The 119,351-nt window shown below is 37.5% G+C and overlaps 1 protein-coding gene across 1 annotated transcript; it reads right to left on the reverse strand.

Moving 5' to 3' along the window:
• Nucleotides 1–1,273: 1,273 nt before the first annotated feature.
• On the reverse strand, nucleotides 1,274–100,539 carry LOC136781712 (acetylcholinesterase-like). Its single transcript, XM_066740689.1, has 6 exons — nucleotides 98,941–100,539; nucleotides 35,522–35,664; nucleotides 26,827–26,979; nucleotides 9,527–9,690; nucleotides 6,571–6,725; nucleotides 1,274–6,271 (listed from the first exon to the last, which is right to left on the reverse strand). The coding sequence occupies exons 1-6, from the start codon at nucleotides 100,157–100,159 to the stop codon at nucleotides 6,141–6,143; spliced, it is 1,965 nt and encodes a 654-aa protein (XP_066596786.1). The 5' UTR covers nucleotides 100,160–100,539; the 3' UTR covers nucleotides 1,274–6,140.
• Nucleotides 100,540–119,351: the final 18,812 nt, after the last annotated feature.

A 119,351-nucleotide genomic window follows, 5' to 3' on the forward strand; every position in this document is an offset into this window, starting at 1 on the left:
CGCAGTAAAAATGGAACGATTAAAATTCCACAAATAACGAGCCCTTCAGAATTTGTAATCTCGATTTTTTCCAGTTTCCGAAGGCCGATTGCAGCTTTCTACCTTTGTCCTTTTGTACATGGAATGTGATTTAGACTACGTCGCCTATAATTCTATTTTTAAACGATCAAGCTGGTTGGAACTTAATGAAACCTTTATGTCCCAGTATATTCTCATTTTACGACAAACATCCGCTTTAAAAGATCATTTGCACAGACACACAAGCTTTATTTACAATATCGACCAAACTATATAAACTCCATCATTGGAAATATTTTAAATGTCCCAGATTCTCACAGCTCCAAATGAGATTATTTTTCATGCCACAGTTTGATTTTAGGAAAGGAACGAGAAAAGTCTCTACTATGGAAAGGGATTTGATTTTGAGTATGATATTGAAGATTCAGCGTGGAAAGAAATAAAACACTTTTATGATGGAGATAGGCGTTGCGCGATTGGTTTCCAGGAAGGTTTTTCGATTGGAATCGGCCATTTTCGTCGGACGTCTTTTACGGATAAAACTGCGAGGCGAGTGTTTACGTTGTGGAATAGGGGGTGGGAGTGGGAGGGTGCAGGGTGCTGAAAACCGAGAGCAAACAGGGACATAAAGTCAGCTTGGTTCCAGCGGTGCTTCAACCGGAGAGGTTTACGGGGGTGGTTTTGCGGGGAACATCGTTTCGTAAGAGGGGAAGGTGAAAGGGGTCTAGGGATGCGTTAGTGCGTGAGGTTGTACAAGCAGAGAAACAATGTGGGCGAAATGCGTCGTTGAAAATCAAACCGGAATTCAATGCTGCAACGAATTCGGCGAACCGTGACACTATATTCACGCTTCAATAGTTTAATTAACTAAATAAACGTCGATTCTTTTCATTTCCACCAAATAATTCCGTACACTCGGTCTAATTATTTCCATACTTCGACCCCCCCCCCCCTCCCCGGCTTCATAAATCAACGTATATTTCATGCAAATTTTAATTTGCCAACTTTCTTAATGAGCATTCCTACAGCTGTTTTCTTCAACATTATTTACTTTGCGAGTATGTACGATTTTTCGTAATCATTTCCTTTCTTATCCCCCCCTAGTCTAACTCCAATTATTTTATACCACTCGCTAACTTTTCATTCTACCTATTTTTAAAAAAAATTCCGATCAACGGCGATTCCTGTCACGCGATCCAATCATTTTCCAAGCTCGTTTTAATTATATATACATACGAAATTGTTATCTTCCGCCTATATTTCCAGTCAGTTTGAATGGCTCCACAATTTTTTTCCCACTGAATTTCTTAATTAACAAAACAAGAATTATCGAGACTTTTAATCTGATCGCACGATACTCTCTATATTAATTACCAATACTGAATTTACAAACTTTTTTCTTGTGTGTTCCGAGAATGGAGTAATACGTTTAGATCGCACGATGTACATTATCATAATAAATATCTTCTTAATCTACCAGAAATTAAGGATCTATATTGTTTATCGATAATTTCTTCTCCTAAAGTAAAAATATCGTATTATTTATTCGTTCGTTATACGAAGAATTTACGAATTTGGCCAAACATTTCAACACTTTCTTAAACACCATCAACAAGCCTTGAATAATCATGACATTTTTTCACGTTTGATATGTTTACAATTGAAAGCTGCATAAAATTTACAATCGAGCAAACCATTTTTGGCCTCGATAACGAAAAAAATGTGAATCTAATGATAAATTCTTCATGCGCGGACACTTTTGATATGTATGATATACCCACGAACCCATGAACATTACACGCTCATCTCTATCTTCCATTAATTCCCACGGATGCTTAAATGATACAGTTGTAAAAATATATCCAACAAAATATCCATTGACCGGATTCTAATTTTAATCAATAAAGTTTGTATTTTTATTTCTTATTTTTTCATTGTTTCAAGCTCTTACAGGTTACTAACGAGGGGCTGTTTTTTTGTTTATTAAGGATAGATTTTTTTGACTGTACCATTCTAGAGATATGATGTTATTTTTCCGGTTACCTATCGTGGGATGAGGTGAAAAGGGAGATTTCGAGGTGTTTTTGGCTCATACGTAGAGGCACTAATACTAGAGGTCTGAGATTTACATGAGACTTTCGAAGGGACGCACGAGTAACTAACTAATGATATGTGAGGGCTTATCGCTAATGAGAGGAATGCGTTCAACGCTAAGAAGCCTGATGGCCACGTGCTCTCTCACGTGCATGTTTATTATATTCTTAGGTACGTCGGTGCGACTATACACTGGCTATACCAGCAAGTTCTCGGGATATCGTATAATGCCACCTTCCAACTCACCTACCAATTCCCCCCCCCCTCCCCCTCCTTCAAAACGAACTCCCAATCAATCTTTATCCATCCCACAAAATGACCTCAATTCCTTTATAACCAACCCTGAAAAATCACCAATCCACTTAACGAAAATTTAGCATACCGATCCATCCCCATTATTCACGATTTTCCATGAAATACTATTTCGTTAAGACGATCTCGCAGCAACTCGATCGGCAAGCTTTAATAATTCATCATTTTTTATCGTCAAGTTTATTCGTAGAGCAAGAATTCCGAAGAATAATTTAAATCAGAATTGGTGTTATAAATGGGCAATGTTCTAACCTTATGTTTCAATATCGTTATGAGATTTATTGATCATTTAAATTGTTTTTATGGGACGACGTACTACTTTACCGACCGACGGTAACTTTTAACGTAGTCCGTTTAAGCAGCTTTTTCATTGCGTTAGTTTTTACAAGGTGAGTTGGTAACTGCGATAATCACGATTGTTTATCGTACGGGGGTCGTTTAATTTTGTTAGGCGAGTTAGGAAACGTAGCATTTTTACAACGTAATCACAAGCGGAAGTTGCTTTTTCGAATGTCGCGTTTCCTGCGACAGGGTCGAAAAAGTTCCGCGGTTTTAATCCCTTGCTAATAACTCTGTAGAAAATAATTTCGTTCTCAAGCATCTTATAATGAAAATACCGAATTCTCTCATCCCTTGCAATTGATCCGCAAGCTAATCACGACGATCGTTACGCTAAAACTCTAAGATTATCTCAATACACTTAATTCTTTCCTATGTATATGTATAGGTGATATGTACCAAATGGAAGATTTGTGTTCCGACGTGCTTTGCATGCCGCGAGACAAATGAAAATTAATCGAAAACAGTCAAAATCCTTCCATCCTAGAAAACTATCAGAAAAATTGATATTGATATTAATCCCATCAAATTAACCTTTTCAAGGACGTGTAATGAGAAAATGTCAGCAAGGTTATTTCAAATTTTCTGTGTTAGCTCTACTAGCTTCGTGTTTTTATAGTTAAGAATTTCTGTACTGTATAATTTTCATTAAGACGATCCTTGAAGAAGTTAAAAATAACTAACTGTCCACTCGTAAGCTCACTAATGCATAAAGTTTATCTCGCTGTATTGATCGGTACGAGTTCATCCCGTTCGCGAAAATAAATCTCCATCGAATCAATTCTAATTTTGCGTTACCTAATTATTTACTTCTTGTTAAAATAATCACGCGGGAATTTTGTAATTTTAATCATTGAAAATAAGGTTGTCGAAAGTTTTTCAATCGATAGAAAATTAATGTTTTAATATTTCATTGAATACTGTCGTGCACCTTGCCAAAAAACCGAGTGTTAACGCAACGTGAAATTAAACCTCCCTTAAACGTTTGAAACTAAAAGTTGTCACGTCGACCTAACAACACGGAGCGAACTACTCGTACCTCGCCCGTTCAATCACACTAAATGTGTGACGTCACGTGTAATTGGGTAGAGATTATATTTTCTGCCTCTTCTTCATCCCCTTAAATTTCTGTGATTACTCAGCTTCTCCCTCGCTTTGATCAACCCTTAACTTAAAAATTTACAAGATTTTCTTTTCTTGCAATATATTCTAATATTACATTTCCCATCATTTATCCTTCGAATTGCTCAATATATTTTTTTCTCTTACTTTCTATATACTATATATATATATATATATATATGTATATATATTTTTACTCTTTATATTTAAAAATCAAAATTTAGACTCTTCTCGAGAATTTAAATTTATCCAATCATCTACATTCAGTTTGAGTTGGAAACCATCTCTACGCGTTTTTTTACTATTTAGAAATTTTAATTTGCCCGGCAGGACGGATATTGCAGAGATTGTTCCGTCGTCGAAGAACACCATGAAGCAATTATGTCGTTTCAGAATGTGTATCGCATGGCCATTGCTCTTTATTGACTCCGTGCTTGCGTTGAAAAAATAACCCGAAGGAGTCTTTATTCCTACGTATTCGAATATCGTTCGGAAAGAGATCGATTTTAGTGGAGAAGCTGAGAAATTCGAGTGGGAGGGGGAAGAAAAATGGACACTGTATCTCCTGATTGGTCAAGTTCGATGAAGATTCGTCAAGTATTCTACGTTTCGCAGCTCCATACTCCGTTTTTGAGACGACGGTGTCTCAGATTTTCGCGAATCTCGGTATAACGTCAGCTTCGAGCTAGATTTCGTTAGCAACCACTGTTATTGAACAGCCATTAACCACTTTGTCGATTGAGAACCGGAATGCTTTGACATTCGTAGACCACAGATAGTTCGAGCTTAAAGCAAAAGCTGCTTTCCTTCAAATTTACATCAAGCTCCAATTCTGTAATATCCATTTCTGAATTATTTATCCGAACCTCCCACAACTACGAGAGCCATTGTTCGATCGATTATTACTACTCTATTTTAATATTGTGATAATTTATGAATAGATGCAAAATTAAAATATAATTGATAACGAAGCGTTACGATAGAAATTTGTCAAAATGCAATTTGATATTGATAAAAAAATAATTAATGACCATGGTCGGGTAGGAATCGTAAACGAATTTTGGAAAGGAATTCAGAAATAGAAATCACTATGAATCACTTGCAGAAAAATACCAGGTAATGCAACTATTTCGATGGGATTTGTTCGACAAACCAGTCTTGTCCTGTCTGCAGAAATTTTACGCTGGCAGATAGTGGTGTTTACTGGCAGAACCCTTTTAATTATAATTAAAAGGACTTAACCGTAGATCGATGGGACTAATAAGGTTTGCATGTATCTTCTAGAACTACGAAGAGGGTTTCTTCACGTGTTTTCAGAGCTGGATGTTGATTGAACAGGCTAAATCAGGCTTTTACTAAAATTAGCTTCATCTTCACTCACTGTACAAGGACTTTGTTCAAGGATCGAAAAAATTGCATTTTTCTCTTAAACTCCCGGGCCTGGACTCCAATTAGTCTATATATATATATTTATATATACGCACCGTGCTACACGAGTCTGGTTGCGGAATATTATTTGTTTCGTTTGTACAAGCTTTACAGAGGGGATCTCAACAAATCCGATCATACGTTTCTACCTACGGAGATCTGACGACGGTACAAATATAATTGCGTCTGTGCAAAATTCCAGTATTAATTATTTACAATTCCAAGGAATCTAATTGTACAATGATAAATTCTGGCTTCCACAATTGTACAAACACAATTACATTCGCTGGTTTCCTTATAGTCAACTGTACAATTATGACTGAACGGATTCTATATTGTACAAATGCGATTGGGTTGATATCGTCGTCTAAAATACAACTGTACAAGCTGTACAATACAAGTATAGGTGTACTGGCACACATGCGAAAATCAGTTTGTACAAACTAGGCTGTACGAGTCTTACTTGTTGAACGGATCTTATTGTACAATACTGACTTTGCTAAACTTACTGTAAAACTCTTACTGTACAAGATTTTTTGTACAACACTTATCATACAATTTTGATTGTACTGATCTCGTTGTACAAGTATGATTGTACGAATTTAATCTGCAGAAACTAGCCTGACTGTACAAATCTGATTGTACGCGATTGGCTTTACGCGTCTTGCTGTGACAAGATTGCAGGCCACAGAGATCTGGCTTGCTACAAGATTGACTACACAAGTCTGATGGCTACAGAAATCTGTACAAATTTTAGTAGCACGTATGCCACACACTGCAGCGGCCACGCAGTTTTCTCGTCCCCCATCGTTAACGACAGGGTCACTTTACATTATCCTGCCGATCGCTAGTACCGAAAGTAACAGAAGAGCGACCAGAATGGACCAGCAATGCAGCTGAGCTGCTCCGGCAGAAACGCTGGATGCTATAGCACTGTTGCAAGCTTCCGGCTGGGGATCTGTAACAAAAATATTAAATCTTTAAACACTTGTACGAGAAGTTTCGTTGTAACGTTCCAAACATTGTTTTTCCTTTTGTTAAATATTAATCCATCCAACTTGCAACTTCTTTGAATATTGTTATTTAAAAAATTTGCAAAAAAGATTGTTTTATTTTGACAACCGGTATTTTTCTACTTGCCGTTTGCCAGCGTGTCTCCTCGCACGGAAATTATGTTATTCGAAGGCTGACGAGAAATCAGATTGCAAAGGAGAATCGCGAATGTCGATAAATAGGATGAGCCTGATTTCCGCATACCTGGTACTGCTTTCAGGCGTGGCAGGAACTCGTTCCAGAAAGTGCAGGCTGTCGTTCGGGGTCCCTGGGCAAGGCCGCTCCGTTCCGCGTCCAGAATGAAATACTGCGGCTGATCTCTCGAATACGGTGGCCATTCCGATTTCAATGCCGGCCTCCTGCAAATCAGCAAAAAAAACCTTCCTAAATTAATTCCATTCTCTGCAAGATACACGTGAAATTTATTAGAATATTCATCAACCCCGCGCAGGATTTATCAAAAGCAATTTGTTTGAATAAAAAATTCAAAAATTAACAACAAATAAAACATATACGATTCGATTTTTTCCCGCGCTGCTTCCTATGAATAATCACTCGTTACTGTTTATTCGCCGATATTGATTCGCGCTTTTGGAAACATGGTTATTTATTTAGGTATCGACCATCCCAAATTTGTAAACAACGAAAATTTCACAAACGAGTGTTATTAAAAGCACGATTTACAATCGATTTTCTTCTTTTCAGCTTTTCTAGCTCCCTTTACAAGATCAAGCATTGCAAAGTTTTTAAAACTTGCATAGCTGCACGCAACACTGGCTCTTGAATTTAATCGGATAATTAAGAGCTGACTAATTAACGGTCCGCGGTGCAATTAACGCGAGGTGGGCTTTGTGGAATTGGAAGATCCCGTAGGCGGTGTCCCCAAGCAGATCTCACGGAATGAAAAAGTGGAAAAAGAAAGACAGGCAACGACGTCTACGCGCTGCTGTATTCCTCCAGGGATAAGTAGAAATGGTCGGTCAGGGAGCAGCCAGCGTAATATTCCGTGGGCGGGAAATGAAAGTGTTGAGTTTCCACGGTCAAAATATAAGAAAACCCCGCTCCGTTGCTCTCTTAAGCATATTTTACGCTTGAAATGCAGACAGCAATTCCGCAAGTCAATAAAATGTTGCGGGTCTGTGTATTGATTAAAAAAAAAAAGAGAGAGAAAAAAATAGGAGGCGGGTGAAATTTTTTCTAAGGTAAAGGAAGGAATGTTGACGCCGTTGTGCTTTTGACGAAGGTAATATTTGATGAATGGAAAACAAATAGGGTAAAAAAAGTAGGAAGTAAGGTGAAAAATTAAAAAGCATGATCTTCTTTTCTCGGGGGGCAGTGAATGCTGGCAACGAGACTTTTAATCCCTCAAGTAGCAAGTCCCTGATAAAACTTTGTGCAGCTGGAGGATCTTTGTACGAGGCTCTGTGCAGCTCCATTTAATTTCAAAAGTAAACACAGCCGCCCAGCAAACGTAACTGTATATGCGAAGGTTCTGCTTCCTTTCACAAAGGACAATTCCCAGGCTTTTGCCACGCTATCATTAACCTCTTTTAAAAACCGAATGCACCGATGTATGTCTTTTCACTACCTTCTCGAGTAACCTTAATCACAAAAAATCTCTGTGTGACCTTTCACACCGAGAAATTAACTATCTCTCTTAAAAAGATCTTATTATATTTATATGCTTCTGAAAGGAGCTGAATTCTCACCTACTGACTTACGGAATCTAATTTTTCGGATCATAAATGCTTTAGAAATATCCTCAGGGAGCGGTGCACCAATTTCCAAAGAATTTAAGGATCTCTGGGTGACTCGAGGGACGAATTACTGAATTAAAGAGCGTAAACTATTTTCAAGACTTACATTGAAACTTATATGGTCTGTGACTAAGTCGTCACTCTATAATATCAATCAATTACCTTTCTAAACGTAATTAATTGTGGTCCCTATTTTAGGCCATTTGTATAACCCTATAAAATTTCCATTTCAGACCACTAACACAGACAAAGGTAACCAGAATAAATTTTCTTATCCCGTTAGAATTGAAAAGTGGGCCATAATTTGACCTTTTTCCTCTCATACCCTTAATAATTCATCCTTCCTTATTAATCCTGAAAAATCTTCTATGAAATAACTGTAGAAGAACTTTTGGTTATTTTATATTTTATTAATACAAAACTGTCTTAAAGATTTAAAACAAGCAGTAGTTGTCGTTCAGTCTTGACATTTGAATAGGTAGAGAAAAGATTTGAGCTTGTAAAAAAAATACAGTTGAAATATAGTTGATAGGGTGAGCTTGAAAATTTAATCATGAGTGAACTTAGAATCGTGTTATTAAGGTCCTTCGAGTGCTCACTGAATGACCCTAAAGTTTGAAATTTAGAATACGTGAGATACTGCGTACGAAATACTATCTAAAACAATAAGTAGTAACATTAAGCCCAAATCTCTCACAATTCTAACTTAATTTACAATTAAACTAATAATTCACCACAACTCTCTTGAGACACATGGTATATTATTTAATAATATATTAAAAAAGCGAATCAAATTAAAGATTTTATTTAACTGTGTCTATATTTTCTGAATTTAGACAGTTTCTTTTAATAATTCTTTTCTTCAATATAATTCACTTACTCATAAATTCAACGAAATAATTGACAAGTATTCATAATAGAATAATTCGTGAGAAACTTATCTATGAGGGTATCGATTTGCCACGTGTTCCATGTCGTGGAAGTGAGCCACCATTTTACGATCGAGTAACTTCGAAGGGCTGATCCGGGTTAGTGCGCCCTTTGGCATTGCAATATCGCAACGAGCGTGTAAAAAGCGGAACTACGCGCGTCACCCCGTGAATTGTACCCTGCAACCAGATGTTCGGGTGGGGGTGGTATCAAGAGTGGAATGAGGAAAGTGTAGCGTGACGGTATAACATTATTGTCATCATTAATTACGCGAAAACGTTTGCTCCACTACCCTTTTTCCGCTGTCAAATACTCTGTGCTAGCTTATTTATCTCAACCCCTTTCCACCCCTTTCAAAACTTCACCCTAAATTTACCAAAATTTATCGTCAAACACGCTTTATTTATTCAACGTGTTACGCATTACAGAATTAATTGTTTCCAATTTAAAACAAAACCTCTCTTATCACTTACCCCGTTCGTGCAAACTCTGCAAAGTACATGATTATTCTGAAGGACAGATCTCGTTCCTTATCAGTGTAAGTCAAGGACATGTTCAGTGGGTGCCCGAAAACATATTCCACTTCGTCTCCATGCATCACTCCCATCCACTCTCCCCACAGATTGGTACTCGTTCTCTGTAAAGAAAATACATCACGTTGTAATTAAAATGAATTCAAGTAGTTTTAATTCTATGCTACAAGATTATTTATAATTATAGTATCTAAAAATGGATATTTTCTAAATTTATTCCGTCGAATTAAAAAGGAGAAAAATTCTGAGGGTTGAGTATTCGTGACGAAGGGAACAATAAGTAGTTTGAGAAGAAAATTGAATGGAATTGGAGGATATACGAGTTTACTTTGATAGGCGAAGGCCTGTGCGACCTTTGATTTCCTTTCTTTGAATGGAACTTGGGTCAGAGCTATAACCATAACCATAACCAGCGACGCCCGCTAGCAAGAAAACTCATAGAACCAAACGAGAGGACCGTCTGACGTCTACTTGGTCTACTGGCAGCGTTCACCAGAGTCCTTCGCTATTTGAATAATTCTCTCAAAACCCAACAGCACCTCCGTCCAAACCCCTAGGCAACCATACCTACCAATGATTACTGCATATTCAATTTGCCTTCATCATTTAGTGTAATAACACTTGTAATAATTAAAATTATTCCAAATACTCTAATATTTATTATCATAAAAATTACACAAGTAATGACGGTTAACTTTACTACAAATTTTATCTATTTTTTTTAATAACAATGGACCTGGCAAGCAAAATTATAGTCCCTATAGAATTTCTGCACATTAGACAAACTCTTAACGATGTAACTGCATAACTTTACTGGACTCTCAATAAACTAACTATATACGTAACTCTACCGTTCCCTTATACTTTGTTGCAAAACAGCGCGTTAAAAATTAAATTATCGTATTTTTTGATATTAACATTTTAATTTTTTTTACAACTGATATTTCCTAGGCTTTTATTCCATAATCCAAGCTTACATGCACGTTTTATATTTACGTCATAAACTTTATTTGTTTACGGTATTCTCGGCACAAAATAAAAATACGAGAGTTTAAAGAATCGTAATACTTTAACGGGGGCTTACGGCTTCAAGAAAAATCTGTCGACGGGAGCTGTAAATTGCATATTGTAGAATTGTAATCGAGTATGTATAGAAGTGTAAATTATTTAAATGAGGTCAATCAAGACTCGTGGATGGTTTTGCGTTAAGGTGCATTCGATTCTTGATTGGTCGCTTGTCAGTTTTGTATATGAGCAAACTGTGTGCAAATTTACATCCCTTAGCCTCATATAATTTCAAGCTGCATCAAAGTTCAGGTTGAATCCTACCAAAACGTAGGAAATCAAGCAAAGGAAATTATTAAAGGATTTAACAAAATATTTCCTGCGATTCATAAAAATCACGTGTCATTTTTTACACTAGAAAATATATTTCTCGTATTCGACCTATGACGTAGTTGGATAATTGGTTGGAATTGTTAAAACGTATTTGAGTAGAGTTTAAAGTGATCTGTGTAACGAGTTTAACGAGGGTGCGTTAATAATTTCATGGTGGAGTCTGCGAGTAAACTTTTGATGGATGAAATGCAAAGCTTGTGTAAAATTAAGAAGTGGGGAGCTTCGTTAACGAGGATAGGCTAAGGATTTCACAATGTATTATCTCGGGCGATGAGCGTATATCCAGGGAGAATTTGGAATAGTCGATGAATTCTGTAAGAGCATTAACGACGTGGTTTTGCGTTTGGTCGAATTCGCAAACTACCACCGAAAGGGATCGCGGAATATATGCTATATACTATATATATATATATATATATAAATGTGTGTATAGTAAACCATTGCTTTTCACGTACGGTGATGCTCGACGAATTAATTTTCCGGCCTAAACGCTTGATTAAGGTACGCAGCAATCACTGTCTTGCACCCGGCATTAATTTCCTTTATCCGCCTCTTCACCTCCAGGGAAATGAAACTAATTATACCGCCTGAAGTGTTATTTCAAAATTGAAGATTAACCCTGTAGAACCAGCTGGATAAATCAACTCGTCTTTCATCATTCGACCTGCTATTATTTCATCATTGAAAACTTTGTTTAACCTAGCATAGTTTAAATCGAAACCATATATTAATAATAATAATAATAACGACACCAAAGATTTTGCGTGATACCACTTTTATTTTCCTAGCACCCCCATTGATCTGTATTCTGTGTGACACTTGAAACAAAATAATATGTATAATAATTTACGGAGGAACCATGGCAAAAATTGAGAGCTTTATTTTCTTTGATAAATGATATGTAACATAAGTGAATTTATTGTAACGTATCAAGGTAACCCCTGAAAGTATAACAAAGTGTAAGGGGAAGAGTAGAATGTGGTACATTTTTCCTGTCGATATTCGACAGGAAGCTGTACTCGATTCTCTCAATGCATACACTCTCCTTTTACAAATGGTGTGTTATAATCTACTCCATAAATCCAAGGTACAATGGGAGTGTATTGTGAGCTCTACCAGCTTTATACTATTCCTCTTCATACTTACCAATACAGTAACACTGAGGTGAGAATGTATTATAGCGTATACATGTACAATTTGAGCTATGTGTTGATAAATTTGGTCATTTTTGACGGAAGTTTTTGTATACATATATAGATGTACATTCTTACTTTGCTATTATTTTGTTGGTATGCATGAATTCCACATACAGAATGATTTAATGATACTAGGTGAAAGTTTATGAGATCACAAAGGTAGTCAAAGGAAAGAATTGATATCAATAAACCTTTAGTGCAAAACAAATGCTGTTCTTTATGCAGCATTAATATGAATCCTTAAAATGTAGTTTAGTTTCACTGAAACAGCATGTATGCTCAAGATAAAAACTTTGTTCGATTATCAATAATCAAATCTGATTTTTCTTCAATAGTCAAAAAGATGTTTAAGCTACTACTTCCTAATTGCTTAAAACAATTTATTATTTAAAAATTTTTAATAATTCCTCTCGACATTCTCGAAGTTATCTAAAAGTTCTTTCATAAATTTCTTTAATTTACATTAATGAGTATGATTTTAAAAATGTATTATATTCTTTGAATTCTTCTCTGTTGATTATCCATTAAAAATTTGTAATTCAATTATCGCAGTATTTATAAAGACTGCTCGAATCAACGTTTGTGCAAGCTAAACTTCCGCATTATGCTTGATATGTTATCGTTTCCTCGTGTAGAATATATATTTTACGCCCCTTGAAACAGGAACCCTAGGCGGCTTAAGCAGATCCCAAAGGTTTTGATGTCACCTCTGAGGTAAACCTCAAACACGTCACACAAGTTTCCACACAAACTAGGCAAAAACTTTCCTTTTAGTGAACAACAATTAATGAAAATTCAGATGTAAGGCATGAAACTCGTACATTAATTAACTGATATACTGTCAAAAAAAAAACATGAGTTATTTTACAAACTTTGCTCCAGTTTTATCGTTTCGTAACGCAATGGAAGAAGAAGAAGCATCAGGATTCATCGCTGACATAAATTTTACCTCTCGTTTTAATGACGTCTTTTGCTCCCTGTTAGCTTTGCATTTTTAACGTGCGCACCAATTAAGCAGAAAAGTTTTTTTTTAGTTTCGCTTTTATCCATTTACATTGAAATGTTTATTCATACGTTATCAAGAAACCTACGAGCCACCCTTTAAAAACGAAGGTTTATTTTAGCAACTTTGGCCATATGCATATGTATGCCTCTTTTAGAGTTCAAAGGGAGCAGCACAAGGACCCTTTTGTCAAATGTTTATTCATAACGTTATCAAGAAACATGTGATTTATACTTGCAAGGAATCCTTTCTTAATTTTCGGGACCCATCTTTTCTTACTTTTCCCTATAGAGCTTCGAGCACTTGGCAATTATGGTGAAGATCCTTCAGCGCCACGTGGCAAAGTTAGGAGTATTTCTTCAAGATGTTTTAGCTCCTTGTGCGCGGTAAATCGTCTACTGTTCACGTGTCCCAGGCCACCCCTTGAAACCACCGGTCACGGCTGGTTTTATGTACGTTTTACGAGCATGGAAACCGAAAATATTGACCATCCGTGGCCGATTTCCAATAAGAAAATGATACACTCGAGGTTCCTCCTACCCAATTTCGTAGGACCAATTGTCATACGCAATATAATTTATACAAAGGAAAACTTTGTTAAATTTTTGTTACAATACGACAGCAATATACATTTGTTAAAAATATTATAAAATTTCTTCCATTTGTATTTTTTTTTCATTCGAATTCTATAGAAATCTAATGTATGTGCATTGGTAATAATAAGTATAATAATGATAATGATTTAAATTCCTATGATAATAGGATATATCCTTGTTATTTTACCATCTGGGAACAATTTTGACGTTGACGTAATAATTCCAACGTTCAATTGGGCACAATAAATGTGCCAATTTATTCAATCGTATAAGCGCAGTGGGCTTACTCCAGATACTCATACGAGGGGGAGTAGACAAATAACCATAATTACATTTATATTATTCTAAATAATCGTTTCTCACTGACAAATCATCCTTAATGTATGTTGGTTGGTAATAAAATTAACTTGTAGAACTAGTTGTGGGATACACGGGGGACTGTAGGAGAGAAAAACTAGATTTGGAATGGGAAAACTTGTGTATATATATATGGGTAAAATTAGTTCTGATAATTTTATAAGAGCTGATAATTTATTCTTTTGTAATTTTGCACTTTAAAATTAGTAGTGCAGTTGTGACTTAACGGACACGACCATTATCAATTTATTAAGGATAAGTTTATCCCAAGCCAGAAGCACTTCAACTAAGATTTCGATCTCTATCTTGTGCTTTTATAGAAAATTTTCTCATTGCTAGTGATTTGCCACATTATACTTGCTTCCGGCACGTAAACGTTAAGCTGTTGCCTTCAAAGTATGCAATAATTAGTTCCAGACTTCTTTGAGCTTGCAAGACTTTGCCAAGTTTTGCGCTACCGAATGATACCTGCTGGTACCAGCACTCTCGTATTCTCCCAAACTTTGCACAGATATTAAACCAAAACTTCGTCATAGAAATTCAAAATTATTTTTCAAATTTATGGAATTACTAAATAACAAAATAACTATATTTATAAGAATAAAAATCAAGAGTCTTGAACTGATTCTAAAATCAGTGGAAACAAATGTTTTGAATAAATTCTTCAATATCAGAAGAATGGAAATTAAACTAAATCTAAAATTCACCAAAATCAAGTAAACTTTATAATGACATATTCCTTAACTTTGACTAATTTTTTCTGTAATTTTAAAGAAGATTAGCAAATGTCAGTTTTTTCATCAAAAGTCGATATTGCTTTGGAAACTAGACGTGTCTAACCAAATGAGAAAAAAAATGAGAAAAATTTATAACATTTTTTGTTATTTTGCTAAGCTCAAAAACGGTGAGATATGTGTGAGTAGGAGTGAGCTAGTGGAGAGGGAGTAGGAGTTGAATGGGGGATACTTTATTTTGTGCTGGAAAACTGGTCAAGAAAAGGTGAAAGGGGGGAGTTGGGTAGGAGGTGGGGTAGGTCGCAAATTGAAAAGCGGCTCGGAAAATCGCTTTGCACGCTTCCTAAGTGAGATAAGTTCGAGGAGGGAGCTCATTCTGACGGGGTGCATCGATCCACGTCGTCCTGCGCGAGTTTATAAGCCGTGCACCGACTGTCTGATACCCCGATAGTGCACGACACGTACCTAGCTAAACTTCTCGCTCTTCCCGCCAGATAGTCTCGCTAAAAGACCCGTTTTTTTACCTCGCTCTACCCCCAATCCTCAAAATACGAGCTACCAAATTCTCTGCAAAAAATATTATCATTTCATCCTCAGCGAAATTTTCCACCAGCTTCATACTCTCATCTGGAATTACCACTGCAACTCGGATCTACATTTTTCACTAAAAATACTATGGAATTGTTAACAACCGTCTGTAAAACAATCAGCAATATTTTTTAATAGGTATCTGGAATAATCGAAAGTTCGTCATTTTCAAAAGGTTATTGTTTGCATACGAGGTTGCTTGCTCTGTTGACAGACTTCATGAACAGGAATTTATTGCTATGCTGATGTTGTTAACGACAATGGACAAGCTGTCACTCACCGATAAATTGATAAATCGTTGCGGAACACCATGGGAGAATAGTACGAAACAAATGACAATTTTTACCATAACGAATGTGTTACGATTATTTAAAATTTCCGAGTTATCATAAATAAATGTGTTTGGGAAAATATTTGACAGAAATCAGAACATACGGAGACTATTTTTAACATGGGAAAATCTTCTCTAACTGTACTGTGACATACAACACTATAACTTTGTATACGAAGCTGTAAATCGTATATTCAAGGATTATTGGTTTGTGAAATAATGGAAGTTTGGTAATCATAACAGAGAGATGGTATATGTACATATTTTGGGGTGTTAAATTGAGATTGAAGGGTAGATTTAACGAATTAACGATTTACTGGACAATCGTGCGACGCGAGTTAAAAATTGCGAAAGAAGCGCTTTTGAATGAATCGCGAACGTCGAGAAAAAAGAGGAACTTTAACTCTTTTAGGAATTGACTAAAAGTAACATTATCCTTTCAGCCAAGCTCCTTTTAGCTGTTGCGTCGTAGTATACGGTACCTGTGCTTGGCGGAAGAGGCCGAACTATTACTTCTTACTGCGTTAACGTAAATGTCAACTTTGCTTCACGATAAATAACGCTACCTCGAATAATCTGCACTCTTAAATCACTTCTAATCAAATTACAAAACTTCATCTTGTTCAATCTATCCTCATCAATTCAAATTATTTCAAATTTTGTATATTAAACTAAAAAATATCCTATATTATTCTAAAGAACCTATACTTAACACGAACCTCTCGAAGATTTATCGAAACGCCACCGTTGAAAATTCTAAAAGGTGTTGAGATTTTAATATTGCTATTGGCTTGGATATTTTATCACTCATCCGATAATATTAGAAAATCGATGCTCGGGGTATCAAACAAGATTACAAAGGCAAAGGAAAAAAGAACAAGCTTTCCCACGGGAATAAAGGATATACGAAGCTATTATATTGCCAATATACGAGCGTCTGCGAACGACTGGGGAATACGTAAGCCGCGTGAAGATTTAACGTTTTTAGATAATACGTGTTGTCCTAACCTATTTTTACTCCCATTTTACTTACAAACCATCCTCTCTGAAGATAATTTACCCAAACCTAATTCCTTCCCATCCCATCTTCTTAAGTTTCTGGAAAACCTTCTCTTCAGGTATATTTTAGGAAAAATATATTAATTGCTCAGCAGCTGCATCCGATGCCTTTCAATTTTTCTAATTATATATAATTGTAATCAATTTAGTTACACATTTACTATAAATTAAACATTTTAATCTGTTTGATTTTAAGTAAACTGTTGTAACCGAAAGAAAGATTGAAAGTGATTCAACGATTTATGCTGATCGATCGATCTTCTCCTCGCTTTTCTTCCTTTCTTCTCACAAACTATTTTCAAATTTCAAGACAAAATCAGAGAGTCCAAGTATAACACTGAAGCTTAGTTCATCGCAAGAACTTGGCCATAAAGGAGTCAAAAGTGTCAGGAACGAACGGTATTCATCGAGAATCTCAACAATTCCTTTCTTCATGGCCGCTTGGAAAATTTAAAAAGCTATCTGAAGGTTTCGAATAAATGATGGAAAGGCTGGGCAAGCAGAATTCCTTCGACAAGTTTTCCAGAAGCGATAAATCGAAACGGCGAATCGGGAATGATCGTCGTCTTTCTCCAGTATGCAACTTGGCCAGTTCGCGAATGTCGTGTTTCAAAAAGTTGGATTATCCTTTTCACGACTGAAAAAAGGTAGGAGAGGAGAGGTGAAACGACTGACAGAGAATCCCAATAGTGATATACTACGTACTTTCACGTACACCCCAGACAGACTCTGCCAGAAAGTTTTCGAGCTATTTTCAAAAAACTTGGCTAGGAATGGAGCTACGTTGAAAAATTGATGAAATACTTTCCAACTGATGGTGCTAATGTAAAAATAAATCACTACTTCCCATTTTACAACTTCTCTGTCACCGTCGTAGCACAAAAAAGCTTCATTTCCACGTTCTATTTTCTATTATTAATAATAACTATATCTTTTATATAGAGACGATCGCTATTTTTTCATCGAACCTACTTCTAGACTCGAAATAAATATCTGCATTCTTCGTTGAAAGTTTTTTCACCTTATATCATAGATCTGCACTCCCTCGTGTTATTTGTATCAGCTTCACACTATTATATTTGCAAAACGACACAGAGGCAAAGGTTTAGCGAAGGATTAACGCGAACCGTTTAAAAGGTACATCCTTTAATGACACTGATCAAAGGAAGAAAATTTTTATTCGATTTCAATAAAGAGAGTGACAAGTTTCGTGAAACAGTGTCGCTATAAAATTGTATATTATAGCCATTACGATGATCGTTTGTGGCCTGCAAACATCGTTAACTTTAACGATCCTTAAAATTGCAAAGACAGAAAGGCGAAGAGGAACGAATGCAAAGTGGAGTTTAACTGTCCGCGAATCAATAACGTTTCATGGATTTCTATGTCGTTTTGATGAATGTAAATATTCCTGCAAAAAACACGGCTGTAAAAATGTTCAAATCTATAGTTGTATCGATTCTGAAAATTTGGAGTGTATCTCTGCATTGAAAAGTAGTGTTTAATGAAATATGAAAGAATAAATAGCAAAAGGGGATAAGGAAGGGTGTAAAAGATGATAAATGCAGCGGAATAAAAATAGAGAGGAAGAAATGGTAGAAAAGGGAATAGGAGAGAAAGTACAAAGTAGAATGAACATTGGTAGCTACATACGTGCATTTGATACGAAAATAGAAGGATCGGGACATACCGTAAATCCAGAGGCCTATCTCCCTATATTTTCCACGATACGTCGCAGGTTTACCAGCGCCAGTTTCCAGTTATAAAATTAATGCAGTACGAGCCATCGTGCTGGAGAACTCCCGTCTCACTTTTTCCCCGCCTGATAATCGGCCAGTCTCGCTGGCTCTCTCACCCTTCAAGCTCACTCCGCAATTAAAATATATCCTTAAACTCTACTCTCCTCCTCACCTATTTTACATACATATTATTCCGTTACACAACCCTATATTTCACAAGCACTCCAACCCCTGTCCAATTTTTAACACGATTATCTATTCATCTAGCGTGCATGCGTCTACCTTATCCCAAATGTCTGACCAATAACGTATACTTTCTACTTTCGATCGATTTTCAATTCCACCCACGCTATTAATATATCCAATTAATTGATTTTATTAATTAACGAATATACGAATAACTAAATTAAAGCAGCTTCGTTATTTAATTCGAATGAACCCGTTAACGTTAAATAATTCATGATTATGAGATTTGTAAATTAAGGGAGGTATTTTGATTTGAGCATTTCCAGGAAGCGCGGTATAATTTTCTTACGTTGTTTGCATTCTAATGGAAGGGATGCGCCTACGCGAGGAAAGTCTCTGCACGTGGTGAAGTTGACGTACACGTGATTTGGATACAAAGTTAAATAACAGCCTTGGCATTCGCCGCATAGTTTCCTCTACGAGTAATCAGAGTAATCAGAGGGCTGCCATAGACTGTAACTTGTACAAGATTTAGCAGCTTCCCCCAAAATCCTGTTAGCTATCCTATCGAGCAACTATAACCTCTTGCTGACTTCTGCTTGGATATCGACGAACCTCCTAATTTTTCACGATAAATAATTTCATCCCTTAGAATAATTCAGAAGCTAATAACATCACGAAACAGATTACAATACTCAAGGGTTTTTCAAGTAGCGCTTTACACTTTAAAGAGCTAACGCATAGAACTTAAAGCAGCTTTATAAGCTTTAACAGCGGCAAATAAAATTTGACGCGATAACGCAATAAAGATTTGATTTATCGCCGCGAGCAGAAAGGGTGGAATTAATAGGATAACAAAAGCTTCCGGTAATAATGATAATGACTTCGTGTATTTCCACGCGAACTGTGAGTTTCCGGTTGAAAAGATGCGCGCGCAAAAGTTGCCGTTATTTACGAAGATTTGCCTCGGAGTGATTCATTAAAAAGTGGATTGGCTTTGCCCAGGGTTTCTTCCCAGCCCTTTGAGAGCGGACAACGTTCGAGTAATAGTGGTAAAAAGTTAATGGGCTTCTCGTACTCTCCCCCCCCCCCTCCCCTCTCTCTTCAACGGTCACTTTCTTCTCGAAGAGTGAAAATTCCGAACTGTCTTACTAGCTAGAATAAAAGCAATCATGATCGTTCGGGAAACGCCATTGGTGCATGGATGAATACCCCCATTCAAGCCCGATTAAAGCTTGCCTTCGACCTACAAAGATGAACTCTTCTCGGTTTATTAACATTTCAGTCAATTATAAACTCTTTGCTCCTTTTACCAGATTTTTCCATGCCTCGTTAAAATGCAAATTATCGTTCTTTAATTAATTGCATTTCGCAGCTTAATTCTTACTTTTGCTATTTATCCTTCCCCCCTTTATAACTATAAAGATTCCAAGCTAATGAAAACGATTTTCGTGCAATTCATAAAATATGAACAGAAGCTTAATAATTATTCATTGTTCACTGAAAAAATTATTGCGTTACGCAATCTATTTGATAAATTTATAAAAAATTCCTCTCGTTCGTATATATCAATGTACAACTGCACGTTAAAGCATTTATTTTTCAAGACAAACTGCATATGTATATGTATATATCATCAATGATTTCCTCGCTATGAGCAAATTTAATTGATAAAATTGTTCTTCGCGAATAAATTTCATTCAAATATAGATACGTCAATGATAAAAGCGTATAGTCATGCAGAGATCGGTTTGGAAAGTCAATTGCATAAAATTACCAGGTTGATTAATTTTGTTCGTTATTGGAAAGAATATCGCGATCCCTGTTGAATTTTGTAGGGAAGAAATGTTGGTATTTAATAAAGGGGTTGATTAATCTGTTAATTATGGAGCAAAATTAGCATTGCGAATAGGCCAGAGAAATTATTTCGATGGGATGATTTGGTATTTAATTCGTAGATCGTTTAGAGAGTAGTGGGACCGTGGAAGGTGAAATAGGGGGGGGGGGGGGGGAGAGTAAATGAGAAGACCGTAGCTCTTCGTTACACTAGTAATCCGACAGCAATAGAGACTGGCAAGTAGAGAGAGGTTGCTGGTTATTTCTATATAGTTCAGTAGCGAGATCCTCAGGGATTATACCAGAGTCCACGTGGCACAGAGCCTCGCAAGATTGGATTTGGCTTATTAAAGCATCAGGCACGAGATTAGGCTGAACAAAAGCATACCTATTTCTACTATTGCAATTGACTCGAGCCTTGCAAGATTTTGTCCAGCACGACCTCCTGCAATTATCTTGAAGAAATGCTACAAACAAACTCCTTAAGATCATTGTTAATCTATTTATATTATTTTCAATATTTAAAGATCGATTAATTGAATAAAAATTCGTATTTTCCATCCATTTGAACTCTGACATTATTGATTTATGTTATTGAAATTATATTTACTTTCTTCGAATACACTAGTTCTCCTAGATAGCAACGATAGCTCCGTGTGATATTTTAGTAGAAAAATAAAAAACGTGATATTGGAAGTTAATTACTAGTAGCAAGCGACTATTATTTTATACGAGATAATTGCGGGAGAAGGTGGTGAACTTTTCAATCGTCGAATAAAATCTAGTCCATTCGAATACTAGTAAAGAGTACAAATAAATAAAGAGAGAAAATTCTGGAATAAAAAACCATGAATTCTGTTCAAGCTGGGAATTGATCGAACGCTTTAGATACCAATTAATTTCTACGTGTTGCCAAGAGGTATCCGTGCAATCTTCCCGAGGGGTTTGATCAGTAGGAAGGAGCGGAAGGGGGGGGGGGGTTAAACTTGGAAGAAATTGCGGTTTAAAGAAGCATTTACCGTTCCAACGAAAACGAGGAAAGGAGAGTTGCAAAAAGGGTGAGATTCCCATTAACTACCCCCTACGTAACAGCTAAGGAAAAAACATGGGCAAACACATTCTGAAGACAATTGTAAGAAAATGAAAAGTAAACCTACGTGGGATAGAAAGAAGTTTAAGAAAATAGCCTATTTCTATCTTTGTTTACTGAGACATCTGGTGCTATTATAATGTATCATAGTATAGATTTATATAAATGAAGAGAGCAGGGATTGATTCTACCTGTTGCTGTAATCTTCAAGACTTACGAAAAGTGAATTGAATTGAAATGGCTAGGCAGCTTTGTGTTGGCAAAGTGCTGGCAAAGTAACATTGCAATAATAAAGGTTGGCAGAGAAAATGGTGAGATGGAAAAGGGAAGAAAGGCCTCTGCTAAGAGTTTCGTTTCTATATAACCACGATGCGAGACCGTTATTAAGATTAGGGACCGAGCGCGCATGAGTAATGACATCCTCTTTACTTGCCAACCTAATCCCCACCCCCTAACCCATCCCCACCGTCTACACCACCAACGTCTGCTTCCTGATAAATTACCTCCTTCGCTAATTACTCGAGACCCTGTACCACGGTGTTTCGTTTACGCGCATTTCACGTCCCAGTTAACCGATCCCTGCCAACGATTTTTATTCTTAACTCCAACATCTTCTAATTATCAAGTCGAGTATGGCACTCTAATTTTAACCGGTCCAAATTAAAGCCTGCAAAAATTACCCCTCTGCCATCCTTATAATTTTGTTTTAAAAAAATAATAAATATTGGAAGATCTTTTGTGTGTGCTAAAGATTAATAGATTTTATAAAAGAATAATCAATTTAAGAGAGGGTGATCATGTTTGGAGTTTGGCAGTGAGGTTAATTTGGTCGAATTTGCGGGGTGCGACTCGAACAATCTGGGGAGGGATTAATCATTTGAGAAACGATTCGTCAGGGTTGTCGTCGCTGGTCAACCAGAATGATAAATCCTTTTGTCTCTGTGGGCTTTCGTGACTATGCAGAGAAAGGGAGAGGGGGGGGGGAGGGAGGGTGAGAACAAAAGGAAAGGCTAAGGCAGCCAACTGACAAGGCCACAAAGTTGGCAAGTGCTGATTGCACCAGCCACGTTTGTGCAGATGGTACTAATAAGAAACTGTCTCGTACAAAGTATAAACCAGTTGCATATACCATTACTTTATTCTTTCAATCCAATTAAAAGCAGCTTCTTTCTCTCTATTTCAATTTTGATAACAATTAATTATGAAGTTATTCATGATGCATCCTCTCCTTTTGCTTCTTAATAATTCAACACTCATTTCTAATTATTAATTTATTCCAATCCTTGATTACTAGCAAATTCAAACTTTGTAGAACATGTGAGGTTTACCAGAAAAAAATCCAATCTTCGGGCAAACATCGTGCACCAAAACGCGTTTAGATAAGTTTTGGGATGGGAGTTAGCGATTCCAAAATTACAGAGGGGCAAGTTTGATATATCGCGCTTATATTTAATTGCGGAGGCTCACGCGATGCGAAATGTTAGCTGAGCTTCTCCTTTTTGAAGCATTCGTTTCAGCATAGTCGAGTAAAATTCACCGATTTGTTTCTGCGGTTGACGTTACAGCACTGCACTGCGATGCCAGACAACGCTGTAGGTCCGAAAGTGGATGCGAGAAATATAAACCCTGAATAGAAAGATTGAAAATAATGAGAAAAGCTTCAACCCTTAATGCTCGTTATCCAACGAATGGCTCAAGGCTTGTCTTCCTTTCACGCTTCTAAGAAAATGTTCTCTCCGCCACAGTCTTCAATTATATCGTTACTGTTTCTCTGAAATTAAAGGAAATTGTCATTTTTTGGTATAAAGATAGTACTGTGTAATAGAATACCGCTACTTAATAAAAAAGAAACTATTCGCTCTTCGATGTTATTTTATCTTCTGATGAAATTTTTTTCTTTAAAAAGAAGCAAGGTAATATCCCAAAAAGTTTTTTTGCGGTTCTCGTTCTTGCTACAAGTGGCAGAAAACAAAAGTTGATGCGAAGAAAAGCACCGTGAATAGAAAGGTTGAAAATAATGAGGATGGAAATAACGAGTCTCTTCTTTCTATTCAAATTAGCCTGGCACAGCTCGGTTTAGTTTTCGTTAATACTGTGTATTTTCGTGTGAAAAGAAAATAGGAGCTACTATTAAATATATATATGTATATGTATCAATGATTCCTATCAAATGACAAAGCTTACCAAAATCTATTTTTCCATCTAGTTTTCATTGTGAAATCTAAAACGGAATAAGGCTTAAAATTAAGTCAACTTTAATAATCGTCTTTAAAGTGGTAAATAGTTTCTATTTGGTCTTGTCTTCTGGTATTAAGTAAAATATTGATTGGTGTGGGGAGTGGGGCTTATAATTGATAAACTCATCAGGTGGGAAAACGTCACGAGCAATTCACCTCCATAATCCTCCGAAATTAAATTAACTCCTTTTCCTCCTCTTCAAATAAGAATCTCGTTTCCGAGGACTTCTGAATTTTCTCGATTGAATCTAATTATATTTCTATGAAAAAATATTAAAAAAGAAATAATAAAGTTCCTCGTATATTTCTCCACTTTTTATTTATAATCATAAACCTTAACTTGCAAAGTTTTGCTATAAAGAGCACCTTATTATAGTTCCTTGAGAGAATGATTCAAATTGTCTTGAGAAAGCCGAATTTTCGAGGTGATTGAAATAGTTGTTTGTAAGGTGATAAAGAAATTGGTAGAATTGCTTTGAAATAATTAGAGAAGTTAATAGGATGATTCCCAAGTTGGAAGATTAAGCGTGTGCTTTTCATAACGTTTCATTGATTAAGTCATCGTCGGTGACTTAAATGCATCGTTAAAAGCTGCATAGAATGCAGGAGTAATTTTACAGTTGAGGGGATGATCCAATAACGAGACTCGTACGTTACCAGTCGTTTATAATGGAAGCCTGGGTTTTAATTACACACAATATCCATTATTCAAAATTTATGTAGCTCTAATCTAACTGCAATTAGTTCTTATACAGATTGAAAAAATGCTGCATTCCTGAAGCAAACGAATCAGAAATTGATTTCTTACGCAAAGAATACATTCTTTAGTGATTAGTATATATGTTACAACAGTATACAGGGGGTAGTATGATAATTTGGTGCAATTCAATTCTTGAAATTGTTAGCCTGATATGAAATTTCGATAATTAATTTGCGATTTCGCAATCCCTGCCTGCCGATTTATTCCAGAACGCTTTGATATTCCGACAAGATTAATTCAACAGTGACACAAATGATTTTCCGTTTGCATCTCAGTCAACAATTCTCTCATTTGTAATCGACATTAATTCTGCCTGTTTTATAAACTAGCATATAACAAGATTGATTGCCGTATTTATTTTTTATTAGTTAACTATATCGTGCAACTAGTTTATTTATTTATGATTCTTGATATATTTAGCGTTTATATTGTCTATTACTATCACTCACAGATATCAGGTAGACACAAAATTTATAATTAACTGTAATTTATAATCAAATAATACCGAAAAAGTAAGAGAAGTTTTCTGAAGTACACGATAAGTATTAATAATGAGTAAAATAAATCAAATAATTAATGCCGTCGAGTTTCTTCATCTTTAAGATAGCCGTGGCCATTAATTTATATTGAATTAAAGGTGATAGCCTGCTATAAATAAAAATTATTTATTAATTTTTATTTTAAGCGAAAACTGTCTAAAAATTAAACTAAATTCAACCAAAATGGTTTGAAACAGTAATTTCGCGTTTATTGTTCATAAAAATATGCTGCAAAATTAATCACATAAATATGTCCAGCGCCAAGCTTGCAGTTTAGAATAGCAGCAATATTTTATATGTCCCTCGAGTGAACAGCCTCCAAACTCTTTATTTATTCTTTCTCACGCTCATCGCTGCTTCAACTGAACCCATCAAAAAATAATTTTTCTTACCCAGAACCAAATAAAAAAAATGCAATGAAAATTTGATTCGCCAAAACTTTGCTAATGGAGCTATAATTTTTGTTTGATGCTGCAGAGTTTAAATAATTATTTAGTAATTTCTCCTTCACTGGCTATGCTTTGGAGTAGCTTAGGCAATTAAGTAGTCTAGGCAAAAGTGGATTAAAGATGCGGACGTGTTCAGGATGAGAATTTTTACGCGGATGAGTCTGAAAACGTCTTGATAATTAACGAAGGGGTGGAGTCAAATTATGTACAATTACTTTTGAAATGAACGAGATACTTTTCTATCCTTGGTGTATATACTGTTCCATAATTTTTTAAACTCTCTACACATTCCCTCGACTTTCTGTGTTTGCACAGCAAACTTCCTAGGTGGTTTCCACCACAAGGAAGTAATAATGTATGCAACAATAGCATCTGGGCTTGACTGATTCGGCGTAGCTAGTAGGAAGGTGGCATCTGATTCTTGGAAGGTCTTCTCACTCGGAAGGAACAAAGTGCTCAGGGCCATGCGGCACTTGAATTAGCGCGGGAGGCTAGAGCTGGAGGCTTGGCAGCTTTAATTAATGGCTTTGCTACTAGCTACGACGAATGAGAATGAGAAACGCCATGTGTATTTTAGTCGCGAAGCGTCATGCCTTATCAGCCCTTTCAGCCCTTCACGACTTACCTAATCCCACCCACTCTCGTTACTCTTTGATAACGAGGACCTTTCAGCGACCCAAACTACTTCTACTTTCTCACTTTTCAACCCCTTCTAAAAGTCCATCAATTCCCACCTTCATCATCCAAATATTCTATTCTATGATCCTTTCTCGTAAATGCATAAATTAAATTTAAATATTTAACCAGTGGTTTTAGCTGACATTACGTATGTACACTCTGTTTTACAATACTCTCGTAAAAAACCGACACAGCTGACTCCCTTGCTGGACTGATATAATTAATTCAATCCATCAGTTACGCTTATTTGATAAACGTGCTTGATAGACATATCATTCACTATGGTTCATGCAATCTTTTTTTGTAATTACGTGCAACGAGAAATCCAGTCAATTTGGGCGGTTAAAAAATGTAATTTGAGCAAATTTACAGAGTTTTAATCAACTCTCTCAACGAATCGAGCAAATTAATTGTACGAAGTTACATTTTTATTAATAATGAGAGGTGTATTGGAGGTATTTTACCTGGGTGAAGAAGTAGTAATAGACATTCATTCCGCGATCAGCGAACAGCTGGGCAAAGTGTGTGGATGGACAAATGAAAAAATAATCCCCTACGACGTCGGCTATCATTTTTTGATAGAGGAAACCGTCGTTCGTCCTTTCCCAGTCGGTGTACTGAAAAAAAGAATATATCATTGTTAAACTAATGGTAATTCTTCTCTACACTATATTAAAAAATGCAGGACATATTGTGGTCTGAAGATTTCTTAGAGAATATAATATTTAATGTAATAATACAAGTGGAAATAATCAGTAATGGGCCAGACCGAACTGATAAGATTTCTTTTAGACACTGAATTAATTTTTATATAAAATTCTTGTTATTAAATAGACCAATTTCGTTTTATAAATGTAACGTATCGTATCAATCAGTGAAAATCTCTTTCATTGAGGGAAAGATGGAATCTCGTTGATGCTAGAAGGGATAATATTGCTTTCCTTTCATAGAGAGTGTAATCTCGACTCGTGTATAAAGGACACGTGAGGTTACGGCATATTTTGTCCAAGCGACCGCAGATGTCATAAACACACGGTCACAGGGGCCAGTTCTACGAGGCATCAAACGGTGCAAATGATGTGTTGCTATAAAGCAGCCTCGTGCCATTCGCAGTTAATTATTCGCGAGGGAAGCTATTCGGTACACGATGAGTTATGACCCATTGAACTATATATTAGTTATTAAACATTCAGCAAGTCTTACATCGTCGAGAAACAACACATTTAGTCCTCATCTATAGGTGAAATATTCTTATTTATCAACAATGGAGTAAAACAAACAAAAAGTGAATGTTTAATAATTAAATGGCATATATAATATAATTATATATATTTTTTGTTTATTTACTATGCAATTATTATTGTTCATTAGTAACCATTTAGCACTTTATTACATTATACAAATGTTTCTGTAAATCACACTTGCCTGTTTTGGTTACAGTACTACATCTCAACTCTAGTATTACCATTCGCTTAGAATAATTCACAGAACTCTGTGATTAACCTGCAAACTCATGCGAGTAATTAGCGACTGATTTGACTGGCTTGCAAGTATCAATAATTTAGACACTGATAGCATCAGATATTTATAGAAATGGGATTATCTACGATCTGTATTATAGGACAAATTTGTTTCCAGCAAATCCACACGGGATTTCAGCTTTAATATAGTAAACGTTGATGAAACTCCATAAAAACGAACTATAATGCACATAATGCAGATGCAATTACAACAAACATTTTCCTTTCAGCTAATTTTTGACGTTTCATCTCGAATGCTAATTTGCAGCTAATAGCCTGTCAGTGATAGGTATATTCTACTGTTGGAATATTAAAATTTAGGTCTAATTGAGTCTGGCTCGCGTTATAGCAGGATATTAACGCTCTGTTTGTATCGATTCCCACATCCATTTATAGTAATATCACATTTCAAGAGATTTTAATATGGGGCAAACGCGTGCTCCATTTTCATATTTTTACATTATTACACAAAATTACTAAGTAAGAATTGATATAAATGGACCATGTAATTTCGCTTAATTGTCCGGAATCTAGATTTCGTTTTAGCACAGGACGAAATGAACTTTTGGGGTACAATTGATTAAGATTGGGAAAGATAATTCTCGTAATTCAAGGTCGTTGACCCGAAAAGGAAGACATAAAGCCAGGCAATAATGTGCTTGAAACTTTGCCCAGTGATCCAGTAGGTACCACGAGAGCACAATATTATTTTGCAAAGACTCACCAGATCCAAAACTAGAACGTATATATGTACAACGCTCGGGAAAACTTTGCTGGACCGTGCGAAACTAAAGTTTAACTTGGAATCCCCTCAGTTTTTCCACCAATTAATCACGGCTGGTAATAATGAAACTTTGCCCAGACGCCAAAGTTTATTTCACTCCTCCACGTGATAGATTACATATTTTTACTTCCACGAATTCGTTTCACCGAGACTGACTGACAACTATGTACTTCTAAATAAGTAGCTGCACTTTGTGATATAATAAATATCTGTCAATACAATCGATAGGCATGTCATAAAATGTTTGACATTAAAAATGAAGATTGATGTCATCGATAGTATTTAATTCTGAAGAACAATAAAAAGCTCGCATAACGTTAACTGAGATGTTATTACGTTTTTCTCCAGCTCCATCACACTAGAAATTAAGCGGTTTACCCTGAATACCATGTATTTAAAATTTTAAACTCGCCTGGACACGCAAACATATGGTTGGATTACTTCACAAAACTGTACGTACATGCTTTAAGCGTTAGCCATTCCTTTAACGCGAAACGCATCATGGATAAAAGCTTGGTTGGACGTGCAGTAAAATAAATTAGCCAATCCCTTGGACATTTTAATGAGAAAACTGCGTAATGATCTCGAAATGGAGCATGAGCCCATTTCCAGCTATTTCATAAATATAATATTAATGTTTATCTGCCAAATTGCAGCCAAATTTTACCCAGTGTTTCGTTTATTTAATTTTCTACTACTTTCATTATACCTCAATGAGAATATTTCTATACATCTGGTGTTGTTGAAAAAATATTAGTTTCTCTTATACTAAATCTTTAGAAAGTTTACTAGATGTCTCGCTTATTTCATACAGTAATACTTTCATTATTCAAATTGCACTTGTTCCAAGAATCTGCCGAGGACTCCGTGAAATTTTAATTGAATTTATAACAGAGGGATTTCAGAGATGCGCGTTCAAATATGCACTCTCTGTTTTGGTAAATGTTGCAACGATACCAACTATGTAGTTTCTAAATTATGCGTTGAATAAATTAATTAATTAGTCATTGTTATCAATACCTGTATCAACTAATTAAACATAGTATCCAGCTGTGAAAACAGGAAACTTTTCCCAAGATATTCCAGTTTGTTTACGTTACTGGCTATTTAACTCTTATCGTGATTATATTTTATTTGGAAAGCTATATAATTAAAGACATCAGTGCAAGAAGGTTTTAACTTACACTTTTAATATTTTCGGTAAAATGAGGTTAAAAATTTTACATAGCATATAGAGTATACGGAATTTTGCATGCTTGGCATTGAAATGATCTTCCACTGTGCCTTCAATTATTTTTAGCTTTAATACACGATGAGGTAGCTGTAAGCTAAACTTATAAAATTCATTATCTCGTTTCTAAGGCTCAAATTATTTAGATCCGTTTGATATTCCTCCAAGCCAGACTACATCTTCTGGATATAGTTGACCGCAATTTTCAATTTCAAAATCGTTCTGGATTATTCTCAGAATTTATCATAGCTTCCAGCACAAAGCAAATAAATGAAAGGGCTCTTAATAGGTTAAAGAAATTATCCTCCCAACCTGCAAGTATACTTTAAAGGAATATTCAGTTTCAATTGGAAGATAAGATCCTTTTTAGTCATAACAGGTACAGTAGAAGCGAATATCTATTAAATCTTGGAATTTTTCTTCCAGCATCTTCATCAAGTAGAAAATTGTATGTGCAGTGTTATTTATCTTCCAATTATATAAGAAGCTTTTACCAGCAAGTTTATTTTTATTTTAAGATAAATAAAGTACAAACAAGAGATTAGATTAGATTAATTTAATTATTTCATCATAAAAAGGATTCCACACTTAATACAATTACTTCTGATTTATTTAATCCAATTATAAAAATGGAGTCTTTCACGCGAGTCACTATTTCTTTTGACATCAATCTGATATTCAATGGAGCTTTCAGTTTAATAAGAAACTTTATGCTTAACGTGGAAAAAGGAGAGAATGTCAATGTTTGATCAGACAGCATTAATTATCATCACATATCAACCAAGATCGTCAATATTTTCCTCGTCACTAATCGCGTCATACTTTTTACTAAACTCACGAATTCTCAATTTCCGGTATTTCTTGCTTCCCTCATCGGTGTTTCCCGAGTTTACCCGCTTAATAGTGCCAGAGATGGTACAAGGCGATTTCTCATTCAACGTTCGGTATAATTTTCAGTATTTTCCATGTCCTGTGATGGTAAACTTACTTGTTACGCGCGTTCAATCTTATTTGCACAAGCCGGAGAGCAAACACGAATAAATTGCGAGCGTCCCCAAGTTTTTCGTATAAGCGCAATTATTCGGTACACATCGCTTTTGTTTACGATTGGTTTGTTTATTTGTGTACGTGTCAGGTAAACGCTAAATCTAAAACTAAGCAAGAGGAATAAAACGATATTCCTATCACAAAACAATAAAAGAATGAGCATGTAGCTTTTGGAAACATAAATATTCTATGCATGTTATTATATTTGAATGCAAACTTTAAAATTTTGCAGTGATGTAATACAAGAGAAGCGATTAATCGATATTCGTTCCGCCATCGAGAAAGCTCATCTAGTTAATGAAAAGCTCCAAGATCGATTTCGTACTAATTTTCCAACGCCCGAATGGGCGTTATTAAACGGACCAATGCAAGCTCCACACCCTGGGAAGCCACGAAAAATTGCATTGATCGCCTCCGATGAAGCGATTCTGAAAAACTCGGTCCCTTTTTTCAACTTTTTTCAAGTGATCTGCGCATGGTTGGGAATATCTTTTTCAGGAGAAACTAATTTACCACTCTCATAAGATTAACGCAGAGACGACTTTTATCAGTCTGGTGGCGTTCGTAGTTAAACTACTGATTCTATTGTTTAAAGGAGAGCAAAAAGTAGTGGTAGTATCGATGATAAATCGTACAACTTTGATTTTACCTTAAGGAACATGATGGTTTTGATCGAGGGTCATTTCCACGATGGTGATACTTGCAGGTTCCCATGGGACGCAAACTTCAAGTGGTTGATCTTGTTAACCAATGAAATACTGGCATGACCGCTTCAAGCAGATGTTTAAGGGGAGCGGCATTAAAAGGGGAAAAAATTGCGCTCATTCAGCCGGAAAATTTCGATTAATTCTACTTAAAGAAATTTCCGATCGAACTTCTCCTGATTCATAAATCTTGTTGAAAGGACCGATTGTAAGTGTCAATTGCAGCTCTCCTTCCCAAAGAAATTACTCACTTTTCACAGCTGCGCAAAGTATGTCTTCGTATATCGTTTAAAAGCGATTCAAGGTCCTATTGAGTGATCATCCGCAGGAAAGCTCGTATTCTTAATATTTCTTAATCACGCAGAATAATTTTATTGACGACTGATAGTGATTATAAAATGCACGATTTAACACAAATGTGCAGTTAATAGTGAAAAATTCGGACAAATAGTTTTTCATGAAGAATCGTTCTGGTTTTTTGATTGCATTTCACGTAGAAGAGGGGAGCTTTTCGAGGGAAACAAAAGAAATTAGGTCGTGTTACTCTATAAAAAAGCTCGCTGATAGAAGAAAGACGTTGCCGGGGGCGGATTTTAAATTTTTTGCTGGAACAAAGAGCAGTTGCTCGAACATCTTGACGCGGTAAAAGGCCAGATACATCCGACAGTATTTTCTTCGTATCCCTTATTGAATGGAAAAACAATACCTACACATCCATTGTTTTGAAACCCACGGAACATTCTTTATTAATAATTTTGTAAGAAAGTATCTGAAAAAACTTGAAAATATCACAAATAAAAATACGTGGAACGATTCATTCTTCTGGGTGTTGACAATGGTGAATGAAACACAAAAATTATAACACTTTGTGTGTTGGTTCAGGATGGAGAGCGAGGAACATAATTTGGATATTGTTTTTTGGATGTATTTTAATCCTTTTTTTATTTGGAGCGTTGTAGAAAGTGTATCGATAATGAAAAATTCGATTATCCAGCATTTTACAGACAGGTGGTTATTAATGGTTCGTAGTTATCGAACCACTAAGTCAAGGCTACGTAGTTATAAGGGAATCTCGATAAGTGGAAGTCCTTGAATCTACTCGCGGAAGAACTGAAAAAGCTACTTTCCCACACCATTTACCCACACGAATCGTTCGAGTTTGCCCTAGTAATTCACCCAGGGTAGTCTTTCACGAAATATATTTTCAAAAGGCGACGAAAGTACTTGCGCCAGACATTTGCATTTTTGACCAACTTGAACAATTTTCAATCGTCTTTTTACCACTTTGCTTATTCATTTCATCACTATTTTCAGAGAAGCGGATTATTTTTAAGTATAAACTAATTTAAATTATTAATTATTTATTTTAAACTGAATAAAGCAATAATTGAATATTAAAAGTAAATTATTATGCAATATTGTAAAGTGACTTTATTATCTCTGTGGTCTCACGCTAATATTCTGCGAATAGAAAAGCTAAAGAGGACATTATGATGGATGAAAAGTTTGCTTCCAGGCAATCATTCAAGAAAAATGCGAGTTTCTTCAGGACACCTTGCAACAAAGAGCTTTGTCTCACGTACTATATGTGCGACACAAAAATAAATCCTTTCGGTGTTAGCTGCTGGCGCTCTATTATCACGGACTAGTTCCCCTTTTTAATTATGCAGATAACCCTGAGGTGGTGGCTGTAACCCGTTATTCCCTGTTTTTCATCATAAAGCTACGATATAAGTGCTAATGCCTCTCGGTACTTTATCGTCGCGACAAAATTTAATAAAAGCTGCCTAATATGCAGAAAAACCACATATAATATCTTGCTGAACAAACGAATACATAAAACAAACAAAATTAATATACAAAAACAAACAGTTTTAAAATAAGTGAAAAAATCAATAATAATTCCTCCAATAGCAGTTTGCAGCTCGACACTTCAGGAAGCTCATTTTCATTGGAGACTTTAGAGATTAAAAAAGAGATTTGAAATGGAAATAGAGGACCTTAAACAGTTTGGAAGTTTGCAATGAGAACGGAGAACAATGAGATTATTAAGGATAGTAATTTCGTGAGAAGTACTTCTATTATACGGGTAGCTGATGCAGACTACGTTCTATGTCCTTCATTATTATGCAGATGCAGCGAAACTGATGTTTTGGATTTTCGCATTTGGCCATGATTGCAACTCCAACGGCTGGGATATAACGAAGCGTTGCTCTGTGTAAAATTGCAGTCTGTTATCCAACTCATTGATAACTGCGACAGCAAGATCAACAATTTTCAACGACACACGTGATCCTCCTTAAACCTTCCTACCTCCATATTTCTTCCCATTTCCACCCACTTTTATTCCCACACAACCCAGACTTCCCCAATTCTTGCAATTTCAATATCCACTTTTCCTCATCCAATTCGCCAATATTCTTTCTCCTTTATTTCCACTTTACCTTATTTACCAGACGCTATTTCACGAGAGACATTGCTGATCGGTCGTAGCGTAAAGACTTGGAAATAAAACTTGGAAATATTGTTCAGTAGATACAGTTAGTTACTAGTCAGACGTGATTGAAATAATTGTTTAATTATATCAAATGAAGTACGAGTTTGCAATAGGAAAGTAGCTCTGCAGAATCCGACTTTTGTCACTTTGAACAGTACTTCGAAGGTTCGTGGGAGGCGATAGTGGCTGGAGAACAAGTTTTTTTATCTCTCTGATAGTAGGGTTCTTAGTTCCTTTTTTCCTCCGATATTCAGATTCGAGCGGTTCGAAGTTGCTTTTCGAGGATACTCAGGAAGGAAAAGTAAGGGGTGTAAGGAGAGAGATGGGGAGGGGAGACGTTGCCACAGGTGGCCTGGCGCAAATACGAGGAGGCAGCGTTTACGATAGACGGAGAAAAAGAAAATTGATTTCCGGACAGGTAGCCACATTTACATAGGTGTCCATGGGGCATGAAACTCCTAACCTCTCCTCTATCAGTCTCTCTCGCTTTCCCCATTTGTCGTTCTTTCACTCATTATCTCCCTCCTCTCAGCACCTCCCCCATTATTCCTCACTGAAAGAAGAAAACCACCCCAATGATAAGATTTACAACCTTTCCTCCCTCCTAATTCATTTCTACATAATACTCATTCAATTTTTTTCTGTTCTTTTTATAAATCCACACCATTTTCCTATGCTGAGCGCATATTATTGTCTCGGTTTCAACGGACACACTAAACCAAGCTGTGGCTAAAAAGAAGTTGAAGCGGCACAATTAAGCTCTAATTTAACTTTCGCTATATATATACGTGACCCATGGAGCTGCAGCTGCGTCGTGCGAGTTTCGAGAAAAAGCGGGCGAGATCATCGAGTTTACTCGCGTCACGAAGCATTCCAGGAAAGCGGGATAAAATCGAGTGGACTGGGAAATGCGATGCTGATATTTCAAGTATGTCCTAATTTAAGTGAAATTAGCATTGTCCAGCTTGATGCATTTCGCTCTGCAGTTTTAACGCGCATGTGTTATACGAGAAAAATTCAGATCTGAAATATAACCAGTCCAAGCTTCAACCGATAAAAAAGTAGAGCGAAAAATACCTCTTTGACTGAAAGAATGTAAATTTATACATGAGTCGAGGCAGGAAAGTATATAAAAAAAAGAAATTAAAATAACTAACAATTTTTAATGCCTGAATCGAAAGATTTATCTTTATATTATTTACAGTACATTCAACATGGTTTTAATCTACATTTGTAACATGATCGTGGTAGAACAATTTTATGGAATGGATTTATAGTTAGTCACAGGATTTTTTTTAGTTATAGCGTTAAACGATTGGTCAAGGCAAATGCGAATCAATTTTTTTAATGGCATTGATGCAAAAAGGTGCACTCACTTGAAATAAAATAGCTTCTCGTTCAACCGATGACATATTCTTGAAAATAGTATTGATGATATTTTCAAACTTCTCCCGATCCAGAACAATCGCGTTGTCCTTTTCGAAAAAGTCCATAAAGTCGTACAGAATGAAGTAAGTACCTGAAATCCAAGGAAAAACAGAATTAATTAAATTAATATGGTTTTTATATTTTACACAATAATTTTTCCCTTCATTCTTGACCATAAAATATTTACGTCGGAAATAACAGTTAACTATGAGATCAAGCGGTTCCTCCTTGAAAGATTATTAGAAATTTTCAAGGAAATATTTAACGATGATTATTTCTTAACTAACGTAACGCGTTTGGAACAAGGAAGAATGGCAATTGAGGTTGTGGGTGACAATTGGTAAGGTCATTATTTCAGGTCGAATGTATTCCTCTCTTAGAAAATTTGTGTGCTATAGAAAAAGAACTCATCCCTCTCTTTCGAAAACGAAGAGCCGTGCCGCAGGCAATCTGGTATTTTAAGCCAGCAGGAAACACTTTCAAGGCCATATTTTAAAAACTAAATTCCCAGCGACATGAAGAATTCGTCGAATGGTCCGCGATATTGCCGCTGCAAGCTTGTTCAAATGTGTTTTTCCATGCAAATATTTTTCAGCAAACTCTGAACGGAAGTGAACGAGAATTTGATCTGAGTTGATTGAAAAGCACCTTTCTGTACCAGCAAATAGATTTCGTAATATCGATAAGTTGGAAAATTCCTTTAAAAATGAAACACTCTTATGGAAAATGATCGGTCAACTTGCTTGAGCAACAAACAGACAGACTGGTCAAAGTAAACAATAAATATCGCTCCCTATATACCAATCGGATAAGAGTTAACGTCAATCGATAAAAAATTACGTTTCGTAATAAATATAGACGATTATATTTAACTGCGGCACATTTTACCGTAGGAAAAAAATGTGCACGTAAACAAGTACCAATTATAGACGACGTAGTAGAAAACAAGTGTCGCGTGATGAATATATATATATATATATATATATATATATAGTTTATTTCTGGAATTATATAGAGTCAAGAGTATTTAGTAGACAGATCGAGATCAAAGTGTCTTTTCAGGGTGGGCGAAGATTTATGCGCGGTTGGAAAAGGAAAAGACGAGTTTATTGGTTTACGAGAACCCACAGACATTGGCTGCGGTTGCGGGGACTACGCATTACAACGAAAGCAGGTAGAAATGGGTGATTCCCTTGCGACCTTCCCGCTCTTTTCACAAGGGCTGCGTAAACACACGTGGCTTAAGAATCGATGGTGAGACTCCAGTCCATCCCTGATCCTCGATAAGATCGCGTCCACCCCACTACCATTCCGAGCACCGACCAATCGGATTTCAGTCTTATCACGTGTTATTTACCCTTGGTCAAACTTCTCCCCAAGAGAATAAATATACGATTTGACTTTTTAAAATATTTCCAAACGTCGTGCTAGTGGAAGAAATCACTAATTGGATGGATAAGCGTCGAGTATACTTTGGGATTTCACGTGGGTGAGATGAGAATTTTTCAAGAAAATTCCTGATAACACTGCAGGGTTCATGAAACGTAAAAGCGACGGAAATTTTGCAATGTTGAGAGAAGGGAGGGGGAGGAGTGGCTGTAGAGATCGAGGGAAACTGCAGCGAAAGCGATGCCGACGATGGTTTGGATCGTCTCAAAGTGAAGTTTATATTCCGAATAGAAAGCGAAATGTGTCTTTTTCGTTTCTCGTCTGTCGACTCGCACTGCGAGATCGTTTCATTTCAATATTTCGTCCAATCCCAGCTCCCAGCTATTCTTATGCTGCTTTAGACCTATACTTACTTCCGGATCATGCGTTTCCAACGAGAAACGTCAAGTCGCAATAAAATCCTTTTATTAGAAACCTAATTGCAATCTAAAAAAACCTCTTTTACGAGGTGAATAAGTTGCAATTATTGGAAAAACGATAATCATCAGTTAAGGACCGACGATATGTGCTTTAGAAATTTCTGTCTGACCACTTTGAGGATAGGAGTTTAAAAGTTTATAGTTCAACCCAACGAGAATAGGACTGAAACAAGTATAGGTTTTTTTCTGTAAAAGCGACGAGAATACCAGTTGAAAAGTTACACACAAATTTCAAATACTCATTTTAAATAGTTTTAAATTCTGTGAAACAGATGGACTAAGCTATGTTGAAAAAACACTTGAGAAAATTAAAGAACCAGCGATACAAGGCGATTGTATTTTCAAGCAGCAATTTATGTCCAATCGTTAAATTTCTTTCTCAATAAACGTGATTTTTAATCTAACTAAACGCACAAGGCATTAGCCAAGCATGGAATTAAAAAACTGACATGCCTGATTATTGATTGATTTATATCACTTGATTGTTTTAGAAATAAGACAATTTCTTTTATATCCTTGAAAATATTGAATTTCTGTACTTTAAAATTACAATTAGTCGGACCTATATTTTGCTTATACCACTTGACTTCCTTTCAAGGGATACAAAGTTAAATGTGCAAAACCGGTGCGCAGCTGGAACGCGTATTTACACAAACACAAAGGGTTTATGGATCAACAGTACAAAGGAAAAGTCTGATGCGGTAGCACGTGTGGTTCTGTATTCTCGAGCACATAGTATGCAGTAGATTTACGATGGTCGTACAAGCTTTTCGGTTTCCAGCGTCTTCGATACTGTGTTTATTTGTTTATAATATTTGATTATTAAAATACTACTTGAATGTAGATTGACATAAATTATTAATAACATCAATGTTTAAACTAAAATAAATTTTTAAGAATAGTTAAATAAAAATTGTGTCGTATAAATATCGTCGAATGAAAAAAGTGCAAGGTGGTTTTAGAGAGATATTTGGTAACAGAGGGAAAATTGAAGATCAGAAGGATTTTGGTGAAGATAGGCTTTAAGATAGAGGGTAGTAGGATGAAATAAAGAATTCAAGGGTCTTCCATTCCGAGGGCATATTTTTGTCAGAGGGGTTAGGACTGGGTAAGGCCAATGCAAAAGAACTCAATTACCAAGTGTAGTTCGAAAGGCCCCGAGAGGTTTTGCACGAGGGTGACACACCACAAGTAGAATAGTCAGAAGGAAAGAAGGAAAATGGGATGACGGAAGCAGGGGAGAAAGCTGCATGGTGGGGATAGCTAAAGGGTAGGAAAAGAGGGGGGAGCCAGACTACACGACCTCACCTGCCTACACCCCAGGCTCACCCATCTCTATCGATTCAACACCAACTTGTTGGCTACTCTCGTTCTCTCACGCCACCAATGATTCTACTACACCCTTGCCAACTTCGAATATCTTTCAGATATCCATTCCCAACTTCCGACACACGACTCTCATAAATCTTTAATTTTCTTTACTCCGTTATGAGCTCCCTTATCATTCAACCCAACGAAAAATTCAACATTTTTTACCAACGTCGGTAATCAACCCATTTATCGCAATTACACTTCTCGAAATTACTGTAATCCCTTTGAATTCGTGAAAATTGTTAATTATTAATCTTATCAACGCAAGGAAAGTGTCATTCTCTTCTCATCGAATCTTATTGATATTCTGTTTGAATGCCATGACATCCAACATCCAGCTACTTTCGTTTGTAACGACTTTACTGCGCCCCAAAGCTTCAAAGACTCCTTCCTTCCCAATTCCTATCTTTCCACTCATGTTTTTCACTTCGAATGCATGAATCTTTTATCACACTCTACCCCTCCTCCCTACACTCCCATTTGCCTGGCTAAAAGATAAGTGCTTTAAACTCATCCTGGATACTCCGTTATCCCTGGATCCTAAGAAAGGACACTTTTCAATTTTCAACATTCAGAAAGAAAAATATGGTCGATCACTGTAAATTACAATGCTTCTGGTACACTCCGCTGGAAATTGGAAAAGCGTTTCAAGTTTCTTTAAACGGTTTCACCCTCGGATCTCTATAAAGTTGCGCGACGGATTTTTCAAGTCCCAGTTCTCGCCGGAGAAACCACTTTGGAGAATAGATTTAATGATTATTGCACGAATGAAGAAAGAAAAAACTTTTCAGCTGGATACTTTAATGGCGGGTAATAAATTGGTCTTTTCTACTTGAAATAGTGGAAAAGGTGCGTGATTATTCTCTGAAATTTAGCTAAATCGACGTTTATTCCAGTCACGTAGTCACGTGACCGTAGAATAAAAGTTCGATCTCTATGGAGATGTGGCTCATACGTGGATTACTGATTTTATCAGCGATGGAGAAGTGAAAAAGGTACAACTACTGCTTACTTCCGCTTGTGATATTTCAAAGTATTCTATTCATTCACCGTTCCACCATAAAGCGTCAGGAAATTTAAACGTCCTTCGCACCTTTCCAAAAGAGAGAATTTACGAAAATACAAAAACTAACAAGTTTACATTATTACGTAAAAAAACTTTTCCTCTCGTATATTACGAAAATACTTGTTAAGGGATAAAAATTCTAGTTGCTCGAAAATTTCTACGAGTTATTGGAGCTGGTGAATGAAAGTTTCGGGATAGGAGAAATAGAATTTTTCGAGTAATAAGAACTAGTCGGCGAGTTGGAAATGAAAAGTTATTAGAGTAGGCAATGAGAAGAGACGAAGCAGGTTCGATGTGATAATGAACATGAGACTGAAAAGTTTTGGAATAATTTGGTCGTACTGGAAAAATAGTCAAACTAGAGGGAGAGATTGTTGCGGCGTCGAATGTACATAATATATATACCAGCGGAGCTTGTACGATTTCCAAGCTCGGTACAACACTTATAAATACGCTAGGAAAGTTGTTGTAAAGTTGTCGCAGCCGTGCAGCCGCGTCTACTCAATTTCTGCACCGACAGGAGTAACGTCGTTTAACCAGTTTCTTATCGAATTCTACCTCGTGAAAAATGCAACAATAGTAAATCTAATTTTACCGTCATTACTTCAATTGTCCCAAATAATACGTATTTCCAATCAACCGTTCGAGTCGTATAACAAATCATTATAATTAACATAAGAAAAAATGCATGACTATAGCACCACTTCAATCAAAAGTTTGTGCTCTATCAATAAATTAATATAATTTTAAATATCGATGCTAAATAATGCAAGCTTGCGTAAACTTATTTCTCATACAGTATAAAGAATATATTTTTCACACAATGCTCGTATGAGGATATAGTGGCTGGTTGGGCTAGGGAAATAAAAAGAAACAAATCAGACAACAGCATCCATGGCGAAATGTATTTTGAATCTGAATAGGATTCGCATTTTCCGCGGCATTGTGTTCATCATAGACGTAGAAGGCGAATCCAATATGTGCTTGTTTTTCGCATCGGTGGCAATGCAATCACTGAATGCATCGACAAAGATTGAATCGTCCAACGAAACACGAGAAGAATCATGATCACTGTGCCAGCTCTCTCTTTTTTATTTTACTTTATGCATTCTAATCTGCAGTAAAACTAAGCAAAAACCGGATCAAAAGAGAATGTCGACCTTTGCCTCCTGTCATTCCTTCAAACCTTATTTCGATTTGTTAAAAACAACTCCTGGCCAATTAATTGCACATTTCACTGTACATACATCACCCATCGAAAAAAAGAAGCAAATAGCATTTCATGTATTGCAATTCGTGAAAGCTCATTAAACTAGTTGAATTTATATAAATGTAAATAACGTAATATAAGTTCGTTGAACAAGATGTTCCTTTACATTGAATTTCTAACTCACATCTGTCGGATAAAATACAGGATCGTGTATCAAATTCTCGACTACCACTCGGCTTATGTTTATAAAATAGAGGCACAGGTGCGGTGCTGCAAGAAAATATACTGGGCTCCCGCAACATTCATGTTATTATTTTCTTGGATCTTTAACCCCTTGGAGCAAGCATAATAAAACTTTATCGTTATAATCTTCGGGATCGTAAGTTACTAAGCACTTTTGTGAAAAGTTATGACTTCAATTGTACCAAGATGAGGAAATTTCGCCATTCCAAACAAACACGTTTCGTTACTAAACTTTCTTTCGTCATTATTATCCCTGCCCCACCACACATAAAAAGTGCTATTCATCCTCACAGCGAAACTCGGGGTAAACGTTACAATTAAAGCAATCTCAGCAGTTTTGCTCCAAGAGCTTGTTGGACCATGCGATGAAAAGTTTGAAATTAAAAAAGCTGCGTTCTATTCGCTTATCATAAAGAGAGAAAGGAACGAACAAATTTGAACGAGAAGCTTCTAGAGCACTACAGATTTAATATCTAATCTCATTGTTATTCTAATAGGAGAAGGGGTGAAAGGTATAGAGAGAGAGAGAGAGAGAGAGAGAGGAAGAGATGCAACGCTGGCTTACCTTTTAAGATAAATGGTTCGAGTAACGATAACGGAGGGAAGAATTTTATAATTTTAGAGAAAGATAAAACTTAAAAGCTTAGTATACGTGTAATGTACTATTTATGTGTTTTTGTTCTTGTACGTTATGAACGAAAGAGCATTGTTTCGGCTACCACGACAGCAATGGAAAGTTCAAAACTTTTTTAATACACTAGTGCAAGTGATAAACAGCTATTGGCTGGGTCAAGAAGTAGCCCTTGACGTTCGTCGAATTACACGTCTATAGCATTCCACTTAAGGGATAAAACTGGTTAAAGATGGTCTTTTTCGAGCTTTATCCACTTTGGAATTTTGTAGCCCCATTATTGCCAGCTATTTCGTAGATAATGTCACATTTCTACCAAGACAATTATGAAATTCTTCCACCCAACACCCTTTTCAAGAGCCTTCTCTAACTTATCAACGTCAAATTTCCTTTACGAAACACAAACTCATTAATTTCCTTTAAACGCTTATGCAACTTGTAATAAAACTGACTTATGGCATCTATTAGTTATTCCTTCGTAAGGCAAATTTTCCAATTTCTTTCAGAAACTTTGGTATTTCCTACACATTTATAATAGTAATTTGTATTCAACATATTGTCACCAAAACCAGATCCTCGAAGCTTTGAAATTTTCTTCACAAAGCACTTCAATTACAATTTATTTGTCACTCTTCCAGAGATTGAATTATTCAATTTCTCGTTTCATGGCCAACAAAACTGCAATATGCTAATTAATTATTAACAGAAGTTTTCTACAATGAAATCATTTCTATCATTCTATTTTATTTCTCATTCAGTTGTTTAATTAAATTTAATTAAACATGACATTCCCAATTAAGAATCCATTAGATTGGAATCAGTCCATTGGACAAACATTATGATAATACCTCTCGATTTAATTTTGATTTTGACGTTAACCCAATTTGGTAATCCTCTATTAAACGATATAGCAATTACGTAATTTGATATCTTCATTGGCTATATTAAATAACACATAAATCTTTGTAATACACTCTTAGGGTGACAATTGGCCAATGAGTTTGTAAGGTTTAAATCATACTTACTTTTACGATCCACTAATTACAAGGGAGGATGCAGGGGTAAGAACGATATTGAGGTAGCCAATATGGGATCTCGCTTGAAACGAAAATGGGTCAGGTGAATTCGTGGAGCTTTCTCACCTCGGGACTGTTGCTTCTGCAAATAGCTCCTAGGCACGAAATTGTCACTCTTATATAACTGCATACTCCTGAACTTCATTCAATATTACCATTTCTCCTCCCACGATATTTCTGCCAAAACTTTTCTATCTCACCAGAAAAATACATTTTTCTCCACTTTCAGCATAATTTAACGATAAACAAGAATATTTAATTTAATAAATTATTTAATAATTCCTTAAGGATATAATATGGGAAGGATCATCATTCTTAGCAGTGAGTATATTGAAAATAGTTTGGGATCCGTTGCTATTGCGTGTGAGGAAAGGGAGGAAAGGGTGAGGGAAAGAGGGAGAAGATAGTTGAGCAAAAGCAGTTGGAGGGAATGGCTTGAGGACATTCATAGAAATAACTAGGCCGGCTTTCCACGGTAGCATAATGCTTGGAATGACACTCACGGAGTTTGCCGACTTAAGACTATAATCACACCTCAGGGGCTCTAATGGTCCGCTGAAATGCCATCTGTGCCATTATCGATATAGTCAACTTTGCCCGTCAGTGACGTAAACGACTCAAATGCCACCCGTCCCTGACACAAACAAAATAAACATAAATTATAAACACTCTTAACATTTTATTTAAAACACTAATTCTAATGAACGAAATGATTCACCAACAAAACTCAATTTCTTAATTTTTTGTCTCCATTACCTCGCAAAAAAAAAATTATTATTAAAACACCATATACAATATACATCCCTGCTATTACAAATATCCTTAGAATTGATACTAATGTAATAACAGTGCAAAAATGATTACGCTATTATCAAATAAATAATATCGAAATGATATATGCAGTAAATTGTACATCTAAATTATGGATAATTTCATATGTTCCAGATAATTTTGATTCTTTTGTTTATTGAGAGAAATTTAGGTGGTTTTATAATTCAAGGATAGTTTGGGATCCTGTGAAGGTTTTCGAGAGTGGGGAAGTTAAGCTGGGAATCGCCTGAGCTCGATAAGCCGACAATGTGATTGGGCTGGAAACGAGCTACGCCATGTTTGAGTAGATAATGAGGAAATGATAGGTCCCCGGTGCCACCCTCCAACTAGTACTTTCCGTTCTCAAGTCGTTGCTACGCGTAAGAAGCCACCCTCTGTAACCCTCGACTTCCGCTCAGCTCGGTTTATCGAACCATTTATAAGGTCCATCCTCTCTAACGCACCCCCCCCCCCCCCACCCCCGCAACCACCCTTCTCCCATCTCTTTAAGAACGTCGATAGATATTACACGATCTTATACGTTGCCTCACAATTGATACCTGTTATGCTATGAACCTGTGTCGAGATGAGACATTTCACATTATCGAAATACGTCATTGTATCTCTTCATCATTTTAAGTTTCGTACTTTTCAATTTTTTCATGTGTTCTAAATATTGACAAGGATTATATTATATTGCACGATGCTTTAAAGTTTAAACCATGAATTTCTTTCCATATGACACGTATTTTTAATCATCATAACATTACATTTCACCATAATAGCAATTTTCATACTTTTATACGTCCCTTGACGATATTTCCTCTTACTAGAGGCTCAAAGAATTGAGTGATTTTTGTAGAAAATCTCAGAAGACGCTTTTTAGAGACTGAATGAATTAAATAATTTTAGTATTATCTTAAAGCATAGTCCTAAAAATTTTTAAACCCCTAGCTTCAATAAAATTGTTATATTTCGATTGATAACTAATATTGTTATACAATCCATCAGCTTAAGATAACATTGCGAAATAATTATTGATAAGCTTCCATATCCTCCGACGCACTTGCTTTTAGTAACATTAATGTGCTTTATGCTCCGAAATGCTGGATAACCTTAGAGTAATCCGAGTATCTCCACTTAATTACAAAGCTTTCTCTACCCCTGCCTTAAACCTTAAGTAATGTTTTGCATCGGTTGCGAGCAGCTGTTCTGCAATTCTAATCCTTGAATTATTGAAATGCATCACTGAACTTTCGGATGGATGCCAAATAATTGACTCGTTCTACTGAATTTTTATTCGATCAAATTTTCACGATTTCTATAAAAAATATTCAACGGTTCATCGACTAATAAAATCTTAAATTACTCAAGTTTACGCAACCGTGAAAACATTTGTTGTTCCAGACGAACAACAATAATTATGCATGGGATGTCTCAGCAAGTGAGAAATTTCAAGAGAGAAGATTGTTGGAAGTAGCAGAATATTTAGACGCTTTATTAGTGGCATGCTTCACTGCGTTTGCTTAAGTGACAAAATTTTGTCTGGGGAGGTGTGAAAAATTGGTAGCACGAATATTTCTGAATCTGAGAGCTGAGTATATAACCACAATTAACCGTAATAGAAACAGTATAACGCCAGCCAGTCACGGTTCTACAAGCATCTATGGCGAAGTCTGATAAGTTATCTGATGCTTTGTCACTTTCAATCAATCGACTTACAGATATTAACAATAGAAGCTCTGTTCACTATTAAATTAAGTCCAACAACTGAACTTCCGTCTACTCCAACCGTATTGCTTTAATGTCTAATTTAATCAATGATCCGTCGTCAGTATTTTATTTTACATCACTGCCGCGTACAATAATAATAAATTCTAAATGTACGAGTTTCAATTAAATGCAAGACATGATGGATATATGTACAGTTTTAAGCGTCGCTATTTTAGGCTAGATTGAATTACATGTAGCTATTTGATCGTTGATAGTTCTGCGTCATCTAATTAATATAATCGTCTGACCTTTGATAGACTATTATCACTGGATTTGGCAAAGCTTGAAATTGACAGGTTAATCAGTCTATCGACGCTGAAGAGCGCGCTTTGGGGATAAGGTGTTTGAGTAGGAATTACATCGAGTCTTCTGCACGTGGGAGGTAAATGGAAATTTGACATTAGGTTTAAGATAATTAACTTTGTCAATACAGAACTTGGCACACAAATAAGTTAAGTTTAATGTTCGAACTTTGGCTATTTTCTGTAGTTGCTGCATCGAGTTTAAATTAAAACGGATAGATCAATTTTAGAAACAGTGTAATTTATTATGGATTAAACTTAAATGTGCTAGTTTGAATTAAATTATTGTGATAGTGGAAATTGTGATCGTCCAATTTTCTAAGTAGTCAAATCGACGATTATATACTTGACGTTGAAACATCCACGTTCTAGAATCATCTGTGCTTTATTTGTGATTTACGCAGATTAATGCAGAAAGATACTACCGAAATTTTTGAAGATAGAATAGTTTACGATGGATGTATAAAACTAAACAGTTTCAATTTGGATCGCGCGTTGCTGAAAGTAGAAAATTCATCGCTTAACTGGCAAAGTAGTCAAGTCGACTTCATCCAATGTTTACCCTGAAAGCATTCTCGCTTCAGCATTCAAAATTGTTGTCTCCTTGTTTACCCTCTGCTGGCGTAAAGCAAGCACGTCCATGGCTCTTATGAGCTACTATGAAAATTGGCTGCTGTAGAAAAAGCTCGTGATAACGACCTCGTTGAAATCGCCAAGATTCCTTGGTACTCCCATCTATCTCGTAGAGTTTCGCGAAAATAACGAAAATAAAGTACAGCGTGCATATTAACCTTGTATAACAAGTTTCAAAATATATTTCTATTTTGATTCAGAATTCGCGATGTGTTACGGTAATTCTTCAATTTTAATGTAAACATGTATTTATACTAATTTTATTAAATAATTTAAATACTCAAGTAAGTATCGAAAGCATTTTGTAACGATTCGAAATTCTACTAACTAACCTATGATGGATATATTAATTTACGTCAAGTTCACGAATCTTCATAAACCGTTTTGAATGACACACGTAGTTTGCATTATGTACACACTATCCACGTATTTCGACAGAGCCAGTTCTAGAATCAATATATTGATTAAAAACTGTAATTTTTAGTATTTATACTGATTGATAAAATATTTAAACAATAGTATTATTTAAACGTTGTGAGTCAAGCCTGGCTGTATAATATTAATAAATCTATAGGGAAATTTAAGCTCAACCGAATGCATTATACATCATCTTTTGTTCTATGAAGAATATGCTGACGTAGATACGAACTTGTAACATTACACGTATTTTTAATTAGTGTGGGAACTAACTCTTGATTATAATGTGATAATTAATGCCCTCGGATATGTTTTATCATTTTAACTGATGCACACAATATTACTCCCGTTAATTTTCTCCTCCTTTAATATCCAACTGTGAGAATACTTCATTTCAGATGGAAAATGGAAACTATTCGTGGGTTACACTTGATAAGTCAATGCGAATAGCATGTTTACGGATAGATAAAGAATTTTCAGAAACGAACCGTCTGTACCGAATAAAAATTGATTTTCTCCGATACACGTAAGACTTAGTATAGACTCGCAATAACTTTCTAAATATATTTCAATACTTTTCCAATACTCTAGTTTATTTAAAATTCCTACATTTTTTGTATAATATTTTCCTTTTTCGATTTATGCTTTTTCATACATCATCCGATAATTTCAAATATTATACCACTAATAAAGGTTTTTAAAATTCGTGAACTCATCGTATTTCGTTCTACAGTAGCGTTGGTCATCAGTTATTTGCGAAATTAAAGCTCTACCGATGGGTACCAGTCAGCAATTTCGCTCCAATTTCACGGAGATTACCCACCTGGTGTTAGGTAACATGATATTTGAACATAGAAATAGAATCTCGCGTTTTTTTATTTTCAATTGTTATTTTCGATAAGTTTCTTTAAAATCCTTTTCGGTGCTTTAGTTTACCTTATCATTTGGGGAAGATTTTCTTTCAGTTTTACAAACAAAAGCAACACTGAGCATATTCTTTAACTTTTAATTAATCTATACCATTGGCTGTCGCGACTCGAGTAGTTCTTAATTTCAAATAAGAGATAAGTCAGATGCATAAAAAACTGACTAGTACAATATTCTAGATGGATCGAAGGCAGAATAATTCGTTTTTAACGAAAGGAGATTCAATCGTAAGATAAGGTTGGGGTATAGACGGGATAGCAAGTAGATACGGATTGCTCAGGGTAGCCATTCTTGGCTCCTGACTTCTACTACAAAGAGATTATTGGATACAACTTCAAAGCTATAAGAATATCAAAGACATTTCGAACAAGAAGCATTCATCAAGATCGCGTACAAACACCACCCGGCACATACCATTTCCCATCCCTATATACGTGAAACTCTGATTTCTTTTGTTCAACAAAACTGTAGTGGAAAAAGATTTGTATGCACGGACGAGATACGAGAGACACTATTTTGAAAATCTCCAGTTTTCCTCACGAAAGTCCATTTACAGCACATGACTTGAGACACATGCCAAGAATAATATATACATGCAGGCATTTGTTCTGTTTACATGGAAACCGCAGGCAGTAGAAAGGAATAACAGTAATCAGACGGGGAATTTATAATATTTTCCCAAATGCAGTAAAATGGCAGAAAAAAATTAGGGTGCTCTGAAAATTTGCATGGGTAAAGATTGAAGCTCTTTTTTTATTATTAAAGAGCTAGCAGGAAAAATGTGAATTGCGTAATGATTTGAGAAGAAGAAAGATTGTAAAAAGGGCTGACGCGAGATAAGAGGGAAAAATGAAATATATTTCCTCGAGAGTCCTGGAAGGAAAGTTATAGCTGCGCAAAAATTTCATGGCTAAGCGTTGCGAGAGGAAGAAAGTCTTTTTTACTTTTGCATACGTTCGTCACGAGCAAAAACGTGGCGAGAGTACAGTAGTACCAAGGGGTGGAGTATCTTTCGCGTTACATTTGCTGGCATACGATTCGCTTTCCGAGCTCGTTCGCTGTCACTAGGACCTCTTATCTTCCCATCGACTTCTTCCAGCCATTTCCACTTTATCACTGACTCTCTCAACTAAGTTCATTTTCTATTTTACAAAATTGCATTTTGCTACGTTTCGAGTTACTATATTTGTTATCTTTCGAACTCTATTATAGTTTACTGTGGTGAACAGTTTAACATTCAGCATTTGATGAAATTCCGGGGTAATTTAAGATTTGAACAATTGGTTCATAAATAATTTACGAGCTTTCGACATTTTCCTCGAGCCTCGTATCTTCATTGCTGACCCTGTGGGCAATTTATCTTAAGTAACGAACGTCCTTTGTCGACACGGGGCGAACGTTCATCTTCTTCTTCCTCCGCAATAAAATATAGCCAGACTCTTCAAAGGTTTTCCAGTCAATTGTGAAATCAACCTTTGACGTTAATTTCTGTATTCATTCGCGGTCCATTGAGACTACCTCTCGGTGGCCGTTTAATTAAGAACGCACGCTAAATGAACCAATTAATCTTCTACGTGTCTTTCATTCTTCCGAAATTATAGCCCATGCTCAGTTGTTCAGCACAATTCGATCCATAAAAAATTACACTTTGAATTCCAAAGTAAATAATTGATCTATTAAGAAGATAACTTTGATCGTAAAAAAATGTTTGTTGCAAGATGTATAATAATTAATCAAAAATAGATATAGGTGGTGAAAGAATTGACAAAAATGAATGAAAAGAAAAAAATTTACAAAGAGCGGTGAAAAGTTTCACGCAGATTCCACTTATCCACGGCTCAAGTTTTCTTGACGTAGAACCGTAGGGGCGCTTGGAGAACGTGTCGAAAACGTAAAGTACGTAGTGGATAAAAGGCTGAGGGCTTGACGCGTACGTAGAGGCGAGTCTTATTACAAAAGTTTGCCCGATCATACACAAGAAAGTTTGATCAAGGAAGTAGCGAAGCTCGAATGCAGCCTTGTGCACGTGTTTATACGCGAGTCTTATATGTATCTGATTCGGCCATTTGTCTGTATGAGTGAAGTATTGAATCCCATACACGTGACCGTACACAGAAACGTATATATAGGTTAACTTCGTATCCGCGAAGAGAAGCAGCCAGTAGATTTTGGCTTTCCTGTCACGCCCGATTCGTCCCAAAAACCCCATCACCTCCCCCAGAATCCCCATCCTTCACCCCACTCCACTCCTTCACGCCACGAAAGTTCAGAGCCCTCTTCATCAACCCTCCCTATCTTCCCCCACACGTATTTTACAGCCACTAGGAAGAGACAAATCCTGATCGATACAATCCCAAAAATTAAATTAAACGATTAAACTCTATGGATCGGAAATCATTGATACGTTTCACTTAAAGGAGAAACTTTTAACTTTAGGGAATTCCTGGGTGAATTTTTAATAAATATTATAACTATACGAATGGTACACGATGGAGGAGTTTCGTGACGTTTCTTATTATAGGATTTGTAAGAGACTGACCTAGAATCGAAGTTGGTTTAATTGTGCTTGGCTCTGGGCAATGAAAGTCCATGGCATGGCCCATATTGGTGCGGGGGAAATCTTGAGTGGAAAGGACCCCTCTAGCTTGAGGCACGCGCCACTTCCGAGGAATTAACCGGGTAGATTATCGGATAAGCTGAACGAACAATAGTTCCCACTGCTCGCGGCCACTTTAGCTTACGATGCTAACCTTGCTGGAGGGTTTTAAAGGGTCGTACAAATTTCAGGACTCTAGGAGAGGGCTAGCAAGGGTCGAAAGGGTAGGAATCTAACGTGGCATTGGCAACCACTGCCTGAGGCAGAATTAATTGTGACAGTCGTGGACCACTATTACTCGAGGGATTCTGCATTCTACCAGCATCCTGTACCCCTTCTAACTGTGAAACCGAGAATTCCAAATAACTAGATTGACAGTGAGCAAATCGAGATTGAAAATCGTGCCAAACTCTGATTAATTACCGATCGATACACGATGTAACACGAAACGTCCCGATAACAGGCCAGTATAGTGTCTCTAGTGTCTAGCTTTAAAACGACAAGAATATATTTCGACGTCAGCTCTAATTTGACTTATCCATAATTTTCTTGCTATACTCATCGTTAAACGATATTTCACTATCATTAAACTTCCACTCCAGCAACAGTGTTCGGTAAATTTTTAATTTCACGTCCAATGCTCTCTTGTTAAATTTGTTATTTTGTCGATTAATAAATAAATACTACACAAAAACCTTTATCCCCATTGTTGCTAAGTTCTTTATTTCTGAAATTTATCGTTCATAATTTAAATTGCTTAAAGTAAGTTTTTGCACCATCTATAATTTTGCATCTGTCATACTTATCGTGGAAAGTTCGTTGCGAATTACTGTCATGAATTCGATTTCTGCAGAGGAAACGAACGACTCGTTGTAAGTTTCCTTTGTCTTCCTTGGCATCGCTGTCCACTGGAGAGATCACGATTTCATTTCCGCGAAAGTTTTCGTCTGCTTGTAAAATTCGTATACCTTTGTGGTTAAGAGGGATGGGGGTAGAGGGTCAGAGAAATGAGAAAGGGTGAGAAGAGACCTTCAAGCCCAAACTCAGCGCGCATAATTTTCAAACAAATCCCCCGTAGCATCTCCCCCTCTCACCCACTTTTCTCACCTATTAGCCCTGGCTGGACCATGATTTCCGGTACAGAAAACAATTTCAACCCTTACCACCTTCCACACCTCAAGTTTTCATCATAATTAAATAAAACCACCAACATTATATTATATCTAAGCATATATGTTTTCATCATATTGTTTTATTTTTATGTAAAAACTTTTTATCGGTCACGTCCTATCGTTTAGCTTGGTCAAAGTTAACTTTTTCAGAATACCAATGGATTGTTTGATAAGTATATATATAGTTACAACGTAACTTTAGTGGGAAATTAAACGTACATTCTCGTTAAATGCCATCATAAGAAAACTTTGTCGTATGAGAAATCTGTAACAGATTCCTCTTGATTGTGAAACTTTCTTTTTATGGGGTACAGGGTTAATCTACGAAATCTCAATGTAATAAAGGGTCGAGAAGTCGAGGTATATTAAGACTCTCCTCGGTTGATCAGAGCCGAGTGTTCTTGCCAAGAAGTCTCCTTGTGTAAGTTGACACTGGACTTTAACGTCCCTCGAGTAAACGGAGCCACACGAATCTTGGCGGAAAAAGGAAGGTAACACCTGCTACGGAATTCCAGAGATTTACGACACCCTTCATCCAATTTGATTCAACCCGATTTTAGCCCTAACATTTTATTTAAACAACTTTATACTTCAACGATCTTACCCGAAAATTCTGTAACTCGCTCTATTTTCAGGGGAAGGATATTCCAAATTTCGACTCTCTCTCTTTCTCTTCCTTTTTTTTTTTATTTCCTCTGTGTCACTTCACTACACTTACAATACGTTTCGCCTTTCCCCTTCTACCCGCCTAACGGGGAAACATCAGGCTAGTACGGAGCAGTTACTAAACGAATATTATTTACATAGGTTTAATTTTATTTATTTTTAAACCAGGGGAAATTTCTTTCTTACTTACGCTCCTGGAGCGTGTTGGGCGCCAGGCCCTACGGGGCCACCCCTGGCTATGCTTCTTCGCGACAAACAAACTTTTCCTCAAAATTTTCTGTCTACTTGTGGTTACTCTCCATTTCTGTATTTATTAGGGCTTGCCCGGCACGAGACCCCAGGCTCAGGATCGCCTGAGCTGGCAAAACATGGCAGTAATTTTCTTTTCCCGCAGAGGCTTATTTTCCCGGGCCCCTCCTTTATTCTTCTCGATCGCGACAAAGAAGCGCTGATCTGGTCGCGCACCTCTTAAATTCTACGACTCCCCCGGCCGGTTACACATGGCCGGGCAGAGTTTTCCGCACGCGAAAAATAACCTGTACAGGTACCTGTTATCCTATCGCCCTGATTCGCTCAAAGGCTGCTACGGCCTACAGGGTGTCCTTTGGGCTCTTTCACCACTTGGTTGGCCTGACCACCGTCTTTCTTGCCCTGCTTTTCCGACAAATCCTTCGATAGCGCTTTTCTGCGAGAAAAATACTCCGAGAGTCCTTCCTGCGATGACTACTCGTGGCTGGGTTAATGAGGATTGAATCTCCTCCTCGGAGCTATCTCGTAGGGCCCAAAGGCGGCGCCACTAGGCTACTACAGCGGCGCTGTTCGCCTATCGCCGCGGCGCGACATTCGAATGGGCCTATTAACGAGTGGACCAGTATGGAATCCACAACGTTACAACTCCTCCTCCCTTTGACTCTACTAGGGGATGGGTCACCTGGGGTAGGATGGGATTAAAAATTCCAGATTGCTGAGGAAGTACACACAAAAAAAAATTATTATTTATTCCCCTTACATCGGTTCGGGTCGACCGGAATTACAAAACATAACGTTCTAGCCCATTTTTGGCGGGCTCACAACTTCCTAACATAAAAAAAAATTATTTGGCCCAGGCTTTAGCCTCCTTTGGCAACTACCTATTTGTGAAAACTGATCAACGAAAAAGAACTTCTCATAAGCACGGGAGTCCGGAGAACACTTTAGTTTTGATTTCTGGCCCACCACAAGGCTCGACGTGCCTCGGCGTTAAGGCCTCCTCTTCGTCGTCCGGTGAGTCCCCGCGGCATGGGTAGGGCCTCGGTCCAACTTAGGCTGTCAGGCCGACGCGGGGCAACAAGCCCCATGTTGCCCCAAAAGCGCGGTCCGCAGCGGAGGCAGGTCGCTCTTGATTCGTACGCCCAGCCGCACCCCTTACAGAAGGGCCTTCTAGGGGGCGTACGACAATGCTTATAAGTGTGGCCCCTGTTCCCACAGGACCAACATAAGTTGTAGGGCTTGGGCCCTGCCCTCCAGGCTGCGTTCTTCGCCTCCTGGGTCTCCGGCTCGTAGCTAGGGGCTGCCTCCTCTTCTGACGCGTCTGTTTCTTCACTGGAGTTGGAACTCTCCAAGAATGCTCCTGGCCGAACCAGTAGCTCCCCTCTTACGGGACTTAGTGTCCTCCGTCGGATAGGTCCTAGGGCCAGAACCTCCGGGTTTCCCTGATCCACCTCCGGGCCAGGCGCTTGGGCCTCCATTGCCGCCCGTGGTATAAGGCACCGGCCGCCGCGGAAATTTCCTCGCGTGCGCAACATTTGGATACCCGTAATTTCACAACTTAAAAACAAAACAAAAAAAAAAAAAAGTTTTCGATTAACTGCAGGCTATTCTTCCCTTAAGCCTCTCTTGGTTCCTTCGTGGCCTCAAGCGTGTCCTCCAGGCTAACTGAGCCTCACTCTCCGCACTATCCGATAGTTTACCCTGGTCCCTGACTCTTATTTGGTTAATTTTTACTGTATTTCCAGCCTCAATCTGGTCGGAAGGGTGGGGACTCGGAAGGGTTCTGTTTTTCTCATGTGGACTCTCGGGAGAGGAGCTCTTATTGCTAACTGTGGCGCGGAAAGGCTTGAGGTCCGAAACGTGAGCCTTAGAGGTGATACGCCCGCTGGCGTCGCTTAATTCATATATAGTTGTAGATATCGCTTTCTTAACAATAAACGGTCCTACATAAGTAGGCGCAAGTTTCGCATTAAAGCCGTCGGCGGCGGATGACAAGGCGTGATTGCGCTTCCACACCAAGTCATCTGGCTTAAATAGCAGGTTTCTTCGCCCTTTATTATAGTATTTGGCCTGTCGGGCACTCGCTCGCTCAATATGAACCTTAACGAGGTCATGCAGAAGGCGCAATCGGGACATTCGGTCTGCCCACGCAGCTGGATCCGTCTTCTTCACCGACACAGGCTCTTCTATCTGCCTCCGTAGGTTGTTCCCTTCTTCGGGTTGTCGTCCGAAGTTGAGGTAAGCTGGTGATTCCTGTGTTGCTTCATGGACTGCACTGTTGATGGCAAACCGGAACTCGTGGAGATGTAGATCCCAGGCCCGATGGCTTTTTCCAATGTAAGCGGATATCATGCTTTTGATCACTCGATTAACCCGTTCCACCGGGTTAGCCTGCGGATGGTAGGGAGGCGTGGTGTAATGCCGAATCCCTTGGTCCTTAAGAAAACTATCCAAGTACTTGTTGCTGAATTCGGTGCCATTATCTGTGAGCAATATCTCTGGAGCTCCCCATCTATAAACTACCAACTCTTCGAAGGCCTGAGTGATCGTAAGTCCGGTGGCACGACGTAGAGGTTTAAGTTCTACCCATCGGCTAAAGTTATCTAAGAAGACTACAATGTACTTGTATCCATTTTTGCTCGGCGGCAATGGTCCCATCACGTCTGCTGCAACGACTGACCACGGCTTTTCTACTATCCGCCCGTCCATTAGTCCTGCGGGTGCTTCCTGGCTGGGTTTGGTCTGTTGACACACTTGACAACTTCGGACGAAAGATGAAACTGTTCGATGCATTCCAGGCCAATAATACCGGGCTAACAGGCGCTTGTAAGTCTTACTTACGCCTAAATGCCCCGAGGTAGGCTCGAGGTGTGCCTCCTCCATTGCCTTGGTTTGCAGGTCGTTAGGTAATACCAGTTTCCAGGCGTTGTAGTCCGAGCCTAACATCTCATGAGTCGGGTCAGGCCGGTGAACGTACAGTCTGCCTTTTTCTGTCTTCCAATCTGGATATGCCCTCGGATGTCGTGTCACGTTCTGTATCCTGCGCCGATACCAATCGTCTGCAGAGTCTTGCATAGCTGCTATTGCGTCTGCCAGAGGCTTCTCTGCCTTGACTGCCGATTCCATGGCTCTCGACAGTGCATCAGGCACGTGGTGTAAAGCTCCTCTCCTATGTATGATAGTGTAATCACAGGCTTGCAGTGACAGAGCCCACCGCGCTAGACGGCCAGTTGGATCCTTGAGGTTATTCAGCCACCTAAGGCTACTGTGATCTGTAACCACAGTAAAAGGGTAGCCCTCTACGTAAGGGCGAAGCTTCTTGATAGCCCACACGACAGCAAGGCATTCCTTTTCTGTGGTAGCATATTTCCTCTCGGTTGATGTCAATATTCGGTTTATGTAAACAATTGGGTGTTCCTGGCCCTCAATCTCCTGTACTAGAACCGCGCCGATGGCATAATCACTGGCATCCGTCTGGATGACAAAAGGCTTTGTAAAGTCCGGCCTGGCTAATACTGGAGCAGAACAGAGAGCCTCTTTTAACTTGACGAAGGCCTCCTCTTGTGCTCTCTCCCAGTGCCACTTTACATTTTTCTTCAGTAACTCTACCAACGGAAGCTTGTAGCTGGCCAGACCTGCGAGAAATTTGGCATACCAGCCAATCATTCCTAAAAACCTTCTTAGCTGCTTCAAGTTTTGTGGTGGTGGATACTCCAGTATAGGCTTCAGCTTCTCCGGATCCGGTGACAGACCTTCTTTATTCACTATGTAACCTAGGAAAGTTACCTCTGATCGGCATAGCTTGCTCTTTTCCCAATTAATCTCGAGGTTCGCCCGCTCGATTATGGCTACTACTCGTTTGAGCCACTGCATATGCTCTTCGAAGGTTGTAGTGACGATTATCAAGTCGTCCAGATAGGCGAAGACGTTAGGCTCCAATTCAGGCCCAATCAAACGATCCATCAGCCTCTGGAACGTTGCAGGCGCGTTGGTAAGCCCATACGGCATTCTCTTGAACTGGAATAGTCCCTTTCCTGGTACGATGAAGGCTGTAATCTCTCTGCTGTTCTTTTCTAACGCCACTTGGAAATACGCCTGACTGAGATCAATTGTAGAGATATATTTGGCGGATCTTAATTTATCTAGTATAGCCTCCATATGAGGCAAGGGATAGGCGTCTTTACGAGTGACCTCGTTGACAGCTCGATAGTCAATGCAGAATCTGTGCTTGCCGTTAGGCTTCGGTACAATAACTGGGCAGCTGGCCCATGCACTTTCTGACTTTTCAATGATCCCTGCTGCTAGCATTTTATCCACCTCTGCGTGTGCTATCTCAAAAATCTTTGGTGAAATTCTTCGAGCTCGTTGTCTTATCGGGGTGCTACCTTGCACGTCTATATAATGTTCAACTAAACTCGTGATCCCAGGCGTATCCGATACAGGCTTAAAATGCTCGGCCTCCCAGGCCTTTACTGTAGACTGCTGCCAATCGGTTAAACTTTCCAAGGCAGCGCAGGCATGATTCTTAGGTCCCTTCGTATTCTTGGCCTCCTCCCCCGCAAACGGGTACCACTGGCCTTGTCTAGCTCGCCAGAGTGATTTAGCCAAATTCACTTCCAGCTCGAAGGCTCTAATGAAATCCATGCCTAGTATACACTCGTAGTCCAGTTTGGGGGCGACTCTCATCCGTAGCGTCTTCTTGAAGTTATCCACATCCAACTCCAGAGCAACGTCACCTACGGTTTGGCTTAGGCTGCCATCACCGAGTCGTATGCCTCCCGCTGCTGACTTATCGATTTCCTCTTCTATCAGGGGCACAACCTGCTGTCCCAGATATGATCGAACGGTCCCCGTATCCAGCAAGGCTCTAATTCCTCGGCCTAGTAAGAATATCCATAAGAACGGTCTACTGTCCTGGTCTTCCTCGTCCTTTCTTACTGACCCGCTCACTGTAGAAACTTTGGCTAGAACTGAGATGTCTTCATCTGACGGCTGAGTCGACCCCCGATATACGGCGTAGGGGAGACTTCGTCCATTACCCATCTGCCAAGTTTCGGTGATGGCGTCCACTGAGATCTGGAATTTTCTAAGGAAATCCATCCCTAGAATGACTTCTAAGGCCAAATCTGGAGCTATTAAGGTACTTAGCTCCTTCCCAGTGTCACCTATAGTCCAACTCATAGGTAATTCGCGAGCTATTGGAATAGGCCTTCCATTCGCCATTTGAACGTCAGCTTTTACTGGATCTCGACGGTCAGGTGCAAGCCTCAATGCTAGCGCTCCTCCTACAATCGTCTTCACTGATCCAGTGTCTATTAGCCCATAGACATTTCTTCCATCCAATTTTACTCCAATACAGGCTCGCTGGTCTCCCCTGTCTGGAATTCGCCTTCCATTACTGGGAGGAGTTACCTTAGCCACCACTGCTATAGGCTTCACCATGCCTCTCGACTCCTGGACATCGCTCTTAGCTGGTAGGGTCCCGTTATGTGCTTCAGAGGCGGCGATGACCCGGTTCACTCGCCTCTTGAACTGTTTTCCGACTGCTGCGTGACTGGGTTTGGGCAGGCTTGGCTGACTTCTTGCGTCAGATTAGGCTTTTTCCCCTGTAGGACATAAGGGCATTCGGCCTTCCAGTGACCCAGTCTCCGACACCTATGGCAAGGAAGCGTTTCCTTATCCCGCCTGATTTTAGCAGCCCTTTCTTCAGCGGTTAGAGTATTCCACGCAGGTTCTCTGTTTTGAGGGATTCCTGTCTGGGTGGAGTAGTCCTTGGACGCCTCTTCCCGCTGACTTAGGCTGGTTGGTGAAGTAGGACGCTCTGGGCTGGATGACTGTTTTGCCTTGGCCTTAGGCGTCTTCTTCTTCCCAGCCTTGTTGTCCTTCGTTGTCGCTTTTCCTTGAGTTGACTCATTTTCCATGGCTGCGCACTTTTCCGCGATGCGCTTTCCTCCCACATACATGGCAGAGGGAACCGGCAACACTGCAGTAGTAGCTTGACCCTTGCGCTGCTTCTCTTCCTGCCGAATTCCTTCCAATTCTTCTCCGAGTTTCCGAAGCTTCCTGTACGACGAGAAAGTACTTCTCAGGAACCTCTGCCTGTACCAAGGCTTCAGATTCATATACACTATGTCCAACTGCCTTTTCTCTGAGAGAGGGGGATCCATATAAGAGAATATAGTTTGCATATTCTCAAGGAATTCGACCATGGTTTCCTGGTCCCCCTGGAGGCGATCTTTGGCCTGCTGTTTGACCTTCCTCCTGGCATTTTTGGTCTTGAAGCGGCTTTTGAACTCCCTCTCAAAGTCTTTCCATTTCTTACAATGTTGTCCCATTAGGTGATGCCATTTCTCTGCCTCCCCGGTCAATACTACGGACAGTGCACTCATTATGGTCCTTCGGCCCAGGCCTGAGCCTTTTCGGCATCGTTCAAGCCGCGCTAGGAAAGAGTCAGCGCTCTCCTGCTTCTCATTGCTGAAGGAGATGCGCCATTTGTTTAAAACATCCACTGCTTTAGTTCCTATAATCTTAGAAGGCTTCCTCTTTCTCCTTCTTCGGTGAGCTGACCTCTTACTCCCCTGACTTTCATCAGAGTCTTCAGAACTTGACGAAGACGAATATCGGTCGTCTGGATCGGACCCGTCATTTGACTCATCGGAGGAGCTATCTTCTTCACTGCTGCCGCTACTTGAACTATCGCTGCCTCCACTCAGGCGTTTCCGATGTCCTTTCTGCCTTTCAAGCTTCTTCTTGCTCCCTTTAGTGTTTTGCCGACGTTCAGCTGTATCCTCCTTCTTCTTCTTCTTGCGTTTCTTCTCACTAGCCTCGTAGGATAGTCGAGTGAATAATTCCAAGGCTTTCCTCGCGGCCTCCCTCTGATCCGTATCGTAGTTTTCATCCGGCTGTTCCTGCCTGTGAGTGGAGGTGAGTATCGCCTGGGATCTGGTGGTGGTAGTTGCTGAAGACGAAGTCGGCAGGGCTCGTACGTCGCTATGTTCAGTGGCCACCAAAGGCCTCGTTATTGGCGATGGTAATTTGGTGGAAACAGGCACTGGAAGTCGCCAGAATTCTTCCGTTGTTCTTCCTGTACTCGGTGATTGCTCTACCGCTGAGGCGATCGGACGGCCTAAAGAGGTTGTAGGATGGGTACCGGTCATTGTTGTCGTAGCCAAAGTGATGATGGAAGTAGTCACAATGGTGGGCACTGTTACTGTAATCGGTGGGCCTGATACTCCTGCGCCATCACTCAAGACTCCTTCATCTTGTGATGTTGGGTCATCACTCCCTGTCGCGGCAGTGGGTGAGGCTTCATCTCGCCTACTATCCCACCTGGCTGCTCCCGCTCCTTCCTGCTGTATCATCCTGTATCTCCTATAACGATCCTGCAGCACCGGCAGTGTAGAATCTGTGTTTAGGCCCTCAGCTTCCATCGTCCTTTTCAATTCCACTGGCGATAGTCTCGCTATCTGGGCACTTAAAGATTCCCAGGAGGTTTTCCGCTCCAACCGGGATTGTGCTCTCTCGTCGCGGCCTTTGGACTTATTATCCTTGCCCATGGTTTCCAGATCTCCTCCGACTTCTGAATGAGATGATCGGCGACTCATTTTGCACTTCCACAGTGTGACGACGCGATACTCCCTCAATGAATCTCGCTTACCTTAGTATAAGGGTTCACAATAGGAAGTTGACCAGTTTGGCCTTATTTTTATTTACAAAATTGATCTACTTAATCATAGGCTTACATGAAATAAAAACAACTATTTACACGCCTTCTTCAGGCTCACAATTAATTAAACTATCACTAAGGACCTTTTAATAGGCTAATTTTTCCGCCCTATGTCTGGCCTATACGCCGTTACAGGCTAAAGCTTTTCCTCGGTGATGAGAGAAGTTCAGGGCAATATAGTATATATAGAAACTAAAGAAAGCTCTTCTTAGCTACTGTTTTTCTCAATGTCTCGACCCCTCTGGTACTACCACGATGAGGCGACTATTCCCGAGATAAACTATCCAGGCTAACCGAATTGCCTTTACTTTTCTATTAATCCATGCGCCACAGGCTGCACTGAAGGGATATTGCGGGGCAGTCCGCGAGGTCTCCCTCTTTCATCACCAGGAAAAAAAAAAAAAAAAAAAAAAAAAAAAATAAACATAAACATATGTCTGCCTAACAGTTAGGAGGAGAGAAAAAAAAAACAATTTAATTACTCCACTTCATTAGGCTTCGCCTAATCACTCCGCAATTTGTGCCGCTCGCTTTAGGCTATTTATCTATCAATATCGCATTAATATAATTTTTTATTACTATATGCGGCATACTGTCTTGTCCGAATAAATACGGTGGTAGAAGGACGGGTACGATTTCTCTATACGGCCTTATGTTTTTGACCCAGTTAGTATCATTTTCAATAATACAAATTCTAAGTAATAATGTACTTAGAATCTGTTATTATCTCCGGGCGGTGCTCGACTCTCCGCCGCGCCGCCCGAAAAAAACGTAAACACCGCATCGCGGTTACCCAGGCCTGGCCGATGTACGCCTCGCGCCCACCGACTCTAACTCGTTGAAAAATAAATCAGTGACGGACTATTTTCCACTCACTAATTCATTTTTAACCCTTGCCTATTAGAGATTCAATGAATGCGCCAAAGGCTGCACTAAAGGGTGTCGCGGGGGGAGAATTTTTCGAAGCCTTCTAACACCGTAATTAACGTTTTATTTCGTTTTCAGTTTTACCCGAAACTTTTCGCTCGCCGCTTATCTTAATTATCTACTTCCGATCGGTCAACGCTTCCTTGTTCGGACTGCCAAGTTCCCGTTTGCCAACGAACGCCCCACGTTGGGCGCCATTTGTAACTCGCTCTATTTTCAGGGGAAGGATATTCCAAATTTCGACTCTCTCTCTTTCTCTTCCTTTTTTTTTTTTATTTCCTCTGTGTCACTTCACTACACTTACAATACGTTTCGCCTTTCCCCTTCTACCCGCCTAACGGGGAAACATCAGGCTAGTACGGAGCAGTTACTAAACGAATATTATTTACATAGGTTTAATTTTATTTATTTTTAAACCAGGGGAAATTTCTTTCTTACTTACGCTCCTGGAGCGTGTTGGGCGCCAGGCCCTACGGGGCCACCCCTGGCTATGCTTCTTCGCGACAAACAAACTTTTCCTCAAAATTTTCTGTCTACTTGTGGTTACTCTCCATTTCTGTATTTATTAGGGCTTGCCCGGCACGAGACCCCAGGCTCAGGATCGCCTGAGCTGGCAAAACATGGCAGTAATTTTCTTTTCCCGCAGAGGCTTATTTTCCCGGGCCCCTCCTTTATTCTTCTCGATCGCGACAAAGAAGCGCTGATCTGGTCGCGCACCTCTTAAATTCTACGACTCCCCCGGCCGGTTACACATGGCCGGGCAGAGTTTTCCGCACGCGAAAAATAACCTGTACAGGTACCTGTTATCCTATCGCCCTGATTCGCTCAAAGGCTGCTACGGCCTACAGGGTGTCCTTTGGGCTCTTTCACCACTTGGTTGGCCTGACCACCGTCTTTCTTGCCCTGCTTTTCCGACAAATCCTTCGATAGCGCTTTTCTGCGAGAAAAATACTCCGAGAGTCCTTCCTGCGATGACTACTCGTGGCTGGGTTAATGAGGATTGAATCTCCTCCTCGGAGCTATCTCGTAGGGCCCAAAGGCGGCGCCACTAGGCTACTACAGCGGCGCTGTTCGCCTATCGCCGCGGCGCGACATTCGAATGGGCCTATTAACGAGTGGACCAGTATGGAATCCACAACGTTACAATTCCTTCCCAAACACTATAACCTCTATTTATAATTTTATCACTGCACGCAAACATTCTCAATTAATTTCATAGTTTAGATCATTTTTTATCAACAAATGGGATATTTGAAAATTTTTACCAAGTTTAATTAAAATTTTAAAGGATTGTCGTCAGTATATTACACAGCGTAAAATTTGAAATGAAAGTTGTAACATGGAAGACGAGATTTGCTTTGTAAATGATATTTCATTAAAACTTTTATGTTCGCTTATTTAAGCTTGCAATTTCCAGGTTTTTAGCGATGCCTGATGAAAAACATTACCAGTTGAACGCAGAAATTCGTCTCTTCGTTATTTAAACGTTATAAGGGGACGTTTCGAATGAAGTAATTTTCCCGAGTGAGATGCTCGAACAATGCGGTTTAGGAAAATGGAGCGAGTGTTATTTTGTAGCTAAAGATTACGTTTCGTGGTGCGGGGAGACGAGAAACAAGTGGCTCGTCCGTTCAAGTTCAGCCGATTACACGGGCGAGCCCGTGGTCGAAGGACGCGATCGATCGACTTTCACGAAGACTGAGGGAAATATTGCCCAGAAGCAATTTGAATAATGAGCACTCTTGTTTTCAGGGCTGGGAAATATTTCAGAACTAGCACGTGCAACCACGAAATAAACTGTTGAATTCACGAAACTACTCCACGTTCTTGTTCAAGCCTGGCTTAAAAATTCAATAAAAGAAAATTTTCTAGTTTATGTGGTCTATAACGTAGTAATGAATTTATCAATATAAGTTCTCATATCGAAATTCTTGATAAATAAGATTAATGAAGAAATAAAAAACAGATTATGAAAAATCAGAAGATTAGCAGTAAAATATCTCTGGCAGAATTAAACTTTATTAAATATGATTTAGTTAACCTTTAAAGCAGAGTTTTTATGTTATACTATTTAATAAAATGCAGTTTGAAAAAATATGTTACTAAATTACAAGTGGTAGAAGAAACAGAAATACAGATGGATAGTAAAATTGTTAGTGGAAATTCGGTTAAATGTGGAAAGATTTGTGTGTCGGTACGAATAAGTAAGGGATGTAGCAGGTGTTTTGTTATGGGGATAGTTCTCGAGGGTACAGGAAAAATAGCTCGAGCAGCAATTTAAATAATGGGGATTCGTGTTTGAGGGTTAATGAGAGAGGTCGACTGACTTGCCCGTAACGTTATGTACACACAAAGCATTGGGGTTGTAAAAGGAACAGGTCAGTGTGTGAAGGAATGAAAAGGGGGATGAGGTAAGGGAGTGAGTTACTAATTACAGATATTCGATGCTACTTAATATTTCCTGAATATTAATCGACATTGATCCAACTACTGTCATTGTTATTATAGAACAACAGTACGTTAACCAAGTTGAACTCTACCCACCTCTTCCTCTTGGTTTTTCAGCCTTCATCCCCTCTTTTTTCCATTTAACCTCTGTGCTTCAGCAACTCGAACTAATGAATCCGTACACAAACCAGCCACGCCCTTCTCGTTCGATCCTCCCTATCTATATCTTTCTCCCTTCATCTACCCTTTTCCTCTTCACCCTCTCCTTTCATCCCTATCTATTCAGAAACTCCACACCCGCCGCCCTACTGATCCATTCTCGATCAAATCACTCGCGTGTGATAACAAAATGCCTTAACAATTTTTATTTCACCACAAACTGTAATTTACTTTGTCAATTATACTTCCCTAAATTATCCAATCGTATTTTACGTACCGACATTCACCTTTGAGGTTACTATAAAAATTAATTACTTTTTAATGAAAAACTAGTTTCGAGATTTTCCAGTCGACTTAACAATAACGTGCTACGATTTGATTCGTAGCAAGACAATTGTGAGCAATTCATACGATTATGACCCATGACCGAGAACTTGCCAGGCGATTGGCTCTCTTAAAGAACCACTTGTTCAATATCCGGTTAAAATTACTGCGGTGGAAAATGGACCGTTTGATCGTCGACTAACTCACTGTAGGCTCGAAGTAGTATCAATCAAGCGTTAAGTAGACATTGTGCTATGCTACGTTCTTAAAAGAATTGTTTACCGGCTTGATGGATCTGTTTTGAAGTTAATATTTATTTTATTTAATTTTTTTATGGTTTTCTAAAAAACAATAGTAAAGACAGAGAATAGATGGAATTTTTATTGATTTTTCTAGGGATAAACAACTGAAAACAAAAGTCAAGCAAGGGAGACTAATTGTGTTAAAGTCAAGGACAAAGGGTGAAGACAGGAGGAAGTGGTCGATTCAAGGGAGGGATTTGGGGTGGTTGACGGGAATTGGCGTGTGTTAGAATCGTTTAGGGACTGGAGGGAAGAGGGATATGAAATTAGGTCAGAAATCGTCTCGGCCACGATCCTCAACACGCTTACATTAGATGTTAGACTCAACATTGCGTGACGCTTTATCAAAAGCAGCCACAGACCATACCGATTCGATTCAAAGCTACAGATCATATTTTGCGAGGTTTCAGTTGTTTACAAGGCTACATTGTTTCGACGTGCTTGAAGTTCGTAATTTTTCTATTGCGCTAAACGGAACTTCGAACCTGTACGCAATGCTAACCGGACACATTAATCTTCTTTTATTACAAATTTACTGTTCGTTTAACTTATTCATTTTTCGCTATTACTTCTCGTTGAAAATCTTTTGTTAATATTATGAATTAGAAAAGGCAAATATATAACTGTGACATTTATTAAATAATAAAGCAATTTGTCGATTCTTCACTAAAATTTGATATTTGCTTTCCCCTTAGAATTAAAACGTATAAACAAATTATGCGAGTTTTAAAACTCACCAAAATTAACCATCAATCCATTGATTGTAAAGGATCTCTGTTGAAACTCTTACCTGAAACAAATGGAAAAGTATTGATAAATGTAATTATATTCCATAGTGGAAGAACTCAGTATTAAATCAGACTTATTGAATAAAAATATCGTTTGATCAAAGTTTTTGGATAAACTTGTTAATATAATAAACTAGCAAAGAATAAACTTTTAATGAGGTTAATAAAGCAAGTTTGTGATTAAGTGCTGCAAGATAATTGCAGTCTTAATTACGGAGCGTTGTCACTTTAACTGTGAATTTTATTAAGCTCCCAAACCATCTTGATGTAACAGTATGTGCAGCAGTATACTAGAAATAATTATAAGATTGCTGCAATAATCTTGTTTGATCATCTAGGTGTATTCCTTACATTCTGCTACTATATTTTGCCAAAGTTTCAATGCTCTTAGGAACCATCTCTGTTAAAACTCGTTAAAATATTTAACTCCTTCAGAAAAGTTCAGTAAACGTTTGCTTCACTGAATTTGGCTCTGACATAATATAAAGGAAAGCAAGGGTTAATCTTCAAGTTAAATTTGAATAGTAACATACCGATTGATTCGTACCAAAGTTTGAGATTGAAATTACTACTTTTTTGAAATATATAATTACACATCTTACATTGAAAAGTTTGTATTTTAATATAAAAACAATTATTAATGCTACTAATATTTTGTTCACTTAGCAAAGTATATTTAAAGTTTACCGATTTTACAGTATCAAAAAAGAAATTAGCACTAATATCATTAAAAATTAGAAAGCTTTCGTATACGGTCCGAGGACAGGTAAGCTTAAAGTTCGTGTGATTATAGATTTATCCGACACAGTTAGTGGCGCGTACATCTACTAATTTTAGTTTCTTATCGGTACTAAATTCGATGATATTTTTATCGGGTGAAATTTTAGACAATGAGATAGATCGATTGTGAAATTCATCATGAAAATCCGATTAACAATAACGATAAGCTCTACCAAACTATATCTCAAATTCCATGTACTTCTATTCTCATTTTTATTTTTGATTCAGTTTACACCGGCTTAAAAATACGACAATTAACGTCAAGCTCTAGCTAGATAGACAAAAATATTGATGCGAGAGAACACGAGCACGAAAATTAAATTTGTAAGATATTCAACTATTTAGATTAGGATTTTGCCTCAGCCGAGAAATTTCTTATCACGAATGGTTAAATAGTTTTGATAAGAACAGGGAAGCTTTTGTGAAATTATCTATTTCTGGTATCATTTTTTAAATGGTGCAAGTCAGTTAAAAGCTAAGATATCCTTCTGAAATCCAGCTGGTATAATTAATCAAAGAGTATATGCGTGATATTCCAGCTAGTAATCTACCACAGTATAAGTGTATATACAATGTGGTTCACAGCGTCGAAAGCGCGACTATACATAACGTAACTCAGCATTTTCTTATCCAGTCACGGGTATCCGTGTTTACGCTTTAGCACTGAAGATTTTATCTAACCACAACGCGCGAATTCCTCTGCAGCCTTATACGTTCTCTGCACCAACGTAAAATTGTTAATACCCACTCACGCTTCTAACGATAATCGTGTCGATAATTAAAAGCTGCTGGAAACCCTCAGCGATGTACCTGGATAATTCCCGGCAATTTTAGATAGGTGTATTTCTGCTAATTACAGATTTTAAACTATCGAGTAACGCTGGCAATAATGACCAGTCTCACAATCGAATATTAACATGCGAGAAAAGCAAATGAAAAAACACACGAACAGAATTTTTAATACAATTTTAATGCTGACTCGATGGAACAAACATTGTATAATTATTACATTTTTTTTAAGTATGTAGAGAGCAGCGAAAATTTATTGCACGTTAGTTGAATTTGTGAATGAAATTTGCTTTTAAATTGTCCGCCATCTCTCGATCTGGTATTTGATAAGTGTAAAGATAACTATCCACGATTTCAAACCAAGCCATTCCACTGAAATGCCAGACCTGAATTCCTGCCGTTCGCAGCTCAGTCTATGGGATGTGCGAAATGAAAACTATGAAATTCCTGCAATTGTTGACTTCGGCCATTTAAACTCCTTTGACTTTTCATGAAATATTCGTGGAAAATAGTAGAGATGACGAAGCATTGTGTAAGTTATTATAGTGTTAATCCTTTATTTTACATTCAAGCCGCATTGAAATGTGGAAAAATCAAGTAAACGCGGGTTTTAATATTAATATTAATTTCCATAAAATATTAAAGAGAGTACAGCGTAAGCAAGCAGCTCTTTTTTGCAAACATGTGTGAAAAGTTGGAAAACGATGAATGGAAAGGAAGAGTTTTGAGTATTTAACGTGATCGGCGAATTTTCTGGACGGTTATTCGTGAAAGCTCGGTTTTCACATTAAACGAAATTGAAAAAAAAGCATGCTTTTTAGCTCAACTTTCTTTCATCGAGTCCGCGCTTTCTCGGTCGTGTCCGAAATAAATGGAGCAGATAAGATCCATCAGCCAATCTTGCCAGTTCACGTAAATGAGGCACGATGAATCTTATGAATTCTGATTCTTATCAATTTACTATTATAACACGTCCACTTACAGTACTCCACTTACCGGATTAAGCAAAGTGTGTTAGCTTTTGTACTTAGCTTGCCTTAACAATTATTTTCTATCTTCAAAAAATACAATTAAAAATTTATCGCTTTTTAATCAAACCCTGACATTAATTTAAAAGTACGTGGATAATCGTGTAAAACGGCTTATTTTATTAATGGGAGAAATCTTTAAAGCTATGCAAACACGAGAAGCACTTTATACCAACTATTCGTTATTCATCTGGTATTATTCGACCGACGAGAAAGAAGAAAGTGAAACGAGTGGAATAGGCGAGAAATTTTTCCGACGTTGCCTGAAAATCTCGATGAAATTCAACTGGGTTCTCGTTAGCGAGGCGATGTATGTATGCCGATTTGAAAATCACTGACACATTGAAGTTGACGGTTGAAAGATGGCCGATAACGAGACGCTAGACTGAAACTTTCGACGTTGAATTTCTTTTCCCGATTATCGACGTCGAACGCGCTACTATAATTTAACATAAAAAAAACTCCCACTGTGTAAAATCCCTACTAAAATATTATACCTTCAAACTCCCCAACACTTTAAATTACTCCTCTAATATAATTTGATTTTCTTCGTAACTTCACCAAAACTGCCACTTCTACAATCGTCGAGAATGAATAAAAGTTGTTCAATGGTCGAATATAAAAATGATGAAAATTGAGAGAGTGAATTAATTGTTGAAAGTAATAAAACATCAGAAAGAAAGTTGGCTCTGAAAAGCAGCTGATAAACTTTTATTTACTACGTCTGAGTCAGCATAAAAGAAGTTGATCGCATCATCTTTCGTGGATGATAGGAACGTATCGAGGACAAGAATATTCAATGGTATTTTCAGAAACCACAAAGATTTTACGATCGTAACGTGAACTGTGGTAAAACACACTTACTATATATAGTAGCCCACGAGTGCAATCACCATATTGTGGTATATAGAAAAATTGGAGAAGGTGGAATAAAATGGTAGGTGCATGGTAGGGGATACAACGAAATGGAATAAGATAAAAGAGGACGAAGAGGAAAAAGAATGGGATACGTGTGGATCGTATGAGACGCAGTGAAAAATTGGGAGGGGATAGTATGAGGGTGAGAAAAGACACAACGGCATCTTTCGATCCAGTGTCCAGGCCATTTACTCGGACGTCAGGAAAAGGAACAACCGCGGAAATAGCTCGTTTCTTTCAATCTGCTTGAACAAAGTTGCTCGAGCAATTTCACCAGCGTCCGCTGGTGTTAAAGCTTGAAAAGCTGTGCTTGACAGGCAGCGCGTTTGGTAACTATACACGTTCTCCTACATTGACGTAACGAAGTTTCCCTGTTACCCCCCTCCCCCTTCTTTACCTACAAGGACCAAACTTCACTACCAACTTATCTCCCGACAGTCCTTTCCTTCATTTCGAGGATAGTGTGTGTGTCTCTTCCTCGGTGCTTCGAATACTTTGTTAGGACAATTGAAAAAGTCACCCTCATCTGTCAGCTCATATACACTCACACACCCTCCATTTTCCTCCTTTATCTCAACCTTTAAGTTTCACTGTAATTACAGTGATATTTTTTTATTCGCTACAACATTTTCTAACTATCCTGAAACAACTTGGTGTAACGAATTTATAATCCAGTGTAATTTCGATAACAGCAATTAAGATGATAATACTATGCAAATAACATGAGGAAACCAAGGTATTACAAGGAAATAATACAAGTTTGATAATTGGGTAATAACAAGCGATGTTACATTGAAGCAAAATGGTGTGAACGTTGCACACTGTTATTCAGAAATTCTTGATGTAACGGTGGTGGCTGCTGTAATCGCTATTCCTGTTCTTGATAATTCAGCTCTCGTCTTCTTTTATCTACAAATTTCACAAACAGCTTCTAATCAAACAATTGAATGATTTATTTATATAAGGCAAAAACTCAAAACTAGAGCTTTATTTCTTGTTACTATTTTTGCTACATTTTATTATGTGTACATGTTTTAGTGGGATTGTATTTGTAGAACGAAAAGTTAATACTTGAGCTTGTAAAGGTAAATTTTGTTATTCGTATTGACAAAAGCGTTGGGACGTCTATTGGAACAAAAGGTTTTGTCTCGATGGAGGATAATACAAAAGCTCAAGGATACGTGGGATTAGTCCAATGTTTATTGAGTCTTCTACCTTCGTTTGTCGTCCCTTTACACGATATGCAAACTTCTCTCCGACCAGAATCTACGTAGAGTTCACATGAAACACACTCCAATCTATTTTCCAGCTTTCCCAACTCGTCGATCCATCGAGAATTCAATACGACATTTTTTTCAACGACCACTCGTTATACCTCGTCTCGATAAATTCGCTAATTAAATGAATTTTCAATTAAACGCGCGCGCGTGCATCGATAACCCTTGAGAACTATACACAAACGCTGGATAATTCTTCAAGATGAACTTGTAAATCCAGCGCGAGTTTGGCTGATCCATTATTCACTCAATTTCACTACGTTTCTTTGTGTGTAAAATTACTGCGTTGAAATATTTATGAACGCAGATTAATTTAAAACGCGTCGAGCATGGCTGCTAGTTTAAAAACTCCTCCCATGCAAAAAAAACTTTTAATTTTCCCTGCCGGTAAAAACGTACATTTTTAAGCATTCTTGAATGACTGTCAAGAGTTGGCGTCTGCTACGGTCACTTTTTTTTAAGTAGAAAAGATTTGGAGACAATAGGATGTAAACATCATTAGTTTCCTGTTAGAAATGAGAATTTGCTGTATTCACTGACGAATAACATAGTTTTATAACGAGAGATATACGTAATAAGAAGACATAAAACGGTCTTTATGATTTCGAGCTTTCGCAAGAATACAGTAAAAAAAAGGAACCCAAGAACTTATACATTGAGCATTGTGGAGCAGCAGAGACTCAGCTATGCAAACAATTTTCTTTTTTACTATGCTTCGGCGTACATAAAGCTTAGATTCATAAATAACGAGTTTTTGCCTTTTGTACCAGCTAATTTTTTCATACTTTCTTTTTTCCTATGCAGACACACTTGACACTAATTTTCTCCCCGCGAATAATAATAACACAGAAATATTATTCGAAAATAATTAATATTGATTCTAGAAAATATTGTGTGTGCGCTGGGTTAAAATAAAAGAATTTTTTTTTCGAGATTTTCGCTATGCCACCAAATTTTTTTAAAAAAAGGACGCCAAATAATTATATAAAAATTAGTTGCTGTGTAATATATTAAAATTTCACGAGATTAAAACGAGGTCGTAATCACGTGCTAGAACGACTCGATTGGCACTGGCAGCTAATAACGATTAAGCTAATACGTGCTATTCATATTAGTATATTGTAGGGCCAATAAGCTTACGGGATTATAATACCACTAAGTATTATTAACCAATCATGAAGGAGTTGATTACGAACTTATCGAATCTGACCGATGACGATAATTTTTAATGTTGATCGTTATGAATTTAATTTTACAAATTAAATCTCATGTAAACAAAGTAATAATGAAATTTCGAAAATATTGAAATATATTACTTAAATGATTCTTCTTTTCTTTGATTAATCGAGTTTGCATAAAAAGGAATAGTCTCCGAAGAAGTTTTAATTCAATGTGTATAGTGAAGCATCAAATTAGCTAAGTTTTCTTATCGCATAATGCACCGATGCAAATTCAAATCAAATGGCCGAGTTGGTCTGTCGATTTTCAGCGACCTGGGCTGGGAAATGAACTTTCTCAATATCAGGTGCAATCCAATAACATTGCCACGGATTTAAGGTGCATCGAAATTGGTTACTCCAAACTTTGCACGAAGAGAATTCTTATTGCGATAGACGCTTTAATTAAAGCTTTTAACGATTTCAAGCACGCTCTGGATTTAACCAATTAAACAACAAATGTCGTAACGTTTAAAGTCCATTTAGTGAAGCGATGTATATTATACTGTACACCAACTACCAGACGATAAATATAAATCTGGTTAATCGTTGAATATCAAGCTCTTCTTGAAGAATCTTAGTCTTTCGATAATAAAAATCCATGGATAAGAAGATTTTTACTTAGTTATAGCATCTTACTCTGTAAAGTCAATTCACATTATCTTTATATTATTTATATCATTATATAATCAGTAGTATAAGTGAGTGCTCAATCCGCCTATTGGAAAAATAATAACATTCTTTTCGGGATAAAGGAGTAAAAGCTAATGGAGCGAATAGACCACTTTTTAGGGGAGGGGGCTCACAGTTGTAGCTGCTTTTAACGACTTACCGTCGACAAAGTGCATTAGAGCCGATCGATTTACGCTTGCAGCCGAATACGAGGAGTCGCGTAATAATAGCTTCATTCAAACGCAGAAAAAATTGCATGCAAAAGCTTGAGGCCAGCCGCAAACAACTAATAACCGTCACCCTGACGAGATCTTCGTGACACGGTGCAGTTTTTCACGAGATTTTTAATAAAATGTCAAATTTTCTCACTTTCGACATCAAACTTCATTATTATTTGTCCACCTATACATAATTCAATTTTAACATTTACAAAATCGTAATTATGATTTCTGCAAATTTAAGAATCTGCTTTTGAATATAAAAAAATGCACGAAATAGATCGTACATTTGTTATCAAGTGAGTATAATTAGCGAGGAGACGTTTTTTCATAGTGCTCCAAAGTTAATGACTGTCTTCCAGGCTAGAACTACGAAAGGCATTTCGTTTACCAATTCGCATTGCGAATTTGCGACTACAAAATGCTTCGGTCGTTTTTGATTACGCGTGAAAGGACACAGTCCTCCAGGGCTCGTGGGAGCTGCATCAGTTAACGCCACTTTCGAAAGCTCCATTTGCCCTCGAAAATGCACATTCAACCCCTTCATCTCACCCGAATTATTCAACTTTCCATGTTTCCTCGAACTATAATCACGATTGTTATATTTATTAAGTTTTCGAGTGCTGTAAATAATTCTCACGCTTTCTCGGACTAATCACGATTTTTTCTTCAATACTTTGTCGAGTGCTGTAAATAAGCTTCTGTAATATTACAAAAAATATGACGATTGTTTTGTTAGAAAATATTCACCATTTTCAGAGTGTTTAACCTAGAAAAGTTATTACAGCAATATTGGTCTCTTGATTTCTGCCTCTTTTCTTTAAAGTAGCTCGTTCGAGGAGCCTGGAGGTTGAGCTTAGGCGAGCTTTTTCCAACGAGAGCGATTTTACCGAGCATCGAGAAGCGTCTCGGGGAGAACCGGAAACGACCCGTTTTCGCTTGGCCAGCCGGGAAAATACGTCTGCCAAGAGACTCGGTGAATCGTATTAAAGACCTCCAAGCGCATTATCGTCCTGCGAAATGTTTGCGGAAGTTTGTTTCAAAGGACTCGACGCTACGGGAGATTCTAAGCAAAATAAAGATTTTGCAATTTTCATTGCACGATGTGAAGAAAATTCGAGAAAATTATGCGAGGAATTTGCAATAAGAGTTGGGCTGCTAGAAATAGTTTCAGGGGTATTTTCACGAGCAATTACAGGGAATCATACTTTGGTGGAGAGAAAGGTTGGAGAAATCGGTAAGTGAATAGACGTGTCGAGGCTGAAAGGGTCCAGGAGGGATCAATCTTCGAGCATGGTACAAATAAGGAAGATAGAAAGGAAGTAGAAGGGGCGAGAAATTGGGAGATTCCTATATACAGACGGGGTAGCTTCTCGTAGGAGTTTCGCCTCCTCTTGGGAAAAATATTCTATGGATCGCTTATAATGCCATTGACGCGTTCCGGTTTGGGTCTGATGATCCTCGCTGATTCTTAACTGCCTAAGCAATTATTGTCCACGTAATTATCGTTTTATAAATAAACAATATTACTAAATTCTCTCCCTCTTTCACATTATTGCCCAAAAACTCTTCCAAATTATTCATATCTCTTGTAATAATTTCTTACTGAATCTTTAATCGTTTGCATGTGCAGTACACGTTCAAATACAGTCACGTGTGTATACGTCGATGTGTCACGTTCCAGCCATTTGGACACCGGCCATCCTACTTCGTTCCACGGCACTTTGCACCAATATTCTCAAGCATCGAGCTAACCAATTCGCCTGGTTCTCGTACGTTGAATCAATACGTGTCACGTAACGATTGCAACATGTTATGCAAATACAGATACCCGATTGTGTTATTTTCGAGCATGTATTCGAGGGATCAGCCCTCTCGTTGCTCAATGTGCTGGTTATTAACGATATACACGCTCTCTGTGCAACGTATTTCATCCAACAGCTGCGAAAGGTAAACTTCCAACAGAAGCTGTTATTTGCTAATAGAAACTGGAAATTGCATCTATAATTAATAATGACTTTTTACCATAACAAATAAAATCTTTATCAGGATTGGGTTTAAAATTAATTTTATTTACTGTTCTCCAGGTAAATTATAAAGTATAAAGTATTTTCAAACAGGAGTGATGGAGTTATGGAGTTATAATCGTAAATAAAAATACTTGTGGTTTTTGTTAAATAGAGGAGAAGGGATTTTCTTAACAGAGGGAAGTCAGAGGCAGAGCGGAATTGGAAATAAAGCGGAAAGGGCGTTTATACGGACTGTCGCCCAAGGAAGGTAGTGTCCAGGAAGCGGATGTCATATTTCAAAGACAAAACATGATAAATTACTACTACGTGGAGGATGATACTTGCTTCTCGCGACCTTATCCGTGTGTTATCTATACTTAATGACACTGTCAGTGGCGTCACGCCCAAACTTCTGCGGTTGGCCAAGTCACGTACACAACTACTGCGATATATAATCTCCATTGAGCTTGCGTGCCACGAGTTCCCTCATAGCCACCGCGCGATCATCCTCATCCGGTATATCTCATCTTGCAAATCGACCCTAAAACTGTCTCCAACGCCTTAACGTATTTCCACGAGATACTCAACAATGGTACACTCAACAATTATTATTCAATGCAATGAGAATATTGTTCAACTCTCGAGAGATTCTAAGTGGAAAAAGCGAAAGAGGTTAGGCAAACTTTTTCTACTTTGCATGGAAAAAATGGTGTAGGATTTGATTGTAAAATTGATTTTCTTAGAAATAGATATGTACAAGTAAAAGTGGGGTAGAAATAGAGCTGCATGATGGAAAGGAGAATGAAATTACTTTGAAGTATTGAGAAAGCTATGAGATAGGGTTAGTGTAGGTTACATTCTAGAAATTGATACTGGAATAATGAAATTAGGGAGGTATCGAGACACGTATAACTATATACACTTGCAATTAGTGTAACTTGTCTGGCAGCAATCGAAGTCCTGAATTGTCCAGTGCAGCCCATCGAGGACATTAGCGTGATTAGGTTATAACAGGCTGGCTATGGTAAGATCCATTATCGCTATAAACGCCATTGATTCGATATCAAGATTGCGAGCGAGGCATTTTAAGAGCTTCTTCCTATAAATTCAGCTTTCAGCAATGAATTTATGACTAGCCTGCCTATAGCTCTGCATTACAATTTATCGTTAGTTACTTCTATCTCTCACCTGCAGTATGCTCAATCAGTACGTTTAATGGTGAAAGGAAAACTTGATAAACTCAAAAGAATCCATCAGAGTAGAATAAAAATGAAAGAGACAAATGTATATAAAGATAGAAAGGACAATTTGTTGATAATTTTTTGAAGGATGGGTTCCACTATTGATGGGTAAAGTGCAGTAGTATAAGTCAATGATGGAAAAGTCACTGGTGGATTTTTTGGGAAGTTAAAAGCATTTTTGTAATTTAGTTACATACTGATGCATTTTTACTAACAAATACAGGGAGGAATTTTGTCTCCTTGAAGTCCCTCGAGAATTCTCGATGCTATAATGCACGATATCTAGCAACGTGCTAGCAGTGCTTTCTCTAGAGAGTGGAGATGGATAGGAGCAAAAGGGACTTTAATCGCACCCCTTTCTACGCTTTGACCTATCGTCCCCATCTTCCATGCAACGTTTCGATGCTCCGAATTCAACTCGAGTGCATTTATCTTCCATGAAATGCAATTGTAATGCTGATGAAACCTCTAATCTTGCACTAGAAATGTTTAAACATCGACTGCTTTCATAAATAAATCTATCGTAAAACTTCGAATATCGAAAACAATTACATTCGTGTTGTATCAATTTACAAAAATATTTAAAAAATGAAAATGCAGCAGTAATTGATAAGAACATTCAGGATAAAGCTTTCATAAAGAGTGAAATTAATTTGTTTCGCGTAATTCTAGTACAATAATTTTTCCATGACACAAAAGATAATTCGAACAATAAAGATATATGAAAGCTGCTATTAGTCAGAATTTTATGTTGATGGAACTGATTGTTTTTTTATGAGCTTTCTTTGTCATAGTATTTGCGAGACTTTTGTTGGACCGTTAGTCACGAAAGGCTTAAAAAGGCCATAGACTGTCAGCTTTCCAATGGCGTGTATTATTTTCTTTGTCGAGGTATAAACGTGGAACTTATAGCTTGAGCTGAATGGATTCCAATGCGGATACACAAACCTCCCCTCCTTCTCTTCACATGGCACTGCAGGCTTTTATGTCTCAAGCTGTACTTCAATCGCACTGGCTGGCACTAAAAGCTCCTACCCTGTTCCTCTCTCCCCTTTCACCCTTCTACCACTTTCCATATGGCAATGCCTTACACGCTCTTTGCTAACTTTCAACTGCAAAGCATCTGTACTCGATCCATTATAATGCAGACTACATAAAAGTCCAAAGTTACATGAGAGCTCCTTGCCACTAAACAGGAAACGTCTCAACTTGAACATTTTCAGTAAAACAACCAAACTCCTTCAAAATATTCGATAACTGTCAGTTATACTTGTAATTTTATAAACAAGACAATAAAAACTTTAATATCCTGCTATTTCGTGGCTTGTTTATGATTATTTTATAGTATAAACAATTTCTAAAAACGCAACTACCATGAAAAGTAAATAGTCATTTGTGTAGCGAGTCATGAGAGAATATTATACTCAATGGCAATTTGTTGGGAATGGGGCCAAGCTTGATTTTCGCTGCTCATGATTTATTCATTCTGACAGCTAATAGCGGTTATTCATAATACATATAGCCGGTACAACACGTTAATATATCTTACCCACTAACTTTCCAGAGAAATAAAAGAGTAAATTAAATCAAACCATACATTCTCATACAAAATGATTTCTTTACAAACTGCTCTAACTCTTCTATTTCCTCCTCAGCATTCCTAGTCTGCTTGTTGTTTCTTATAAAGAGAGAAAATTGTACCATATATTGTTCTGAATCTTATTATTATCAGAAAATATGATAGCTGGATGAAAGACAGATTTATTGAATTTTTATTTAAATTATGATCACATATATTTTTGTATTCCATCAGTGGAAGCTTAGCAATATTTTCTCAACTGTATTTGCAGCGAGAGGAAAGCTTGAAGATATTACAGTCGATTGATTTAATCAGCTTGTAACCCTTTAAGGTAGGACTAGTAAAGTTGAAACAGAGTTCAACAATAATCCTCAAATTACAATCATAAGCTTCTAGTTCACGTGTCATACTTTTTTTTAACTAGTTACTTGGTCAGTTGGAGCCACGCAAAGTTGTAAAGTTTTTCCTCACACGTGCGCGTCAAGTAATAAAGAGAGTAAGCTAAAGGAAATACAAAAGTTAATCCATTATGCACAATGTGAGTCATGCTTTTGATCGATACTGCCTCTACCTTGCCTCAGCCACCATTTCTTCCTCGTAATGTCACTTGCATTTCTTAAAACTTACGACAACATAGCTACCATCTTGGTGAAATATGCCAGCAATCCAAAACACATCGCAAATTCTTCGAAATAAAATGTTCAATGTTGAATTATTTTTTAATTTAACCCTTCAAACGTACTCGCCATGCAATTTTCCTTTCAGAACGAAATTTTTGCTCGTTGCCTTTTCGAACGTTGAAAGATTTATCGATTACTACATTTTTTTGCAAAATTTTCAATATTGATTGAATGAAAGTTCGATCGTTCATTGTGTAATTTTTTGATGGATTTCCTGCTTTATTTACCTCGAGTTCAATTTGTTCCCTCGTGGTAAATTGTTTCGCAACTTTAATGATAGGATTCAGGAGATCATTTGGATTTGCAATAAATGTTTGATGCACGTGCGAACGAAACAGTTAAAGACTAAATTATCGCGATTATCCTCGCTTGTGCAGCAAGTTTTACAGCAATATTTTGTCTTGCTGATTGCCTACATATAAATCACCTGGATGCTTGTAAATATCCGTGACACAGATTGTTTACCATTAAGCAGTAATTTAGTACCTACATAATTATAATTGAATTGATTTTACTGCCTGCGCAACATCTGTTGCATAATAGTAACATAAACTTTTGAATTAAGACAGAACACACTGTTAATGACAAAATAGTCCTTTTGAAAAATGACTTTCATTAATTTTCCAACAAAACTCAGTTATTCGTGGAAACTATAAGAAAATTAATGTTCAAAATCGAGAAAATAACGAGCAGGGAAAATTGTAGAATTATTCTACGATTATCAGTTTTCGATCAGATAAGTGATGAGTGATAGAGTAAGTTATATATTACACTCGTTAGGAACACCTGACTCGATTCGACTGAAATTTTTAATAAAAAATCTCGCAATTTTTCATACAGTCTCGTTGAAGTAGCTCTTCAAGTAGTTTCTTTCGTTCTTTCAATACGTGTCGTCCGGAAACGAATTTCCATGAGACAAGAGAAAACGTGATTAAAATGCTAAATTTTATCGCTTCGAATATTCCAGTAAATTCAATAATAATTCATTGGAATCTCAAAGTAAATTTTGAATCGTATATATGTGGTCCATATTAGTATTAAATTAATTTTTTACTGCATTGAGCTGGTAAATTATAAATAAGAAATTAATTGCAAAAATTACGTAATAATTAGCAATTTTTATTAATTTTGGCCAATTTTCAAGGCATCGATCGGGTTTGCAAGTTAGCAAGTCTTGTCAAGGGTATCCGAGAAATGTAAGAATTGAGATTGTCGGCAACGTCTTGTCCGCGATGGGTTCGACACGTATCTGGGTCAACATCGGTCGAGACTCGATTGAATGTAAACTCGAAACTTGCCAAATCTCCTGGTACGCGCCTCGCGCGATTCAACTCAGGCTAGAACGATCTCTCGTTTTCTTCCACGCGAGGCTTTTCCTCATTGAAATCCAAATCGAGAACCAAAATAAGCCTGTCTCTCGTAACTATATCGTTGACTTAAACCACTGGCCATCACAAAAATTTTCTTAACAAATTTAAAAAAAAAAGAAAGTGAAAAATATACTAAAATTTATGTTGATCCTTTATTTTGTATTACAGGAAATAACATTGATTATATTTTTCCAAAAACGTTTCGACAACGGACATTTTTATCGATTTAATTTCAAACGTTGCGTCGGTAGATGAACGAGTGAAAATTGGGGGAAAATTGCATTAGTTCCGATCGAGAGCGTGGAAGCGGTTACATTTTCAATCGAAACGTTTCCAGCGATCAGCGGTAGGATTGCAGTTGAAGAAATTCATGGTTTTCAACTCTCGCTTTAAGTCCATTGGCCCGGATACATCGTAACTGCGTGGGTGTTTATCAAACAAGCTAGAATATCTTCTTTTGCAAATATTTACTGAAATAACGTACGAGTACGACTCTGCCACGAAAAGTATATCCACTTGAGTTTTGCCCCTTCTCGTTTACACTGGATGTACATTTTATACGTAAACTTTTAAACTTTTCTTTTCCACATTTTCAAGTTTCCTCCTGTAAATCAATATTTCTTTCGCATTCAAAGTCTTCCCAGAAACACGCAATTTAACTCAGCTTATCAAATAATTAACTGGCAGTCTGAAACTTTTTTGGCACATTGTATGCTAATTAAGAAAATTATGCTAAACTGTATTTATCAGGCTTCGTCGAGATATAAACATAATTCGCAAAGGTAATCACGGATAAACGATTAAAATTTTCTAAATAGGCATGGATAAAGAAAATGTAACTCGACTTATTTCACTAATTATGATTACCATGAGCCTTCTGGTAGGTATTTTTTTCAGCAGGCTTTATATAATATTAGAATAATACTATATTTTTGAGAAAACTGTGTTAACCGGTTAATCTGAGAGCTCCGAGGGGATGGGAGGGCGTGACTGCAAGTTTTTTGCATCGAGACAGAGTCGTTGTTGCAGCTCGACGATAAAATAGGAATTACAAGTAGTTAAGGGGTGAACGAGGTGCCGTTCGACTATTTCCCATTTAATTTGCGGACGCAACAAGTTTCACGTGCGTGGATTATTCGTTACTGGCACCTCGGTCGCTTTAAAATAGCAATAACCAATTTTGCTCGATTCGCTTCTTCGTTCGCCCTCACGCGGTTATTCGCGTTAGAGGAACCTTGAGTTTCACCCCTATTCATCACCTCCGAATATCAATTTTCCAGCATCGACCGCCGAAGCATTAATATTTATTATTTGCAAAAATAGGTCGATATGTAAAAGTATTCCATTGACGTGTGGGGGAAAAATTGCTGTGCCAAAGCTTTCATGTTTTATTATCTGAAAGCTTGCAGAGCGCTGTTCCGGCTGCTGAAAGCAACGAGAGGGTGAGCTTCGTACATGGTAGGATGAGGGAAAAAATATTGGGTATGAAAATGTCGCGAATCACACATAAACCGCAATCCTTTCAACAACAAATGTCAGCTGGCATCAGTGCGCACCAAATAATACTTCAATAGCAGCCAAATCGCTCCCCCCCCCCCCCCCTCCTAAAATCCTCATCAACAGGGCCAGCTCATTCGTTCAAAGCCTATCTATGCCATTCGAAAAGAAAACTAGGCCAAGAATCGGTGTTTCATTAGCCAAAATTAGCAACTAGCTCGTTAATTAAGCTCTTTGCACAGTGAGTGAAAAATTCATCAGCGATGAGTGCAAAAAGGAAAAAACCTACACCACACCAAACTAGATCCTAAAAAAAAGTAATAATAACCATGATTCGTTATGCAGTAGTCGACAAACACTCTTTCATTACTATCATATATTATATTTATCTCTCTAGAATGTTTAAGTTATTATTATCTTTTTGGATGAAGATAGTTTAATTTTTACAAGATTAAGTGCTTTGGAAAAGTTGTATGATGGATTAATTATGCTGTAAGAAATGGATGCTGAGCTGAATATTCAATGGATAATTCTTTGATAAGGGTGGGGCATGGTATAGCGAAAACGGCTGATATATCCTTGGCCAAACGACAAATGGAATTTGGAGAATACTGCATCTCGGAACTATCCTCGTGGCATATCTGCTTTTCAGCTCTGTGTCCTGTATAACAAAACCGTCCAACTCGACTAACTAAATTTCTCGATCCATGCAAGTCAAGTATTTTTCTTGATCCTAGTTATTATTCGATAAGAATCTTTAAAATTATCTTAATAATATTAATAACGATAGATAACAATATTAATATTGCCACATAATAACGTTTATTTTGTATTTTTAGATAGACTTCTCTACTGTTTATATTCCTTATATCAATGAGCTACTTACTCAAGAACCTTGCAAGTGTCGATATACTTCGGTCACGCTAAACAGCGATTTACTAACAGTGATATTTTTAACTGTCAAACTACCTTCAAAACTCTAAATTGTTGCCAGCATACTATTTTCAAAATTCCATTAATCGGTATGCTTATCGTAATTATACTTATTATTATTCCATGCATTAAAAGACCCACAATAAATTATACAATATCACCAATTTTTCTTTTTCTTCAACTTTCTTTCATCAGAAACTTGTTTGCTCATTCTTATTTGCAACCAAATTATTCATCGCACTACAATATTTTCTAGAGAATATTATATTTATCGCTGATTTAATTTTTCGAAATTATTAATTAATCAGGGTTTGACCCGACTGCTAAAATATTTGGGTCTGGTGGTAAATTAGCTTTTGAGGTAGTGTCTTTGGGAAATTTCGTTAGCAAGATGAGTAATAAATCGGCTTAAGGAATTTCTCAGAAATGGGAAAGCAAGATGCTCGTTTTAAATTATTATAGGAAGGCGTAAAACTTTGGCAAGAATTCCATCATGCTCGCATTTCCTTCATTTCTCTTTCATTATATTTTCCAGTTTCATTTTAACGAGCATCTATCCTTCTATTCCCTGCAGGTAGCATGTTGCCGGCCGAATTATTGCTGGCCACGTCTGCGTCTAGCTTTTCTTAATAAGTGCGTCATTTCATTTCCATGAGGGTGAAAATTGGGTCAAACCTGAAAAAACACCTGCTGAAATTAGCTGCTCGTGTAAAACTGAACAGTCCAGTAACGAAAGGAGATACTTCCCATTACCGAATGCACTTTTTTTAGAAACCTAATAGCAATTACTTTGGGAACAAAAGAGAATCTCAATAACATTCCAGAAGCCCGAAGGTTACACATACTAAGCCACTTTGAGGGTTCTACATAAAAAAATAGAATTTCTCGTAAGTGGCTACACATTATATTAATTAGAAAAAAATATTCTTTTTTTCTAAAAGCAGTGTAAGTGTATTAATAAAATAATACACGTTTCATGATATTTGACGTGTTAACAAGAGAGTCGTTTCATTTCCGTGGACATGGATAAAATAAGTAATAAGGTCAACCTTGATAAAACGTCTGATAAAATCAGGCGATTACACCAAAGCAGCTTTTACAAATTCTCGCTGCTCGACGGATATATATTATTGGCCGTTGTAATTTTGCATGACAAGACTGGTCCTTGTGAAGGTTCTGGTTGGAAAATAAAAAAAGTCAAATTACGCTTGGCTCGATGAAACTTTAAAGTTAGAGAGAGAGAGAGAGAGAGAGAGAGAGCGAGAGGGCAAATTTTATTATTAAAGGATCTTCATAACTCAGCATCTTTACGCTTATTTAATGATACTATTTTATAGTACTTATAAGAAACAGTTTGTGTACAAGAGAGAGAAAGAGAGGGAGAGGAGAAGGGTGAGGGGGGAGAGTGTAAGGGTTTTTATAAAAATAGTTCGCATTATCATAAAATTTATAAGTAGTTCGTTCATAATAATATGTAGAGTAGCCTCATCCTTGGTGTAAAACGAGAGAAAAAAATATCGATCCGAATAAACATTTTTGAAGAGGGTTACTTTAATACTGAAAAGGGACGACGAGGGTTTAAAATTTTTACTCGTCTTTAAATGTTGTATTTTATTAGATGATAGGGACAGACCTTCAGAATATCTAACTCCGCATAACATTCGCATCGCGTTCATATTTAAATGTTATATTAATAATGGAGGGTTTGACTAACCCAGAAAATCCGCAGTGCCAACGGAATGTTCGAAATTGAACGAATACGTAGTAAATATTTCTCTCCTTAAATATCTTATGTCAAACGATACAAGCATTTGATTCGTATCGGTTGTTGTTGCAATTTATAGCAAAAGTTCATAGCTTGCAATAATTTTCCAGAGAAAACTTTACCATATTTTTCTGTATTTTCTATTTTGCCTGAGCCTTGCATAAAACAAAATTGATAGTCATTTCTATTGATTATTGCATTTTAATATATTAAAAATTGGAAATGATGCTGAATGTATTCTTTATTTGCATCAATGTGTAATTTCACATGACGGTTAATATTTTTCTCCTCCAACGGTTACTAGAAGTGACAGTACGAGGCTTTGTGGTCTTAGCTGGCTCATGAATAAGCATAGTAAGCGCGCACAAGCAGTTCTGCAAGGTTTCCTCCTTAAAGCCGACATAGCATAACACTTTCGATGTTGTTCACGATAAAGTCCACGAACGAATTACAAAACAGCTACCACCCGTGTAAAATTATTACTAGCAAGTGTGTATAAATGTAGGGTACGACTGTTTCATTATAGAATTCTGCATTATTTATCTCTGCATCGATCAACATGGCAATTGCAACCGAAAATTAATCTGATAAACATAATTTACGAAGATTTTCATTCGAACAATCGGAAATATAATTACAGCACGAGTTGAACAAAATATTTGCTTAATTAATCAAAGTTCTCAGTTTACAGTATCAATGCATTAAAAAAAAACGTAATACTGTTATTTTCCATATGAAATTTTTTCCTACAACTCGAAACAATTTTTGGAAAATTTACGTATAGGTGTAAATTACGCACTCGCTTTTACAGAGGCCGAAGTGAAATTTTTAGGTTGCTCGGTTGCTTATTTTGCCAGTTTCATTTCACGTCCAAAGCCACAAAGGATCTTTGTACTGCTCATTCACTTGTTGGACACGCGTATTTACCTTCATTTTTCCTTTCATCTTCTGCTTCCAGAAGACACGCACCAGTTTTTCGCCCTCTAAAAGCCCCCCTCTATCCCAACCACATTTTTCTACCTTCACCTTATCTCACCTCAACCCTTGAAGAAGATAAATTTCGTTCCTTGAACAAAACTTTCGTATTGTTATTAAAAATAAGCAACATTTTGCTAAAAATAATTTCTAAAATGATTTTGCTACATGGCAATGTAATCCTAGTAATCTCGATATTAAATCGAATAATTGATTTATGAATATGTTTGAAAAATAAATAAGTATATACGTCGAGTTACCATGCACGCAATATATTTGTGTCTCGTGAGTCTTGTAACATGCATCGCGCGTTGCTCTTCTTTTAAAGCCACAGTTCACCGCTATTCTTTAGATCTTAGTCTCCAAAAAGAGAAAAAGCAGAGTAAAGCTAGCCTGCTATAGCATCAGAATATTCTACGAAACTAGCTTCATCGATTTCTTCCAACTCAGAACCAAACCCCAACTTTATCGAACCCTGCGAAATTTGCAATATTTATCCTAACCGAATCCCTCCCACGATTATACAGATTTAAAAATTCTGCCAATTTCTTGCTAATTTTTTAATGACATAATTAAATTATTTCTATGTAACGGTAATTAACAATAAAACTATATTCTGAAGATTACAGTGTGAAAATGATGTCGATGAGATTGATTTGAATTTCCTGGCAAGGATGAAAATTTTGTTGCATCGAACAACAGGTAAGCCAAGATTACACAGCTCGTTAGTAGCAGTGACTTTATCAATGCGCGAATGTAGAAATGGGGAGCCAGAACTTCCGGTGATGTATACGAATACACGATTGTTATCGATATCTCCTATCCATTGTGTAAGCTGACGCCTCTTGGACTCCATTCGTGTACCTGCATAGAACTACCTAATTGCTCGAGCATATCTCGTCTCGTTACTCCTTTGCTAATTAAAGCCTCGCTTGACTCAAGCAAGGTTACAAATTAGCAAACTTGCTTCCTCGCCGAAAATTCCTAAATAATTGCTCCGTTCCTTGCAAAATCAGTAATTTTTCGAAAAACGATAATTTGGTCGGTGCTGTTTGGAGAATAGCGAAAGAGGAAAAGATAGAGGGGTTGCGAATATAAAAGGAAGCATTTGGCTTTCGTTATTGGAGTTGGCACATGGTTTTCTTGGAATGCTCTCTTGTTTCATGTAGAAAGTGCATCCGCTCGTAGCAGTGAACAAGGTCGATCGTTATTCGCGCCATTCGTCTCAATTCAGTGCGCTTTCCATGCTTTATATCAGCGCGCAGCTGCGTCCGATTGTTCGCATCTGTTGAATCTGGCCGGCCGCCAAGTCTCGTCCAAGTAATGACGTTACACCGTTTCTTACACCATCCCCCACTTCCATCCTCCAAAATTACCACGCCCAATGTGCTACAGGTACACACGCTAGGCTAAGCAGGATTCAACAACTGTTTCCTGCTCTTTAGACCAGTATTGATATATAAATATTTGTATTTTATTCCCCAAGTTGCAAAGTGTACTCAAATATTTATCATAATGATTTTTTTCTTTATTTTCCACAAGCTGAAATAAACTTCCACACTTTATCGACGGGTGTTTATTTTTATCGACAGAAACCCTTGAGAATTCAAAAACACGAGACTAACATTTTTCTTATAGAAAAAATCTACTATTTTTTTATTCGAACAAGCTTTAATAAATTATTTTTAATGCAGTTTTCCTGTTAATCGTTGTAAGCTCGAAATAAAAATTATGTTACGATAATCAAAGCGAAGTAATGACTTCCTGGGGTTGGTGTTTGAACTTTTATTGCTTAAAAGTTTTTATTCGATGATACTATACGTACACGTTTCTTGTATTCATTCCAAGCCCTGGTAATCCGGGACAACATGCTATAGGTACAGGTCACGCGGTTAAGCAAAGTACTGAAATTACTTTCTCCAGTTCTCCTTGCCTGCGTGTGTTTATATTACTCACGTATAATTGTTATACTATAGCATTAGACGTTTCTTGCATTTATCCCGTCCCCACATTTGTAAACAAAGAACATTTGGTTCAGGTTTAAAAAACCAGTTCCAGAATTCATGTTCCACTATTTTTCATGCCTGCAAGAACGAACTAGAAAGATTTTGCCCTGTGCTTGATCATCCCCTCCTTCTTGTACCCTGTCGTGTGTGTGTGTATCACGTGAGTAAAGCGAAGTTTTAAAATGACTTGAGCGTGTTATATTTCGTGTAATGGTGTTTTTATCACTATAATACGTACACAATTTGATAATTATTCTACTTGTTTTAAGCCCTATTGACGTGCTACAACTATACACGTCACGGAATTATAAAGACACCTCTAAAACGAGTTTACAAACTTTTCATTTTTTAATGGTTTATCTACTTTTTTTTTTAAATTTCATATATTGAATTACTGTTAGTGGTTGTTGCTTCACTCGTGTTATCGATTGCACAGTTTTCTTAATTTTATTTAACCCTTTAACATCCAGACTAGAGCTTTGAAATAACGCTACATCGCTTTAATAATGCTAGACCGCTTCTTATACCGCCCACCATTTTGTAGATCTGGAGCAGCACGAAACAAGAACACGTCAGGGTAGTTAAGTAGAATCCAGAAATAACTTCCGGAATGTTAATTCTGTGTATTTTTATTACTACCATTCGCGACCAACTGATAACTGTTCTAGTGTTTCCCTTTCTCTCTTTACAATTACACGCATTAGATTCTATAAAGGATGATTTCTAATAGTCTGACCATATTTTGTCTCGAACTACTTGCTGACCCAATTATTTCACGATGATAATACTTGCACTGGTAGCTCGAAAGAAAATACTTACAGAGCTCTAGATATTGGGGAATTTGCGAGCTAGAAATACTCGTTCTGTAACAAGTTTCATGATCCACGTAACAGAATTAAATAGCATTAAGACTTATTTCATCCCGGGTCCGACTATAAATAGGATTTTACTACTTTGCCCGACAGATACTTTCTAGCAGCTTTCAGGACAGTTCTCTCACCGTCCTTGAATAGTGCGCCACAGGTAACACGCGTCACGTAGCTAAATGACGTCGAGCAACGACTTCCGCATGTCTGACCCTATGCGAGGTTTACTACTTGCACCCTTTGCCTAGCCTCGTTTCCCTTTACCTTTAATATCCCCTATCGCATCGGTAGGGAATTATCTTGTCAGTGTTACAGTGGAAACGGCTACAATTGCATTATTACATAGTTACATGCGATGTGAACTTTGGCAATGAGTGCACAGTGCTTCTTGTAATTAATATACCCGTTTCGCAATTCGTATTATAATAGCTAGTTTTATCTCACTCGCAGTCTCGATTATCACGGAGGGTGTCTCCATCGTTCTACAACTTGAAAATTATCGAGTTTCTTCGTATATTTGCATTATTGTGGCTCTGCAGCCAGCAATAAAAAATTCTGTATTAATATTGCAAACCCCAGTCGTCTTTTCCAGTAGAAAGTATAACAGTGGGAGATAATTTATTTGACCAATTAATGGATAATTCAACAGATACCTCTGTAATACTGCAAAGCTGTATATTTACAGCAGCTACCTCGGTTTGCAACAAAAAGCTTTTATTCTTGTTTTTCAAGGAAGATATTTATCTGGAATTGTGATTGGATATTGAAAGCTTGCTCTGGGAATTATCAGTCTTTTCGCTACTATCGAATTGATAGATTGGGGGCATCGTAAAAGCGTGCGGGGAATCAGATGGAACACGTGTTTTTCGAATCCAGTGATTCATCAGGGAAAGGAAGTACGATGTTGCTACAGCGTATCGCAATATTGGGACCCATTTTTTCTAGCAAATGTAAATAATGGCCATTCGGTGTTTGCCAATCATTGGCTGGAGGCCAAAATACGCTCACACTGGCTCCTAGTTTTCAGTAAATGGCCAACGTCACTTGAGCCACCAGACTTTGGATGGCTATAGGGATTTTACTTCATCAGTAAACATTAGTTCTCTGTAACACACTTGCCAGATGAACTGTGGAATCCAAGTATACTGGCCAATTTTTATTCAACGGTGTGAAATATGCAAAGCTTTAAATTGAAACGTAAGGATTTGCTGAAAGTTCATTTTCTCGTGGAGAATAAACGAGACTCGATGGAATGCGTAAATTTATGACACGATTAATTGAAAACTCGTTAATACGATGTTTTGAAAGTAAAAGCTTAACCGATGCAGAGGTAATCAGACTTTAATTAACGTTCTATTAGCTTGACAGTATTTGCAAATGAGTAAATGAAATTCCCAGATCTATATAATTAACGTGACCGAGAAAACAAGTGAATGCTCTCGTAATGACTGTGCTCATTGTAGGCTATAATTGATTAGTGAAAAATTTAATCGATTTTGATGAAAATTAACGATTTTCCTAGCGAGTTTCCTACAGCAAATATTTATCAACTCACATGATACATGCTTCTAGGGGATTTCGAGCAATAAAATGATTTTATGGTAAACGACGTAAAGTGCAAGTTTTAAATAGACCAATGGGTCAAATTTGAAAACTCACAGTGAATAATAAAGTTCTAATCTTCGACCATGGGTCTTCGGAGACTCGTTAAATTTTGAGGACAAGTACGCTTAAACTTCATTCTGCATTATCCTTTGCTAATCATTCCATGACCTGGAACATGATCTGGGCCTCTAATAGTTTCATTACAGTCATTCTAAATTATTCCTTTCTCCCACGAGTGTTCTCTATAACAAACTTGCAAAAAACCTGAACATATCCAGTAATTTGATTTCTAAAAATTTCCACAACAGAATTTTAAAATAAAGTGTGATCCAGAAGATTATCAGAAGTGTTTTTATAGAACGTTTGTTCGATTACTAAACGGGTTATGATAGGAGTCGATAGGAAATTTGCACGAGAATTATAGTAGAAAGGAGAACGTGAAACGATCAAAGGGTTGAATACTTTTGAAATCCGATTTGGAACAGCGAGCTTGGGTTAATCGTGTTATCGTGTGACTGTGAAACTGTTTTGTTATGTCAAACCAGGTATAATCCTGTCGGTAATGGGATTCCTGAGATCGAGGCCTCAAATGTATGAGCGTAACAGTCTCTTTGCTTCGTATGCACAATTCGAAATGTCCATTGCATTTGCCTCGAATTCAGTTTGGTAATTGCATATCACAAAAGCATCAGCTCAGCTGTGGTTGTTGCTATCATTAATCTACAAGCAAATCCTGACGTATCTATAACACGCGTGTCAGGAAATACGTCACGTGCCCCCATTGCAGCTTCAGGTACCCCAAATTAAACCAGACTTGGCCTTCAAATTTATCTAATCACCCATCCACCACATCTCGGTTTATATGTCGCAACTGTTATAGTTTATTATTATGATTTCTGATGGATAAGCAAAAAATAGCCTATAACGCAGGTAGAATTCATTTGGGAAATTAAATTACTCATGCATCATCGGTTTCATAGAAGGCAAAGTGCATGTGGCTCTTTCCGTTTAACGCAGCGAGATAAGCCAAAGCGGTGCGATGAGTTCAGGGATGATAAGTCAAGGACTAATCTACTAGCTGTAAATTAATAGCTGGGTGTGAAAGGGAATTATCGTAAGATTTAATTAGCTCGGTTAATATTACTAATGCACTTGGGGCAGACGCCATTATTTAGCTGGTGGTCTCCGATTTATATGCTTTGGATCTCAGTGTATCAGAAATCATGATAGAGCCAAGGAAGTATAATACTTTATGGGAGAGGTCCGGCCTCTCTCGGGAACAGTGAAAAATCGTCCTTGTACACGCGACGCTATGTTTCAGCTCATCCAATTACACGCTGTATTTGTTTCATCTTCGAAAACAATCTCGAATAAACGCGATTCAAAAATAATATTATTTATTATATTTAATATTATCCAATCAATCAATCGTCGTTTATAGGTTTCACTCAAGAGCACAGAAATTCTCTTCGATCTTACCAAAGTGTTATATATATATATATATATATATATTCTTTTTAAATTGTTTACACTATAGAAATAAATATAAAGACAATCTAAAAGGATTTCACGTAAGTGCACTTGGATCGATCGACCATTTACAGCAAAGATTTACAAGGTGTTAAATCGTTTAAGACGCCATCAGCTATAAATTTAAGGCGAATTTGCATTATGCTTAGCCATAAAATGGGCGTTGACTAGTTACTCAACGGTGAATGTGTTGCGGTGGTCGAATCCCTCGGTTTCTTCTTCTTCTTGTTCAGAGGCGCTAATGCAAGCTCAAACGTGGTGGCTTCGCGTGATTTGCATGCGGTGCTCGCGAGGAATTTTAAATAACCAAAAAGAGTTTCTCCGCTCGGGACTAGAAAGGTGGCTGGTCGTGAGAAATACTCTCGTGGACTTGCCGAATAAAATTATAATTATACCCCACTCAACCCCGCACCTTTCCAATTTCTTAAATTGAAGCACTAGCCTGCACAAAAATTCGATCGACTGTCTGGGATTTAGCAATTTGATTCGTAAATTTTTATTCGTGTTATTAAATAAATTTAATAAAAATAAATAACAAAATATTATTGACCTGCATAAGTTATGTCATAAAATACTTGAATCCACCGCATCACTAAAGACAACAGAGCACGGAAACCTTCCATAGCACTCTGAATATATAATGATGACATAGCCAACCCCGATGTAACAGTTGAACTACTGACGCCACAATCTTGGGTCATAAAAGTCGAAGTAATTTTGTTTAAAGCGGAACACCCGAATACAGAGCGCTTTAAGTATCCGTCAAACTATAATTTGACAGAAATAAGATTTCAGACGTTAAAAAAATATCAAATAATTGCTGAGCTAAGAAAAGAATCTTAGAGAATAGTTTAAACTTTATAGATATTGCTTTTCTTTACGACAAAGAGATTGGATGTGTTGGTTAATAAAGAGACGTGAAAATTTAAGGGATAAGGTCAGCCATAAAGGAGACACTATGTTCTCTCGATGGAATTACTGTGCTCGTGATGAGAAATGTGATCGAACTATTAAATTACTGATATTTTTAAGTACTGCATGCATGATGGGTTAGTTAACTTGATACACCTGGATCCGGAAATGATAATCGATTGCAGAGTATCCTAGATTCCAATTCAGCACGCATTTCGCAAAGCTTGACAATGCAACGAGGAACGTATAATCCGTTAACGGAGCAATTCAGAGTGCTCGGGGGTGGCTGCGTGCCCTTGTCGCGTTTACGCTTAGCCTTAATTTACATAATCGCGTTGATAATTGTGGTGATACTATATATACAGGAAGCGTGGAAAATATAACTCGCCACTATCGGGCATAATTGGGACTCTAATAGGTGCAAATATTAGCCGTATGGCTCCCAAAACAAACACACTCGCATATAACGACGTACACAAGCAAACTCGCATAAAAGGAGAAATGTCCAATGGAGTTAACTACCGATACATCAAACTCTGCCGTAAATTTACACGAGACAGTTTTTTGAAACATTGTCATTCCTCGAAAAATGACACAAACGTGTGTCAACTCCCACCCCGATTCAGATCCATGCAAAATATTGTCGTTCGGTTTTCAATTTTTCCAAAGCTCAGTCATAAACTTCGATACGCTCATGAAGATTTTTGTCCTTTTGCAATATTTCATTGTTTTTCAGGATTTCCACTGGCACGCTTGGACGAATTTGAAGGGACTGAAAATTTGCATCCTTAAAGGGGTAAACGAATTTCTAGCAACAAGAGAGCTGGCAACCTGGTACAGTTGCGTTTCAAGTGGAGGATGTTAATTGCAGCAGGTTTAATGTAACAAAGTTAGCTGATATTTCGAATATGCCACTGAAGGATGGAAGCAACACGTTCGAGCGCCATTGTCAGTCAGATCCAGGAATGGAAGAAGACTCGTGCAGCGAATGCTAGTAGACTTGGTGCTCGGCCAACTGCAATGAGATTCTCGACGACCAATTAGCTTCCCAGCACCCAAGGTGCTAACTTCCGGTTTGAACCTCGCGACTAGGGTGTATCATAGGAATTGAATAAAAAAACTAATTTAACACTGCCTCCTGAAAACAAGTCTCTGTCACTCCAGAGAGGTCATTGACCCTTATGTTTTAATTTGGAAGAAACGCAAGTGTACAAGGGCAAAGCTCGTCGTTTCCTCTTTAGGGATTAAACCGGAAGTCCTCTTGTTCGTTGATCAAACTTTTGAGAAAATATTCGTCGCCATTTTTCGACACTGCTCCGACGAAATACGAGCCGGATGTATCATAAGTTTTTAAAAAGTTAATTCCATGCTGCGCCTTCCGAAAATACGCTGGTCTCCCGGGAGAGCTCGTTAAACCGGAAGTCCTCTTGTTTGTTGACCAAACTTTCGAGGGATTCTCGCCGCCACTTGCGGATGAAGAGACCGGATATGCGAATCGAGCAAGTTTCGAGTCTTTCGCACAAGCGTGACTCGTTAATTTTCGAGAAAAATGACAACCGCTCCACTTTAAAACTCGCGTTATTCCGCAATTAGAACCTCGACGCCCAGTCTGTGACCAACGGTATTTTTCTACTTGCCGCCGAGCCACTCCCGTTTCTCCAGATTCCCAGTAGAAAAAGCTAGCGCGCCATATTTGCCTGACGTCAAGTTCATATAATTTTTTCTTATTTCCTTCAAAATTATACAAATGCTTCATCACCGGCTGTATTAATTAAAGCTTTAATTACTTTGTTTCATCCCTCTACAAATCATATAAACCGTTTTAATTATTGCTTTACCGCGTTGACTTTTTCGTTTCCTTTATTATCTCATTTATTATCGGCATCGCATCGAGCAAATGAATTTTTTCACAACGGACAGTATAGGTTGGACGGAAGGAACTGAAAAGATCGTAATTCATAGCGCATATCCACTCACCATCGATGCGATGCTTTCTTTTATTGCAGACCGGGGTGAGCCAGTATACGAATAAAACTCGTTAGATACTCGTTTTTCTCTTAATCCTGCCTAGTATTTGTTGCTCGCCACATTTATCGGAATATTTATCAGTAATCCGAAATGGCCTCGGGCGAGATCTATCGCATAGTACGAAATTATACGTCGTTAACAACGTAAAATCTAGCCGCTCCATCAAATCCATTAATTCTCTGAAAAATCCCTTCCAAAAAAGTGCTGGAATTTTCTTGATAAAAAATTCAGAAAGAATGGAATCGATACTTGCTTAAAGTTAATAAGACTGATTTAAAGGGGATGTACCGATGCAGCACTAATTCAATTACCTAAGTATAATTATTCAAATTTTCAATAAAAAATTTAAATCTTGCATAAACTAGAATTAGTTCAATGTAGTGCAAGCATATTTTGCAGTGTATTATTCTTGAAGTTTTTTTTTTCCTTTTGTTTTAATGAAACAGTTTACCTGAATTCGAGATTAGAAGCTTGGAAAATGAGTAATTCAAGTACAGTAATTGAAGGTAATCAAGGAATACTGAAGGAAGGCATATTATTGTAATAAAATTAAGCTTTAATCAGCCAGATGGAACGAGCTTTTCGAAATTCACGGACATCGCAAATCGATACAGTGTATAATCCGTGGTTTATATTGGCAGCGTGTATTCGTTAGATGAAGAGTGGCCAGCTATCCTCTGTGGATTAATTTGTTGTGGTCATTTTGCATATCCAATGCCCATTAGACTTCATACTGTATTGCCTACTGCATTTAGTTCCATAATGCAAGTGAGCATCGTACACTTCATTACACAGTGGACGACCGCATGTTTTTCCACTATAAGCCACTAAAAACCATTAAGGACCTCCTTCAAACCTTTCGGTCTCTAATTGGTTCCAAATTGTGTTCTGAAACGATGAGAGTCTGCTAATGACAGTACTAATCTAGAAATGATTAACTCGAGCAGTCTGTTAAACACCTGTTGGCTATACAGCTCCCTAGGGACTGTCTATATAAAATCTTTCTAAATTTCATACTTAATAAATCAAAAAGTGGCATGACGAAACTTAGGAGGGGATCAAATGAATCGATCAGTAATTATACGCTCGAATCATTAATGACCCAGATTGCACGCATAATTAGCACACGCAATATCAACACAAATGATGTATGGTTGTTAGTTGCAGGCATTCAAAGCATCGGACAATGATATATGGTTTTCCTCTCGTAACATTTTATCTGAAACTGCTTTTTCCCTAGCATCTCGCATTATCTTGTGTAAACGCGAGTACCACACAAATAACGCATTGTTTTATCTTTATCGTTTCGAATTAATAAAAGCTACACGTTAAAAAGAATATACAGAATGTTATTAAATTACGTAATAGTATTTTGTTTGATAAAAAATGATACCTCTGTATTTTTGTAAATAGCTATATGAGCAGGGATTTCATTATTAGAGTATCTGCTCCATTTACGAGATAGGATGTCTTTTAAAAGGAAAATCAATGCCAAACCCAAAAAAAACTCTGTTTTACCTAACGTTATTTTGCAATATTTGTCAAATAAACAATGTCTGTAGCTTTAACTATAAATAGTTGTTTTGTTATCTTTTTCAGAATTTATTGAAGTATCATATTTGTTCTAGAATTATTATGCTCAGGCAATTTTATACAGTAATTATTCATTTTTTACGACGAATAATCAGGCTGAGAATTTTAATAATCTGCATATTTTTCACTGAATTAACAGCTATTGTTTCATTTGAATAATAAGAAGTAGCTTTACGCAAAATTAATATTATAATCACACTACGAGGTAAATTAAGTTCATGTCATACTTATAGGCAAAAATATGGGAAAAGCCAGATGCCTGCGGTGACTAAACAAAACGGGCTACATAGAGAAAAGGAGGAGCATCAGCTAATTAAACAGACGCGAACCTCTTGAAAAGGAAAATAGATCCTCGATGGATCTATCTGGATTTGTTTTCCTTTGCTCTCAATGCACGTCAACCATTCGCGTATAATTACTTTTGCCCTAGGCTCATTATGGGGGACGCGTGACAGCGTTCCAGCTTTATGTATCCGAGTTTCTTTATTTTCTTCATTTTCAAACCACGTAATTGCGTCTGACAAAGACTTCATTAACGAAACATTCACTCTGTTTTCTGATGAATTATACATTCGTGCAAATATTAATTTCAGGAATTTTCCCAGTAAATGGTCTGCCACCATGTAGTTTTTAAATATGTTCAGTTATTACATTTGCCAATAAAAAATTCCTAGGATAAAAACTATATTAAAGCTGGCATTTTTTGTCTTATCCAAACAATTGCATTGGAAATGATGAAACTTATTGAAATTCGAGGAGCTTTTAAAATTGATAATTTATATCATGTATGGAGAGCGGGAGCTTGCATTTCCGTGCAATTTTGAAATACACGACGACGATCGAGCTCTCGATTATTCTAATTATCGTGGCTCGGGGTTTTCTCCAGCTTAATTGGTGGGCTGAGCTGTGCAGGGATTTCCCTACGCGCGAATCAGATTCGTGGACAGAATGTGGCGAGTAGCGCGACACGCGATACCGCTACATCACGATTCAGAAGAATACGTTACGTGACAATTTACGAGGACACTTAAATCTACGAGAGATTTACGACCGATCTTTCCTCGCTAAACTGCATATACGATCTTGTATACCCGTGAATACGTCGTTGTAACAGCTATTGTATCAGTTAACCAGTTTACGCCGAGAACTTTTACCGAATTAAACAAAATTGCAAAGACAAAAAATCGTCAAGTTTCTAAGAACAAAATAATTCATTAGCCAGCCAGTGCACGCTCCAATAATTTAGAAAATAATTTCCATTGGAATAATCGTTTAAATAACAAAATTGTAACAATAATCGAGCTGTAGCAACTGAATATAACGATTAGTAAACAGTGCTGATTGTCTGATAACAAATGCAAAACTTAATATCTAGTAAAACTATATTGGTATATTAAATTTGCTCAATAATACTTGAAATTTCACAATTAGTGCGTAGAAGCCACTGAAATCGAATTCCACATTAACAATGCTATATTTAAAAGTGAATGAATTCACATGTGATTTCGATAACGAAGGAATGATTAAAGTTGACCATTCGCATCAATTAACATGACCTTAAAACTTGTTTCGAGCGTAGGCTTCAAGTACTCCTCTAATTGTTCCGGTTAAAGCGGAGCATTTGGAACAAGTTGGCCCAGAAATGATAAAGCACGTTAACTCTTCTATTTTTACGGTCATACGTGGGTAAATCCGAGCACCCGAGGCATGCAAGGCACAATCTGAATCTTATATTTACGATGTACAAAGAATTTTTTTAGCCCAATCTGTTTAAACAGCCGAGTCGCCACTTAAATTTACCGACTACTTTATAAGATAACTGACAGTTTTTCCTCTGTGCATGCGAGATTAAATCTCTCGTAACCTTTTTATCTACGTTGACTTTATTAACTCCTACTCCCCCACCATTTATTGAACCAATTAGATTAATGTTCCTCCCCCGTCATAACACACGCGTATCCAATAGTTTCCAAATAACAGGTGAAAGATTCCTGTGTTCAGATTAAGGGTATTAACGAAAAAAAAACTCTCTATATATATATTAACTTTGAGACGATCGGTTCCGCGGAGCGAGGAACGAAATTTATTACGGACACGTAAAGGTGATTAAATCAGTAACAACATAATCTCATCCGAGATATGAATGAGTAGTACGAAAATTATGGAGCCTCGAAATCAGGCAATATGCTGGAAGGGTTTATGCAAACACGCTAATGCAAGCGACAAAAAAGGAAATCTACTAACTCAGTCAGTCACTTAGAGCCGTGAGAACTACCATTTATACCTTATCGACCGTGTAATTAACGACAAAAACACCCTTGACATTCTAAATTAGTACGCAATGCAGCTAAAAAGTAGAGCCTCGAGAAACACCTAAGAAACAAAAAAATTGCCTGCTTCATCCAGCAGTAACTACTCGAAAAACAAATTCCTTGAAATCAGGCACACGAAGGATGCATGTAATTAATTCATTCATCAAACTGTAATTTAATTGAGCCAGAAAAACGTGAGAATTGAAAAGTTTGACGAAACTTCGTGTTTCGGTTTAATATTTATTAAACTCGTGGTAATGACGATATTGTTGGCAATAGTTTTGCATAGGATATACCATAGCCATAAATGAGGTATGTATTTACGACTGTAAATGGTCTAAAACGTTGTGGCTTTTCCAGCGGTCAGTCCATGAGAGCTTTAGTAAAATCAGTATTGTATTCAGAGGTACTGCTCACTCGTGATGAGGCGTAATTGCCAATTTCAAATGCATGAACTGCACCACATTCAGATCGTCCCCTTCATACTTAATAGGCCTAGGATACAGAACCTTCATTACCTTGAAAGATGCTAATTTTGCATTTACCATCGAATCCCATCAGCTTCTATCCTGGTGTAACACGAAGAAGCACGATAATCAAAGTGTGGCTTCCATGAAAGAAACTCTAGAAGTTTAATTTTATCTGTGAAATTCGAATTTCCCATTCGCATTGGTTAAAGTAAATTAATATCGGTGAAAAAAGTGTTTTTCCATTAATCTTGATAAATTACTTTTGGATTTATTCGTAAAGTTGCTCTCTCGTACCTCGGCGCTAACTACACAGGCAAAAATCAGAATCTAATGTAGGAAAGTTTCATTTCAGCAATAGGGAAAAGTTTAATTATATCGCTAGGAAAGATTCTTTTGAGGGAATGGCGGGGGGGGGGGAGGGGAGACGCAGCTCGTTTCACAAACTGCGACTAAACGATGCCCTGAAAAACATCCGATGTGGCTTCATAAAACTTTTACGTAACGGCGCGTGTTAAATCTTGAAAGCAATTTCTCCAAGTAAGAAATAACAATGTTTATCTATTCGTGTGCATTATACGTAGTCCTTTGCGAACTGCAGAAATGAGTCCGATTCTCAAATTGAATGAAATAACGCTTCTCCCCGAGTATTTTTTACGAAACGCAAATATATGGACGGAACGTTTCGCCACAATTTCCATATCAGCATACACTTTTAAAGGTAAAGAGTCTCTTGATACTTGTAAATTTTAAATGCGACTGATTCTGATTATAAATAAAAGCTAAGGAAACGCAAATCTTTCACTTGCGCCATATTCATCCGGTTTTGGTTGGAATACTTTGCATATGTGAAACATTTCTGTGTAAATTTGTTTTATTCTTGGAACGAGATGGAAAATAAATATAGCTTTGACAATCTCATACAAATAAAGCACTAAAATTTCCGCAAGAAATTACACATACAACTTTCAGATTTTCATAAAACTCTATAACGTTAGTCGTTTTTTTCAGTGACGTCCAAGGGGACTTTAATAAATTTACCAAGTCAGACAACGAATTCCGACAGATTTCTGATAACGGTAACTCGATAATCCAGCTTTACACGACTCCTCTGCGCCTTTTAATAAAATGCTTTATTCCATCAACGTCCAAAACCACAAATGCTCGAAGGCTTAAACACACACGAACTGGAATCAGGGAAGAATATACAATGATGAAGATACACATCGATAAACGAAGTCGACTCGTATCGCAGTATTATGCGAGCAAATCGATGCTGACTGATCGGATAAGACTGTGCTAACGAGGTCGTTATAAGAAAAAAAAGATAAAGAGTCGAGGGAGCCGATGGAACATCGTCTTAACGATCCTGGGAGTCCCTCGGGACTTTACAGGTACATCCGAAGAAGGTCCTACCTTCGTTCTGGTTGTTTCCAATGAGGATCTCTGTTTTCTCAAAATCCGTCTCTCTCACTAGATCCAAAGGATCCTTGGGCAAGAAAACACCGTCGATGGTTGGCGCGGATGGGAAGCCCAAAATGCCCCAGTAACTGTTCCACTGCTGTACGGATAGAGTGCTGGCATCGACGGACCTCATGCAGGCCATGACCCTCGCAGGATTTTCATCCAGCAAAGTGGAGTTGCAGCCACAATGATCCACCAAAACTCTGGCGATCTCGTTGGCCTTTTCTCCGGTCATATAACTCCAGGGAGCATTAAGAGTACCACTCTGCAGAATTCCACGACGTACCAGTCCACGTGTCACAGGTGAGATCAGATGAAGAGACACAGAACTGCCACCAGCGGACTCTCCGAAGATCGTGATGAGGTCCGGGTCTCCACCGAATGCAATGGCGTTGTCCTTGAGCCATCTCAAGGCCATCGCCTGGTCCCAAAGACCCATGTTCCCAGGAGCCTCTTCGCTATTGGTGAAGTGTTGGTTGAGGTACAGAAAACCAAAGGCTCCTACCCTGTACTGCATCGAGGCTATAATAACATTACTGGATGCTGCCATGATGTCCGCGTCGTAAACATCCAAAGTGGCCGTGCCTGACATGAAACCTCCACCATAAATCCACACCAGCAAAGGCATGCCTTCGCCATCGGTACCACCATTCGGATCCGTACCCTTATGCCTCATCCTCAGCTTCTGAGGAACCCAGAGGTTCAGGTACAAACAATCCTCGGAGACGTTAGTGTTTGGGTTCCACATTTCCTCGCCTTCGAATCCAGGGAAGTACTCGTATCTCTCCTGGTAGCAACTGTTGGGTAGCACTGTGGCGTTGAGGACTCCGTGCCAAGGCTCGATGGCCAATGGTTTCCGGAATCTCAGAGGACCGATCGGTGGCTTGGCGAAAGGTATGCCATAGAATACGTGGACCGTGTGGTCCAGGACCGTGCGTGAGAACCCGCGCACCAGACCAGTGGTGGTCTCCACGACTAGAGGATCGTTCTGTGGTTCCGAATGTTGTTGGTGACCATTGAGATTGTTCCTGGGGATCCGACTGGTTAATCCAGGTGTGACCAGGAGTAAGAGCGTGACGAATGGGAGCTCTCTGAGTCTCCAACAAGTTGTCAAACTGCGCCAGCTGGCCCGTCGAGCCAACCTCGACGGCGCCGCGCCGACGGCCGTCATTCCGGGGAGCCCTGAATCCTCAAGGTCCTTTCTTCGATGACGTCGCAGGTCAGCCTTCCGGAAGTGGTCTCACTCTTTGGTTCCGATAATTTTTCGTCCTTTCGCAGGCTGTCCCTGATCTTTTCAAGGTCGTTCGGATGTATTCTCTGCACTCTTTCACATGGGACACACCGTTTTCTCGATCGATCCAATCGCGATGTTGAGGAATGGACTGTTGGGATGATTCCACGTTGTTATGGGCACTCGGTGATCGCGCGGCGGCCGGCGTGCCGCGTTGCACGGGGTCGACTGATCGAGGAGGTGGAGATGGCACGAGGTGGAAGTACCGCCGGCGGTGGAGTAGTAGTGGTAGCGCCCTCGTGCAGCGCTAGGTTTCGTTGTGCGAGTGTGTGTACGTGAGGATCGCGGAGCAGCGATAGCGTGGTGGTGGTGGAGTGCTACGCGCATAAGCCGCGCACCAGCCACCATCCTCGGCTCCCCAGGCCTTCCAGCCTTTTCGTTGTCCTTGCTCTCCACGCTCGACCAGCCGTGCACCCACCCCTGCCCCCTCCCTCTCCCTCTTCTTACCCCTTCCTCGCCAACCATTCTCCCCAACAGCTCGGAACTCTACGCAGATTCTGTCCAACAACTGCGCAACTGCCCAAATCTTCGCATTGCACCTTCTTACTTCATGAAATATTTTTAAATCGAATGGATGCTCTTTTTATAATTTTCGAATAGTCCGGCGAAATTTCAATTCGTTTGGAACATTTTATACGAGTATTTTATGCTGCAGTAGCTTCGTAGAATTGCGGAGAAGCAAACCGATTGGTTTTCTGCGCGTTTAACTTCGCTTCGATTTATCCTAGAAACAGCCTTGACCATTCATGAATTTTAAATCAAACTTTAACGACACATTATGGCTCGGGAAAGTAAGACTATAAATGTCTCTAAACATTGTTGTCTATTGGACTTTACCTTGCATATTTATCCTTCGCAGGAACGTTTTAAGTAGATGGTAAAAGTTTTAAGCTTTTACTCGTATTGTTATTGAAAATTCATAAATATTATTTAATAATTGTAAAGTACATCAAGAATAAAAATTATTAATGTTCACAAGACGAAAAACTGTTTTAAAAAAATTTTAATTTCTGATTGAGAATTAATGAGATCATAATAAAATTTGTCAGATTTTCTCTGTATCGAGCGAAAAGCTCTTTCGTAAATAACTCGAAGGGACACTTTTCAACAGTACTGCTGCGTCCTACTTTTATTGTTGAAGAGAATTCAATGGGCACTTTCATTATCTGCTGTATGAAGTTCTAAAAACGCTTTTAATATTTACCTTTCGACTGAAAGACTCAGCTTAGATTTATGACTTCTGTAAATGTTCCGGTTACACGTAGCAACTGTAAGAAACAAAAGCATTTAAAAGTGTTAATATCTTTTGGACCATTACCCTTCCACCGATAACCGAAAAAAATACGACAAAGGAAATTTTACGACTCGCGGCTACATGTTTTATTCCTTTCCCTGCTTTCGCAGGGCTTTTAATGTAAGAACAAGGGAGATTGTTAAAAATGTTTATAGAGCCACAATAAATTTTCTAGAGTGGTTTGCAAATAAAGGATTTTCCAACTTCGCGAAGGTTCTACCGGCTGCTTTTTGTTTCTCGACTTAAACCGAGAGGGATGTTGAAGAAAAAATGGGATGTTGCATTTTTCTCGTAAATGCTAAACAACTTTAATGACCTGGAGTTCGGCAGATCTGAATTTTACGAGAAGAGTTAACTCTCCTTGTAGTTTTCCACTCGTTTTACGCGGGACTGCAGGTCCTACATTTCCTGGGTCGACCCTGTGTTTCACCCCTTCAACCATTTCGACCTTGTCTGACCTTTCCTCCACTTAATCACTTGCAAATAACCAGACTGCCAAAAAAACTGTCCCATTAGTTTCTCTCTGCATAAAGATCACTTAATAAGAAACTTTACTTGATTTTCATTTACAATAATCATTAGAATTTTTAAAATTGCATATATATATTTCTCTTACGTATACGGATGAAGCTTCAAAATATTCAATTCAAAAAAATCCTTTATCATATAATGATACTTATGCTTTCCATACTTTGATCAATATAATGAGCTCGATTCTGCACGTAACGTTAAAAAATTTAGTGGGATGGAGATAAGCTTTGAAGATAGAATCCAATAGACTCGTTTTTTTTTGTGCTTCTCACGATGAAAGATGCCACGATCGAGACAGAACTACGAAAGAAAATGAGGATTTTTGCAAAAATTAGGTGAATCGAAACTTTGAAAGATAACTGTAAAGTAAGCGCGTCAGATGGAATCTTAAATCGCTAATTCATATTCAGGTAGAGGAGGAAAAAAGATGGTTGAAGAAAAAAAGAATACACAGGGTTGAAAGGAGCTTGGGAATATAAAGAGGGGAGAGGGGTTAAGGAAAATCTCACGAAGGACTCTGCAGTCTGGGGCAATCTTGGTCCCTATTAGATCGTAAAGGGATCGAAAAGGAAACAAATGGCATGGTGGAAAAGTATTGTACTTTTTACGATGCGTTTCTATTCGCGCAGAGTCTCCTTGCTCCTTGGCCATTGTCGTTTGGCCGGCCCCAAGTATCGCCGACTTTTTTCTTGATAAGAACTATCTAACGAAGCAAGAGCGACCAGCTATGAAGAAGTTTCGAAAGTGGAACAATCAGAACCGCGAAGAGCCCATGGAGAAAAGGCAAATTTCTTTCTGAATAAACTAAATGCGCTTGGAGAATTTCACCAACCGGAAGTTACGAAACCTTCTTTCTCCACTGGCTGTCGTTACGCGATATCTACATTTTCTTTCCACATTCGCCTACTGACAAACCCGATAAGAAATACTGCAGAATAAACTTTACCTCTCTTCGATAACCAAATAGAAATTTCCAATCGTTCCCAGATTTCTACATAAAAGATTTCTATCGAAAAATATATCAAACCTTATATTTATGCACTGATTGAAATTAATTTTTTTCATGGATTTCTTCGAACATTTTTCAAAGTTTAGATGGGAGTGTTGCTTTTTTAAGTTTTTATTAATAACCAAGAAAAAGTGAAAAGATTTTAGGTGATAAAGAACTTGGGATGGATCAAGTGCTGCTTTTCTTCTCGAAGGCAACAGAGACTCGACTTTTTCGAGTTTTCAGCTGGCAATTCCGATAAGAGACGCTAACGAACCGCTCGGAGGGTAAAAGAATTACGAATTTTCGAAACTGGGGCAATCGGAGGCACGCTCTTTCATCGTACCAGCTGAGTCGATCCCAGACTGACGCGAAACCCATCAGCTTTTTACCAATCGATCATACAGCCCCTGTAAAATTTGCACAAAGTACAAGATTTTCCAAACTCCCCCAAAGTCTCTTAATTAATACACTCTCCCTCGCCTCTCTTACAATCAATTCCCTACAAATTGAAAATTAATTCCATATCGATCCCATCGAGTCTATTCCTATTTTTTACCGGCTAAAAACTTCTAAAAATTGTATAACATCAACCATGAAGTATACGTATTTATCGCTCGATTGGAATCTTGATAACGTAATTTATTATGGTACTAAAATTAGGTAGAGAAAAATAGAGTTTCTGGAATAAGAGATAAATGTGCCCATTAAGCGGTTGGTTCTTTGGTTAAGAAAGGGGGACAGAGTCCTAAAAGCGTGCATTTACTGGAATATTATATTCTGTATCACGAGGGGAGGCCTCGAAATGGTCAAAAGTTTCAAGGAAGTATAATTTCTGAATAAGCAAGAGAGTCACGAATAGATTATGGGACAGTGGACGTAACCTCGTTGACGCAGAGCAAAGAGAGTATCGAAAGTCAGGATTCCTCGGGGAGTATGAAAAGCCTTGGGTGATCGAGATAAGAGAATTTCTGTCGTGGAGGCAGAAGCATCATATTTTTATCGCATTCTATTTTCGACTAGTCGATGCACATGTCGATTTCCAATATGAGTTTAACGCGTCGTATAAGCGCGAAGGTCGCGTTATCGATGATATCTTTCTGTATGTAAACATTACGTGGCACGGAACGTTGCATTTGTCGAAGGTATATACGAGACTCGTGGTATTCGTACGTCGAAACAAACACACATGCATGAGAGTATGCAAAAGCAGCTGGAATATATGTGATGTTATTAACGTGATGTGCTACATATCCACTCGTCTGGAATACCTAATAAGACCTCCTTTCCCAATTGGACGACCACCAAAGCATCCCTATTTCCCAAAAACTACCCCCCAACACGTTTTCTTTTCCTAATCTAATTCAGTCGCAAAAACCTCATTTCCTCGAGTAATAATTTAACCAAAGTTTAACTCATTAGACTCAAGTTAAAAATATAGTTTGCTACATGAACTATAATAATTTTATTTAAGGTTAACTAAACTATAAATTATGGAGCTGGGCCCAAATCTCAAATTCTAACTTCGTTTATTGTTGAAAAAATCTAATAACAATTCTGTATATTCTATTATTTTGCTATGGATTTAGAGGACTGGCAGATGTTGGATAAGAAAAACTCTGGCTTTGTGTTTTCATAATCGATGTTCATTGAGATGAATTTAATGTTTTTATTGCTTTGCGATCGTGGTTCATCCCCCAGCTCATCCAGGCGTTTAAGTCGCGTTAGCGTGGCGTGTCCGAGTGTGAAATACTCCGTGATTCATTACATTACATCCATTACATGGTTCAGCGACTGTCGACCCTCCGTTAGTCTCGATACAGGAGCCTCTTGTAATTCCATTCGATTAATTGCTGGTTTCCATTGCTCACTCGCTCACAAATTAATCGCCAAAGTCTAGCAATATTCCCAGTTATTCGATATACTTACTTTTCTGAACTGACATAGCTACGATCGTTTATAAAATTCTTATCTCAAATAGTTGCTAAATATACTGACAAAAATTTTTTTTTAAACGTTTATATAATTGAAAATCAATTAAATGTAGTTAAATAATTATAGAAATGATCCATCAATTGTCCTAGTGATAAAAATAACAAAATAGTTTAGTTAATTACTAGCAAATTCCCGTTTGCTTGTCAAACTGCTGTAATTGTTTGAAAGCCATCAGTCATGGTAAAATCAAACGAATCCATCGACCGCAGTTATTCGTATAATTGATCTCCATGTGTCAGGCAGTGGTTATCTACCTTATTTCTTTGCATGATTCATTAGCATTGATTTTTCAAAATTTCTTCCGCCCAATAGAAATAACTCCACCATATTCTTAAATTTATTACTTGATAAAAATCTAATTCCCTCTTAAATGTTGCAATTTTATACTACATAATTATTATAATTCCACAATTGTTCAAGTTCTTGGAAATTGATTCGAGAACGTCGTGAGAACTGGTAAGACTTTTAATTAGAAATAATAAAATGGAATTTTTGGGATGGATGGTGGACAAGGTCAGGAGGTGAGGGTGAGAGATTTATATTTCAGCAATTTAAAGTACCATTAACGATTACGACGCAATGATCGTGGACCGAGAGAACGACGATTGGCTCGTTCTACCGAGGGGATAACGAGCCTTTTCCGCTGAGAATTGCACGACCGTCCATTTGTAAGTTACTCTGATTACAAGTAGAACCAGCCCGCATCTTGTTACGGGATGAATTTATCAATCTGTTGATTCAATATAATCCTCTTGATTCAATACACTCAGGCTTTCAGAGACAATCCAGAATCGGTCGGCGTCACTTTCACATTAATCATTTCATCGTCATCAATTCAAAATTTAAATTGTCGTGTGTGAAATCTATTTTAAAAAAAATCCTAATAATTTCGTAAAGAATTAATTCCAACATTTTTGGGATTATCAAATTGCTTCGCAATATTGTCAATTCCATTATAACGTTTTTCGCAGAAGCGTATTTTCTTTTACGGCTTTGGCCACAGCGACAACCACTTTGCATCTGACGTCAGCTTTGTTGCGGTTCGTTGCTCTACGCCTTTTGTGCAAGCCAAAACTGTAACGCGAGTAAAAAGTATATCGTGAAATCCTTTCCCGCGTCAATTCCTCGCTTTCTCGGTCGTACTTTTTATTCGCCACTCCTCTCGCTCGTCAAAATGCTGAAAAATAGTCGTGCTTGGATTACCCGCGCTCCCTCTCGCTCATCGCTATATTTTCTTTTGCTCCTCGAGCTGGAATCAATGCAACTGGGCATACAATTTTTAATTGCAAATGTAAGATTTTATAAATAAATAGGAAAATGATCAACTGAGACTGAAAAATTTTGTATATATATATATATATAGGTACTTGAAAATTGTGGTTTAGAAATATAAACATACAATAGCAACAATGATTCTGAGGCTTGCGAAAGGATGTATAAAGTGTTGATCCTGTGCATAAATTTTCTACCGAAATCATGAATATCTTGAATTATGCATGAAGTTTTCCCTGTCTCTTTACCAGAGAAAATATAGAACCACGTAACTAACGTGCGTCGAGTGTACAGGAAACTAGATGAGACTGACGCAACGTGCGGCTAAATTCTTTCGTATCTAGCGGAAGCCCGCATCCATGTTCTATATTTTCAAGTTTTTACAGTACAAACACTGCACGACGAAATCCTCGAAGCTTTCCTCTTCGTAAATAAAATTAAACGAGACCTCACTCAGCAATTTATCCATTGATAGAATTAGCTCGTGAATCATTCATTATTTCAGCTTGAATTAAATTGACGTAACGCAGGAATCAATTCCTCTGTTACAGTGTGCTTTTTGTTTGTTATATCTTTAATGTGTTCAGTTCTTTTTTTTTTTGATTAACCTTAAAACAACTAATCGGTTAAAGTTTTGTATATGTTTGTCTGTATTAAAAAATGTATTTTTATGTGCATTAATTTTTTTACAAAAGCTTTATGCAAATCGTTTGACTTTGTTGGCTTCAAGAATACAAAATTCCCCTTTATAGTTCAAATCACAAAACCGATTTCCGATCGACAAATGGCTTATACTTTACTATTGAACGTAAGAAGCATATAGAAAAAGCATATAGGATAATTTAGCATTAAGCAGTTAAATTTTACGAAGCAGTCTGAACCTTTATTCAATTTTTATTCCAGCAGAAAAAGAAGCACCGGAAAAAGCCGCTCGTTAAGAGTTAAATGGATGAAATGTAAATATTCATTTTTGTTGTATAAACAATTATTATTTCGTAAAACTCAGTTATCCTTTTATTAAATATTTTCCATAGTACGCAATAATTACACTTATAATTCAATATCATATTCTTGAAGCACATAGCAAGGTAGGATCAAGCTTCAGTATCAGATATTTCTTAAAGGTCGATAAATTTAGTGGTTTTGTTATTTCCACGCTGTAACACGAGCATAAAGAAGAATAATTTTTTCCCTCGACGTTTATTGACAAGAGTTTCTCACGCCGAGACGGAATAAGAATTAAATTATGTCTGGAATTAATTGAAAATAGCCGAGTTTAACATGCAGGTCATAATTTACGTCATCAGACCTATCGACAATCGACTTTTGCCTCGCTGGTGATAAATTTGCGCGACCTTTGATGAACTATACTATTGTACGATTAAAATTGTTTCTCGTCTCTGTTAATCTTTCACTCGTATATTATTTCACTCCCTCCCCTTTTAATCCTATTTTAAGAAGAACGATCTATTTAATACCACGATTAACGCCACTGCAGAGATCCATCGTATTCCGAAGGAAAATTTAAAGTTATCGTCACGAAGCACGAACTTAAACTTGACCAACTTTATCCATTCATTTCCAGAGCATTGGCCAGCTTGTGCTTCCTTCGCAAAAGCTGCAATAACCTCTCTCACCCATTTTTCTTTTCGCTGTGCAGTGTAAGAAATTAAGTTAGTCAGGAAACTTGAAGCACATTCAACTATCGCAAACATGTTTCGTTCAAGTCCAGACAAAATGTATTGCACAACTGTTTAGCACTGAATTACAAAGAGAACTATAAAACGTTAAATCACGCGTATTTACTGCCGTTAATTTATTTTCGTATACGTCATTCGTCCCTTCTCATCCAAGATATATACGACAGAGGTCAAGATTTTCTAGCTTGACAAGCGTGATCCTCTCGGCATAATTTTCAGAGCGACAAATTGTCTTACGTGATAGCCCGGCTGCATGCTTTTAACCCTTGACACACAACTGGCCCCATCGTCTCCATCAAAATAAATCATCCACCGACGTGAAATTATATACAGTCATCTTAAACTATAGTCCCAGCTGTGGATATAAATAATTCTGTATATACAGTGATACAAATATTCACCGAAACAAAGTCAATAGTGCTTTCTTCGAGTAAACAATTATACTCTAATGCAATATTGTGTATAAAACTAAGAGATGCAAAAGAGAAATTGGCACTTGAGAAACGTTGAGAATGGAGAGAGATATTCGAGAGAGGTTTCTCGTAGTTTAGAGAAGGATGAGATAATTTTTCGATTCGGCTGTTTGAGATGAATCGATGTAGGAAGCGGGAAAGTTTGAATTGGCATAGATCGCGATGCTGCTGGTATTCTAATGCATCCCGTGGGAGATAATGGAAGGCAGCTCCGTTGCGGATTTTCTCGTTGGTGTCGGATGGAGAGCAGGAAGTTCGCTGGTTGCCCGCAGGGGTAGGCAGGGGGAGTTATCAGGGGTAAAGCAAGGGTAGGGCAGGGGTAGATACGTCTATAGCGTGCCTGCTCGATTCTCGAGCCCTGGCTGGATTCGTAAGAAATCGATACGCGACAAACCTGCCACCTGCTGGCAGCTCCACCGTCTCTCCTGCAGGTCACGCGCTGCTTTTCACGCTTTTCCCACCTATCCCCAATTTTTACACGTCCTTTTCTACTCTTCCCTCCTGAACCACGCTCATCACCACCCACTCCAATCCACCCCGAGCCATCCATTCCAACCAAAAACTCCGCTAATTAAAGCTGACTCTCCATTAAAATAATCCTTTCAAAATTTCTTCTAGTTTTAAACTATAAATTTATATTTTATAGACACGACAAAGTTTTAAGTCTGGTAGTAAAAAACAGAGGTGTGTTTCTATGTACACATATATATATAGATATGTATTTGTGTATCTATCTCTCTCTCTCTCTCTCTCTCTCTCTCTCTCTTTTGAATTTTCTGTTCATTAAGCCAATGTAATTTAGAGTCGTAAAATACTTGACGAATGCTTTTCCTTGTGACGTTCACGGTTCTTCCAAGAGAGCTATATAACCGAAGTGTCTTAAACAGGATTTAAGTCGCGAGAAGCGAGGCATACTGTGGTATCAGGAGACTCCAGATGTCAATAGTAATTGCTCAAGTTAAGTTCCAAACGCAAAGTTTCCACGTTTTCACGAGCATCGCGCAAATGTAAGGACTCGATCCTTTTGGTGTCATCAAACAAATATAAACTTGCAAGGCGAGAGCACCGGACCAAATATTTTCTACTATACAATAATTTACATCGTAATGTATACCAAATAAGTTTAATTAATAATTTGTCATTCTCAAGTCGAGTTTGGATTTTTAATGGAGTATTTTCACAGTAAGATATATTGATATTAATAATAACTAGGCTTCTGTCTAAAACGATCTAAATTCTTTCTAATAAAATTATTTACATCCTAACGTTACTACCATATGTTTAATTATTAATTTATAATCTTGAGGTCAATGAGCTATCCTGAAGTGCTTGGTTTGGATTTTTAATGGATTAATTTCAACGTGATGGGTATAAATAATGGGGCTTCTCTCGTAAAAAGAAAGCAACGTTTACCATGACTAATGAATCTAGCTGTCAACAGTGTAGCCTACGCAGAGCTCACGTCGAGACCATTGTTAACTTGGCCGTAGCAAAACACTACCGTTTCGACCCTAGGGACATCATCAAAGTTTCTATTCCACTTCTATAACGCGATTGACTGTAAACTCTCGGCCAATATCTAAATCTATCCATATTTCATGAAAGCTTCACGAAAATTCATTCATAGTGCCAAACTTATCCTATCGTTTTGCTATCAGCAATCTCTCCTTGAGTCTCCTCTATACAGAAACATTTTATTTTTATAACAAAAAGGAATATTCCAGGATTTTACTTCAATGTTATATTCGATGATAAAACTAAAATTATATGGAAATTGTGTTGCTTTAAATCCCTTTGCATTTCACGCACGTCCGAGTCAAATTATTTTACAAAATTTATTAGCTAGATAGCTTTTAATTAAAAGTCGCTAACTTGTTAATGAGATAATTTTTGCTAAAATCGGATCTAACGCGAAGAAGAGAGAAAGAGAGAGAGAGAGAGAGAGAGAGAGAGATGGAGGGAGAGAAGCAAGGCACATTGTTGGTACGTGAATATATTTTGTGTATAGTATACAAAATGTAATCATAAAGGTATGATCCTGCCTAGCTTTACGGACCACGCTGCTACCCACAGCATACAGAATGGTGAACAGCTTCAGAGTGTTGAAATGCGATATGACCAGTCCTTGACTGCTATACCTGAATGCAGAACCTACGTTGGTAAAACATAAAACTCGTTTAAATATCTTTTATATCTTTAACCTGCACTAATAATAAACATTTAAGAATAGTGAAATGATAATTTAAAATTATGACAAATTTTCAAGCAAAAATTATACAATATCTTAATAAGAATATGATTTTCTTAGACGAATCCTTGACTGCTCCCTGAATAAAAATTCTATATTGATAAAATACAAAATTTGTTGAATTATATTTTCTTGACTCTTTAATCACGAACGCAGCCAACAATCATAAAATAATTTAATAGAACACTGGTCAATTTTCTAGCAAGAATTATCCAATATTGCGATAAGAGTATAATCCTGACAAGTTTCACGGACCATAATACTGAGATAGAATACACATACCAAATGAGACGAGCAGTTTCAGAATGTTGAAATCCGATATGACGAGTCCTTGGCTGCTACCTGAAACTAGAATCTGCGTTAGTAGACTGTAGGATACCTCGGTAGAATTCTAGAAGTAACAATTGGTTGATACTTTACCCTGGCAATTGCTCCTCCGTATCAAGCATATAATAAGGAAAATCTGATAATACTGAAAGACAACTACTATACGTTAGTTTTGCTAACTTTTATTAAATATAACAACTAACAAAACAATTGCAATTTATTTGTTTCACTAAACAGCACCATTTTAATACATTCAGGTAGTATCAAAAGAAGTTGGGTTATTGTTTCTGTGTTCCTTTAGTTGAACTTTCAATTCCCAACGATAAAACGAATTTACACTTTGCAATTGAACCGTTAAAATCAATCGTGGCTGGGAGGCATCTGCATTCGAGTCGTAAATGCATGGAAACTGCAAAACAGGCAGTATTTCAGGAGAGCATGGAAGAACCTGAGTGCAGCACTTTGCAGGGATCATCCTTCTTCGGGACCAAAATGTCGCAAAAAGACTGTTTCACAGTAATACTTTTGCGTTGTTTTCTGTGAATTTCCATTACTGTTCCTTGTACAAACTGCCCCTCTCTTTCTCCTTGTCACTCTCTCTCATTTTCTCCCTCTCCACTATTACAATTTTGCAGATGCTCTAGGCAATACAGAACTCTGGGTACCATTGACGTACCTCCAATTATCTCACGTCAACAAATAACTTTATAATACTTTACTTATAATAATACGAAGAGCTATACTGAATTTGGAAACACTGAGCGTTTGACCTAAAAATTAGAGTTTATTTTTGCATAATTACAGGAATATATTTAACCCGTTCGCGACACTGAGACCCATCGGTGGGTCAGGATTAAAAATATTTGTAAAAGAGAGAAAAAGCGAAGTATAAGATAATATAGCTTTTATTCGTATCTAAACTGTGTCAATAGAGCAAAAAGAAAAAATTTAAAACGTCCTTGAAAAATTCCTGCGCTGGATTCTTTGACGTCGCGAAGGTATATTAATGTCTACACAGCTGTTCTATTGAGGGATATTGGAAAGAATAAAAGTCCCAATTCAAAGTCCCGTAATAAATGAAAATTTCAATATTAAATTAATGAAAGTTTTATAAAATTTCTCGTGCAATTATCTAAAACGCCTCATAAGAGTTACTGTACTTTTTCTAATCTTTGAAAATCTTTAGAAAATTCTTAAATTCACAGCTATATAAGTAAAAACTCTTGCAGTACCATTTCATTTATTTTTCACATTTATCAAAAAACACTAAAGAGAGAACGCCAGGCAATTGATGGGAGGGAGCGACTCATCTTTACTGCACGTAAAGGACTGCGTGTAAAACTTGACGATCCAAGATAACGTTTATAATAACGTTAATAAGCGAGTTAACTATTTTTACAGTTTATTCTGACCGACCAGTCATTTACTTTATCATCGCAATCCAATATATATGTGTGCCACACCGATATCTTCCACACAGTAAATTTAGCCAATTTATTCAACTTGAATCTCTCTTTTATTTCCAATTTCAAGCAATAAATGGATTATATTTGTTCATTGAAATTTATAGCATTTTAATTTAATTAAAATATATAAAAAAAAGCAAATTTACTAATGTATCTTGCAACAGTTGTTTGTCGATCATTGTCTTTAAAGCCAATCTACAAATCTGCCTATCGTGTTCAACGTGACGGAAATAAAATACCCTGGAGAAATAAATTTGATGTAGAGAAAATAAAAAAACCAAAGCGGTTACCAATAAATAAATAATTGTAAAACCTTTCATTTTTATTCATCGAGCAAAACCCAACCAAAGTGACAATCGAAATATACTTTTTGCTTTTGTTGCTAAAGATAGTATTGATTTTATCCTGCATTACAAAACTCAACGATTGTATATAGCGTTGTAGGTAGAACACAAATAATAAAATTTTAATTTTACTGTTTGTAGAATGAAAATCTAGACTAGAAGCTTTGGAAAATTATAAAATTTAGTGAAATGCATTTTGATATAATGGCGAAGCATAATTTCTATACCAAATGTAAATTAATTGAGTAGATGGATCCATGTCAACGAATGAAGTCGGCAGATCAAACCGACTCTGCGGTTAACCATCGATCCATTATTTCGGATTCAATCACGTTGCACCTCTTGGTGAGCTTTGCGGTTCAATTAGAAATACAAAGTCCCGGATCTGCGGCTACTAAACTTTCGTCCGGATTTGCCGAACTTTCGACGAGTGTTTCCAACTTTTGATCGTTAAATAGCACCACTCCGACGTTTCATTACAAAACTATGCTACCAAATGATAACGTGAAACGTACACATTCAATTACCGAACGAAAACACGTAAGTTCGAACGTATAATGGAAGTTCACGAAAAGAACAATTTTCAAAACGATGAGAATCCAGCTGGTCAAAATAAATTAAGCCTCTTCGATTGCTCCTATCGGTATGTAAATATTGATATTTGTTTTCAATCGAAATACCTCCATCGCTAGTAAAACAGTTTATATATTTGCAAAGAAAATAAAGTTTTTCAAAATTTATTATATAATTATTTTCATTTAATATTACGTCATATCACAGTCGGTATAATTTCATTAGACGTCGTACAAAGATAAGATCAGAGTGTAAATTCTGTAAGACTGTTCGATTGAACAGCGAGCACAAATGTTGGAATGTACATTGTTTAGTGATTACTTACACTTAGGAGAACAACAAAGCTTCGTTAAATTGTGAAGTATCGCGTGATAGGAATCTGCTTGTCAGAGATGGGGTAAAGATCGATTGGACGATCCAATTGTACAGTTTCTAGGGTCCCTAGAATTATTATTGCAAGCCTTTATGGGAGCAGCCAGTCAGTGGATAGAATCAGGCTGACGAGTAGCCTGACAAGCAGCCTGTTGCGTGACCCAACCGATCAATATCTGTACGGGCGCAACACTCCACAAGTACTCCTCCTCGTGTCTTTTTCCCCTAACTGAATTGTCCTCGCGAGTCATCGAGATTTATCCACCTGACACTGCCTGAAATTCTTTGCGTTTCGTTTAAAGCAAGACCACATTAACAATTACACTTGCTTTCAATTGCGTACCACTTTATATTGCTCCAATTTGAAAATTGAATAACGCACGAATTATCTTTATTGATTTATTATACTTTTCTATATTTGAGGCATATAATATACTGGAATCTCTTCCTATCGGTAAAATCGAAATTTATCCACCTGACGCTGCCTGAAATTCTTCGCGTTTCGTTTGTAGCAAGAGCTCATTAATAATTGCATTTTATTTCAAATATGTACCATTTTATACCGCTCCAACTTGCTAATTAAAAAATATACGAAATATCTTTATTGATTTATTATACTTTTTTATTTCAAGCGAATATACTGGAATCTTCCTATCGGCAATATGTCTTTGATGACTACTCTCGTTTGATCACACTTTTTTTCAGTATTCATTCGCTAATCTCCAACGATGTCCCCAGGCTTCACCGTTACTTTTTTTCCCCCGATACAAAAGGAGGTCTGTCACGATACATCTGAATCTACTTGCAAACTAAAGTCACCAACCTCGATAATTCCGTCTGACAAGCAGTACTTTGAACTACTTCGAAAACTGCAAAGCCAGTATACGTATACTTAACTTATTATTTTATGGTAAAATTACTGTTAGCTGATTTTTTTAAGTAAAGAACAGAGTTTATGAAATAATGACTGAATATTTTTTTTGCTGCGTTAGAAACTATACTATTCACAATTTCTATATACTTATCGCAGCTCCATTCGAACTGTTGAATTAATCAATAACAATAAAATCGATTATCCCACCCACGTTCGAGAATTATTAATTGCAGGAATCCCAGATCGTAAGTGATATGAATATTTATCACTCCTGCTTCTTACTGGATCATTATTTTTCGTTGCATTAATGTGGTCTCTCATGCATAAATCTACAGACTGCCAGTTACCCAAACGACTAAAAAATTAAGATCTTCCTTTCTGATTCTTAAATGGGTCAGAATTCAAGGGGCTTCTTTTATTTTAAAGTGGACTTCTTTAAGTTGGCTCAATTGGGTCATACCAGAGCATTAATAGAAGATAACAAAAATACTGGTTAAATGGGGTAACGGTTTAATTTTGAATGGGACCATCTGGGAAGGATAATCTAAGCGTAGTATATATATACAGTATGGTGATCGGAAATTCATTTACTTTGGGATCGATCGACTGTTAATTCTCGAGCTGGTGCTGCCTATCTCTTAGAGTCTTGGATTACACACCATCGTAGGGGACGACCGACTATAGCACTACAAACGGGAATGCCAACGTCAACAAACGTTATTGGACATGGTACGTCCAATCAAACAAGCATTCATATAGGCCAGGAACGTGTACAGAGTATTCTCTATCTCTAATGTACTTTGATGGCACAGTTCCTTTCTTAATATGAAAATTCACAATATCACTCTGCCAAATGGGAGCAGAAAACACGACGACTGTATTTCCGGTAACAATGAAATTATTCGCTAAACTCTCGATTATTGAAAAAGACAAAGGAACCTGAAATACGATCTAACTGTTAATTATAATTCGCGAGAAGGGAAAGGCAAGCAAGTTGTAAGGTCAGTTAAAATTATACTATTGCTTGTTAGAACAAGCCTCAAAGGGATGTTTGCAGTTGGCATTGCATAATAATGGCCTCAAACACTCCTAATCGCTAAGGTTATGCCGTTTCTGCATTATCCTACGAAATTAGATAATTTACGAATCATGGAGCAACAACAAGGTTGCGCTGCTTAACGTTAATCGGTTTCAACATTTTAAAGCTAATTATAATTGTAATGAGGAAGATGAGAGAATTGTTGTAAGTAATAAGGGATTATGGGCCGAAGAGTGATATAAACATAAGGTTGTTGTGAAATGGAGAGTGAAGCAAAGTGGCAAAAGTTGGATGTGACTAGCGACTTGGGAGTAAGTAAGCAGCAAGCTGGGAGAGTTTCTAGGCCGTGTAAAGCTAGCATAGAGCATGCATTGAGCATACAGGTAAAGGCTTACGTGTGCCAAGAAGTACGTGGATAGAGGGTGAGCGATGAAGAAGAGGAAGAAGAAGAAGTAAAGCTGCAAATGAATATGTAACGCAGCCGCAAGGAAGCGGTGCATATAGCAGTAATTTGCTCACCTTTATACAAGCCACTTTACACGAGTGCTCGAGAAAAACTAAAACACATACACACACACACACACACACATATATATATATATATACGCAAAATTGTGTTTTTTCATTTGAAAAATATTATTAATTAACCAGCAGAACAGTACAGATATATTTCATTTTCATTGCAAACCTCGAATAACTTAAATCGGATTACATCGCTTTTAAAATACAAATTTTGCAAATCAATCGTGATTTTTTTTTAATATTACATATCAACTGTATCGATGAACTTTATAAGATGGATCATTGTTGGTTATTGGTAGACGATGAAATGAGAATAAATAAATAAATAAAATGCAGTAACCTTGTTTATAGATCTCTACTCTGCAATAGAACAGACAGTCAACGATATCAGACATGCTAGCTAATAAAAGTGAATAATCGTATTACGTGATTTGGCGAAATAATCTAAAATTAAAATGTTTGTTAACAATTACTAAATCCATATCACACAGTTTAAGTCTATATATATATATATATATGTTAATTGATTTAATTGCAATTTCAGACTAACCGAATATGGTATAAATATAGACCGATATAACTAGGCTTCATTCGATTAAATGCAATGATGAAATGTATTCTTGTCCCGGTTTTCAACGATAATTTCAAATGGTTTAAAAGTAGAATATATATGTATCATTAAATAAACAATTATAAAGATAAAATTGAATTAATGAGACGCTTGTAACGAAGATAATCACTCGCTCGTATCGTGTAAGTAAGTATATCGAGTGAAAAGCAAAAATAGGGGTGAGTCGATAGATTTGTGGAGCGATGGAACGAGATAGAAAATCAGTTATGTCGTCGAATGCAACAAACTGTTAATTGCGTGGCCGATAATGAAGTTCTCGTGCCGATTTATGCATTGTACGTTATAAATATTCCGCCGAATACAAATCAACGCAGCAGCAAGTTGTATAATCTACGAAAATATCTACACGCCATAATAACTGTCGTTTCAAATATGTTCATGGTAATTCAAGCACTAATTAAAACTGTGTCAACGACTTGGCTAAATTATAATCAGCAATTTCACAAATCCATCTTTATACACGTGCATCGCAATTCAAAGGAATATTTGTATTATTGCTTAGATTGTATTCATTGAGAGATATCATAATAATTTATTGCTTAATTATGATCGAGCTTATGCATCTTGAAGAAAATAATAAAACTGGAGAATGTCTCGTCTTTATTGCTGGATACGTTAAAAAGACGAGCAAGAACTGAAATATGAAATTGCGTAATAATTGTCGACTGTGACAAACTAATTTAGCACGTAGGAAGAATTCATTATAATTAATTAAAATCATATCGTGGTTCCTCTTAGAAGCTGTCAACAATGATGATAATGATAGTTTAAAAAAAATTCAGTTCAAGTACTATACCTCCCGCTATGTAGTATATAGTGCAATGTACATTGAAACGGTGTAAGATAACTGAATGTTCTAAAGGCACAAGAGGATATTAGCATTATTAGTAGAGAAATTAATGTTAATTAAGTTGACAGATGCAATTATTATGAAATTGATCAAAACAGAAACTCTGGGGAGGCTGAACACTAATGATATTAAAGCGTGCATCAAGGATATCACTAATTGGCCAATATTTGCACAAGAAGACGGCGATAACGATGGATCGAAGCAAAAACCCTAGGAAAATATTCGAAACCTTTATCTGGAATTAACTGGAAGCTTATCCTTCCTGGACATCGAAGTCAAAAGACTCCCTTTGCATCGGCCGTTTATTTTCTCACTTCGTTAAATTTATTCAACTTTTGCCGTAACTTCCAAGGTTCATCAATTCGCTCTTCTTCTTTCTCTCTTGGAACTCGACAAAACAAAGTAACAAACATTCAGTGATATCGATTTGCACAAAGAAAACTGCTGTACAATTGAAGAAACTTTTTGTGAATTATATTAAGCGTTCAATTGTTATCGTAAGGCCAACCGATGATGCAGATTTCGGAAAATTAATAAAAAAATAACTTTCGAAAGAGTTGAATATTAGAATAATTACGAAAAAAGCTAAAATACTCTTTATTGAACAAATTTCTTCGTTTCGTGAAAAATATTGTGTTGATTTTGGTACATTTCATGTTACTAAAATTTGAAATTTCTTCTAGACATTTAAGAAGGGCTACAGGATACTTTTTTAATAAATTAATAATAACGCTCCGCGGTAATATGTTATGGATGATCTGTGCGTAAACAATTACAACTTTAACTGGTTGTAAAACAAAGTGGTTACGAACGAAGACTAGAATTATAATTAACTTGTAGTTTCTATAGACTCTCCTTATACTTTTACTTGGCAAACTCTGCAACGCTAGTGAACAGTGTAGATGTTAAACAAAGATCCCTAGAAGGCAAATAACTTTAAAGCCAGTCTGTTTACTTGATATTCACGCTAAATCTTTACTTAACCTATTACTTCATTAAAAACTGTTATAATTCCTGTAGAAAAAGCTTTACTCGATTTAATTCGACAAATATAAATCTTCAACATTTTTAACGAAAAAGGCCAAAATTTTAAGCTTGAAATTCATGTGAAATATTATAATGTTTTTAAAAATATTCGTGTATTTTCAAGAGATAGATAAATTAATTCATAAGAAATATAACCAAAAAAAAAAAAATAGTTTGTGTGAACAGAGATTAAGTTTAGATGACTTCCCAGAGTAATATATTGGGAGGGAAGCTTCCGAATGAGACTCTAATAAACTGATATTTTATGATTTATTTGCGAGATATACATAGCCCTATATCCATATTATATACATATATATCCTCTTGTACAAAATAGATACACTAGTTTGCGTCTTTCGCCATCGGTCAGTCATGCAGTGGCAGGTACGACAGGAGGGCGTTTCGTGCTCGACATGCGTAACCAATCATGCATTTATGCACCTGCACGAGCACCTGCAACATCCTGCACCTGCGTGTCGCGTGATACTACCAGATTATTATTATCAGCCACATTCAGCTTACCATACTATTCCACCTATCAATATTT

Source organism: Prorops nasuta, unplaced genomic scaffold, assembly GCF_024137725.1.
Source record: "Prorops nasuta isolate Cenicafe-Biocafe unplaced genomic scaffold, Cenicafe_Pnas_1.2 PNAS00002, whole genome shotgun sequence".
Taxonomy (NCBI): Eukaryota; Metazoa; Arthropoda; class Insecta; order Hymenoptera; family Bethylidae; genus Prorops; species Prorops nasuta.

Excerpts from the sequence above, each read along its gene's own strand:
- LOC136781712 (XM_066740689.1), bottom strand. The coding sequence starts at position 100,159 with ATGACGGCCGTCGGCGCGGCGCCGTCGAGGTTGGCTCGACGGGCCAGC. Across the intron at positions 35,665-98,940 it reads TGGAAACAACCAGAACGAAG|GTACTTACTTCATTCTGTAC; the intron begins GTAGGACCTTCT and ends CTTGGATTTCAG. Across the intron at positions 9,691-26,826 it reads ATTACTACTTCTTCACCCAG|AGAACGAGTACCAATCTGTG; the intron begins GTAAAATACCTC and ends TTTTCTTTACAG.